Source organism: Cryptomeria japonica, chromosome 9 (genome assembly GCF_030272615.1).
Source record: "Cryptomeria japonica chromosome 9, Sugi_1.0, whole genome shotgun sequence".
NCBI classification, from domain to species: Eukaryota; Viridiplantae; Streptophyta; class Pinopsida; order Cupressales; family Cupressaceae; genus Cryptomeria; species Cryptomeria japonica.
The window spans coordinates 489,291,261-489,435,439 of NC_081413.1; the positions used below are offsets into that span (position 1 = coordinate 489,291,261).

Below are 144,179 nucleotides of genomic sequence, written 5' to 3' on the forward strand. Positions count from 1 at the left end.
TTCGAAGAGCGTGTCTTTATAAATGATCTCTCTCTGGTGTCCTTGTCTCCATGCTTGGGGGGCAATAATAATTTTTCAATTTTCTCTCTTTTTCCAAAGATTGCCTTTTCCCTTTGTTGAGTTGCACCTTTCATAATTTGATATAATTTCTTACATAGAGTTGTCCTTTATACGAGTGCATATGCGTTCCTTGTTTAGGACCTATTGTTTTCTTGAAATGGTACATATTTCATGAGTAATCTCTCCTTAGTGAAAGTGTGCAATCCTAAGAATCTCCCTTTTCCTAAACATTGGAGAAGGTGTGTATTCTTAGTCCTCTTCTGCTTCCAAATCTCATCTTTATTAAGGATCTCCTCTACTCTCAGAGGTAGTTGTCTTTATACAAATATCTCTTCCTCCTTTGTCAAATCATGCATCCCTCAAAAGGGCCCCTTTATATTTGTTTCAATATATATCTTTAACAATAATTTGTTCCTTACTTAAAGAAATGAAGCCTATCTAGGAATCTTTCTTTCTAGCTTGGAATGCATGTATTATTGATTAGTAGGTATCTCCTTGATGTTGAAGGTGGATGTCCTTTTTTCTAGCTACCTTAATACATAAAAATAGGACTATGTTTAGATCTTAAGGGGGGGCATGTATGCGGCCTCCTAATTGCATTTTTGACTATCGATTATCAATATGGAATTGTTGCATCCTCGTGCTTCATCCTCATTTTATGCATAATTTGTCTTATACAGGGTGTTCATTCTCGAAAATAGGCAAAACAAAGTCTTACATAGATGCTTCATGCTCGAAACAAGACAACATATGTAGCAGGATGAGTGGAACTAGTGAAACACAACTAGACTATTATGACTCTCCTCCCCGACATGGATCACCTAGCTTGATGTAGCTTGCTAGCCTATGGAATTCATGTTCCTTCTTTCTCTCCCATGAACCCATAACATAAAACACATTTTCTAGTATTGGATCATGGTTTCTTATGCTTTCAATTGGTGTACGTCCTTGTTCTTTCTATAAGTCCACTTCTACTCTTGCAATAACATGCCAAGAATGATATTAGCGGTTGAGACATTTTTATTATCGAGGTCTCTTCAACTAGTTGACTTGGAGATTTGTGTTTTAGTACTAACATTGTTTGATCTTGATTGTATTTGAAGGTTACTTGTATGGATTGACAAAAAAATATGCTTGGGGGCTTGATCACCCCTCGACATTATCTTATCCCTAGTTTGTCTTTCTCTCATATGTTATATCTCTTCATTTCTACTTTATCAATAGTATGATCATAAGATCATACTCCGCTAAAGTTGGGGCTAAATGTAGCTCGTCATAAATTGTACACCCTAATTAGGGTTGTCCAATTCCATGCTTAGGTTAGCACCCACCTTAGTATGTCCCATTGCATTTATAAGGCTCCTGTAGGCATTTAATTATTAATTAAATGAAATCTAAGTTACTCTCTCATAAATTCACATATCATAAAATTGTGCCCTTAACCCTAGGCGCATCCCTTTTTATTTTATTTCAATTAATCCTAATAATGTCCTAATTTCAATCTTCAAGGCACATTTTTGCATATCTAAACACCTTGGATTGACCCACCGAGTTGGATTTGAATTTGTAATAAAGATATCTTGCATCGTTAGAAATTCGAAAAAAAGTCGGCCGAATCGATATGCCCACCATATTGGTCCTACTTTTTCTCCCCAATTTTCGGGAGCTTAATTTTGTGATATTAAAATGTTCAAATCCTGCTTTGTGTGAAAATTATATTGATTCTAAGTTGACCTAAAGGTGATTTTAATTATGAAATCCCTATGTAAGGAATCTCTCTCAATTCATTTTTCAACAATTACATCATATGTAAACATTGTAATCAACAATCTACATCAAAGCATCTTCAATTTATATGGTTTCATGATGGATTATATGTGATTTATCATTTTATTGCATCAACACATGGAGGACTTATCCTAAGAGAATTGCATCACCTATTGAAGTAATAATCATTTACATTCAAGCATTTCAACCTTGCCCTCAAAAGCCAAGCTTTTCCATTTCTATTCAAGTTCAATTTCTATTTCAATTAGGGTTAATTCCAAATCGGGGTTTGACCTAAGGCAAACCCCTATCCACAACATAATTTCCCTTCTTTTGATGTGTAGGTGGCAAATTTGAGAGCCATGCAGGTGGAAAAGGATAGAGGAGACAGAGACAAAGTGAACTGGCTTTTGCAAAAGTTCCAGATACCTCTCAGGACTAGGGTGTTGTAGAGGGACCAAAGTGCTCACAAAGGACTAGGTCATTGGCATTTTCATCCGGCCAGGCCAGGACCAGAGCACCCAACAGTATGTTCCTAACAAATTTTCTCAAATTTTTAGGTACAGGTTCTGATCCTCCTTTTTTGCTCAAATCCTAGTTTACAACTCTATGTGACTTTTGTAGCAATCTAGTTTCATCATTTCATTTCAATTTCTCATTGTTTATTATAGATTTAGCATCTGCAATTCAAAACCTAATTCAAACACAATTTCAACTCAAACAAAAGGAGGATGAATCCAATAAATCCAACCTCAATTATATTAAGAAGAGGGTTGAATGTTGATTGAGGTCCTATTTCAAGGAATATTTATGGGATATTCCACTAAAAGCAAAACACTACAGTCTATACTATGATGATCCAAGGAAAGGTTGCTCAGATGCTCACCTCTCTTGATATAACACTTACTGCCAAATGTTAGAGGTGAATGCAAAGGAATATAGTGAGGAATATAAGAACCTAGAAATACTATAACCAAACTCCCCAAAACTAAAATTTGGGGAGAACCTAACATAGAAGGAGAGCTAGAAATAAAAGATATTGATGGGAGTACAAATAGCAAGAATGTCCTAGAAGCTTGGATGCAAGACACACCAGAAGTATACTCTTGCATAATCTTTGGCTCCAAAATAGTATTTATGGTGAGAAAGTCAGAAGAAGAGAACTTAACCACAAAAATTATATCGCATAACATTTGCACCAGCACATAAAGTAATGAAGAAGACACTATTGAGGCATCTCACCATGTCTACCACATATCATGGGAAATATCACACATTAAGTTGCCCAAATATTCAAGAGTAGGGAACTTACTAGCATACATTGCAAAAATAGAACAAATATTTACAAATGAAGGCCACATACTTGAAATTCTATTGCATACACTCACTTGTATTGCCACAACTTGGTATAAAATACACAAGAATACTCTCACTAAGTGGGAGGCTTTCAAAACCCTAATAAAAGCAATATATGTGTTGAATGTAGGAGAAAACCTTGACATACCGACATATGAGGGGGACATATTACCATGACACTACCTAGACATGTGTATATATAATATGATGAAAGGTTATACATTCAAATATTTTATTGGATATTATGATCATTAGTGACACAAACTTGGTATATTAACCAAGATAGTAGAGGAGAAATTAAGACATGGGAAGAAGTAACAATGTGCTTCCTACATACTTTTTCTTTTTATAGTGAAGGCCCTCATATACATACCACACTACCCAAAATGAAGGAGCTTATATTCAATCCAGACTAGAGCTAGAAGATAGCAGTACCACAACCTTCATCTCCACCACCCAAAGAAGAAGGAATTTAGAATAATATTGAATGGTTGGACCTATAATCAATCAAAGTGGGTAAAAAAATATTGCACAACACAAAAAAGTGATGAAGACAAACGTGATTAGGGATAAAAATAGATTTGGGAGAAAGAGAGATAGGAGCCTTCATTGTGCCTAGGGAAAAATACTATCATAACCCAATAAATCTAAGCGAAGAGAACATTGTGATAGCAGGAGATCCCAAGCTTGGAAAAATAAGATACTATTGGGATGAGAAAATAGTAGCCCGAGTGGTGGAGACCCTCACAATTTTTTAGAACTTATTCTCAAGAACCTTCACAACTATGAAAATGATCAAAGAAGAAGTGGGGGTTATGAAAATACAACTAAAAGAAGGGGCTAAACGAATCCACAAAACATCATATAGATTTAATTCAACATGAAAAAGAAACTAAAAATAAAATTGGATAAGATATTGGCTGTCAGTATCATCAAACCAGTGGAGGATGTTGAATGGATAAGTCCCACGGTGATTCAGAATACAAAGACATGTGAAATAAGGATTTGTGTTGATCATAGAGAATTGAACAAAGCGTGTCTACATGAACCCTTTCCCACCCCATTTACAAAGGAAATCCTAGAATCAGTGGTAGGAAGGGAGATATACTTATTCACTAATGGATTCTTAGATTACCATTAGGCCAAAATAAGGGAAGAAGACCTGAAGGTTGTGGATAAGATCCGAGAGGAGATGAAGGAGGTTACTAAAAGACTATGTGAGGAGATGGTAAAGATTACTAAAAAAGTAAAGGGCTTCCCTTTGTTTGAGAAAAATCCAATAGAGGAAGGAATTGATAAGGATAAGGATATATCACAAGAGAGACTTCTACTCCCACTTCTACAATTAAAGCCATCAAGAACTTCCTGGCATAACAACAACAATAACAATTAGTGCCATCTCTGCAACTACTACAAATGCTAATGGTAGGGTATTAAATAGACTTGACTATCATCTCACCAGTCCAAAAGATGCAAATATGAGATATATTCCATGCCATGACAAGAGAAGGGTTGTTACATGACCATGTGTAGAATATGGAGCAATTACATGAAACTAGATACATTAGTGCCATTCTACATTTACCCCAGGATACCTCACTTCTCCTACCCCAACAACTCAAATAATTGATGGACAATTTGAAAGGAGATTGGCCTCCGCAAAAGACAACATAAGAAAAGAAGTCCAAGAGTTGATAAAGATGAGAATAGAGGAGTATACAAAGAAGTGTGTTGTCACACATTCATGGTGGGAGGAATAGATTAAGAACTTGGGAGATAGTATAACAAAAGAAGGGGTGATTTACCAATTTTTCTTGTAGTGGCCTAATACAACTAAGGGTCTGAGAGAATAAATAATTTAGTTGGAGGATCAAATATCGTAGGTGGTGCCCACATATGACCCCCTCCAAGACATGAACGATGCAATAAGGGTTCAAATGGAGAATCTTTATAACCAACTACAACAACCCAATAGATTAAAAAAACATAAAAAATAATAGATCAAAAAACTAAGGGAGACAAAATCAATTTTCATAGACTCGTTGAACTTAATGGTGAGATTATATTTACTCCAACATGATCCAATATGAACCTACAATGAAATCTCACGAAAGAGGAAGCCCCAAATTTGGTGTTTTTTTCAAGCTTTTTTGTTTCTCTAGGTCACCATATGATGCAAGATAATAGTTTATTGAATTTTACTGAAAGCAACGAAGACCTCTCATCTAGAATAGCTCTACCCTAAGATCTAAAGAGAGTTTTGCATTCCTAGGGCTTTGATACCATGTAGGATATGAATATTAGCTCAATACATAAGACAACCTATAAAAACACAAGAAACCTTCCACAAGAGAGTATGCAAGAAATGAGCTTGCTTGATATTAAGATCTATGAGGTATGATCAAATGACGATGAATGAGATATGTTTCAAAATGTACATGAGCCTTACTTATATAGGCAAGGCAAATGGTAGGATTAAACAAGATGTCAACAATATGTTATGAGACAAATAACTTAGAACAAATATTAAATGACTTAGGACACAAGGAGTAAATAAGATACATGGTCTCGTTATAACTATCTTCTAGAAATAACACCTAAGATCTAAGTTAACTTGTAGAGAGGTCCACACTAAGAAATGAACATTTGAAATGAAATAGAACTTGATATTGAAGAAAGAAGTAAATAGTTGGGAAGTTGTTAGTTTAAAATTGGAAAACAAAATTTTAGAATTGTCATGGCTCATATTTTCAAATCTTCTTCTTCCAATTCACTTTCTCTTCTTTCAATCTAAAGATTTGTAAATAATGAAAATTCTTGTCTCTTCCTAATTCAAATTGTTATCAATCTAATAAAAAATGGATAGAAGCAAAGTGGCATGGTGTCCTCTTACTATTCCATTCATTAAACTTAATTTTGACGAGGCTTCTTGGGGTAATCTAGGTGTATCAAGAGAAGGTTGTGTTTTTCAAAATTCAAAGGGTGGTTTAGTAGTTGCATTAGCTTCCAAATTGTAGATTGATTTAAATAACTAGGCGAAAGCATAAACACCTTCTTTCAGGGTTAAAATTGGCTATTTCAAATATGTCAAGAATATCTCGTTAGAAGGAGACTCTTATTAATGTTAATATTACCAAGAATCAAAATATTATCAGCTAGAAAAATTGGTTACATTCTTCATGAAGCACAAGATCTTCTTCAATATTTTGATTAGTACCAAATTTAACATTGTTGTAGAGAAGGAAATGCAATGGAAGATAGTATTGCAAACTATGCTTTTGATCAACTTCAAGAATTATTATCTTTTGATGCTCATAATGTGAAATATTTTCCACATTTTTATAAATCCATGAAAAATAATTTACCGATTAAATCTCATAAAAAAAGGAAATTTCCTAAGTTGCTAGTTGTGTAGTGTATTTAGGAGGCTCATGAGTTCTCATCTAACTTTTCATAGCCACACATTTATAGTAGTAGAGAACAATTTTTAAATTGTACTATTTATTGGTTGTATACAAATTTCATCATGTGAAGTATGTGTGATCAACAAAATATTATTTTTCATGCATGTTTCAATATTGAAATCCATGATGAGGTTTGCTCAATGGGATGGACCTTATGCGATCAATCTAGTTGCGTTTATTTCACCCCAATTTCACATGTGTTTTGGGCTTTAAATAGGCTCACAAATGTTTATTTTTGACACTCCTTAATTTTTCTCTATGAAGATTTTGTGATGACAATTCTAGTTAACAAAAGGTTCGTTCTTTCTAGTGAAAAATGGGAATTACTGGAGAGTTTGATGAGCATTTGATGAAAAGAGTGTTTAAGTTTCATTGTATGGAAGAGGAAGAAAATATTTGAGAGGTGCTATGAAATCTTGTAAAATTCACCAAAAATTGTTTACTTTTTTCAGATCATTCTTGTTTTTTGTCAAATTCTCTTCATCTTATTCAAGATTTTGACATTGCAAAAGAAATGGCTATTAACTACATTTAATATTGTTTATTTAGTGAAGAGGTTTTTGATGAAGCTATGATAAATTATGATTTCTTCAATTGCCACTGGGTTGAAAGATAAATATTTATTTGAGTATTTAGAATTTCAAAAGGTGGTAGTTATTAATTATATTTAAATGTAATTAAGCATGACATTCATGATATTTATCCAATCATAATCCATAGCCATGTAATGTCATTGTTCAGAGGTAGATGCCTAGTTATAAAAAAACATTTAGGATGTTTTACAAGCTCTGCTTGTGCTTACTTAAACTCATCAACCTACTCTTCACAAAGTAGCAATCAAGATTTGGTAGTTATTGGTGAGGGTGTAGATTGTGTTGTCTTTCAAGAAATCAACATTAATGTTCCTCTAAAATGTTGAAATTTTGGTTTGCCTTTATGTACATGCATGTTTAATTCGGCTTGTTGAAGAAGCCTTTTGTCTTTGCTTTGATAAGTAAGGATACATCTCGATCCATAATGGAATATTTTGTAAATGTTTATATTATATGAATATAATGTTCAAATTCTATACATCTTTTATTAAAAAAAAAAATCCACATCCAAATTATTATAGAATAAAGGATAATTTAGAATCACTACCAAGTATCACAAAGAGACCAAAACAAGGGATGCTACATATCAAATATTGAGAAATGCTCCATGTAAGGTCGTACATATGTCACCTTCCCCTTATAGTAGGGATCCATCCCTCCTCTAGGACACATTTGTAGCCATAATGGCCCTAATAATTATAGGTACCACTCTAATGGTTCACATGGATCTTCTTACCATGAAGAATCTAACTAGTCTACATAGACACATAACTAATTTATCACATCATAGACTTGTGACAAAGACCATTTGAATCTTGCTATTCTTCATATTCACAAAATTCCTACATGCACATAAAAAGAAAAAGAAAAAGAGGATGATGGTATCATCATGGATTGGGAGCCAATTCATGATAGCTAGGGCTTCCTCCATGATTAAGTAACCCCTATAATAGAGACCAATCTTCTCCTCTTGTTGACATAGTGGTTGCTAAATAACAATTTTCCTACAACTTAATGAAATGTTTGATGATCCTTGAATAAAATTCTTGAAACATGATACTCTTCCACCTATTTTTTCAATTAAAAATTAATGTACAAATTATCTTTACAATTTACTATAAAATACTTATTAATTAAAAAAATACAAAGTACACTCTCCACGAATGCATTCAAAGTCTAGTTTACACTAGTGAAGGATAATTTACAAGGATTCAGTTAATTAATGACTAAGATCTTACTAGATTTTTTTCATGTACATAATTACAATCTTAGGTTTTATTTATTTATACATGATTATACATGATAAAAAATTAACTAAGTGAATGAGAGATTTTAATGACGTTCATGAGATCAAATAATCTAAAAAACTAAGAACCACATTCTTCAATTATCTTCCAACTCGTGTCAATATAAAAACTCCTACTATGAATCTTTGACAAAACCAAACCATTTAACCAAATAATAACACGTAAAACCACTAGAACACTATAAGAAAACGATGTGGTAGCAAAAACAGTAATATTGTAGGTAACAAGGAACCAAGTTGCAGATTGGTGCCATGAATGAAGTGTCCTTGGAAGTCGCAATCTCTCACTAATTCTATACCTACTTTACTTACTCGAATATCAATCTTAATAGCGTAAGTCCTTCCCTATCTTCATAAGCATTTCATTTAAGAATTAGATAACATTATCTACGTGAGAAGACCAAAGTCAAACTACTTTCCCACATCATCCGGGGGTCCATATTTCCTCGCAGTTTCCTGTTCATCCCCAAAACCCAGAGAGCCAAAGAAAACATTAATTATTTACACCCCATTACAATAAACGTCTTGTCGTTTTCACGTGTCGTTTACCACACACAAAACTTTTCTGCGCCGTGCAAGTCCACAGACCCTTCACAGAAGAGCCGAGCAGAATTAATAAATAATCCCTGGGCACTTGGTATGTGACCGGCCGCTTACGGCGAGGGTTTGCAAAATTTTACACGATCGGGGCTGCATTTCGGTGACAATTTTTGCGGTTCTTCAATTTAGCAGGTAAGTCTTGCGGAAATCCTAGAGAGTTTAACGCAGTGAAGTGAATTTTACGGTAGTTTTTGTATACGCGAAGATATCAATTTATCGTTAATTTATCGTAGTGTTGGTAAGCAAATTAGGGTTATACACTTGTTGTATGAAGTCTATCAGCCATGGCTTTAAAGCGTAGGTTTTCTTTACTTGTATTAAAATGTTTGATGTTTACATATAATCTTTTTTGTAAATTTATGTGGAAACAATTGTGTTTTGTTCTTGTTTTGTTATGTTTTCATCTTTCTTTGAAAGTCCGTGGGAGTTGAACTCTCGACCACCTGCTGGGGTGCTTGTGAGTGCCTTTATGTGATTATATGTTGATCAGAAGTTATAGTGTAAATTTAAATTGTAGATCAGCGGATCCGCTGCAGATGCTTACATTGTGATTTGATTAGGAATGCGCTTTAAGGGAATCATTTTTCGTGTTATTTGCACAATTAAATTACTAATCTCTGTGAATCTTTTTATTAAAAGGAAGGTTGCATTTTAGGTTACTTCCTAGCGAGGTTGCAAATGACGCCTCCTTTGGAACAAGAGAGCTTAGCCCTTTGACCTATTTATCGACCACGTGCCTTTGTGTCCTAACTGGTGCAATTGAATCACTAAAATCGAAGTGGATCTTCCAATATAAAGTGAGACAGTCTATGGGCCAATACCTATTTGGGTAGGGCAAAATCCTTTTACCTGGTTTGCAGTGGTAACAGGATTGGGCTTTTATCTTAAGCAGGAGGGAAAGGTGCAACGATTTCATTCTTGTTTGTGGCTGGAGAATTCATTGGGTTGGAGGGATTGCATTCACTTTTGAATAACTATTTCAGTAATGCACGTTGAAGTGGTGGACTGTGTTGTAAGCTTAGTAAAAGCTTCTTTGGCGGCTGAGGTTTAAACTTGGATGATGTTAAGAAGCGGTCGGAAGCATTTGAGCCCTGAGCATTACCAGCTCATCATCAACCTAGGCAGTACACCTTGTGCCACATGAGATCTCTTTTAGCAAAATAGGAAGTTACACTGTAGCTTATGTATATTATATATATTGTTCAAACTTTAGCTTCTTCAGGATATGATTCTTTAACAGAGCTTTTGGTAAGTTTTGCATGCATGTTCTGTAATTTAGTGTTGTTAATGATATATTGGAGTGGAGTTGGGTGTAGGGATGTTTTTAAGATATTTAATTGGGTGTAACACCGACATAAATAATTAATCAACTGTAGTTGGAAATTTCTCTAAATCATTTTATTTTTACATACTATTTTGAGTGTATTCGAGATGTCCAAACATCACAAGGAAATATGATGTCTTTGCCCAAAATGGAATACCTGTGCGCTAAGTCACAAGGTTTGAATTCGAATTCGAATTCGACAGCCATGAAATTCAGATGAAATTCGACAAGGGAAAAATTCGAAAAAAAATTCGGATAAAATTCGCCTTCTATAATTTTGTTTATATTTAAATATATGTATACTTCTAATAAATTATCAGAGTAGCGACCCTTGTTGGAGAAAATCCGAGGGCAACCCAGCAGTTGCAGACACCCATGACCCAATAGATACAAAGCATATACAAAGAATACCCACGACCAGCTTGTTAATTTTGAGCAATCAGATGTTAATCTAACCAATTAATTATAATCAGACTGTGAATAAACAGTAATAGTAATAAAACACAAGACACAAGACGCCAATACCCTGGGAAAACCTCTCTCTTGGAGGTGAAAAACCCAGCCTTAAATATGATATGTATTATCTCAATTGTAGGCAATTACAATATAGCAAACTTATCTCAGATTGCTGTCCAAACAGCAAGTTGACAAGGTAATGAAGGATGCAGCCCTAATCAACAGTAGATGACCAAAAGAGAGGATCAGCAGCAGATGACAACAATAGGCTGGAGCAGAATTGCAGAAGATCTTGACAACTTCGCCCAACAATATCCTTGACTGAATTCGCACAAGTGAAGAGTTCGCTAAAATGTAGGAGAGCAGATTGCATTTTTTAAGAAATGAATGTGTAAATGACTTCATCTTCAAGTGGGATTATATACCATCCTTTTGGCGCTAAACATCCTCAAGTCGGCTTGCAAGATAAATAATTAATATTATACATTTTCCCATGTTAGGTATTGGGTCCAGCCCAATAGCCACCATGTTACAATTGAGCCCAGCCCAAAACATAGTTAATTGTTACATTTGGGTCTACCCTATCTACAAGTTACATTCAGTATAGAACCACAAGTTACATCGCCCAATTAGGGTCAGACCAAATTGCAAGTTACAGTTATAGGGCCTGTCCTATCCACAAGTTACATTATATATAGGTCTTGCCCAAACGAGACATAATTACAAGTTACATGTATTTGGGCCCAGCCCGAAGTTCAATTTACATAATAGATAATACATGTGTATTTTAATTGTCATTGACAACATTAAAATACAATAGATAGGTATCCGAGCTAGCTACTATTTCAACAGCTGAGTTGTGTTTAGAGGCGGATAGCAGTGCTTTATAGAGGAAATTCGACTAAATTCGATTTTTTTTTATAGAAGTTCGAAATTCGAATAAATTCGAACCTCATCCATGAAAATCGCCGTATCCTGTGACTTAGCTTGTGCGACTTTGACTTATTTGAGTGAAGTTATCATGTAGAAATAAGTTTCCACTTCATAAGGGAGTGCATGATTACTTTGTAAGCAAGCGGATGAATGTCAAATTAGTGACCAAATGCCATTTATATAAGTAGCACACTTAGGCACAAGGTCTAGATTTTAACTTGAATTCCTCTAATTTTCAGAATTTACTTGCTCAAGAGAGAGAAAATGGTCTGGACAATGAAATTGCATTTAGTGACCAAAAATTCACCATAAGCTTCTACATTATGCAAAGGACTTGTTTATAAGGTTTCCATAAACAATTTGGAACCCTGCATGTAATTTCTACCACCAAAAGTAAATCAAGTTTACTCTCAATTACCATATAAAATTGCACAAAAAATGCCAGAAAATAGCTCCCATTGAGCTAAGAATGATATATGAAATTCAAAAAATAACTCTGTAAATTTGCCTTCTTATAGGTAGATCATGCCTAGAAATATCTACTCTGCAAAAGAAATCATCTTCTGAAAATATCTCATCTTTTGAAGAGCAAGCTTGCTGGTCTGGAGTTGGATCCATGGATATTACCTTGTTGATGCCTTTCTTGGTCCTATGGACCCAGTATCTCTTTGGCAGCTCGGACATCATTTGAATCAGGTAAGTTAATACAATAGATCCTTGATTTGCATGGCTGACCACATCTTCATTGTGCACGATTATCATCTTTTTCTCAATACTAATGACATGAGCTATATCTGGAAGTTTGTTGATCTTATTTTTACTAAATTTAGGAATGATTTCAAGGTTTTCTTTGATTCAGTATACCTGAATCTCGACCATCATGGCCTTGAATTCATCCTTATTTTAATAGATAATTTAGTTGAGAGAATCTATAGGGGCACCCAACTGGAAAGATAGAGCATAAACAGTATAATATTAATGGAAAATATTGTAATGGTCACTAAGGACAGAATTCAAAGAGCTGGTAACAGCAATGAGGTACCACTAAAACACAATGAAAACTGCATAGACCACTAAATTATGGGTCACCTTGAGGACAACCAACAGTTCGCCCACATCCACATAGAATGCATGTGGAATATGAGCTTCTTTCCTTGTAGACCTCAACTACTTTGAATCCTCCTTATCTCTTGTGGTTGTAGGAAGACGAAACATTAGCCTCCTAGACTCCGTACTTAGCACCACACTACTACATGCCAAAATATTTTTTGACAGTGCAAAAGGCATAACTTCAAATTTGTTTAGGATGAGAGCTTGAGAAGCCACAATCTATGTTCCACAAAAGGAATGGAAGTCGCCATCTTTCCAAATTTTTTTGCCCTAATGGATGCCTTAGATCTTGGGGCATCATTCAACCCCATCCTTCATCACCCAAAACAACTTCAACAAACCCTAAGGTGGATTGGTGCAATTAAAATTTGAGGAAAGCCTTCTATCCAACACTGCACCTCTCCTTTTAAGGGTTGTGGGGTTTGTTTGTGTTGGTTTTAGGAGCCATAACACCTGCCCACATGATAAAAAGCCACAAATACCCATCCACAGCCAACACCAAACAGCCAGAACATATAGACAAAACTGCCTTTTCAACAAATGATATTCCTTGTATCACACACCTTAGCATAAATCTCACACATGACAATTAAAATGGGCTTATGGGGGGGATACTACGCTTGCTACCAACTCCAATAGCCCAAATAATATTAATACGGCAATGATTATGAGACCATGACAAAAGAAGAAGTAAGAAAGGCCCGGTCCTAAAAATGGAAGAAATTATGTAAGGTTTCTTAGAAGCAAGTAATGAAGGAGGCTTATGCCTTAGGCGATCAATGATAACTTAGGAATTAGCTAGATGACTATAGAGCACAGCAAGATGCACTTGGCCCACCCCAAAATTTGCCTTAAAATCTGTAGCTGAGTTGAGTTTACTGTAATGTTAATAACTGTTAGACACAATTAGGTGGCAACTGGCAGGGTTCCATTTGCATGGCACTTTAATCTCCAATTAGGGCAAGGTCTCTTTAAGAGCGTAGTTATCATGAGAAGAGATTCCCTTTAACAATAAGTTTATCAATTCCTTGTGAAGCTTCTGCCGCAATAGCTGCTACAAGTGCTTTGCACTCTGCTTCATTATTCGGTCTAGCATCTAAGAAGAGAGACCCAATATACAAAAGTTGCTATTTAAAATTTTTAGCACAAAACCTGCACCAACACTACCCATATTGTCCCTAGAAGCCCCATCAAAGTTCAATTACACACAATTCTTAGTAGTGGTTTCCCTTACATTTCTTTCCCGCTTCCCATTAGGATCATTTTGAATCCCATTATTCCTTACAGTTATAGAATATCTTAAAACTTTATTGAATTCCATTTTGAATTCATTTGACTTTGACATCCTGCAATTCAACTTATCTTCACTTTGATCGATCAATGATTACACAAGTAAGATCCATCATTTTCTTTATCTTTTCTAGATTAAACACAGAGGTTGCACTTAGATCATCTTTAATCTCTATAGTGAATTCCTTCTTTAGCTGTAACTTATTCTGTTCATTCATTTTTTCATCATAAAATTGGAAGAGTAACAGATTCAATGAAAGAAGAAATTCCCTGTTCTATTTATGTTAGACAAAATTCAAAACATCTTGTTTTAGAGCTTCACAAGAAAGCTTCAAACAGCATCTTTAATCTCTATAGTGAATTCCTTCTTTAGCTGTAACTTATTCTGTTCATTCATTTTTTCATCATAAAAATGGAAGAGTAACAGATTCAATGAAAGAAGAAATTCCCTGTTCTATGTATGTTAGAGAAATTTCAAAATATCTTGTTTTGGAGCTTTGCAAGAAAGCTTCCATAGCTTCCATAACTTTGTTTCTTGCAAAGGGATAATATCTGGTTTTTGTACATCTAGTTGACACCTAACTAATTGTCTTTTGTTATGGGCATTTAAACCCTTGACATTCCATGAAAGGATCTTCATGGGGCTAGCAAGGGGCCCTTTTCCCCTCACTTTCTTTCTTTTTTAATCAAAGTTTAAGGTTGCTTAAGGTTCTACCTTAATCTCTTCTATGGTTAATTTCTTTGCTTTTTTCCTTTCTTTCTTTGTCAAAGGGCCACAATTGGGTTTGACCTTATCTGTTTTAGATTTAGAAATCAAGAAAATCTTTAGGAAAACTAGTTTGTTTGTCTCTTTCTTTGTTAGTTTGCCCACCTTTGACATTAGTCGAATCATTCGAAAAATTGATCAAACTATCTCTCGAAGCATTGCAAATGAAAACAAAAGGTTGAGGATAATCTGCCATTTTAGGAGTTGAGTAGGAAGGGGGCCCATCGGATTGGGATTGGCCAAAATGCTATCTTTTTAAATTAGAAATGGGGATTAGGCTCTTAGACACTTCAAAAGTTTAATGATGGGATTTTTTGGCTAGGTTTGGAGAGAATGGGCTATTATTATCCTTTGTTGTGATAGAGATTTGAGTTTGCAATTCTTCATTGCTTGGGCATTTAACAATGAAAAAGCCTTTTGGGAGAAATTTAATACATTTTGATAAATTCCAAGAACCTACCCATTTTATGACTTTTTCTTGAGCAAGCCATGCATTGCAAAACTTGCCTATTAGTGTCGATTGCTCAAATCACACTTATAGTTGTCTAGATTAACATTGTTCTATGCTAGTGTGATGTCTATAGTTTTATTGTCAATATATTCATTTGAAGCCTATATTGAGGGGAGATCGAGGATCATCTAGGGTTGTGAAGACACTCATCCAACAATTCATTGCTCTCCATTGATCTATTTGTAAAATAAATGAAAGAGGAGCCCTATTTTCTTTGCCCAAGGGTTTACCATGCACTAGACTTGCGAAACTCTTAGAAGAGGGTGATCTTCTCTAGATGGGTTTTGTTGTTGGGTCTAGTCCTTTTCTCCTCTAAAGGACCTATCATGAAACCCTAGCTTGCCTTTTTCTTGACAAATATCGTGGAGGAGAATTGTGCAGGATATTTATATGTGGGCTTGACATTGCTACATTTTGGAGCCCCCTTTTTGACATTATCTTGCCATTGTTGTAGGATTTGATGATAGAATTCTGATTTGAAATATAAAGGTCTTCATTACAACCTCTTTATTTTGTTCTCCAAATTTTTGAATTGATTGATTGGTATTTCATGGTAATATGAAAAATGGTAATACTTGTTTAGTTTGATAGCCCTAATTGTTGGTGTATATTTATTTACATGCATTAACAGTTATTGTCCAAACTCCTAGCAGGGGGAATGAAACATGCTTACTCAATGGTCTTGTGGTTTTGATTTTGATTACTACTTCAAAAGAATAGCAAGAGTAACCTTTTCCAATGAAATTTCACTATTGTTGTGCTTTCTAATTGTTCATAGTCTTGCCGCATCTATGTTTTTAATTGTTAGCAATGAGTCAAAATGTATGCTAGCGATGGATGCTGCGGGTAAGGGTGGGCCGCAATGCTATGCGCATAGGATGAACATAGATGTTTGAGACGCGATTTGTCCATTCATGGATTCTCTGCAAATGTTGCAGCGTTCTAGTATGCACTCTTTCTAAAATATAAGCGGCGCATATTTAGGATACTGGGGATGCCGATACACCTTAGGTAGTGTGGAACGTTAAATCACACCTCAAACATGTATAGCTGATATTTGCTCTATAAATTTTGTATCCTCTGCATGTATATTGTTGTAAATCTCTTACCAAAGACAATTTGTGTTCATGGTGCCCTTAATTTGGCGGTGGTGCTAAATGAAGTGGATAGGAATAATTTGATGTTGAATGAGGTGGACTAGATATTTCTTGTATAATAGGTGGAGGTTTAGGTGGAGTATATGCCTCGGTGTATGAGGTGTAGGTGGAGTGGATACCCCTTAGTGGAAAGATGGTGTTTGGCCTGAAGCAGATGCACTTGGATTTGGGTAGGATGAGTGAGTGGGGATAAATGACACTTGATTCATTGAATAGAGGTGAAATGATGATGATTCAAATCGGTTGAATGGCATTATTTCCAATAGCCACAGTTGAGGAAGAGGTTCACCTTTATTAAACCCCATGGGCTTATTTCATGGGACATTGTTTGGAAGTTGAGCATCGACGCCAAGGGCGTTGCTTGATTTAGGTGGGGGAGGGTATAAGGGACTACCTTGACCATAGCTTGCCGTTGTTGGGCTTGACATGTCCCGTACTTTCTGCAACCATGTCCCAACAATAAAACATGAATGCATAATGGCTCATCAAGGAAAACCTGACCGATTTGAGTTCGTTACAAGCCAAGTTGGATTGAATGCCCTTGATCTTGCTATGTGAAATACTTGTTCGAGTCCCGACAAGTCATCGTGAGATGCAGTAAAGTGTGCTCTTCTAGAAAGATCGAAGAGGTATTCTTAGTGTGCTTAAAGGAATGCATCAATTCTATGCACATTGAGTTTGGTGTGAGCGAAACTAGCAGAGAGTTTTCTTGTATTTCTGTGAGGGGGTTGGGTGCGCTTGAGATTTTCTTTGAATCGAGTGACTCGCTATATAGGATGTGTAAGTGAGTGCTTGATCTTCCATGGGGTAGTTGAATAATGTACAGTTTTGTGCAAGCGGGCATTATTTGTTGAGTTGGACCCTGCTTTGCCTCTGAGTTGTTGCATTAGAACTTTTGTGTGTTGAAATGGGCAATGGATGATCTCTTTGCCTTGAATTTATGTGTTTTGTGATATCTGGTGCAATGTGAATTTTCTTTCATGTTGAGTTCTTTTCTATGCTATTTCTTGTTTCTGTAAATCGTTACATGGTGCACGTAACTCTACTGTTGCATCGCGAGCATCTTTGAAGGCGTAATCGACTTTATGTGCTCCTCGCAGACTCCTTGGGCGAGTCGAGTCGCAAAGATTGTACCAAAAGGGGGTTGTAGAGCGCAACCCCCATACGCATATGTCATCCTAGTACTTAAGCCCTTGCATAAACTTCTTCCAAGAGATTGAGACATCTTACCTTCAAATTTACGCACATTTGGTCCACGTGGTTGTACTCATCGAAGAGATGGATATGAGAGACCATGGCACTTGATTAAAGCACAATTGATGTCCAAACACACTATGCAATCTATACTCTCATTGATATTTGTATTTTCTGCTTCGTTTGTGTCACTTGATGCATCTTTGTTTTTCATTGTTATCAATGAGTCAGAATGTACGCTCAAGATGGATGCTGTGGGTAAGGGTGGATCTCAATGCTATGCACAAAGGATGAACATAGATGTTTGAGTTACGTGATCACTATGCAAAACCATTCACTAATTCTCTACAAATATTATAGCGTTCTAGTATGCACTTGCTCTAAAATATAAGCAGTGCATATTCAGTATGCCGGGGATGCAGAAGCACGTCAGGTAATGTAGAACATTCAATGTGGAATGTTAAATCACACCTCAAACATGTATAGGCAATATTCACTCTGTAAATTTTACATCTTCTGCATGTATATTGTGTCAAATTTTCTACTAAAGACAATTTGTGTTCATGGAGCTCATAATCTGGCGATGACATTGAACAAAGTGGATCGGAAGAATCTGGCATTTAATAAGGGGGATTGTATATTTCTTGTATAACAGGTGGTGTATGAGGTGTAGGAGATTATGTTGTTGGTGTATGATGTGTAGGTGGAGTGGATACCCCTAAGTGGAAGGATGGTGATTGGTCAGAAGTGGATGTGCTTGGGTTTAGATAGGGTGATTAAGTGGGACAAATGATGATGATTCAAATGGGTTGAATGACATTAGTTCCAATGGCCACAATTGAGGAACAGGTTCAGCCTGATTAAACCCCACTAGGGATAGCGGAGGCGACAAATATTGGCTAATTTCATTGGACAATTTTCAGAAGTCGAGGACTGGCACCAAGGGTGTTGCCTGATTTAGGTCGGGGAGAGGATAAGAGATTACCGTGTCCCTAGCCTGTTGCTGTTTAGCTTCACATGCCCCGCACTTTCCGTGACTCTGTCCCAGCAATAAAACAAAGAGTGTGGAACAGCTCATGAAGGATGTCCCGATCGATTCAAGTTCGTTATAAGTCGAGTTGGATCGAATGGCCACGATCTTGTTGTGTGAAATCCTTGTTTGAGTTGGTTGTGACATCGCTCTGTGATTCATAGGATCGTGCTCCCTTTAATGCACTGATCTGTTATGTGCGACCAGGTACGCTGCCTTTGCGGTGGAGCTTGACTCATTGGATGCCGATATTTCCGCTCCAAGCCGCTAACCTTAGCCGTAGGATCGGCCCGACAAGGTTGCATGAGATGCGGTAAATTGCTCTTTTTTGGAAAGATCGAAGAGGTCTTCTTAAAGAGAGCACTCCAATAAATGCATTTATTTTGTGCAGGTTGAGTTTGTTAATTTTATCAATCAGATATAACATAATTCAATGTAAACTGAAAAGTGCAATGAAAAACACAATGCAACATAAACACAACACAACAATACCCTGGGAAAACCTCCCTCTTGGAGGTGAAAAACCCAGCCTCAAATTCAATTGTATTATGTCAAATATGAAGGCAATTGCAAGACATGAAACTTATCTCCAATATAAGATCAGTTTGCTGCTAAAACAGTCTTCAACCAAATTCGCTTGATCTATGTGGAGACCGAAATGTATCAAATCTGCTTTGCTGTCTTGGAGATGTGATACACTAATATGTAGAAGGAATTCGCTTGCATAGGGATGATTCGCTGGCCTTCCAGAAGTCTGTCTCAGACTTAAGGTGACTATTGCAGACCTAGCATCATGTATATCAGACCTGCCAATGGAGAAGTATGTGCGCTAACCTTGAAGAAGATGAATATGCTTAAGGTAACAATTTCGCTGACTTGAGGCTCATTACAAATTCGCTGACTTGAGAGATGTGATTCGCATGATATGATTGTGTCTAATGCCATACAACTGACTTGATTATATACTTGACTTGAGGTGTCAAGTTAGCAAGTCAGCTTGCTTATATGTTTTACATTTTACAATAATATTATTAGACTGCTCAATAGGTCCTGCCTCATAATGAAGTTATTGCCTTTATTTATTATAATCGATTTGGGCCCAGCCCCAATAATATATCGTATAACATTTTAAACAAATACAATTGGAAATTGCCTTTATCCGAACTAGCTAATTTTCAACAAAGTTTGGTGTTTGCAAAGCTAGTGGAGGGTTTTCTTGTATTTTCATAAGCGATCTTTAAGTTGAGCCACTTGTTGCATAGGATTTGTGTAAGCAAGTGCTTGATCTTCCATGGGGTAGATGAATAATGTACAGTTCTTAGCAAGAAGGCATTATTGTTTGAGCCTGACTTGCTTTGCCTCTCTGAGTTGTTGCATTATAATTTTTTTGTGTCGAAAAAGGAGAATGGATAATTGCTTTGCCCCAAACCTATGTGTTTTTGTGATTTTTGGTGCGATGTGAATTTTTTCGTGCTGAGTTTTTTTTTTGTGCGATTTCTTCTTTTGTAAATCATTACGTGTTGCTAGTAACTCTATTGTTTCATAGTGAGAATCTTTGAAGGCGTAGTCGATTTTGCATGCTCCTTGTAGCATCCTTGGGCGAGTCGAGTCGCAAAGACCATGTTGAAGGTGGGTTTTAGAGTGCAAGCTCGTTACACATGTTATCCCAGTACCTAAGCCCTTTCTTATACTTCACCGAAAGCTTGAAATGTGACATGTCTTACCTACAAATTTATATGCATTTGGTCTATGCAGTTGTACTCTTTGAAAAGATGGATAGGAAAGACCATGGGACTTGATTAATGCGCACTTGATGTCTAGAGACACTATGCAGTCTATACTTTCACAATGATATTTTTATTTTTTGGTTCGTTTATAATACTTGATGCATCAATGTTTTTCATTGTTATCAATAAGTTGAAATGTATGTTCGAGATGGATGCTGTGGGTAAGGGTGGTCCACAATGCCATGCACATAGGATGAACATAGATGTTAGAGTTATGTGATCAATGTGCAAAACAATTCATTGATTCTCTACAAATGTTGCAATGTTCTAGTATGCCCTCGCTCTAAAATATAAGCGATGCATATTCAGGATGCCAGATATGTAGACACATGTCAAGTAATGTAGAATATGCAATGTGGAACATTAAATCACACCTCAAACATGTATAGCTGATATTCGCTCCGTAAATATTACATCTCTTGCATGTATATTGTGTCAAATTTTCTAGTAAAGACAGTTTGTGTTCATGGTGCCCATAATCTTGCAATGGCATTGAATTAAGTGGATTGGAAGAATTTGGCACTAAATAAGGTGGATTGGAAGAATCTGGCACTAAATAAGGTGGATTGGATATCTCTTGTATTATAGGTGGAGGTTTATGAGGTGTAGGTGGAGTATATGCCACAAGTGTGTGAGGTGTAGGTGGAGTGGATACCCCTAAGTGGAAAGATGGTGCTCGGCTTGAAGTGGATGTGCCTGGATTTGGGCAAGGTGATTGAGGACAAATGATGATGATTTAAATGGGTTGAACAACATTAGTTCTAATGGCCACAGTTGAGGAAGAGGTTCAACAATTAAAGAGTCTTCAACCTTATTAAACTCCACTAGGGATAGGGGAGGTGACAAATATGGGTTTATTTCATTGGACATTTTTCAGAAGTTGAGCACTAGCATCGGGGGTCTTGCTTGATTTAGGTTGGGGAGAGTATAAGAGACTACCTTGACAATAGCCTGCTGTTGTTGATTTTGACATGCGTTGCACTTTTTGTGACCCTGTCCCAACGATGAAATATGAGTGCACAATGGCTCATGAAGGATGTCCTAACCGATTTGAGTTCTTTACAAGTCAAGTTGGATCAAATGGCCACGATCTTGTTGTGTGAAATCCTTGTTCGAGTTGGTTGTGACATCGCTCCGTGATTCACAGGATCGTGCTCCCTTTAATGCGACGATCTGTTATGTGCGACCAAGTACACTGCCTTTGTGGTGGAGCTTGACTCATTGGATGTCGAGATTTTTGCTCAAAGCTGCTAACCCTAGCCATTGGATCATTCTAACAAGTCAACATAAGATGCGGTAAAGTGTGCTCTTTTGGAAAGATCGAAGAGGTCTTCTTGAAGAGTGCGCTCCAACAAATACCTTCATTCCGTGCATGTTGAGTTTGGTGTGGGTGAAACTAGCAGAGGGTTTTCTTGTATTTTCTTGAGGGGGTTTGGTGCGTTCAAGATTTTCTTTGAGTTGTGTGACTCCCTGTAGAGAATTTGTAGGCAAGTGCTTGATCTTCCATTGGGTAGATGAATAATGTACATTCTTTGCTAGCAGGCATTATCGGTTGAGTCCAACCTGCTTTGCCTCTCTAAATTGCGTTATAATTTTTGTGCATCAAAATTGGAGAATGGATAATCTCTTAGCCCCAAATTTATGTATTTTTTTGATTTCTAGTGCAATGTGAATTTGTTTTCATCCTAAGTTCTTTTCTGTGCGATTTCTTATTTCTGTGAATTGTTACGCGGTGCAAGTAACTCTACTATTGCATAGCGAGAATCATTGAAGGTGTAGTCGATTTTGCGTGCTCCTCACAAGCTCCTTGGGTGAGTTGAGTTGCATAGATCATGTTGAAGGTAGGTTACAGATTGCAACCCCCTTACACATATTATCTTAGTACCTAAGCCCTTGCTTACATTTCCACCAAGAAATCTACACGTCTTGCCTACAAATTTATGCACATTTGGTCTACGTAGTTGTACTCTTTGAAGAGATGCCATGGAAAGACTGTGGCACTTGATTAATGCACAATTTATTTCCAGACACATTGTGCAATCTCTACTCATACCGATATTTGTATTTTCTGGTTCGTTTATGGCACTTGATGCATCTATGTTTTTCATCGTTACCAATGAGTCACAATGTGTGCTCGAGATGGATGTTGTGGGTAAGGGTGGGCGGCAATGCTATGCACATAGAATGAACATAAATGTTTGATTTACATGATATGTATGGAAAACCATTCATGGATTCTCTGCAAATATTGCATTGTTCTAGTATGCACTCGGTTTGAAATATAAGTGGCACATACACAGGATATCGGGGATACAAACACACATCAGGTGATGTGGAACACTAAATCACACCTCAAACATGTACAGCCAATATTCGCTCCGTAAATGTTATATCCTCTCCATGTATATTGTGGTAAATCTTTTACTCAAGATAGTTCGTGTTCATGGCACGCATAATCTGGCAGTTGCAGTAAATGAAGTGGATTGGAATAATTTGGTGCTGAATCAGGTGCAAATGGTTTTCAGGAAAATACAAGAAATCTACCTCATTAAGCACAAGATTATACCTATTCACTTCATTTAGCACCACTGCCAAATTATGGGCGCCATCAACACGAATTGTTTGTAGTAAAAGATTTACCACTATACATGCAAAGGATATACAATTTATGGAGTGAATATCGACTATACATGTTTGAGGTATGATTTAACATTCCACATTGCCTGATGTGTGTCTACATCCCTGGTATCCTGAATATGCACTCCTTATATTTCAGACCGAGTTCGTACTAGAACACTACAACATTTGTAGAGAATCCATGAATGGTTTTGCATACAGATCACGTAACTTAGATATCTATTTTATCCTATGTGTATAGCATCGAGGTTTGCTCTTACCCACAACATCCATGCCCAGCATACATTTTGACTCACTGATAACGATGAAAAACATAGATGCATCAAATGCCATAAACAAACTAGAAGATACAAATATTAGTGTGACAGTAGAGACTGCACTGTGTGTTTGGACATTAATTGTGCATTAATCAAGTGGCATTCTCTTTCCTATCCATCTCTCCAAAGAGTATAATCGCATAGACCAATTGTGCGTAAATTTGTAGGTAAGACGTTTCGATTTCTCGGTGGAAGTGTAAGCAAGGGCTTAGATACAAGGATAACGAATGTGTAAGGGGGTTGCAATTTGCAACCCGCCTTCAAGATGATCTCTGTGACTCGACTCGAAGGAGGTTACAAGGAGAACGCAAAATCGACTACGCCTTCAAAGAGACTCGCTATGCAATAGTAGAGTTACTTGGACCCCGTAATTGTTCACAAAGGTAAGAAATCACATAGAAAAGAACTCAACATCAAAGAAAATTTGCATCACACTAAAATTCACAAAAACACATAAAGTTGGGGCAAATTGATATTTCATTCTCCATTTTTGATGCAAAAAATCTATAATGCAACAACCTAAAGAGGCCAAGCAGGTCAGACTCAGTCGATAATGCCTGCTTGGAAAGTACTGTACATTATTTATCTACACCATGGAAGATCAAGCACTTGCTTATACAAATCTTTTGTAGCAAGTTGCTCAACTCAAAGAAAATCTCTAGTGCGTTCAACCTCCTTAGGAAAATACAAGAAAACCCTTTGATAGCTTCACTAACGTCAAAGGCAACATGCACAAAATGAATGCATTTGTTGGAGTGCACTCTTTAAGAAGACCTCTTAGATCTTTCCAAAAGAGTGTACTTTAGTGAATCTGATGCCGCCTTGCCGAGACGATCCTACGACCAAGGTTAGCAGCTTGGAGTAGAAATCTTTGCATTCAATGAGGAGTCGAGCTCCACCGCAAAGGCAACATACCTGGTTGCACATAATGGTTTGTCGCATTAAAGTGAGTAGGATCCTTTGAATCACGAAGTGATGTCACAACCAACTTGAACGAGGATTTAACTCGGTTTGTAACGAACTCGAATCGGATGGGACATCCTTCATGAGCCATTGTGTACTCATGTTTTATCACAGGGACAAGGTCGTGGAAGGTGGGGGTTATTTTAAGCTCAACATTAGTAGGCTAGGGACAAGGTAATGCTACAAGCTAGGGTTGCCGTTGCACCAAAAGATCGACCAGTCAATGCCCAATACAACCACTAGACTTATAGAATCCACAGGAAGCTGTTAAACCATGTCGCGAATCCCCGCGAGGGATGCTGGCCCACTGCCAACAATCCCCCTCCCAGCGTCACTCGCCGCGGCCTACAAGATTTGAACCCGTGACCAAGCTTTGATACCACTTGTTGCAAGCTAGGGTTGCTGTTGCACCAAAATATCGACCTGTCAATGCCTGATACAACCACTAGACTTATAGAATCCACAGGAGTCTGTTAAACCATGCGGCGAATCCCTGCGAGGGACGCTGGCCCATTGTCAACAGGTAGTGTCTTATACTCTCCTTGACCTAAATCAGGCGACGCCCTCAGTGCCAATGCTCAGCTTCTGAAAAATGTCCAATGAAATAAGCCCATATATGTCGCCTCCCATGTCCCTAGTGGGGTTAAATCAGGCTGACCATCTTCCTCAATTGTGGCCATTGGAACTAATGTCGTTCAACCCATTTGAATCATCATCATTTGTTCCACTCAATCACCCTACCTAAATACATGTACATCCACTTCAGGACAAGCACCATCTTTCGTCTTAGGGGTATGCAGTCCACCTACACCTTATACACCAGTGGCATGTTTTCGACCTACACCTCATACACCTCCACTTGTTATACAAGAAATATCCAATCCACCTTTATTCAATGCCAGATTCTTTTGATCCACTTCATTCAGTGCCATCGCTAGATTATGGGTGCCTTGAACACGAACTATCTTTAGTAGAAAATTTGTCACAACATACATGCAAAAGATGTAAAATTAACGGAGCGAATATCGGCTTTACATGTTTGATGTGTAATTTAATGTTCCACATTGTGTTTTACATCACCTGATGCGTGTTTGAATCCCTGGTATTTTGAGTATGCATTGCTTATATTTTAGAGCAAGTGCCTACTAGAACACTGCAACATTTGGAGAGAATCAATGAATGGTTTTGCATACAGATCATGTAACTTAGACATCTATGTTCATTCTCTGTGCCTAGCATTGAGGTCAACCCTTATACACAACATCCATCCTGAGCTTACATTTTGACTCATTGATAACGATGAAAATCACAGATGCGTCAAGTGCCACAAACGAAACAAAAAATACAAATATCAGTATCAGAGTAGAGACTACATAGTGTGTCTAGACATCAATTGTGCTTTAATTGAGTGCTGTTGTCTCTTCTATCCATCTCTTCAAAGAGTACAACTGTGTGGACCAAATGTGCGTAAATGTGTGGGTAAATTGTTTCGATCTCTTGGTGGAAGTTTATGCAAGGGCTTAGGTGCTGGGATAACTTGTGTAAGTTGCCAATTTATCCATATTTTACTTTCAAGATTTTTGGATCAAATCCGACACACAAACTTTGATGGTTTGAAGCTTCATTTTTAACATAGTGCTCATAGAGAAGCCTTGTTAGAATTCATAGACCAAATTCTTAGGAATATTGTAGACAACTATATTTCTACCCTTGCTTTGATTGAGATGCAGGATCAGCCTCTCACTAACTCTCTTGAGATTGTTGAACACAAGATGCCACTGAGAGGGGGGGGGGGGAATCAGCGGTTTCCAAACTTTAACCTTTTACTCCTAAGTGTGTGGGTACCGGTTAGCAGATCTAACACTAAGTAAACATACCGGTGAGATAGGAGGATGACACAAATGCAACCACACACAAAAGAAACATCACATAACACTGGATGTACGAGGAAAACCCAACATGGGAAAAAACCTCGGTGAGAAATGCTGCTGGAGTCTATTGCTCCAATCCAGCCTCACAATGAAATAGTGGTTACAACATTTAGGGCACCATCCCAAGGAGCACCAACCCCTGCACCGAGTTCCAACTCAGTGATTACAATAACATATATCAATACAAAAGTAATATCCTTGTTACAAATGAACTTTGTAACTCTCACACATGTCTCTCCACCGGTTCACCTCTATCCAGGTCTCTGCCAGTTCTTTGCTCACCTTCTCTCTACTGCAACCTTACCGGTTCAGCCTCTGCTTCTTCTCTACCGGGACTCTGCTCTTTGCTCACAACCGGTTCTCAGCTTGCCGGTTACTCCACTTGCCGGTTTAACCCTGCTCTGATCTTCTCTACCTCTTCTCTCTTTCTCTCTGCTCTCCTTTGCTCATTGCAGCTACCTTCTTACCGATTCTACTACTGCTCGATGACAGACTGCCGGTTACCTTACCCTTGCCGATTGCACTCTTCTTACCGGTTCTCTCTCATACACTCAGTCTCCTCTGTGATTGTCGATGGGCACTTGATTGATTAACTTTCTGGTTTCACTCCCTTCATCGGCTTCACTCTCTCTCGTGCAACAACACTAGATTTGGTCCTCGATCTGCACATTTATACTATGCCTTCCCGCCAAAATGACTTTCAAACTTCTGGCGCGCTAGGGTTCCTTCATCGACCTCGAGGCAAACCAAATCCAATTAGGTCTCCTTCCAGAGATCAATCACTTGCAACGGATCAAACAAATTCCGCCAATCCTTTTGCATCCAGATCACGTTTGCCATATTTGGCAAACACGACAACTTGCACTTGTCAAACACGACAACCTGCACTTGTCAAACACCATGAAGCGATCACGCAGATAGCTTCACCTACCTCAATCAGCACCGGGACAAACTGCATCGATCATGATGCCAATGAATCCGTTCTGTCTCGAGCCGCACCCTTCTGCTCTTGACCCGTGATTTGCGCTATTGACATTAATGTCAACCAGTCACCACCTACCTCACCGACAATGCACGGTCCATTGGTTTGACACTTGGACTCCACATGGCGTCTCTGTCGGCATCCACATCTGCTAAGCCATCTAAGTCGGTTCAGACAAGATCACCGAGCAACCACATAACCAGGTTCATACCTATTGGTTCTCTAACCCTGCCAGTTATACGCTAACCGGTTTGCTTTCAAACATGCACTTTGCTGATCTTTCAGTGGAACACCCTTACCGATCATCACACTTGCCAAGCCACCTCATATGCACATCTTCACTAGATGGGAGCCTTTCACTTATGCACTTTTGCTTGCTCATTGTTGGACATACTTACCGGTAATCTAAGTCACCAGGTTTGAATTCGAATTCGAAGTTCGACAACTTTGAAATTCGAATGAAGTTCGACAAGGAAAAAATTTGAAATGTATAAAATTCGAATTAAATTCGCCATATGTAATTTTTTAAGATATATAAATTAAATATGTTTAGTTATTATTAAATATTAATATTTAAAAATAAAAATAAACAAGTAAAATAATATTAAGTTTAAATATATTAAAATTTAATATAAATAAAATAATATTAATTTTTAATAAATATAAATTATTCAAATATAAAATATATGTTATAAAAAATTATAAACCATAGAAAAGTTTTAAATCAACTACATATAAGAAAATTTAAATTCTTCAAAGGAAGTCGCAACAGGAGAGAGTAGCGGGAACGCGACAGGAGAGAGCAGTGGGAATGAATGAAAATGATGGGAGAGAGAGAGCGGTCATGGAATGAATGAAAGCTAAGCCAAGAACGAACACTACCAAATCTATTGCCCGACAGCCATCACGATTTCGAGCAGACTGATCTCGTGGTGGCATGTCGAGTAAAACATATCCTCTCACCCACCGTTTCTTTGTTGTCACGCCTTGAAAAAATATGTAGTGCCCTAGCCACGAGCAGGAGGAATTTTGTTTTGAAAAAACCTAATACAAAGTGCTCCGTACGTATTTAGCGATGAATTTCAACGAACTGTATACATTTTTTTTAATGTTCATCGAATTTCGAACTTCAACCATGAAATTCGGCGAACCCGGTGACTAAGCGAGTAATCACCTTGATGACACCATGTCATCAACCTTGAACAGTCTCCATCTGTTTGCATTTGCAATTATTAAAAATAATATTAATTTTTAATAAAGCTAAATTATTCAAATATAAAATATATGTTATAAAAAATTCTAAACCATAGAAAAGTTTTAAATCGACTACATATAAGAAAATTTAAATTCTTCAAAAGAAGTCGCAACAAGAGAGAGTAGTGGGAACACGACAGGAGAGAGCAGTGGGAATGAATGAAAATGACAGGAGAGAGAGAGCAGTCGTGGAATGAATGAAAGCTAAGCCAAGAACGAACACTACCAAATCTATTGCTCGACAACCATCACGATTTCAAGTAGACTGATCCCGTGGTGGCATGTTGAGTAAAACATATCCTCTCACCCACCGTTTCTTTGTTGTCATGCCTTGAAAAAATATGTAGTGCCCTAGCCGTGAGCAGGAGGAATTTTGTTTTGAAAAAACCTAATACAAAGTGCTCCGTACGAATTTAGCGATGAATTTCAACAAACTTTATACATTTTTTTAATGTTTGTTGAATTTCGAACTTCAACCATGAAATTCGGCGAACCCGGTGACTAAGCCAGTAATCACCTTGTTGACACCATGTCATCAACCTTCAACAGTCTCCATCTGTTTGCATTTGCAATCCGGTTGTATCTCTGTTTGCAGCTGCTCAACCTTGCCTTCATCTTCATCAACCCGACTCTCCTATCAACAGGTTTGTCAAAGTGACAAACTTATCCTTCCTTCTCTGTCCCGGTGGCATAACATGCCAAGCCTTGCTGATCCGGTGCATATCTTTGATTTGATACACCTGAGGCATCCTTGTGATTCATCGGTAGATCCGGTGTGAGCCTTCGACCTAGCTGCCATCTACTTCTTTGTCTTATCTCGGAGGGTTATGATGCATTCCATGCATAATGGGAGATAGTTTCCACTTACCAGTGGGATTGGATCTTTGTCATCTGCTTCCAACATTGCACCAATATGGCTTCCTTGTTTGAGCAGGCATATCTTCAAACAGGCACATATGATCCGGTTAGGCGAACTCACTGTTAGTCTTCTCTTCATCTGGTGGGAGTCTTGTTTTATGACCTCAACTTGTATACTGGTTGTCTGCACTTCTTCATTTGCAGAACCTTGCATTCTAATTGGTCACATGCTTGCCGGTTGGCAATCATACACTGCCAACCCATTACTCACCGGTCATCAAACCATACTGGTCTCCAATACATGTCTTCAATACAAGTCAACACTAACTTGTGTACCGGTAACCTGCTATACTAGATGACAGCAATGACACCATTTCCGGTATACATCAATGACAACACTGCACTTCAATCTCCCATACGGGTTGCCATCCTATACCGGTTGACATCAATGACAACACAATGCCAACACAGATAATAACAATGTATGATCTAAGCAAGATAAAGTCTTCTTTAAAGCCAAGTCAATGCATAAGTCTTTAGATTAGATGCATTCAAATGTCCTTTCACATTATTAAATTCATCTGAGCAGCATCAAAATCAATATATCTTCTTGGAAAGCTAAATATCCACCATCCCATGATTAACTTTCCTGAAATTTTAAATTGTCTTTGTGCCCCTTCCCTTCATCCATAGCCATGGACCATGTGCATAAAATTGACTAGCATGGTCACCTTGCCCCCAGATGTATTTTGGGTATGGAATAGTTGAGACAGAAAATGAAATACATAAAAATAAAAATATGAACATACATGCACACGTTTGTGTTTGTGTTTACACATTCTTCTGAATAACAACATTTAAAAGTCGTACCAGATGATGACAATTGATGTTTTTAGGAATGTGTGTGTGTGGGCACATTTTTCAGAACAATAGCATTTAGAAGTGGTAGCAAATGATGAGAATTTATGTACCTTGAGATGGCAGGAAGCTTTGGTAAACTTTCTTGGGGCCTAGAGACACGATAAGTCTTATACCTGAAGGCTGAAATGTATGCCTGTCTTGGAGACATGCACTAGGGATCATGAGACACATCTCCTGGTTTGTGTGATAAGTAACAAATATAGGATCATACCAATACATGCATTGGTCAGTTCTTTTTAATTGATTGAATTAACATGCATTACAAAACATTTTTCATCCAAAGACATTGATATGATAATTGGGTTTCATTTGAATTTTTAAAACTCTCCTCTATAAATGAGGTTTTTGTTCTATTAGACTACCAAATAGGCCCCTTTTTCTAATGGAAAATCCTAAATATTTGATCGATTTTCAATACTATTCAACAATGTGTTTTTCACTACCACTGAATTTCCTAGAAGCAATATTTTGGTTCGTTGAAAACTAAAAGAACCAGTTGTTAATTTTAGAGGTATTTTGTTCTTTAATATTCTTGTTTATTATACATAGAAGCTATTTAATCCTCATTATCTTATTGGATTATTAATGTGTCAGGAGTCAGAGGTTTTGATAAGCTCATCTAACATAAGTCTTTCTGAGTGTCTCTTGAAATTTTTATCATTCACACAAAAATAGGGTTAATAGCAAATATTGAACACATAAAAACTAGACAGTTTAACTTAGTGTTTATGGGCATGTTTAAAAGTAAAAGCCTTTATCTTTGAATATTGTATAGGCAAAATTGGTTTGTTCCTTAGCAAGTGGCTATATTTTATATCGTATTTCTTCATGCTTTATGAATAACAGTTGGGACTACTTGAAATTTGGTATTATGATGAACACTAATAAAGAAATCAATTAGCTACTAGTTTTGAAGAGCTTGCAACTTAGATTCCACAGATTTTTTGTCTATTTATCATTTGACTTTGATCCGTATAATCAGAACTTCGGAGATGCTTGATTGATTCTCTATTTATTGCTGGAATTTTATCTATTTTTTAAAGTGTAGAACCTGTATGCATGTCTTGAGCAATTTTATTTAATAGCCGATTCATATCTTTGACTGCAGAATCTGATGGATGGAAGACTGGATAAAGCTCTATTTTTAGCACTTGCAGTTGGCATTGCCGCAGGAACAGCGGCTACAGTTACTTCTATAAGCTTTCCATATGCTTGTGGTGCTGCTTTTAATGCTCTTCAAGTCAGAAGAAAAAGAGAACAAAGAGAACTAAGAAATCGTCTAAAATCTGAAAAGAGTAAAAAGTCACCAAGCAAGCCTAAAGAAAGTCAGATCTATAAAGAGATACTTCACAGAGCATTGATAGAGTGGAAGGATATTGTTGTTTCACTAGATGATTTCCCATATTTTTTATCGTAAGTAGAGGGGTGGTTTCTATCATTTGGAACTTGGAATGGATTCTTTTTTTTTTTGGTGAGATTTTGTACTTATGTATAGTGAAATTAGTTACTGTAATCTCCTCATGTAAAGTATTTTGGCTTAGGAGGGCTTGTGAGTCTACGATAAGATTCATATTGTCTATTTTTAAAATTCAATCAATAGTTATTTGTTTTCTGGTTGCACAGAAAATGATTCAAGTCATCCACTCAAGTGTGTATTCTTTGCTATAAAAAAGTTTTTTCAGCAAAACAGGTCAAAAGATGCAGAAATGAGTACGGTGGTGTTTTTTCGTAGTATGGTTTGTGAGTCTATGATAGGATTCATATCGTCTATTATTAAAATTGAAACAACAGATGCTTGTTTGTTTTTTGATTGCTTTCCTTGGAATCAAAAACGAAAATTATTCCAGTCGTCCACTCAAGTGTGCATTCATTTCTATTAAATGAAACTTTTCTCAGAAAAACAGGTCTAAAGCTGCAGAAATGAGTACAGTAGTTTTTTTAATTTCCATTGGAAGTTAAAGTAAGATCTTTTTTGAAATTTATGTGCTGGGAGTGATGTAGGAGTGTATGATTTTAGGATCTTCATTTCTGAGAGCCAAGTAATGCTTCCTCTTAGGATTGGTCAGCCAAGCTTGCCCTGCTAAGGTCACTAAGGTCTTGTATTGGTTCCTTCATATGAAGGTGCCAATTCTGTTATTCCACAATTTGCTTCTAATGTAGGCTTGGGGTAGTGCCAACCGAGGAATCTGTTCGTTTTCTCTTGATTGATTTTTAGTGCAATGCATCTGTTTTCCATTGCCAATTATAATATTTTCAACAATACTAACTCTCCCAATGCATAGAGGGCCTTGCCAGAACTGACATAGGTTATGGAAGTTAAGAATGTTGTATTAGAATAATATTAAATTATTAAAAGATATTGCTTATAGTTGTAATAAAACCACCTTAGTGGTAAGTGTTTTCTTTCTTCTTTTTTTTAGTTTGCTTTTCGCTTTTTAGTGATTATGTAATGTTTATCCATTTGTGGCTTTTTCTCCAGTCTTTATAGTAGGAGATGAAACTCTTAGTAATGATCAATCCAGTTATTTTAAAAAAATATTGTGCTCAACTAATTATTGCAATATGATATTAGAGTAGGGGGTTACGTAGGAAGTTCGATTAGTTGTTGCAAAAAAAGTTCAGATGCTAGGGTTTTTCTAAAAATTATGCTTGTTTTTTTATTGTGCGTAAATCATGTTGTTTGCTCTAGTTATTTTGACAATCTTTATGGAAGGTTAAAGTCGCATTGTTTATTTTTTCTTTGTAGGAAAAAACTGCGACTGCAATTATGGCCCTAAAAAGGAGTGTTGTGGTTTTTGTACTTTTAAAAGCGTGATTGTTTAAATTGCAATTCTGGTGGCTAGGTTTCTGAAAACTGTGCAGTTTTTCTTTGAAAATTGCATCAATATTTTTCTGGAAATTGCACATGTTTTCTACTAAAAATAAATTGCAGTGATTTTTAGGGGTGCACTGTGACTTTTTTCTTAAGTCCTCTAGAAGCTAGGTTTTATTTTTGAAGCTTTTTTTAACATTTTTTCGTAAAATCATGGCAAATCTTCCAAGTGAACATGTTTTTTTAGGGTTTTTTTAAACACACGAGCAGAAGTAAAAGGAACTCGTGGCTAGGGCACATGAATATGCTAATGGATTTCATTGATTTTTCAACATTTTAAAGGGTTTTAAGATGATTGCCTGCAAACCACCACCTAGGGTTTGTGCCAATTTTCAGAAAGGGCATGAACTTCAAGGGAATTTTTTGAAATTATGTGTTAGTGTTTAAAAATTTTGAGTTTCATTATTTGGGCATTTATATTTTTCGGAAACGGAAATTCTGCTGGATAAATATTCTGGTTTAACTTTCACACTTGGAAAGTAAAAATCCAAATGCAGTTGACACACAAGAATCTACGACGAATGGTTAATGGAAATGAGACACTTCCTATAAATGTTGGTAAAGTATCGGAATGGCAAAATATAGATGATAAAGCCAAAGCCATTATTGGTCTTGTCCTCTCTGATTCTGAGTTAAATCATGTAGATCTGGCAAAATCATCTAAGGAAAATTAGGAGAATTTGAATACGCTATTTGGAGCAGCAATGGTTAATGCAAAAGTATCTTTAAAGCTTAACCTGTTGAAGTTCAAGATGGTTGATGAGGTAACTATGTTAAGCCACGTGAACAATTTGAGGTCTCTTTTTCAATAACTAGCAGAGGTCAATGCCGTAGTGGATGATGAAGATGTTAAAGTTATTTTACTAAATAGTTTGCCTTCAAAATACAGCAATGTTATAATTACTCTTCGTCAACTTTCTTATAAAAGTTTGGAAGACATGATTTTAGCTCTCCTAGCTGAAGAAAAGTGAACTATTGCAAGAGATGCAACTGATGATCCTCAACTTGAGGTAGCAACTCAAATAGTAGAAGATTAAGGACAAAAATGGGATACAATTCTAGTATTGCAAGAAAATGGGCTACACAATTTAGAACTGTAGATTTTGAGCAAATGATGTTCTCAGAGTAAAACTCAAAGGAGTTAATGTAGACATCGTTGAAGATCCTCTTGATGCTGACAGTGGTGAAGGAGAAGTTGCTTTTTATACCATTCTGAATGAAGTCTTAATTCTGTGAAGACAGATTTAAAGCTAGTATATATAGCTTGGAATGGATGGTTGCCTAGTTAGCTTGGGAGTATGTGATATTGGGAATCATACCCTTCCAAGGTTTATGAGACAACTTGATGGAGCTTACTGAAGTAGCTCAACATGGATCGTTGTCCAATGGTTCAGGAGATCTGTGATTTGAGAGTTCAGGGAGGTGATAATCCAGGAACTTGGGAATTCAGTTTGGGAACCACACCTTTACGAAGGTTTGAGGCAGCTTGATGGAGTTCTATTTGGTGTATGGTTTTGTTTCCAAATAATAGCTTATGAAGAATGGCATATTTACAGTTAAGGATGTTTTTAGTTATGTTTTGTTTTCAGTGAATTAAGCCTTAAGGGGGCGAGGGGGTAATAGAATTATACCAAATTATTAAAAGATAAGGCTTACAGTTGTAATAAAGCCACCTTAGTGGTAAGTGTTTTCTTTCTATTTTTTAAGTTCGCTTTTAAGTGAGTCGTGTAATGTTTATCCATTTGGGTGGTTTCTTCTCCATTCTCTATATAAGGAGATGAAACTCTTTATGATAATCAATCCTGTTATTTTAATAAAATTGTTGTATTCATTTTTTCAACAGGCTGTTGTACTTTACCTTCAAGGTACAACAGAGAAACTTGCAAAATTATTGAGAAGAAAGGGCATTGAAATGGATCTCAAATCATCTCTTAAAAGCAACCCTAGAAGTGTCAATGACCTTTGTTAACCTCGACTCAAGAAGGTGCCTCATGAGATTTCATGCTTGTGCATTATTTTCTACATTGATGAGACGGGCAGATTTTTTTGGAACCAGTATCGAGGAAGACACCTTTGACATACAATGTGATAGAGTGAACCTAGAGTGAACTAATTGGCTCAACTAGAATACTAGAACAGGAGTATCAAACTGAGATTGCTCAACAAGGCTATTCAATGATTGACATTATCAGGTCTTAATATTTTCACAGTCCATATTAGTGATCATGAATGCTTTTGGATTTAACCATGTAAAAGTCATTCACATCAATTTTCAGATCATACTCGATGATCCATCATTATTGCAGACTGGTTTTGCTCACTAAATAGAAGGGGGAGAGATGGAACAGAGAGTAAGGGACACAAACAACAAATAGTAAAGAAAACTAAGGATAGACAAAAAAAGCAAGATTATTTATAGGGGTCAAAAAGTGCTTTAATGGTATTAAAATTTATTAGCGTATAAATTAAAAAATAAAAATGTAAAGTCATAAGGTCATAATATAACAATTCTATGGATAAATAATAGATAACTAAATATAATGAAACCTGTATGATAAATGTCTATAATGGAAAAAATTCATTTATTGTATTTATTAGTATATTAATATATAATGTATAAAGCATATTCATAATAATATAATATATAATGTATAAAGCATCTTAATAATAATTTATAAAGTAAAAAGAATATGGTATATAAGCATATAACATGCAGTGAATAAAGAGCAGAAAATATGACATAAAATGTATATGAAGAAAACAATAAAAAGTAGTGTGTAATGTATAACTATACATAATTGTACTGGCATATTGATGTAAAAATTTACGTCGTTAAATCCAGAAGCATTGGTCATTATCAGGTCTTGTATTGGCTCCTTCATATGATACTGCCAATTTATTTTTTCAGCACTTCTAATGTTGACCTGGGACAACCTAAACCGAGGTCTCCTTTTGCTTTCTCTTCTTGAATGATATTTGTTGTAGAGTTTCTTTTCATTTTCCATTTGCAATTTTTGTAATATTACTAATACTTGTAATACAGAGAAGGCCTTCAAAGAACTGATACATGTTAAATTTGTGCCCTAGTTCAGTAATCAGATTTGTAACATTTCATTATTTGTTAGCATTTAGTAAATCATAATCAAGTAGATCCAAGAATGAAACAAGAGAGCAGGAGACAAACACAAAATACCCTGGGAAAACCTCCAAGGAGGAAAAACCCAGCACTAAAGACCCACAGGTCAGATTATGTATTCAATCTTAATTGTACAAATACAATACTTAGCTTGATTCTCCAGATCTGATCCTCTTTTGTATATCAGATCTGCCCTTCTAAATACGCTAAGTCTACACCAAACTGCCTTGTATCCTCTTGGACAAGTTCACACAATCCTCTTCTAATTTTCGCACCTTTGATTGCAGAGATAGTTTGCTGATTGCATGTAAGATGAGTGAATGAAATGTATTTGCAATTTGACTTGATTTATGTGAGTCTTTAACCCATATATCCAAGTCGGCCTTCATCCTTTTTGGCGCCACTTTATTTATTGAGGCGTGGTGCCTTTTTAGGGTGGCGTGGAGGTATGGGGCCGAACTTAACTTGGGGGCACGTTACCCCTTTAGGATAGGACCAAGTCCTATATGGGTTCAGATGTTGCCTTAAGGCAATCCGAACCCATCTGACCTAGTTACAAACAACATACAAACATGGAAGTTAAGTAAGAAGGCCACATTATCTTACCATAAAGGTACCTTAGAGAAACATGCAAAAATATTGAAAAGAAAAAGGCATTAGAATGTAACTCAAATCATTTGGAATCCTTTGAAATAGACAGAGAAGTGTGAATGATTGTTGTGAAATGTGAACCTGACCTCAAAAAGGTGTTTGTGAAATATTATGTCGTTTTGAATTGCCTAAATTGATAAGACTGGTAGATTATTTCAATTAGTATCAAGGGACATGCCTCTGACAGACAATGTGTTAGGGTGAAACTGTTGGCTCTAGCAGAGTGAGTGTCAAACCAATGGAAGCCACAGAGGGGAAACAGCTTGGCAATCTGATTAGTGATGACAGTTGAAATCTTATTCCTTACCGTCATTTTCACATATTTAACTAATGTTTGGATAACCTACATAAAGTTTTAGCTTTAGTTAAATAACTAGTTAATTTTTTTTATTAACTAATTAATTGATTCATTTTTCTGTGACCTTAAATTGACTATTGTACTCCCTTGTAAACCTTTTCTAACCCTTTTTATCTCCCTATGTTTTATCTTTTATTTCTCTTTGCTTAGCCACCTCCCTACCCTTCTCAGTGTTGCTTGACTATGTGTTTTCACAGAATCTTCTAATGCAAATTGGTTTGATTTGTTGAAGGGAAATTATGAGTACCTTTTTGACCTTGGTAAAAATCTGATACTACTAATTTGTGAAAGAAGGTGACTGAATAGTATCTTTTGTACGGTTCTGTTTGTGTATAAAACCAATGTTGCTATGCTTATCAAAAACATTGTCCAAAATAACGACTTTTAAACTTGAATATGTTTCATTCTAGCTGACAATGTTAATTGGTTCCTTTTGGTGGGGAAACAAATTATTTATGTTAGCTTGGTGTAACTTATTTGTTTTGGTCTTGCTTTTCTTTTATAGCATCAAATTTAGATACAGTGATTATAGAAACTTGATAAAATGAGTAGGAATAATATGCTTCATTTTCTCTATTATTTTGATACAAATTGTTTATAATAAAAAAATTTATATCTGAAAATTATGACTGTGGGTTACAGGGATAATACTAAGACTGCACTTCTGGATTCTGTATATACATTTCTGAAGAGGCCAGAATATGTCAAGTATGTATCAAATTTGGTCAGCGTGAGTCCTCGAATTCTTGTGACTGGACCACCAGGTGAGTATCTTTTCTTCAATGTCTATATCTTTCACAAAGAACTTTGATTTGCCTCCAAAATTGAAATTATTAGCAGGTGAGATCACTTGGGTAGTTAGGATTGAAGTTGCATGAAACATTGGACCAATAGTTGTAATATTGGGCCTCTATTTGCTATTTAATCTTACATGAATTTAGTTAAACAGTCACATGTTTATGTGATCTGTAATTAGTTTGGATATTCCACTACATAATTCATCAACACAAGCCTTGATAATTCTCAATGTGTTTTGACCAAGTTGCTGTTCTTATTCGAAAAACAGAAAAAATTATACATGTCTTAAATATGATGTTGTTAAGTGTATGTGACATAAAGTTGAAATAGACAACTGTTGGAAATATTGTTGTCATTGTTGTCATTGTTGGTGTTGGAAATAAGCCACACCCGGACTGGTCCAAAAGGGGCCAGTAGCTCAGTGGTAGAGCTCTCCAACAGTGTATGGAAGGTCCTAGGTTCGAGTCCTAGCTGGTCCATGTCTCAACATGGTATCAGAGCCAGGTCCAGGCTAGGAGCCCCAAGCACATGAAAGGTGTGGCTTAAGGGGGGGTGTTGGTGTTGGAAATAAGCCACACCCGGACCGACGATGGACTGGTCCAAGAGGGGCCAGTAGCTCAGTGGTAGAGCAATCCAGTAGCGTATGGAAGGTCCTAGGTTCTAGTCCTAGCTGGTCCATGTCTCAACTGTCATTGATGTCAAAGGAGGATAGAATATAATCACTATCATAGAAGGAAATCACATGTATTTATTTAAGATCAAAATGGTGTCCGACTCTCACTCAAGGCAGTGCTGGAATTATTATTTTATTGTACCATGAGATATTTTGTGTAATTATGATTTAATATGCAAAGGTGGCCGACCTGTCTTGGGTAAAATGAAATTTAATATTAATTAGGGTCTCTTTGAATGGCCCCGATTGCATTGGTTTTGTTGCCCAACTTGGGAGAAATTAAATTAGGACAAAATAAAATATTTTTTTTTTGCAAAATGTGGTCGACCCTTCATGGAAGGATCACCCCTCATGTAGGAGTCACCCCTCTCGTGTGAAGAGGCATAAGGAGGGGATAAAAGAAAATGTTTGGTGAGAGGGGAGGGGGTAAATGAAAGCAACGAATTAATGTAATATCTGTCCAATCCAAGCAGATTTTTTAGGAAGATATATGTGAAAAAGTTGCAAGCATATTTTTTGAAGAAGACTCAAATGATCATACATTGAACAAGCAATTTTCAAGAAAGCAAAATTTTGTTCATTTGGAGGTTGGTGGCTCTTGATAGAAGAGATAGGTGTCTTTTGCCAAGTTGGTGCTTAGTGGTGGGGATTGGTGTCTCTATTGGGTTGGTGCCTCATCCTCATACTTGTCCACTGCTGGTGTAGCTACCTGTATCTTCCTGGATCTTGCATCATCTCTAATTACCCTTGACATTTTTGTAGCCTTCTTCTTTTCGATTTCTTCCTGAGAGTTTCCTAGGAGACTTTCCAAATCAAATACTTGCTTTTCATCTTCAACCACAACTACCCTTGTAAGTCTTTCTTTTAGCCAATCTGGAATGGAAGATTTTCTCTCTCTTTCTTGTATTTCCTCAGGCAATTGTCCCTCGGCTCTGAAAGGTCTCTCTTACTTGTATTGCTGAGATCAAGGGGATTACATCAAGATTCATTGAATATGCCAGAAAAGAACATAGAAAAGGGAACAAAATTCTAGATGAAAAGTTGCTATCAAATGATGGGGCAATTCAATTCCTATTGGGCTATGTTTCCTCGTTATTTGTGCCAATTTCTATTGGCTAGGTTATGATAATGCCTTACCTAATTAGGGTGATTTTTGTGGCAAACCCTAATTAGGGTTTAGGGGTCAAAATTTTAGCCTTTGATCTTCTTTAGATCCAGGCAGTTCATTGTATTTGAGAGTGCTATATAAGCCCTCATTCAATTCATTTTAAAGAGTTAGAGAATAGAGAGAAGAATAATAAGCTTGTTGCCTTAATGGCTGGTTGAGGTGGCTAAAATAATTCCTCCAAGCGTTAACCTCCTTTTCTAACCTCTTATTCTTCTCCATTTCTTCCTTTAGTTTATCATTAACTACTCTTACTGAATCGGTTGCTTCTTCCATGGCTTGCTCGGAGGTAAGTGGACCGAGAACAAATGTCTCAAAATCATATTCTTCTGCCACAATCTCATTCTCATACTTGTCCAGTGCTGGTGTAGCTACCTGTATCTTTCTGGATCCTGCATCATCTCTAATTACCTTTGACATCTTTGTAGCCTTCTTCTTTTCGATTTCTTCTTGAGAGTTTCCTAGGAGGCTTTCCAAATCAAATACTTGCTCTTCATCTTCAACCACAACTACCCTCATAAGTCTTTTTTTCAGCCAATTTGGAATGGAAGATTTTCTCTCTCTTACTTGTATTTCCTCAGGCAAAGGTCCCTCGGCTTTGAAATTCTCTATAGGTCCCGTCCTTGGCCATGGTCTAGAGCGAAATCCTTCTTTCAGGCCTTCCTGGGGGTCAAATAAGTGTTGTCTTCATGTGAAAGTATGAATTTCGCTCCTGACCCTAGTCACCCCTCTCGTGTGAAGAGGCATAAGGAGGGGATAAAAGAAAATGTTGGGTGAGAGGGGAGAGGGTAAATGAAAGCAACCAATTAATGTAATATCTGTCCAATCCAAACAGGTTTTTAAGGAAGATATATGTGAAAAAGTTGCAAGCATATTTTTTGAAGAAGACTCAAATGATCATACATTGAACAAGCAATTTTCAAGAAAGCAAAATTTTGTTCATGTGGAGGTTGGTGGCTCTTGATAGAAGAGATAGGTGTCTTTTGCTAAGTTGGTGCTTAGTGGTGGGGATTGGAGTCTCTATTGGGTTGGTGCCTACAAAGAATTGTAAGAGTATTTCATTTTTGTGGCTGGATTTGGACAATAGATCCAAGCAGTCCTTGACTGTGGTTTTTCCTTGAAAGGGTTTCCACGTAAATCTCTTGTTTCTAATTGTGTGGATCTTGTGTGATTGCTATTATTGTGGTTTTTGGATTTTAAATGAGTAAAAAATTATCTTATATTGATTCATCTCTCTGCAGCATAAGTGTATGTGCTCATCAACTGTTATTGGAGTGGGTTCCTTCAAAATAGTCTAACTACTAGAAGGCAAATCTCGGGAGCCCACATGGCTTGTCAAGAAGGTTTCTCCTCAAATCGAGCTCCATTGTTTGATGGAATGATCTATGCATTTTGGAGCATAATAATGCGAACTTATCTAATGGCTCTTTTTGATATTTGGCAATTAGTAGTGAGTAGTTATGCAGTGCCATCATCACCACCAATGGATCTAATTAGAAAGAAGGCTAGTGAACACAATGCAAAAGCCATAAATGCTATTTTGTGTTATTTATCTAAATTGGAGTTTGTCAAAGTTATGCATTGTGTCTAAAACCCATAGACGACAATTCAAGAGCTTGAAAAGAGCTAAAACAAGGAAAATATTGCAGCCTATCTCCTGCACATGGATGAAATTGTTAACATAAACACCTTCCTGCAATAAGAACTCTCCAATGTTAATGTTATATAGCTTCAGTCAGATTCCTTCAGGCCGACATAAATGTTTAAGTGGCCTATCGGCCTTAGACATTTATGTAAATCTATTTAAATAATATATTTCTTGCCGACTTTCATATTTTATATTGGTAATTTAATGAAGCAGTTTGTTAATAAAACATAACTAATTATATAACACGCCACCCTCCGAGAAAGTCACATCGATTGGAGTAGAGCTGACCTTTGATAAGAAGACGTGTTGCTTGAAGACACCCACGTGTGGGTACATATAGATCGGTTCTCTCTCTCTCTCTCCAAAGGCATTGAATCGAATACGCCTTCAGCAGTTCGATAACCATCTACAGCAGATCGAATACCATTCATAGTAGTTTGTATGCTCACAGCAGTTCGCATCATACATTTAGCAGTTTGTGAATCATCTTAGAAGGATAGTCACACACAGCAGATTGCATTTCATTTAATGAGAGTTGCATCTTTCATCTAGCTTCAAGGAGTGAGTGGATTTTGTAAAAGACATCTTGATATCTTGTCTAATATAATAAAAGACATTTGTTGCTGGGTTTTTCACCTTCAAGTTGGAAGGTTTTCCGAGGGTACATGCTGTGCATTATTGATTGAATTATCTTCTTTCTAATCTGATCATTAAACTTAACATGGTATCAGAGCCACAATGAAGTAGATCGTGATCAGATTTTTCTATAAGCAGCGATTTATTCTCATTCTAAGGAGTAGTTCCTTGCAAGTGAAAATAGTGAATGGACTTAAGGTCGAGGATAGGCTTGAAGGCACATCAAACTTCACTTCGTAGAAGTTTAGAGTGCTTATTGCACTTGAAGTAAATGATCTTCTTCAGTTTGTGGAGGAAAAAGACTTATCCGAGCTAGAAGATCAAGAGGAGAAACTTCAATTCAAGAAGAATGCCAGAAGAGCGGAAAAGATGAAATATCCCTAATCCAATTTTCACCCAATCTGTTCCAAATTAGGATGTTTTGTGCAATGTTTGTTTTGTTGATAAGTCTTTGGCCAGCGTATGTTTGGATGGGGTTTGACTGGTTTTTGTTTTTGTTTTGATTGATTTTGAAGTTTAAGCAAGATTCTTGAATATTACGTAAAAGAGATTGCTGATTTAACATAACAAAATGCATAACACAGAAGGAAGATAATCAAAAACTTTCATTTTTGCTTAAAAGAACGTATGAACATACCATTCTCATGTGCTCATAGGTCTGATGTTAAATTCCAGCCAATAAAATTATAGAAATCAGCTCCAAATAATGGTAAAACCCTAAACATACTCCAAGGTTTGAAAACCTTCATCCCAAAATGTAGTGGCTGACTAAAATAGAGCTGGAAATCGATAGTAATGACCTCTAAAAGGTCTGTTCTGTAACCAATTGTAGATAATCTGCCCTCAAACTGATAGATCTGCTCATAAATCCTCAAAGAAGGTTGCCATATGCACACTGAAGTTGTATTTTGATGGAAACTGATACTCGGAGAGATGGGTTCGTCCAAATCTCCCAAATCTTCTAGAAGTTGGCGTTCCTGGAAGCTCAAAGCTGCTGAAACCCTCATGCAAGCTGCTGATCTGAAATTGGAGAGGTAAGAATGAATCCAAATGATAGGCAAAATACCTTTTTATCTATTTTGGGGTTACTATTTGGCCTTAAAATCATAAAATATTCTTGAGGGTCTAATTTCTCATTGTGAACTTGGCCCCCTTTTAAAAAACAACTTAAGTTACTAGGATGGGGGTACTTTTTACTATTTATCTTATGTTTCTCTGTTACTATTCGCATAAGGCCAACTTTAATATTTCAATTTTAACCATGGATTCAACCCCAGAACTCCAATCAGAAAGGCCCTAAAAGCTATCTGCTGAGTTCCACAACACTCGGTTGGGTCCCCAAACCACACTACTGACCTACAGGACCCTGATAGTAGGCCAACCTCCGCTCAAGTCTAAGATGCCTAAGGAAGGGACATTACAATCCTCCCTTCCCGAGATTGCTTGCCCTCAAGCAAACACCAAATACCACAAACCATGAAGCAACATATTGGAATCCATGTGGAATAATGTACCAAGCAAATCAATACCTAGATCCCATATCAAAATTAAAAATCTGTTGTAGAAGATGAAATAGGGGAATGTCAAATGATCACCATGAAGTAACCATACAAGCATGTAGAATATCAAAACAATGTGAAAGCGAACCCCCACATGCCATTGAACCAACATAAATGGCCACCCAACTTCGATGTTATAACTCTGATCAACACTATATGAGATATCAAACATGTCAACAAACCAATGCCAATCAACGAAAATCACTCCACACTCCAACTCTATCTGAAAGGTATAGCTCCAAACACTCCCATACCACTGGGAAATTGATCTAGACAATGAAAAGTCTGGATATGCCATATGATTCCAACTAGGACAGTCACTAGTCCATAAGGAATCGAAGAATATGAAGTCACCAATCAACAAAGATATCGCTGCCATATCAAGTGAAAATAGGTGACAAACTCAAAAATGAAGTATGTATGCCAACATTGCTCAACACAGACAACTCTCGAGTGGCTGGCCCACTAAGAAAGTCATCAACCAAATCACTATCATCACTGAGAGAATGAGCAAATACCTCAACTGGAAATTCTGAATTAAGCAACTCATGTCTCTCATCATCAAATTAAAGGGGAACATCACGAACATGTTGAAGATTGATCTTGGCTTGTTGAGCCAATAACTTGGCTTGCCTTGCCCTTTCTAGCCAATCATCATTCATGCTTCATGTGTACCCTGTGTCACTGCATTCGCTGAATTTTCGGCTTGGGGTTCGAAATTCGGCGAACCTGTACAAATTTAATAAAATTCGTAAATGTTTACCTAAAATTTGTACGGCAGAAATATTAGGGTTTCGGCTGAAGTTGAAGTTTGTCCTTCACGCGACTGAAGCTGGCCATTCTTGTTCGTGCTTCGTTTCTATGTTGTTCGTGTGCGTGCGTGCTTCGTTTGTGTGCTTTTGTTCATGCTCCGTTTGTGTGCGTGCTCTATTTGTGTGCTTCAAGTTCGTGTGTGTTCGTGAGCCCTTGCACAGGCGCCGCAGGTTTCCTCGCAATGCTGCTATCAGAGCTCAAAGCTGTTCGTCTTCGACTTGCCCAAGCAAACTGCTTTCAGTTTTGCATTTTATGATTTTTGTTGTCTTTTTAGGTTTTTGTTTCTTTTCTTTTGTTAAATATTTATTTTATTAATATTTGTTATAATTTTTGTGATCCATATTCCCTTGAAAGTATTATTAAGTTAAAGATTTATGTTATTAATTTTTATTATTATAGTTTATGTTTATGTTATTCATATTCACGATGAAAGTATTATTGCTTTTTTTTCTTAAGCATTGAGAATTTTATTATTTTATAATTTAAATTTCAATTAATTTTTATTAAAATATTAATATTTAGTATATTTAATTTATCATTATTCTATTTTACTTATTGATTTGTCAATTAGAGTAAAATATTAAATACAAAATAACATTTCTTATTTTTACTTGTTAATTTAGTGTTTTTGTTTTTGTTTTTAAATTTAAAAAATATATATTATTTTTTGTTTTTATAATTTATTGGATATATTATTTATATTTTAAAAATAAAAATTTATATAAGGCGAATTTAATGTCGAATTTTTTTTTCGAATTTTTTGTCCTTGCTGAACTTCATCCGAATTTTATGGTTGCCGAACTCGAATTCGAATTCGAATGGGGTGATTTAGTGTGTACCCACCATAATAGAATTATCATGACTCATTTCCCAATGATTAGAAGCACCAACGTCATGAAAAGGGGAGGATGAATCACTGCTGTTATAAGTCAGAGAATGAGGACTGAATTGTTCCCTTGTATTCATACCTTTGGAGTCATCAAGCATTTGGCTACATCAAGGGCTGGTTTTAAAGATGTACCCACTAAAGTTACCAAATGATGATGCAATTCCTTTGCTACCAATGAATTTTCTGAATGTATACCTTTATTAAGTCCCATTGCCAAGCATGAAGTACCATTACATGAAGATATTATATCGCCGCTATCAACATGTACCAAGGTTGCCATGTCATGAGTATAAGGAGATATGCTGCTGCTGTCATAAAGGGAATAATCTGATTTAGCCACATACCTCCAATTGGTATTATCATCATCAAGGTATGCTTGCATACACTTGGCTGCCACAATTTTTGAGTTATCATTATTGGTAACCTTCAACATAATTTGTTTACCTCCATGGGTAAACTCAAGCTCCATGTTGTCTTCTTCCCTAACCAAATATGCCTTCCAAGTGTGATCAAGGAATGATATTGTTATGAAACAAAGGCACAATGCCCAACATTGCATGCAATGGGGTTCTTTAATTCTTATATCACATGCTCTTGCATAACAAGATGAATGAAACTATGTAAAAATGGGAGATGGTTAATCATCAACATGAGACCCACCTTTATTTTGTACCTTCCAAGTTTGCCTTCATAGATGCTTTCATAGCCTACTGTCCAAAGGTGTGTGACATACTGAAAACTCCCCTCATGAGCTGTCAAATTTATCACCTCAAGGCTGCTGTTATAAATTAGATCAGCAACTAAAGTGAAGTCAATGATGTATGTATACCCATGCATAAGAAAGGAAACCATCTCATACACATTACCTATTGAGTAAATGTGTCTCCACACACTCCAATCCAACCCATAAATTGAGGTACACCCAGAGAAATCTGGAAATACAATGTATAGCAACATAGGACAGCCATGTGTCAACCATGAATCCATGAAAATTATGTCACAACCCAACCAATAAACAGCTGCATAAGCATATGAAATAGGTGATAAATCCATAGTTGTATTGTAGTTGTCTCCCTTAATACCCAAAGTCCATCTATGAGTGGCTGATCCACTAAACATGTCACCCATAAAATTGTCAACATCGACTGAAAACGCAGAATTTTGGATGTTAGATAACTTTTGTCTCTCATCATCTGTAGAGCCATGTGAATCGAAATCCTGTTGAAGATGAAGCTTGGCTTGATGAGCCATCAACTGGGCATTCCTTGCCTTCACCTGCCAACCCTCTTGCATTCTTTGGAACTGATTTAATGTTACTGTCCCAAAGTTTACAAATCCAATCCTCTCATAGGATGCATTATCACAAATATAATGTCTAACCTTTGCATCTTGTACCCCATTAATTGGAGAGCCCATAGCACTTACTTTTTCATGAAAATAGGCAGCTAACTCATGGGTATATAGAGATATAATGTTGCGGTCCTTAATCAGAGATTTAGAACTGATTGTACCCTTTCTTTCGGTGCCTTGTAAGTCTTCAATACTAGAGTACACTTGCATACACTTGGCGTCCCTAACTTGTAGCATTTCATGTCTTGAAGCCAAGTCATTGTCATGCTCCATCGAAGTATCACAAATTGATCCATGCCCTTCAACTGCTGATATAAAATCAGATTGTTGGTAATTTGAAGTTTCAACCTTTACCTCATTCTTGTCAATCCACTCACTAATGTCTACCATGCTACATTTCTTGTTACCACTATACCTCTTGGATTTGTGCCCATGTGATGTCACAATATTGCTGTCCTGACTCAAAGAACCAGAATTATGCTCGTACCTTTACAAGGTGTCTTTATTGCTCTTTCTTGTATCTTTTTTGAGGGAAGATGGTTCTCCATGAGTGCTGGCCTATGAAGTGTGACCTGCTGCAAGTAACATAAATTTCTAGCTGCTAAAGCTGATCTGTCTTTCATTACTAACCAACTCCATGGTGTAGTTTGCACAACAAACCAAACATTATCAAATTGTAAGTGATGCTCTGCAAAAAGGATTAGAAAATCTGTTTGATGGCAACACACACAAGAGCACAAGAAACAAACGTTAGTGTTAGCAACAAAAGATTATCCTAAACAGGCATATCAAGAGAGATATTAAGCATGAAATAGAAAGCATATAAACATAAAATGAAATAGCTAATCAAGATGCTCATAGTTGCTCCTCCCTTGTTCCTCTCCTCTCCAAGTCCCAAATGAGTGTAGCTCTCAGCAGCTTTTTGCACTATGGATGCTTATGGAGGATTGAGATTTAATACTAAGCTTCAAATATGAAATGAAAAGCTAAATACTATGCTAGAGTAGATAGTGATGCTATGAAAAAGCTCTATGCTAATGCCAGTATAACAACAATACTCTAAATGCTTCTTCTTTTTTGCTTGAGGAGAAGGGTTCTATTTATAGAAGAAATAGGGAAATGAAGGGTTAAGATTGAGTGGTTTAATCAAGGGCCAAGTTTGAAAGTTGGGGATCCATGTGCACAATTGGCACCAATAAAATGGTGACAAGTTTCAACATAGGATTGGGTTGAGAGAAGAGGTTGGAGGCATTAAAGGCCTGAGAAGACCTCATGGTTATCTAGAAGGTAAGGGTCAAGCCTAAATTAGGATTACCCACTGGATTAGGAGTTAATGCAAGGATAAACCTTTGTGCAAATGATTAAGAGATAATCATGGTCAAAGCATTAAAGGCTTGATGAGACCCTTGGGTTGGGTAGAGGTTGAGTCAAAACAAATGTTTTAACCATGTGGGAGGGTTTGAGGTAACCATTAATGGTTATTGGAGACTTTGGGGATTAAGTGGTTGAAGGTTGAAAGCCTTCAATGGTTATCAAAGACTTTGAGCCATTTAGTGGTTGAAGGTTGGAAGCTTTCAAAGGTTATCCAAGACTTTGAGGGTTAATTTGTTGAACACACAAAGCATTAATTGCTTTTCAAAGACTTTGGAGTCTTTGAGAAGTGACTCCAATTTGTTTAGGAATGTGACAATATTTAGGGGATGGATTAGGCTAATTAGGAAGGGTTTAGAAGAATCTAGAAGGGGTTTAGGCATACAAGTGGATTTTGTAGGAAAATGCAAGTGGGAGAAATTTTGGTATTTTCAATTAAAATAAAATCATTTATTTCAATTAAATGGTGTAAGTTGAATTTGGATAAATATTTAAATAAATATTAATTTATTTAAATGAGAAAAAGAAGATAAAACATTTAAAATGCTTGAAGACTTTGAGGGAAACCATTAAAGGCTTGAAGACTTTAAGGAAAACCATTAAAGTCTTTAAGAAGACTATAGAAGGAAGCCATCAAGTTTGAAGACTTTAAAGCCATCAAGTTTGAATACTTTAAGGGAAACCATTAAAGGTTTCAAGTGGGTGAGGATAAATAGGATTTTAAATAAATAATTTATTTAAAATAGTTGTGCAACTTGCTTTTGTAGGAAAATACAAGTGGGTGGAGGATAAAGGTGATTTAAATAAATTATTTATTTAAAATAATTGTGCAACTTGCATTTGTAGGAAAATGCAAGTGGGTGGAGGATAAAGGTGATTTAAATAAATGTTAATTTATTTAAATGTGAGAGGTGGGATTTTGGGGGATTTAAATAAATATTAATTTATTTAAATGTGAGAGAAGATTTAATTAAATAAATATGATTTATTTATTTAATTAATGGTCTGAATTTGGTTAAGTGAATTAAATCAAATAAATTGAATAATTTATTTAATTAATAGGAGAAGAGGGTTAAGATGAATTAATTAAATATTAATTTAATTAATTATTAATTGATGGTTAAATAATCAAATAAATACTAAGTATTCATTTAATTAAGTGGACAGATTTATGTGACTACAGTAAGATCTTCCCATTAGGGAATCCCTTAATCTCTATAGTCAGCTCTCTGAGACAAAATACCTCATATGATCTTAGCACATGTTCTTTCATTGTGGATGATGCATGTTCAATGAAAATGGAATCAATAATGTTTCCTTCTACACAACTAGGTATGATACTAGTGGCTGGTCCACCAAGTGTGTGTCCATTATCATCATAGTTTTGAACCTTGAAAGAACTCTCTAAAAGAGGAAACTCATGATCTTCATGATGCAAACTAGATAAACATTCTAAATTTTCTGAATTATACCCCTTCTCTTGTTCACACACAACAAAATGTTCTTCTTGTTTGTTTACCTCAGGAAGATCTTCCTTTGCATGCTCTACTTGTATACATTCTTTTCTTGGAAGAAATAATGATCTAATGTATGATTTCCTTTGTTTCCTTGCATTATCTAGCTGGCTGCATCGTTCCTTGACCTCTTGTTCGTGCTGTCTTGCTTGGGCAGCAAGCATCTTTTCCTTCTTAGCTCTTTGTAACCACCCATCACACATATCTTGTGTCCTTTTAACATCTTCCATGGTATGATGTACAAGGTTAGAACCTTTGTGGCTTGAATTCACAATATATACTTCATGCTTGACTCCCAAATCTAGAGTGCCATGTTCTGTTTTTTCTTCATGTGTAGGAATTTTGTCATCATGGGAATGAACTATCACTCTAGAAGATGCATTGTGATCACCTAAAGAATCTATACCATCATTATCCATACTAATCTCATGCCATACATCAAGGGAAGCCATGCTTATCTCTCCTATAGAGTCTTCTTGTGGATCTTCACGTAAAGATGATGAAGCCTTATGTGAGTCATTCCCCAATGCTATCCTTTTGTCTTCATGAATTGGATTTGCATGCATATCATATTCTTCATGTAGATTTCTGCATACTTCATTTGAATAATCTTTCCTCTTATAGTGCTGATTTGAACTTATAGATACTAAGTCATCATCATCCTCTTCGGGTATACCCATAAATTGTGTGAAGGAAAGGAGGTCGCACATCTCCTTAGGAAGGGAGCAATACTTATGATAGCTGTTCATAATTGCAGCATTTGCTGCCATGGCATAAGGTCTCTTAATTGGTCTTGTAGATGGAGATGAACCATTAGTGTGCCTGACTTTCCTTGAAAGTGAATCTTCAACATGCTGCAATTTTTGAAGTATCTTTTGTTGAGAATAGTAAAGGTCCCTCAACATTAGTTCCCTACTAAGTACCTTTCCCCTAGTTCCCATTTTGCTGTCCACAATCACAACTCAAACCAAACTGAAGTGAAACCAATTGATCTTTACCTACGTTACCCCAAGTTTCCGGGACGGGGGGACGAGTTTCCGGGACGGCAAATTTTTTTGCCAAATTTGGGGACGGGGGGGGACGGCTGTATAAAATATAGGGAAAATTTAAAATATATAGGAAAATTCTAAATGTTCATATGAAAACATGGATAAAGCATGCATCTATACATTATATTCATATGAAAACATGGATATAGCATGTGTATGATACTATGAAAACATTGAACATACAACATTATCAATAGACTCTATACTCAATATGCACTCATAATTCAGAATTTCAATTCATTCACATTGTCAATATGCATATCATAATAGATATTAAAGAAATAAAATACATAATGGAGCCTAATCAGACTCAGAGGTTAAATTTTCACTACTTCCATCAGCGCAGTTCCCCCCTATATTTTTTGACGGGGGTTTGGGGGCAGCGCCCCCAACTTGGGGTCAAGGGGCATTCATATCTGTACGACTTTTTTTATTTTAATATTTTTCCCTAGCCCTAGATGTGGGGGACATCTGGCCGTCCCCGGGATGGCTGGGACGTCCCCAATCCGTCCCCAACCATCCCCGGGACGTACGGACGTCCCCCACAGCTAGGGAAGCCGTCCCCCCGTTTCGGGGACGTCCCCTCAAAATTTTGACAATTTGGGGACGGGGGGGGGACGTCCCCTGGCCGTCCCCAAGTCCCCGAAACGTCCCCGGGACTGGGACGGGGGTTTTCAGGTAGGGGACGCGTCCCCGGGTTTCGTAGATCTTTACCCAACAGGCTGGCAAGATCATGGCTCTAATAAAAGATCCCCAATCCAATTTTCACCCAATCTGATCCAAATTAGGAGCTTTTGTGCAATGTTTGTTTGCTGATAAGTCTTTGGCCAGCATATGTTTGGATGGGGTTTGACTGGTTTTTGTTTTGATTGATTTTGAAGTTTAAGCAAGATTCTTGAATATGACGTAAAAGAGATTGCTGATTTAACATAACAAAATGTATAACACAGAAGGAAGATAATCAAGAACTTTCATTTTTGCTTAAAAGAACGTATGAACATACCATTCACATGTGCTCATAGGTCTGATGTAAAATTCCAGCCAATAAAATTATAGAAATCAGCTCCAAATAATGGTAAAACCCTAAATATACTCTAGGGTTTAAAAACCTTCATCCCAAAATGTAGCCGCTGACTAAAATAGAGCTAGAAATAGATAGTAATGACCTCTAGAAGGTCTGCCTTGTAACCAATTGTAGAAAATCTGCCCTCAAACTGATAGATCTGCTCATAAATCCTCAAAGAAGGTTGCTATATGCACACTGAAGCTGTATTCTGATCGAAACTGATACTCGGAGAGATGGGTTTTCGTCCAAATCTCCCAAATCTTCCAGAAGTTGGTGTTCTTGGAAGCCCAAAGCTGCTGAAACCCTCATGCAAGCTGCTGATCTGAAATTGGAGAGGTAAAAATGAATCCAAATGATAGGCAAAATACCTTTTTATCTATTTTGGGGTTACTATTTGGCCTTAAAATCATAAAATATTCTTGAGGGTCTAATTTCTCATTGTGAACTTGGCCCCCTTTTAAAAAACAACTTAAGTTACTAGGATGGGGGGCACTTTTTACTATTTATCTTACGTTTCTCTGTTACTATTCACTTTTTACTATTCGCTTAAGGCCAACTTTAATATTTCAATTTTAACCATGGATTCAACCTAGAACTCCAATCAGAAAGGCTTGAAAAACTATTTGCTGAGTTCCACAACCCTCGGTTGGGTCCCCAAACCACACTGCTGACCTACAAGACCCTGATAGTAGGCTAACTTCTGCTCAAGTCTAAGATGCCTAAGGAAAGGACATTACAAAAGATATTGATCGACTCCGTGAGAGATCACTTAGTGCCTCTCATTTCCAAGATGACAACTGCAAGAGACATGTTCAAGACCTTGGAAGGTCTATATGAGATCAACAACACAAGTAGGGCTGTTGCATTGAGGCAACAACTTCATCAAGTTGGCATAAAGATAAAGATCTTGTCATGTTGGCATTGAATGGCCTTCCTCATTCTTGGGAGCCATTTATTCAAAGTATAAGTGGGAGATCCAAATTCCCTTAGTTTGACCGTCTTCGTGCGGATTGCATCCGAGAAGAATCTAGATTGGCTGCCAGGGGAATTGTCAAAGGTTCTCAAAATGAAGACACTCATGTTCTTGCCACTCAATCTACCAAAAAAGGAAGAAATTGGAAGACGGGCAACTTCAAGAGGAATAGAGATCAAAGCTTAGATTGTGCACCTGATTCAAAGAAGAAGAAGAAAGATCTCTCTCACATTTAGTGCTTTAGATGTGACAAGTTTGGTCACTATGCAAGAGATTGTTTGACAAGGCCTTAGCAACAAATGGGGAACATTAATGAAGTCTCAACTCAAAAGGAAGCAGGAGACAATTCTAATGGATTCCTCTTCATATCTGCCTTATCAAGTAATGTTCCTACAGATAGTGAGACGTGGCTAATTGATAGTGGAGCTTCTCGACATATCACAAGCTATCGAGAACATCTTTTGGATTTGGTGGAAAGGGAGTCAAATCTCCAAGTAATCATTGGAGATGATGCACGCTATCAAGTGAAAGGATTTGGTGCTACATCACTTAACCTAGAATCTGGAATTTCTCTTCATCTAAGTGATGTCTTATTCGTGCCAGGAATCTAAGTGATGTCTTATTCGTGCCGGGAATTTAATTGATGTCTTGTTCTCAAGGAGTATGTCAAGATAGTGGGCAACTCAAGGGCTTCAAAATATGTCAAGTGTCTCGCTTCAAGAAGTTTATTGGCTGCCACGTATGCAACTACATCATCAGTCATAATTTGAATTACATTTTGCACTCCCACTTCCATCACCACCTTATCCAACATGTTGCACAAGGTCTCTACATTTTTTGTTCCATTGGAGGCATCAATTGGTTTAAAAATACCAAATTGTCCTCTTGAAGCCACTAAAAAGTTGACGAATGTCCTATTTTTGCCACTCGATGACCCATCAAATAAAATGGTGCAGCCTTTCTTTTCCCAAATTTTTCCTTTGTTTTTCCACTAGTCGGTGTGTGTTTTGGAACTTATCCTGCAATAACGGCCCTCTCAACTCATGATGAATTGGGGCATTGAACTTCTTACCTGCAATAGTTGATGCAATGACCAATTGTTCCCAATAAGGACTAGAAGCAACATTGAGTATAATATTATTGTGGTACCAAATTCTTGCACATGCCAACTTTGCCTCATGTTGCCATACTTTGTTCCATGCAGTACCTTGCAATGAAGGTTGCACACTAGGAGTATCATGGTTAACAAAAGAGTTAGAAGTATGGCTGCTCACGTTCCCTGGTCCTCATATTTGTGGCCCAATTGAAGACGAGCCCCCCATATCTCCCTATGATCTTGTATAACTGAAATGTAGGACTGGAGCTGCTATTGGCTATGTTCTCTTTTTATCCGTGTTTCTTTGCTCAAATGCTGGAAGGAATTCTTGTGCCTCCCTCTCAACTGCTTTAGTAGCTTTTGCACATGGCATAATATCTCGACTATGGATCCATTTAAGGTGATATTTGAGTTGATTTATCATTTATGCCACTGTCCATAGGCTTAATGCAATGGTTACAAATAACCTCTCCTTGCATTGCACTCGGTGTCCCACATTTCTAGCAAGGATTCTCCTTGGTTTGCCACCAATTCTTCTACTTGCAAAAGCCATTTTCTTTTATAAAAATAGGGATGAAACCTAGCGAAAGAGAGCCGACATAAAAAATTAGTAATACTCTAGTTAGCAAATTAGTAGGTCTGCAACTCAAAGTTTAACTGTAAAACTAAAAAAACAAAAGGACTAGGGTAAAAACTAACATCTATCCAATGTTTTTTACTGTGTAGCAGGAATGGCGTTTTGGATCAGATTATCGAAAGATGCACCCTTGAAGAGAATAAAATTGAACATGTAACAAATGGGGCTTTTATATAATGCATATAAATGTGATTCATGTTCTATATCTATACGGTTCATCTCCATACAAGAAAATTACTAATAACAAGTAGTCAGAGTCTAGAGTGAAACTTTTTTGCTTGATTTGTAATTTCTGCTTAAAATTGAAGGAAATTACAGATCAACAGTGTGCTGGATATAAGGGTTAATTTCAAGTAACGATAAAATATCTAACTAACCTTCTTGACTAACTTGACTGATCTAATTTTTGATAAAAATGCACACATTGTTTAAGCGCATGCAGAAAATATCCTAGTGTCTAAGGAGGCAAGTGGTAATGGAAGAATTAGACAACCATTGTTCAGGAAAGGTAGAAAGAGAGATGGATAACAAGGAATTGCATAGATTAAAAATTTTAGTTGAAGGGGGTGTTACTACCACTGCGCCTTTGATGATTTTGTTAACTGAATATTGACATAGAGGACATTCCAAAGATGGTCAGCATAGCAAACCATTGGAAGGAAAATCTCTCATCTTTAAGAATGCTAAATAATAGTGCACACAAATTTCTTCTTCTGCAGAAGTACAATTTAAATTATGTTCTTGGGAATTTTTAAAAATATCGAATTGATCATAGCCTCGATTATACATTTATTGATTTTGGATGGGTGCTTTGTACTTGTGGGTAATATATAACATATTGATTATATCATGAGGATCCACAATAATAATGAGTGCGACTATAATGTGATGGGTTTATAAGGTTTTCACATTCAATTTGGATTACTTTATATTTCAAGAATATCAAATAAAGTATAATGCATGTTGATATTTTAAAAAATAAACTCACAAGTTTTGCAGATTGACCTGGTAGTTGCAACAAATTGAGAGGTTTTTGGATTTTTTAAAATGAATTGCGAAATTTGATTTGGTGACCCGTCACCATACTCGCCTATAATTGGTGTTGTAAAAAGCAAATGAAAACCTAAAAAGAAAATTGGGTTTCGTATTTGTTGGGCATTGGACGAGTTTGTGACCCATTTTAGGGTTTAAATAATACGATTTCATGAGTTTTTATGAAAAAATCGTTACATGTTTTGCAAATAAATTGAGGCCAAGTAATATGGTGAGTGACTCACCAACGTCTTTGTAGCGCAAGTACTCACCAAGTCTTTCAACATTGATTAGGATTAAGGTTCCATCTACCTGGTAATCTTATGCATATTGCATGGTTCCACGTTCCAACATCCTTGGAAAGTGTCTCTAGGTACTTGGGGTGTATTGGGAAAATAATTTGTAATATTTTATTCTCACCATTCTTTGTAATACATTCATAAGGGATGAAGGATTCCACTAGCAATGTTAAAGGTGACTTGTGTACAAAAGTATTTAATTGATTTTTTCCTAGATGTGGGCATCTAGAATGGGATGATAAAAGACAAGTGAGGAGGACAAAAAGTTGACTGCTAGGCTTCTCCAAGTGGGCATTTGGAAAGAGGAATCAATTGTCTTTTGATATTCCTTCATTTGTGTCATTCGTCTGATGGTTTCATATCTAGGTTTGGGTGTGTAGGTTTGAGGGAAAGTTTTTGGAGCCAAAACTTGTGTTCTTGCATATTCCTAGGAGGCAGATCAAAGGATGGGATGTTTGGAATGAAGAGTCATCTTTGGGTGCCAAGTTTTGTGCATAAAACCTCTTTACAACTCTATAAATTCAGCTCCTTGGATGTGGAAAATATGAGGAATAGTTGAAAGTAGAGTTATACTGCAGGTGCATTAACTTAAGAAGGAACAAGTTGCAGCACAAAGAGGTGCTCACAGCTAAACAAGTGCTGCCATATTGGAGGCAAAGAGGAGAATGGAAGTGTGTGACAAATTGTAATCTTGTTTTAAAGATAATTCACACTTGGCCTCTCTTCTTGGGGGAGTTTTTTCCCGCAAGGGTTTCTCCACATAAATACCATGTCATGTGATGCATATTGGTGTTATAAGTTCACATAAGGTGGTGTTATAAGTTCACATAAGGTGGTGTTGTTAAGCATGTTATGTTGGCTGATTTTTAGCATCATAAAGAAGATGGATTAAGCTATTGTAATTCCACATCAAGGTTACCCTACTCTATTTGTTTTTCTTCCAAAATGAATCTTAAGAATGTCTACTAATGGGAGAATCATTACGAGAACTGTTTAGTGAATATGTATCCATTTCGCATCATTATGTTTTTGACCTAAATGTTATCACTCATTATTAGTTTGATATTTTGGAAAACCTAACGATAAAAAAATTCCTTAGTTTTTCTAAACAAAACAAATCGAGAAAGTGAACTTATCAAGCAATGGTTATGGTGAAGCTTAATGGAGTTGCATTCAGATGGTAGAGACATAAAGTGAGGCAACAAGAACCCACTATCCATCATTGGTTTGACTGAGTTTGCAAGGGGTGTTTTTAACTAACCCTGCAATGCCTCTGCTGCAACATGTCATCCAATATGAGTTGAACATGACCAGATACTTAGTTTATATCTGTGGCAATGTACCTATGCTATCAATGTTGGAAGGAGGATTATATGTACCTATGCTATCAATGTTGGAAGGAGGATTATATAAGGGCAAAAGGTCTATCGTTTGGGTAGTTTCTGTCATAGAATAAGAACGTGCAAAAAGTGTATCACAACCCATAAATTAGATGAAGAAAGTTGAACATGGCCAGATACTACATTTGCATTGGTGGCTACATACATCTACTAGCAATGTTGGAAGAAGAGTTATAGTAGGATAAAGCTGCCTCTTTTGGGTATTTTTGTCAAGGAGTAAACACAAGCAATGAAGTATTTGACCACATAATTTGTGAGCTGCTATCATTAAACACATGCTAGGGCCAAAATTTATACACAAAATATATCTCTCCCCAAAAATTCTGAGCTTCTTGGATTACAAATGTACATTTTGAGGGCTATAATATCTTAACATAACCCATAAATGAGATGAAGAAAGTTGACAGGACTAGATACTTATTTTACATTAGTGGGAACATACTTCTGCTAGCAATGTTGGAAGAAGAGATATACCAGGACAAAATTGCATCTTTTGGGTTTTTTTGTTGAGTAAACACATGCAATCAAGTATCTAACTACAAAATTTCTGCACTTCTACCATTACACAAATGTGCTTGGGCCAAAATTCTTTTGGCAGCCTATAAGGGAGATGAGGAAAGTGTAACACGTGTCAATGTTAGTCACACTGGAATACTGAGAAGGGGGGGGGGGGGGTGTTGAATCAATATTCAATCAAATCTCAAACCCTTCAACACCATTAAAATCAAATGCATCATAAAGCAGATCAGCAGCAATGAAAAATTGAAAGAATAAAGCTTTCAACATCAATGCACATGAAGACACCAGATTTATTTCGAAAACCCAACAAGGGAAAAACCACAGTGAGCAAGCTGCTTGGAGCTAAGTCCAAATCCAGCCTCACAATAATATAAACAGATATACTCCTCGAATAATTGTTTTGTGGCTTCAACCAAAGGAAGTTCTACTCCTTGAACATTACAACATTTAGAGAAGAGGCTACAACCTTAGAGTATCATGAATGATCGATGAATTCCCATCGCAACACTTTTGCACCATCAGCTGCCTTCGACTCACTACCTCTAGCATCTTCAGGACTTATCCGTATGTAAATACCTTCAGCTCATCGCATCCGGTATGCATTAAGAATTTCTGCACACAGTTCACGACTCCATGCCACAACCACTTTACCTTCCAAATGTCCACTCTAGTCAACAAACGGTTCCAGAAATAACATGAACCACAGTTTGGAACACATAACATCATATGACATACAACATCATTCTTGTACCATTCTTTCACACTGTCACATTCAATTTAGTTGGGGCGAACCAACAAATACTGAAACCAGTCATCACATGCATGCCAAGAAACAGAATCATGAGATATAACAATTAGGTTCATACTTGCCGTACACCTAAGCACTTGGAACTTTGGAGAGTGGTAATATACAGACAATATGAGCAAGTTCTCCTAACTGCAAGAGCTAAATTTGAAATGTGGAGAAGTGCGGAGCATTCCTCTGACCCATCCTAAGAAACAACAAATTGTTTCAACTCAACAAGCCCTGGAAATGGCTGTATTGAGTTTTGTGATCTGAAATGAGAAGCGCCCAGATTATTTATCTTCCTTTGTCTTACTTGTAGACCACATAATCATATCTTCAACTGTAGAGAAATGGAGTACAATCTCCTGAGCCAGATACACCAAAAACTGATACATCATTCTTGAGCTATATCAATACAATACTCTATCAATTAGGAATTTTTTGACATCCAACCATGAACTCTAGAGCATCCCATAATTTGACATTCAACCATGAACATCCAAGCATAAAAACATATTGTCACCATGGGAGCAATCTCCCCTTTTGCACATCCAATCAAGAACATTTAATATCATAGTGTTGAGACAAAACATACTGCTCTATATTTGCAACACAAAATATCATTAGTTTATATCAATGACAACACCATCAATGATAACAAAATATCTACAACAATCTCTAGTTGACATCAATGACAACACCATATCTGCATTAATCTCCCACTTTGTCATTGATGGCAACATCTACTCCGTGCTCCAACTTTCTCCAATTGCTCTCCCTCTTTGACATCAATGGCAAAAGGTAATGGGTCCCCATCAGAATCTGCAACAATAAACATGCCCCCCCTGTCAGCATCAGTCTAGGAAAAAGATATGTCGTGAATTGCTCCCCTTGGACAGATGCACCATCTTGTGCATCTAGTTGGAAGGAGGGGCAACATCCCCTAACTTCAATCTGAGGTACTCAAATGTGTCCTTTGAAAGAGCTTTTGCAAAAATGTCCACAATTTGATCCTTTGTAGGTACATATTTCAATTTCACCTCTTGATTTGCAACTTTCTCCCTCAAATAGTGACATCGGATAGATATATGCTTGGTTCTAGAGTGAATGACCATATTCTTTGAAATATTAATGGCACTTGTATTGTCACAAAAGGTAGGAACAGACCCGTCATATGTTACCTTGTTGCCCTTAAGGTCTTCTCCATCGACAACACTTGGGTGCAACAAGGTGCTGCTGCAATATATCCGGCTTCTGCTGTATTGGGACGCTAAGTCGTACGGTTTACTGAACCATGAGACTAATCTGCTTCCCAAGAAAAAGGCTCCACCACTTGTGCTTCTTCTATCATCAATACTACTGGCCCAATCAACATCAATATAAGAACTCAAGTTAAAGTCATTACCCTTTGGGTACCATAATCCATAGTTTGGACTTTGGAGTATTCTTCAAATAGCTCAAGACTCTTTTGATTGCCTTCACATGAGCTTCTTTTGGATTTTCTTGAAATCTTGCAACTAAACATATCACATGCATAATGTTAGGCCTGGATGCAGTCAGGTATAATAGGCCGCCAATCATAGATTTGTACTGAGTCTGATCAGCAAGAGTTGACTCATCATCCCTGCTCAAATTACAACTTGTTGCCATGAGAGTGCTCACCGGTTTGTAGTCTTCCATACCAAACTTCTTCAGCATCTCCTTAACATATTTAGCTTGAGAGATAAAGACAACATCATCTAATTGAGCAATTTGAAGTCCAAGAAAGAATGACAACTCACCTAGCATGGACATTTCAAATTCCTTTTGCATTTCTCTAGCAAACCTCCTACACATTGCATCATGTCTAGCAAATATTATATCATCAACATATACAATAACAATAAGAATTCTTTCATCCTCAATTTTGATATAAAGGTCATTGTCTACAATACCTTTCTTGAAACCTTTCTGATGTAAATACTTGTCTAATCTTGCATAACAAGCCCTAGGAGCTTGTTTGAGCCCATACAGTGCCTTCTTGAGTCTCTGTAACATGTTTGGGTCTCCAGATAACTTAAATCTCGTGCCTTCTGGAATCTTCCTCAAGTTGTTAGTCTTCTTCCAAGCAGCTAGTCTTTGATACCAATTGTTAGACACACTGAAATATTGATAAGGGGGAGGGAGAGGGGGGGGAGGTGAAGGAGGGTGAATCAGGACACAATTAAATCTCAAACCCTTTAGCACCTTTAAAATCAAATGCATCATAAAGCAGATTAATAACAATGAAAAATTGAAAGAACAAACCCTTTAACACCAATGCACATGAAGACACTAGATTTATGTGGAAAAACCACGGTGAGCAAGCTGCTTAGGGCTACTGTACTAATCCAGCCTCACAATTATATAAACAGATTTACAACTTTGTTTTGGGGCTACAAACCAAGGAAGCTACAACTCTCTGAATAATATTTTTATGTTTTCAACCAAAAGAAGTTCACTACTCCATGAAGATTGCAACATTTGCAGAAGAGGCTACAACCTTAGAGTATCATGAATGATTAATGAATTCCCACCACAACACTTCTGCACCATTAGCTGCCTTCGGCTCACTGCCTCTAGCAAACTTCCAGACTTATTGATATGTAGATACCTTCAGCTCACTGCCTCTGATACGCATTAATCATTTCTGTGCACACTTCACAACTGCCATCTACAACCACTTAACTTTCCAAACATCCACTACTCTAGTCAACAAATGGTTTTGGAAAGATCACGAACCATAGTGTGGAGCACATAACAACATCGTATGACATACAACATCATTATTGTACCACTCTTTTACACAGTCACGTTCAATTTAGCTGGCACAAACCAATATATATTGAAACCCATCATCACATTCACGCCAGACAACACAGTCTTGAGATATAACAATTAGGTTCATACTTGCAGTACACATGAACACTTGAAACTTTGAAGAGAGGTAATATATAGACAATATGAGCAAGTTCTCCAAACTGCAAGAGACAAATTTGAAATGCAAAGAAGTGCAGAACATTCCTTTGACCCATCTCGAGAGACAACAAATTGTCTCAACTCAGCAAGCCCTGGAAATGGGTGTATTGACTTTTGTGATATGAAATGAGAAGCATACAGTCTTTACATGGTCCTTTGTCATACTTCCAAACTGAAAAATCAGATCTTCAACTGTAGAGAAATGCAGTACAATCTCTTTAGCCAGAGACACCAAAAACTGGCACACCATACTTGAGCTATATCAATACAACAATCTATCAATCAGGAACAATTTGACATCCAACCATGAACTTCAGAGCATTTCATAATTTGACATCCAACCATGAACATCCAAGCATACAAACACACCGTCACCATAGCAACAATCTTCCCTTATGGACATCCAATGAAGAACATTTAATATCATAGTGTTGGGACACAATATATTGATCTATATATTCAACACAACACATCATGAGTTTATATCAATGACAACAGCATCAATGATAACACCGTATTTGCAACAATCTCCAGTTGACATCAATGACAGCACTATATCTACAGCAGTCAAGTCCTGTGATATTACTTGAGACCTGCCTGCAGAAGTTGAGTAATTAAGGAAGACTGCAAGTTTCATCTTATGAAGTTTTTAGCATGCAACAATTCAAAATGTTGTCAATGAAGATGCTGCTAAATTATGGTTTGCAAATGTCATCCATCACCTTGTATATTATAGCTTCCCTTTATTATGAGGAGAAGATCAAATGAATTGTAAGTTTGTAACACAGACTCATGTATACCTTCAAGTGAAATTGAGATGAGGTCAAACCTGTTGGAGAATTAAACATCAAGGTTTGATATGCGAATGGAACAAAGTAGGCTTGGATAAAGTTAGGGCAGTCTCTTGTAACTTGTTATAGATGAGTGATGGATATTGGTAGTCGGGTATTGTCATGGATGGATGCTCTGGTCATTTGTTTCTTCCTAGAGAAATTGGCGAGTTCTCAATGTAATTGTTTGTTTATGATCTGGAGGATGGGCTTTCAAATGTATTGTGGTTAGTTACAAATAATGAATAAGCTTGCAAAATGTGGCTACTGATTTAGAGCTTGCAGGCATATTCTTTGGATGCCTTGTGTACGTGCACTAAATAATAAAAAACACTAGATTACATTGTGAAGATTGTTTGGTTATTAGGGCAGGAAAACAAATTGTAACATGGACTTCTTACTTCCAAATAAAACCAAGACGAGGACAACCCTGTTGGAATTTTTTTATCAAGGCTTAATATACAAATGGAGCAAAGTAGGCCTGGATGAGGTTAGGGTAGTCTGTTGTAAATTGTTATGGACAGGTGGTTGGATATTGCCCATCAAATATTGTCATGGATGGATGCTGTGGTCATTAATTTCTTGCTAGAGAAATTGTTGGACTCTCAATGCAATGTTTTGTTGATAATATGGAGAAAGGGCTCACAAATGTTTTGTGGTTTGTTACAAATAGTGCATAAGCTTACAAAACATGGCTACTAATTAAGAGTCTGAGGCATATTCTTTGTGTGCCATTTTGAATTTTTGTGTATGTGCAATAAATAGCACAATACACTAAATTACATTGTGAAGATTTTTTTGTTATCAGGGTAGGAAAAAGTATTGCAGTCATGCTGGTGCACACTCTCTTAGCTATATACTGCTCTTTTATGAGGAACGTATTTCAAAGACCCAAAGAAACAAGATATCTCAGGTATATCTTTTTTAGTGGAAGTGATGTTTGAGGTGTAGAAGGCATTAATGATCAATGTTTGGTAGCAGTGAATGTTGCAGTTGGGATAATCTATAATATGACAGATAGGGGAAAATGTGAACATTTTTATGCTGAAGGATGATTGAGGGGCAGGTTGCAGGTACTTAAAATCATTTTTGGGTGCAATAGTGGAGGTAATCAGGTTTAGAAATATGTCTTGAAGAGAATTATATCATAATTTGATAGTGTGTTGGAGTGTGTAGATGCTGGTATTGTTAGGAGGAGTCCACTTTAGTGTTTCTATATGCAGAAGATAAAACCATCAATCATCAAAGGTGGGATGATGTGAACAAATCTTTATTTAGCTTCCCATACAGGTAATCCAATATGGTGTATAATAGGGCTGGAAGAGTCTTCCCATGGATGATTTGAGGTAAAAGATGTGTTCAAAGATGCTTTTGGAAATATGATCATTTTGAATGAGGGCAAGATGATTTGAAAATTTTCATCCATCTACAGTGCCACTTTAATGCAAAATAAGCAATGTCAGGATGGCATACTATAGGCCAGGACAACCTGATTGGGTGATGGCGGATGGATGGGGATGGAACTCCAGACTTCTGTCAACTTAATATTGTTTTTCTTGCCGTCCCAAATTGTTTCTTTCATAGAACCTGAGAACTTTGTTTATCCATATTACTTGATTTATGGTGTAAAGAGGAATGACTTTATTTCCAGGAGAGCAGGGAAGCTAGTTTCTTTACACCTTCAACATTAGAGGATGTTTGGTTGTGTGGACTATTTACAAGCACGGGCTACGTATGCTTTGCTAGTTACTTGCTCCATGTTTTATTTGTTTGTATGGTTTACTTTATAAAGAGGACTATACTGAATCTGCCTAGCTGTAAATTGCATGTTGCAGTGTGTTTGATTTATTTATAGCTTTGTAATTTTTTGTGTGTTATGCTTAACAATTAACAGCCCTGTCTGTTATTTGGAAACTAATTTTTGTCTTAGCCCCATACTATCTTGCCTTCTATATGAGAATGTTTTTGAAGGTTTCAGCAAAATCGTAAATAAATTGTGATTAATCAATCTTTAAAAATCGGGAATCGGCAGTTGAGCTGATCTTTTCCCCCCAAAAATAGCAATTTTAAAAAACAATCTTAAACCTGCATTTTTCAACACGCTTTGTTGGCATGTAAAGGCATTTAAAATGGTGGAAAATCGCAGAGAAAACACCAAGATTACCCTACGCGATTTACCCACACCATTTTCGTTTACAGGTAGTGCAGCGTGATTCATCTGCCTGATGCCGTTGCAGGCCTGTACGATTCCATGCCCTAGGGTTTTTTTGTTGTTGCATTCTTTCTTTATTTTTTTTTCTTTATAAGATTTAACATTTATGATAAGTTTAAACATATATGAACATGTTTGCTTTTATAAAATTTAACAATGATAAATTTGTTTCTTTTTTCTTACTTTTACAATACAATAATATTTAAATTTAACATTTATCATAAAATTTAACAATTATAAATTTGCTTCTTTTTTCTTACTTTTACAATACGATAATATTTAAACTTAACATTTATCATAAAATTTAACATTTAGATAAATTTAATAATATTTAAATTTAATTTTTTAATAAAATACAATATTTAGTTAAATTAAAATCTAATTTATTTTTTAAGAAATATAGCATTGTTTTATTTTAATATTAACAAATGTATTTATTTCAATTAAATTTTAAAGCTATTAATATTTTAAATTTATTGTAAAATGATGAAATTTAAAATTCACAATAAATATATAAATTTAATATGTTTTTCCTAAATTTAAAAAATATATTTTAATTAGTTAAAATTTAATTTTTAAATTATCTATATATAAAATTTAACAATTCAAATATTTAAATTAAATTTAAATAATATAGTATTGTTTTTTTTTTTAATATTGACAAATGTAAATATTTCAATTAAATTTTAAACTTATTAATATTTTATATCTATTACAATACAATAAAAATTTACATTTATTTTGCTTTACCATATTTTTTATACATTAAAAAGTCGTCGTTTAATAAATTAAAATTAATTTTTAAAAAATATTGTAGTTAATTTCAAAATATTAATATGTAAAATTTTCAATTAAATTTAAGAAACATAGTTTGTTTTATTTAATATTAACAAACGTAATTATTTAAATTCAATTTTAAACTTATTAATATTTCTAATTTATTATAGTTTATTTAATTATATTAATAATTTTGATTTAGTAAAAAATAAAAATTAACTAATATAAATATTTATATTAAAATTAAAATTTATTTCTTAAAAAAAAATCAAATTTACATAAGGCAAATTTAGCCATCAGTTTTTTTCCCGTTTAAAAAGTTAATTGGAATTTTATTGTCAGTATGATATAATTATTAATTACAATGATAAATACCTTCAAATTTTAAAAACAAGTATTTTAAAAAAAAAAACATTTATTTTAATTTTTTTTATATACATTTTTAAATCCTATTTTTTGATGATTTTTTCCCAAACAATTTTTGAAATAATATAAACAAAAAAAAATTATTACCAAATTTTTTTATTTTAAAATAAAATAATATTTGAATAATTTTAAATTGAAATAAAATAATTTTGAAATGGATAAATATCTTCGAAGAAATAAATATACTTCTTCACAAATAAACTAAGTTACCGGGTTCGCCCCTGGGATGCCCTGGTACGGGTTCGGTTCGACCTGGGTTCGACCAGGGTTCGAAAAACCCAGGGTGGGTTCGACCCGGGTCGAACCCAGTCGAACCCGGGGTCGAACCCAGTCGAACCCGGGGTCGAACCCAGTCGAATCCGGGCGGACCCAGGCAAACCCCGGCGGCTGGGCGACCCGTAAAGCTAAAAAACAAACCAAATTTTAATTTTTTTTCAGTTCCGCCTATTAAAAAGTGAAAATCATAACCTAAAAAACACTTCTAAAACACTTTATTGACACATTTCACCTCATTTGTGTTGCAAACAAATTTTTTATGAGAGCAGGTTGAAGAAAGTTTGAAGAAAATTTGGCTTCCAAGATCAAAGAGGAGGAGTTGAAGACTGATTTTAGAAGCTTTAACAAGTGTTGCAGCATCATTTCCATACATTTTCAAGCTTCCATTGGCTGCAAGAGGTAGGTTTTTAAACATTTTTTTCCAACTTTTTTTGTTTCACAAATTTTCAAACATGAAACTTGAATTTTTTTTCATTATTTAGTTTTTGTTTTTGAATATGTTTATTTTATTTCTTGCCATAGGAACTAGAATGGCATCTACATCTTCCTCCATTGGCAATGAACAAATAATTGCAAAACAAAGAAATGATCCAAATTCTCCCTTTTGGAAATATGTGGACATTATAAAACAACTTCCGGGAGGTGGGGGATTCCGTTGGAAATGCCATGGATGTGATATTGAACGTAATAGTTCATATTATCGGGTGGTAGGCCATTTGTGTGGAATAAAAGGAAGAGGCATCAAAAAATGCCCTGGAAAAAATGGTAAACCTATACCAGATTAGATAGTGATGAAATATATTAGGGAGCATGAGGCGGCAGAAGAGAGGGAAGCCCGTAGATTGAACCAAACCGCATCAAAGAAAACAAGGGGAATGCAAGGCCCTTCTAATCCCAGTATTGTAGTAGAAGACCACCCCTTCTTTGCCACAAATGAACCTCAAAGTGAACCACCCTTGACACGTAAAAGAACAAAGGGGCCTTTAGAAACCGCATTCCAAAATGAGAGTAGAGACAATGCTAATCAAGATATAGTAAGGTGCATTTATGCAAATGGGTTGTCATTCAATGTTGTTCGCTCCCCATATTGGAAGCAAATGATAAAAAGTGTTAATGAGGCACCAAGAGGGTATAAGGGCCCCAGTTATGAGAAGGTACGTGGAACATTATTGGAGAAAGAGGTGAAGAGGGTTGAAGATGCATTGAAACCCATAAGGGATTCATGGGTTGAGACAGGTGTAACAATTGTTTCAGATGGGTGGAAAGATGCTAAAAACCGTCCCTTGATCAATGTCATAGCGGTGTCCCCTAAAGGGGCAATGTTTTTGAGAGCTGTGGATTGTGAGGGCCAAATAAAAGATGGCCAATTTATTGCAGAAATTCTCATCTCTGCCATTGAGTCTGTGGGACCTCGCAATGTTGTCCAAGTCATAACGGACAATGCAAAAAATTGTAGAGCTGCTGGTTTGTTGGTTGAGCAACGCTATGATCACATCTTTTGGACACCTTGTGCGGTACATTCACTCAATCTTATGCTACAAAGGATTGGGCAAACAATAAAATGGATCAGAGATGTGTATGCAGAGGCTGAGGACATCCAGATGTTCATCACAAACCACCACATGTCTCAAGGGATTTTTAGAACCTATTCAAATTTGGAGCTATTGAAGGTAAGTGAAATAGTAATTTAATTTTACATTTTCTGATTTTTTTGAATTTTCAATGTTAATAATATCATTGTGTAAGCTATATTGTGTATTCTTCTTTAAAGTTTGGCTTTATTTTTTAATCATTTGACATTAATTTGTGTTATAGGTTGCTGAGACCCGTTTTGCATCAAACACAATCGTCTTAAGACGACTTGTGAAAGTTAGAGTGGCACTATGCAATATGGTGATCAACACCAATTGGACTGTATGGAAGCAAAGTACACTGAGAGGGCAGAAAAAATTAGGGATAGAATATTGAATGAGAAATGGTGGGATCTTGTTACATATCTCCTAAGTATCACTGAGCCCATCATGAGCATGATTCGCTATACAGACATGGATAGGCCTTGCATAGGTGAGATTTATGATGGCATTGATTCAATGCTTGAAAAAATAAAGGTCACTATAAATGAAAAAGAGAATGATCCTCAGGAGAAATTCTTCAAAGAACTGGAAGTAATTATTGTAGAGAGGTGGAATAAGATGACCACTCCTTTGCACCTTCTTGCCTATGCCTTGACACCTAAGTACTATAGCAATCAGTTTCTTGATAAACCAGGAAGGATTCCACCATGGAGAGATCTAGAAGTATCTGATGGGTATAAGGCAGCATTTCTTAGACTATATCCCGATGATGATTTGTGAGATGTTGTTACAAATGAGTTCATAGAATTCGCAAATGGGAATGGTCTAAGTGTTGATGCACTTCGTCATAGATCCAAGAAAGATGCTCATAGCTGGTGGTACTTCCATGGCACATGCTTCCAACACCTACAACCCCTCGCTATAAAAGTTTTATCACAAGTAAGTTTAATTAATTAAAATTTTAAATTTACAAGTTTTAGTTTATTTATAGTTTACTTTGTCTTCATAGGTTGCTAGTAATTTTGTTTTTATTAATGTATAACTTTAATTGTTTACTTTGTCTTCATAGGTTGCTAGTTCATCTGCTTCAGAAAGAAATTGGAGCACATACTCTTTCATCCACTCAGTAAAGCGCAATAGGCTGCTATCAAAAAGAGCGGAGAATTTAGTATATGTGCATTCCAACCTACGTCTTCTTTCACACAAACAACATGACTACACACAAGGGGAAACAAAGATGTGGGATATAGAGCCAGAGCATACTGATTTGGATGCTCCTGCTTCTCAGCTTCTTGCATTGACACTTGATGACTCGGAAATTGAGCCAACTTATAGTGCAAGTGCAAGTGGCATTGGCTCATGTAATGTCAATGTCAATGAGGAGGAGGAGGAGGAGGAGGAGGAGGATGAAGAATTAGATGATCCATTTGATGATTAAACTTTAAGTTTATATTGTTGAAAGTTGAAACAATGATACTTGAATATTTTGTCATTTTGATATTAAACTTGATGTATATGATGCTATTATCAATTATGGTATGATCATGATGCTATGATTACAAGTTTATGTTTGTTTTGTTGTTCATATGATGCTATGTGACATGCATATTTTAATTCATGCTTATAGGCTTCACAAATATCAAAATATATATATATATAAAAAAAATTTACATGTTTTTGTACTAACGAACCCAAACGAACCCAAACCCCTTTTCAAAATTTTGCCGTACCGGCGTACCGGGTTCTTCGAACCCGAACCGGCAACTTAGCAAATAAATAAAGTAAATAAAATACATAAAATAAAATAAGAATTAAATATTTTTAAGTAAAATAAAACTTAATAGAGAAACTTATATACATCTATTCAAAATATGAATTGTTTTATTTTATTTTAAAATTATTTAAATAGTTTTATTTTAATTATATTAATTTTTTTTTTGCTGGGATTATTTATTAATTATTTTACTTTTTAATAAAAATTATTTTATGAGGATTTAATTTATTTCAAAATTATTTAATTTTAATTTGGAACATTATTCAAAAGCCTTTGGACATGCCAGGGGCTGCCACCCTAGATTTATGCTTTCGTTTTTATTTTTTTAAATATATCTTTATGCTTTTAAAATACCTTTAAATTGAAAAATAGCAGGTATTTTTTTATTATAAACAACGAAAAAATCTATTTTCTACAATTCATGCGTTGAAGTGTCTGTTTTATTTGCCTACAATATTTCTATGCCATGGAAATGCCCTTAAATATAAAAAAAAGGAAAGTTTTTGATTGTTTTTCTGCATTTTTTGTACAATTTTTTACCTTTTTTTGTAAATTCGAATTTTTCCTGATTTTTCAAAAAATCTTATACTTCTGTTTTGGCAATTTTTTCGCCAAACGATTAAAATGCTTTTTTGGCTTCAGCAACCACATTCTTTATATTTCTGATTGATATTTGATTGTAAACATGCGATAAAGACTGGTGCTTGTTTTCAGGCTCTGAAATCTATCAGGAGACTTTGGTGAAAGGTTTGGCGCGTAGTCTGCAGGTCAACATGCTAGTGCTTGATTTCACAGATATTCTACTAGAGGTATTTTGCATGCCATATTGTTTGATGCGTTTAATTATTTTAGGACTATTGACTTAGGGAATCACTTTAGACAGGACATCAATAATTGATTGTGCAATGTGTGTTAACATGTCTTCAGTCCCATCTCAATGTTAGAAGTGTGCATATATGTTATGTATTATTTCTTTTATTCTAAGCATTAGTATGACAGAAAAAGTCGCTGGAATTTTCTGTTTGGTTGCTGATTCAGGCGAGAGAATTGCAGCCCAGCAATCTGCAGAAAACAACAAATCAGATTCCAGAAGCGCCTTTAGCATCAAGTAAAACGAATGGAGAAGTTAATTCCAAGGTAATTATTTCTTTGACTTATTGTATGTTAAAAGTAGGTTGCTCTGGTAAATTGATTTTGTAATCTTTTTTTGGTCTTCTAACTCTAGATGAAATGTTTACAGTCTAAGGTGTACCTTGCATGCAAATTTGTCCTAAAGCTTCTGCTGTGGGTACAGACATTCTTTTTTCTTTTTTCTTTTAAGTATTCTTGTTATTTCTGTTTTGTTTTATTGTTTGGCCTGTATGCAGAGTCATATTTTTAGGGGAGACATTGCACTGATCCCTTGTGTTTTTTTTTTGATATTTATTACTGTAGTGAGATTGCTAGTTTACTTCAACTGACTAGGATTTATTCTGTCTCGTGAGGTAGTCTTCAAGGGAACGATTGGGCCTTTCAACTAATTTACTTGGCTAACATTTACATGCAACTTCAAATAATTGTTTCAGGTTGCTGGTTTACCTCATTCCATTCACACGTTCAGTTCACTATCTGAAATCTAAACCTTTGAGATGTTTCTAATTCTATGGAAGATGAATGCTTCACATTGTTTGCAGTGGGAATAACCATATGAACTAGTGCAATGATCTGGATGTTTTGTACAATCTCTTCAACATGGATGTCATTGTCCAGAGTGATTTTTTAAGTTTGCAGGGCGATTAGTGGGGCCTTTATTGTAAATTACATTACAATTGCAGCAAAATAAGGATTTATTCGGTAACTTTTTTTCTTATGTGCATTGGCATATGACCTTCTAAGCCAAAAATGAAAATGCTGTTCTTCTTAGATATGCAACATCAATCAGGTCTTAATCATCTTTCCTACGGAATACTTGCATGTTGAGTATATGCTGACAAGGGAGTGACTCCAATGGAAGGCTGTCTTCTGGTGGCTTGCTGATATTATACATACTAGAAGATGTCTCTAACTTTTAATCATATTTATAATTACAAACTCAAGACACCTTACATAACAGGGTAAAATATATAGGGTTGTGCTTTTAGGTGTAATACCTTGTGCTAGATTGACCCTAACATGTTACTAAACCTAGACTATTGAAAGAATCATGATCAATGATAAAAGATAGGTAGCCTAGCCAAGCAATGGTCCTATGTATAACGAGGTATGCACTATTCCACCAACTTTTGTGCTCATGTAATTATCATGAAAGCACTCACACAACCATATTGAGCACAATTATGAGCAACTGAATTTATTACCCTCTGCTATAGCTTATTGTAGCTTATGACATACAATAGTAAAATATCTCAATATGTTATTTAACTAGTTTGGGTAACAAAATCCACATGTATAGAAATTACAGTTTTACAAGTTCACGAAAATGGTCCAATAGAAAAGTGTGCTATGTCATAGGTCAAATGATATTACTAGTTATTGGAAAATATAGCACAAAGATATCATGGGAACTGCACACCTACGCTTACACCTGCACCTACACCTTACTGTTGTCCAACTCTATACAACAAAGAAAATTGGGAAGGATAGAGGTAAGTAATAAAAGAACAGAAAAATCTAGCAAATATGCTCTTGATAGGCACCCATCCAATACCACACACTGCAAATCCACCTAAAGGATAGTCAAGTCCTTGTGAAAGAAGATAAATAACACGAGAAAGTCGAGGGAAGTGGTTGACACTAAAAATGTCAGCTTAACTTCATTCGGGATGATAGATGGGGTTTGAGCTTGCAACTGATATTAAACTATATCAAATAATTTCTAATACACTTCATTTGTTGGGAAAGTGTTTTACAACTTTCATAATGAATATTATCTAGTGAGTTACTAGGGCATGGGTGGGGCGTGGTGTAATGTCCCCATTTGGGGTTATACCTGATTTTTGCCCAAAATAACAATTCCAACAATACAAATTATTTACAAATAATATTCCATAAATAAATTATATAATTGCAGTTAAACTTGGAGAAAATTGTAACTAGTTAACATCAAGCATTAAGATCTTAAATAATCCCTGTTGAAAACAAAATATTTTAAAATTTATATGGATCCATTTCTAAGCTGATTTCTGTCAGCCAACCATATTAGGAATGCAATGGTAGGCAGAAACATTTTTAGTTGTTTTACTAAATTGATAATTTGTAGCTATGTAAAAATGATAGTCAAGGAATGCCACTTGGATAGGGTGATCTTGAGATACTAAGCATTTTGTGTGGATTAAGAATAGGTTGTTTAAATTGACAAGTATTGACTTTGAACACCTCCGTATTAGGCAAGTTGTTGAGGATCTAGAAGACACATTGAGAAGGATTTCAAGGAGATGAAAGACAACAAGGAGTTTGATAAAGAGTTTGAATCAAGGGCCTCAAATGAAGACACCAGTGATATGTTTGTTGTAACCTTAGCTATACATGCACATGAGGATGCAAGTTTAATTGACTTTGGAGCTTTCTATCATGACTCCCTAGAAGGAGTGCCTTTTAGATTATAAGGGCTTTGATGGTAGGAAGGTGTATTTGGGAGATAACGTCTCTCAAGATTATTGGTTGGACGAGTTATGCTCATGCTTGGAGATAAAAGGACAAAATCCCTTCCAATATTTTGCATACTCTAAGAAGCACGAGGCAAGGTTAGTGGCCAAGGGCTATTCCTTGTTGTTGTGTAGCTAGGTCGGATCCCTTCTAGCCCCGACTTAGTGCACAAAATGCCAAGTGACCTGTCGGCTTTGGCATTTGGATATCTCAGTTGTATGATTCTAATTTGGGGCAGGCCCTATTTGGGTGAACCACTTGTGTGTAACTTGTGATTAAGTTAAATGGAACTTGCACTAAGGGAGACTCGTATGTAACTTGTAATATATAGGTTTGACCCTATCCTTGGCGCCAAAAGTATATGGCTGACTTGAGGTCTATTAGGAGGTATTGATTCATATATATGCAAGGTCATGAGTGCATCAATAGATATGAATTCAATAACATGAAGGACATTTTGTGTGCTCGGGGGTGACAATAAGAGCTTATCATCTATGGTTGGGAAGGCAACAGATTTGATGTTTGCCTGTGGTTAACGAGCACTACCATAAAATCAATATGATATCAGAGCGGGATCCTTCTATAGAGCCTAACCGCTTGAAGGTGGATCCTGTGCTTTTGAGGGAGTTCAATCAAAGTAATTTGTAGACTGAGAAATCGAAGTGCAGGCAAAAGTCGATTATCGAGCCTCTCAACTTAGACATGAGCATTGCATATGCTTTGCAGTGAGTAATGACCATTGAGGTGCCGATGATCGCCATAGATCTGTTGTTAGCACTCAATGACAGATTCTATCCGATGCCTTGGTGTTGAAAGTCACCAAATTTGGTATTGAAATGCTGACGGTAAGTGGAGTCACTATGGACATCTCTGTCCGTTTTAACATTCTATATTCGAATTTATCATTCGGGGAGGAGAACATGTTGTGGAGGATTCTCTCTGGCGATCGTAACATTTTACTAGCAAATGACGAAGATCGCTCGCTTCACGACACTCATGGCTAGAGACATCGACAAGGTGGTAGCAAGCATTTTGAGGATTCAACATAGTGTATCGACTACTTAGTGTAATGGAAGGTTGAGATCGAGTAGCAACATAGTGGCGAGTTTTGTGATGATCACATTAAGCCGTACACAAATGTGAAATGTGTGTGTATGGGGTCGAAAGTGAATGGAGGCACCTAACGATCAAGAATGGTGGAGAAGGCCTCTGTGCAATAACGCCTTGCAACAACTCTCACATCATCCTAGAAGCTTCGAGAATCACATGAAGCATTTGTTTCGTTGAAGCCTGCATAGGCATAATTGGATGGGGTTGCGAATCAGATGATATTGCAACTGAAGGTCCAGTTATTCGAGTTCTTACTTATGTTGCTCTTGAAGATCATCTGACGTTTGTCCTAGGATGGGCATTGCAACTTAGCATTCTGGCACACCCTGCTACAAGTGGATTTCTGTCGCATTTATGTGGTTGGTCCATCACTTTGTTGTGAATGGTATTAAAGGCAGTTCTTTAGATGATGCTTAAGCTATGCACTGAGCAGATATTGTGGGCAGATGATGAGTGATGGCGAGAGCCAAAGCCCACGCAGCCATCAGATCATCACTAGGTGCTTCGGTGTGATCAATCCAAGTGAATGGAAATTCCATTGCTGAGCAAAATTATAAAAGATAAGTACTCCTTATGTTTTTATAATGTTCATGAATTTTTTTTTAAGTCATGCTACAACATTGAATAGTGAATCATGTATTGACATTTCCCTTGACATCATTATCTCTTTTTGAAATGCTTCCAAGACGAATCAGAGATTGCATTCATGGAAGGAAGATTGCTTGCATTTCTTCGCAGAGGAAGAATCAACATTCAGAGGAAGTCTGACATATGATTAGAAGTAACCTTGGACAAGGAGGTCAAAAGATTGATTTCAGCTTCAGAGGGAGCTTGACGCTTCAGCTTCAAAGGAAGCATGACATTTCAGAGGGAGCTTGACATTTCAGCTTCAGAGGGAGCTTGACATTTCAGCTTCAAAGGGAGCCTGACATTTCAACTTCAAAGGAAGCTTGACATTTCAGGTTCAGAGGGAGCTACGCCATCATGAAGATTTGGTTAATGAGTTCTTCTTTGTGAGGGAGAAGTTTGAGGTGCAATCCCTTGTTAATGAGTTCTTCTCTGTGAGGGAGAAGTTTGAGGTGCAATCCCTTGTTAATGAGTTCTTCTCTGTGAGGGAGAGGTTCGAGGTGCAATCCCTTGTTAATGAGTTCTTGTCTGTGAGGGAGAAGTTCGAGGTGCAATCCCTTGTTAATGCATGGTGGAGATGCACTCTTCTCCGGGAGAAGTCTGAGGTTAAAGCCCTCGTTCCACCCTCTACGAGTATGTATGGTGGATCCACCCTCTGCGACTAGGCATGGTGGTAACGCGCCCTTCTTTGGGAGAAGGTTGAGGTGAAAGCCCTCTTCCACCCTCTACGAGTAGGCATGGTGAGCCCACCCTCTGCAAGTAGGTATGGTGGGTATCATGGAAGAAATTCCATGATGTGCTTGTTCACCCTCCGGGAGTAGCTATGGTGAACGTATTATTCATGGGAGTAGCCATGGTGGTAGTCACTATGTGGCTTGGTTATTCAGAAGGAATACTCCCTAGCTAAGAGGGAGTGTTGTTGTGTAGCTAGGTCAAATCCATTCTAGGGCCGACCTAGTGCACAAAATGCCAAGTGGCCTGTCGGCCTTGGCATTTGGATATCTCAGTTGTATGAGTCTAATTTCGGGCAGGCCCTATTTGGGCGAACCACTTGTGTGTAACTTGTGATTAAGTTAAATGTAACTTGCACTAAGGGAGACTCACATGTAACTTGTAATTAATAGGTTTGACCCTATCCTTTGCGCCAAAAGTATATGGCCGACTTGAGGTCTATTAGGAGGTATTGATTCATATATATGCAAGTTCATGAGTGCATCAATAGATATGAATTCAATAACATGAAGGACATGTAGTGTGCTCGGGGGTGACGATAAGAGCTTATCGTCTATGGTTGGAAAGGCAACAAATCTGATGTTTGCTTGTGGTTAACGAGCACTACCATAAAATCAACATTCCCAAGTAGGCTGAATCAATGTTGGTCAAATCTTCCCTTATTTTGTAGTTGGCATCTATTATATTCTTGTTATCTATTGTTGTTGTGCTCAACCTTGAGGTAGACCAAATGGATGTGAAGCAACTTTCTACACGAGGATTTGGATATATACTTGATATAACAAGAACACTTCATGATGAAGTATAAGGAAGATTTGATTTATAAATTAAGGAAATCTCTTAATTGTCTAAAATAGTCTTTGCAGTTGTGGTATCAAGGGTTTGATTCATATGTTTTGAAGCTAGCTTCTATTAGACCTAAGTTAGATAATTGTTTGTACTTCAAACATGATGGTGATCAGTGTATTATTATTTCACCTTATGCTGATGACATGCTTTTGTAGTAATAGGAAGTTATGATTAGGTCTCTCAAAACTCATCTTTCTATTCAATTTGATATGAAGTGCTTGAGTGCAACTAAGCTTATTTTAGGGATGGAGATCACAAGGGATAAATCTAACCAATTGTTTTGGGCAAGTCAAACGAAGCATGTTAACTTTGTTTTGTAGTGATTTCATATGCATGATTATAAATCAATGAGTGTTCTTATTTCTAGGGGAAGAAAGTTTTTTGTTGATCACTGCCCTTTGACACTAGGTGAGATAGAAGATACAAGCCATGTTCCCGATGCAAGTGTTCTTGGTAGGCCGATGTATGCAATGGTTTGCACTAGACTAGACATTGTTGAAGTAATGAGGGTTCTAGGCAGGTATATGTCCAATTCAAGATTGAACTATGGTGAAGAGAGTCATAAAATATCTTCATGGCATTGTAGATTGTTCTGGTTGCTACTAAGGAGGACACACTTTGATTGGGCTAGAGATGTGGGTTAGGTGGTCTACCAATGGATATTTGTTTACCTTATTTTGTAGTAGATGAGAAAAAGATAGGTTGTTGCTCTTTTGACAATAAAGGTAATGTACATAGTAGCTTGTCATGCTTGTAAGGAGTTTTTCTGGCAAAGAAAATGGTCTTTGAATATTGAGTTGAAGCTGGATGCATTGTTTGTTTAGTGTGATAGAAATGATGCCATCAACTCGGTAAGGAACCATACTTTTAAGGATTGGTCGAAGCACATTGATGTGCAATATCTTTTTGTTTTTCATATGGTGGAGGACAAGAGGGTTGTGGTTGATAAGGTTGACACTTTTTTGAATGTTGATGCATTGGTGAACCTTTGATCACATAGAAGTTTAGATGGTGCTTGTAAACTATTTAGCTTGTAGCCAGTAATATCATTAATTTAATGACCCTTTATGCAATGCATACAACTACTGGGAGATTTTTGGGAAGGTGTTATACACCTTGCATAAATAATTTATTCTAGTGGGTTACCTAGGCATTGGGGGGAGAGCATTTTTAGGTGTTCGACCAAGTTAGTAATTTGTAACTATGTAAAAATGACTCCTAAGGGTATCTGACTTGGATAGGGCAATCTTGGGATATGAAGCATGTTATGTGGAGTGATAGTATGGTGATTAAATTGAAATTTTGACATTGGAAGCTCACCTTATATTGGGCAAGTTTTTGATGACATGTTTTGTTATCAATAGTAGGTTATTATCAGGGTTCTTAAAACTCAGCTTTCTATTCAATTTGATATGAAGTACTTGAGTGCAACTAAGCTTATTTTAGGGATGGAGATCAAGAGGGATAAAGATAACAAATTGTTATGGGCAAGTATGAAGATTTTTTTTAAGGAGGTTTTTGGGATGTGTAAGCAACAACCTTACCACAACTTGAAATAAGTTTAAAAGAGAGCTTTAGGACTTCTGTTATCCCATGGAAATAGTTGTGAGGTGTCATTAGAGCCCATGGTTTTGGAAATCACTAGAGGTATTCAAGGTTTGTCTCTAGTTTGTATAAACATGTTTTAGGCATTTTGAGTTATCCCAATTTTGGAGCATAGTAGGTTGAAGGTTGACGACAAGTGGATTCTTTCAGTGGTAGAAGATTGCTTTGCAAAAAGAGAGCTTTAGGACTTCTGTTATCCCATGGAAATAGTTGTGAGGTGTCATTATAGCCCATGGTTTTGGAAATCACTAGAGGTTTTCAAGGTTTGTCTCTAGTTTATATAAACACGTTTTAGGCATTTTGAGTTATCCCAATTTTGGAGCATAGTAGGTTGAAGGTTGACGACAAGTGGATTCTTCCAGTGTTAGAAGATTGCTTTGCAAAGTCATGCATTGGTTTGTCTCTTGATAGTTGAAATTTGAATATCTTTCATGGGGATTTAAGCTTTGAATTGCGTTGAAATTATTTTGTTGCTAACAGTACATTGAGACCTTCTTGTTGTGTTATTCCTCTTTGTGGGGTTTTCCAGATATATCTTGTGTTCTTCTCTTCTATGTCCTAAATTTCATTCCAAGTGTTATTGGTTTGCTGGTATAACTTAGACCTACTTAACTAGCATAATTTCTTCATTGGGTTGAGAAAGAAATTGTTGCATTTTATTTCCTTTCACTTTTGACTTCTTGCTTATGCTTTCTGAATTCATTGGTCCCTAGTTTCTCTCATCATCTCTCATTTTTGCATTAACCTGTTTTCTTTCAATTTGCTCATAGCTTTAATTATATATCTTTGGTTTTTGAGTAGCATCAATGCTCTTTTATTGTTATAATTATTACTATTGTTTTTGTTATTATGTATCATCATTATTGTTTTTCCAAAAATTAATACTATTATTTTATTTTTCTCTTATTACTTTCCAATTCTATATTGCCCTTCTTATTTTCTCTCTCTTTCTGGTTTATTTACCCAACCCCACTTTTTCTTCCCACTTTTATGATATCTTCATCAGTTTTCCACCTCTCTTCTATCTCATTTTGTCTTTGCAATTTCTTCCATCTTTTTAAATCTTTTCCCCTAGTACTTTTTCCTTTTGTCTTTTGTTGTATTATTATTATTATTACCGTTATTTTTATCTTCAGTTTTTTCATTATTATTATATTTATTTTAATATTTGATAAATGTACAATATAGCTCATGTGAGCAATGATTAACAAAATTAAAAAAAATTCCTAGAGAGCAATAGAATATAGACTAAAACTAGCTCAAAAAGAGCTTACTGTAACCAACAGTGCTAAACAGGTACAACCAAAATGTGTATCTAAACTTCCATCATCAGACCACTAGATGATAACAAAATTAATCACATACACCATCAAAAAGCATCAGAAAGAAGGGCAAAACAATGCCAATCACTTATAATTTTTCCCCGATCTTTTCTTATCAATATAACAATGAGACCCTCAATCTACTTTTTTAGTGATTAAACCCTGTAATCCACAGCTTCCTGCAGTCAAGCATCTTGATACATCTGCAATTGAACAGCTGGACAAGGAGTTCATGCATTCTCCTCCTTTCTGTCTGAGGAGCTCTAATGAACATTCACAGTGAAAGCATGGATTGAGACATCAACAGCAACATTCTTTCCTTCAGACACACTCAGAGGCACATCTAGAACAATAGGATCATCTGGAATAACAAAAACTTTGAACATTTTGTTTTACATTACTTGAAACCACAACCATGTCTTTTTGAATCCTTTAGCCATCCTTGTTATACACTGCCTTATGAAAGCCATTACCCCATTGAACATCTTGAGAATCAATACCAGGATCCCACTTGCATGAACTTTTTAGCATTTCTCTTTTTGTTGTGCAAATTGCAGAACAACATTCCTTCAAAATAGGAAATGGTGACTAATACAAAAGGCCAGTGAGCAACTTTATGATTCCTCAAAACAGTTCACCATTTCTTTCAATCGTATTCTGTAGAAGATGCAAACTTAATAAATCCATAAATTTAGACCAAGGAGCATCAAATTTAATGTTTCAAAAAAGAATATTCAACCACTCAATAGAAGGGTTGCCAGCATACATAGCTTAATTAGGGAGAAAACAATTCTACACAACCTTAGCAGAGGGACAATAAAAAAGAGTAATATAGACTTGACTTTTCTAGAAACAAGACAAAACTTAGATTTAGGAATATGAATATTAATACAAACAACTGACTTTTGATAAAACAAATACCACCTGAAAAATACTTTCTCATAATCTAAATGCTTATACCATAACCTTTTAAACCTAGAACAAATGTTGCTGAAGCAAGCACAGCTCTCACAAGGAATTCAATGTGTAAAACCAAAGCAGAAAAGACAGCAAGGAATATCAATATCTGGAAGTAACATGCACATGTAATGGTAATTGTATATTCAATAATGAAAACCGAGTTTACAGATATAGGCAATTACATTACGATGTTTCTAAAAGAAACAAACGTAAACAAAAGATAGAATTAGAAACTACCTAAATTAACTAAGATGACCGTTAATAAACATTACATTATTTTAATACTCTCCCTTAACTGTCATCGTTCTAACTACCCTACAGAAGACAATCTATAGGTCTTTTGATCACAAATGCATAGACGGCTGCCCCCTTTTGGTCGCAAATGCATAGAAGGCTGTCCCCTTCTCTTCAGAATGCTCTGCGACATGAGTTTTCTGTTGAGACCCTCCTTGATGCTGCAAAACTTCTAGAAATGACCAAGATAACCAAAATCCTTCCAACCTGATGTTAGGAAACAAAACTGTCCCTCTATAGCCATAGATACCAATAACAATTTCTCAAACGAAAACCACGATTTTGAGGAGAAAATTGCCAAACTCGAATTGCTTCAGAAAAATAGCCATGACTCTGTTCAAGATATTGGAAAAAACTTTTGTAGATGAGCACTACGACCCAAAGTAGACTACAAGAAACCACGATTTTTGTGGAAAAAATCGCCAAACCCTTGATGTGATGTTGAGATCACCCATGAAACTAATTTTTATTGAGGAGAAAATTATAAAACGTTACAATAATTTTTTGAGGAAAAAATTATAAAAGCTATAACATGATTTTTAGGTAAAAATAAAAAAAACCTAGAAACAATTTTAAGGAGAAAATCGAAAAAACCAGACAATTTTTAAGGAGAAAAATTGATCAAAACCAGATAGTAATTTTTTGAGGAAAAAATTATAAAACCTAGAAAATACCACAAATCCTTTTATGATTTTTTAGTAGCAAAAAAAATAAAAAAAACCCTTTTACAAACAAAATAATGATTTTTGGGAAAAAATTGCACAAAACCCATGAAAAAACACCACATTTAAAAAAAAAAAAATCCCATTGCTCCAAAAACCTTAGCCGCTATAGAAGAGTAGAAAACCATGATTTTTGAGGAAAAATCATGTAAAATCCTAAGCACAAATGTGAGCTTGAACGCCAAGAAAATCGTGGCTCCACAAAATGTGAAAAAAGAGGTCATGCAAGAGAAGTGCAGGCTCAGAAAAATTTAGAAAATAAAGAGGTTGTGCGGAGGACCAAAATGGTGTAGACATGGGTCTTGGAAGACAAAAAACGATGCACATGCCAGAATATGGCACCAAAACACTTCACCCTTCCGTCTGCAGGTTGTGAAAACACTGAATGCAGGGTGTTATTGTGAAAAACGACAGGAAAAGAGATTGGAGGTCCTGCGGCTTGTTTGTCGACAAAAATGTGGGCGGGGGTTACACAGTGGTACAACATGCACAGTAAAATGTAACGTGATGGAGAGAAGAAACAATGCCTCAAATGCTCGCAAAAACCCTTGCGCATAATTCTCCAATCTTGTCTGCAATTTGCAGACTACTTACAAAACCCTTGAATTGAAAAAATAGCTTCGCAATTTGCAGCGAATAAACAACCTTCAATGTTGTTGAAAAAAATGGAACTAAAAACTTCTAAATAATTTTCAAGACAAATTTTTTAGCATCCGACCATGAATTTGTTTAAAAATTCCGCAAAACTTAAAGAATCCTATTGACCTGCTCTAATGCCATGTAATGGTAATTGTATATTCAATAATGAAAACGAAGTTGACATGTATAGGTAATTACATTACGATGTTTCTAAAAGAAACAAATGTAATCAAAAGCCAAAATTAGAAACTACCTACACTAACTAAGATGACCGTTAACCAACTTTTCACCACCAATCCATTTAACATCATTCCATGATTAATTGTGGCAACTATTTAAAATTGCCATCCCAAACCAGCTTTTGTGACCATATTATAAGTTTTCTTTTGTTCATTAAGAATCTAAAATTTCTCCTAAAAAAGTTCCCATTGAAGCAAACCTTATCCAAAATCTTTTCAATAGCATTCAAACTAAATTATTCCAGGCTTTAGTTGAGCAACCCCTAGTACATGTAAGAAGAGAGTGTTTAAATTCTAGAACCCACCATGTGGATTTGAAAACCAAAATCTGTGCTCTGTTATAAGAAATGAATTATACCCTTTAGTAAAAGATTGTACAGGTAACCAAGTCTTCCAAATAGAACAGGAAAGAGGGCATCCAATATTGAAGTAAACCTTTCTTATCCAAGATATCTTCAATAACTTTCAAACAAAAAGTATTCCAGGCTTTAGCTGAGCAACCGCTTGTACATTTAAGAAGAGAGTTTTTAAATTCTAGAACCTACCATATGGGTTTGAAAACCAAAATTTGCTCTTTATTTTTTTTTTTCTGGTCGATAACATTGAGTTTAGCATCAATAATAAAAAGGCAAAATCACGTTATCTGTGTCCATGCTATCAAAAAGTACTAAAGCCACCATACCAGGAAACAACAATAAACCCCCATAATATACTGTAAATCTACCTGCCCTACAAGAAATCCAAGCCATCTGCCACTACTATGCCAAAAATCGGCTTGGCTAAGAGAGCTGTATCATACCAAAAAACACATTTTGAAAAAATATTTCTTTCTCACGGTTTTTCAGGGGGCTGTTGTTCTAGTAATTGTTCATCTCAAGCCTTGACCCTGTGCTCGTCTCTGTCTTCACAATCCCCTTCTCCTTTCTTTGCACCAGGTCTTTTTCTTGCTTGAAAAAACTTAAGGAACTCCCATCCAATATATGCCTCCACCCTTCTCTCCTCACGGTTGATACTTTTTGGCCAGCAAATGAACGACATTAGTTGTTTTGGAGTTTCCTCCTTCGCACCGTACTCCTCATCTTCAGGAAGAAACCCGACACCCAACATTGCCCAAGCAAGCATAGACTGCAGACCATACAACCATTCCTCTTCAACACAATCCTTGACCTCCCGCTCCACCTCTTCCTGCTTCCCCACTTTGAGGCCCCATGCCACCAGCATTGACCCAATGTCAATGTTGGTCCAAGTTTTGTGTTTTGTGTTTTGTGGTCATGAATGCCTCACCAAAGATCACCTCTAGAATCTGCAAGAAATTCTCCTCCCCATGTTTGAATAACCCTCACAACCTCGTTTCAAAAATCCACCCCATGAAGGCAAGCTGATGTCTCAGAGTAATGAGGGAAAATGTCTCCTCCATTGTTATCTCCGTTTGCCACCTTCAGCTTCAATCAAACACCACCATTCGTAGCTTCTTCTAGACACTACTTTGCAATCCAAAAAATGGTTCAAACAATACAAATACCCCTTGTCACTTCCAAAAACATATAAAAATAAAAAATATATACATATATGCAGCAGCAAATAAGTTAATAATACACCACTATTAACTATGCTAATGGTAAAGTAACATAGCAAAATACACCATTATATATATTAATGTTTTAGTCCAAATAACATAGCAAAATGCCAAAATACACCACCATATCAATTTTTCTGTTCAAATATAATAATGTCAACATTAACAATCAGCCATCACTGATCAAATATCATCAGAAGTCATCAAACATATCATCATCCTCCCACTGTGGCAAATTAGAAGCACAAACAGTGCCACTGGTATCGGTACTAGCAATCTCAGCCTCAGGAGTAGCCTCATGATCACTAGGTAGCTCATGATCATCATCATCAAACCCAAGTGCACCAAGGCAGGCAATTGAATCATCCAACTCTCCACGCTCTACTTCAACATCCCAATGCTTTGCCTCCCCTTTTTTGTAGGTATTGTCTTTGTGTGTTAGGAGCCTCAGGTTTGAATGCACATAGACCAAGTCTTCTGCCTTATTGGAATATAGTCTATTGCGTTTTATTGAGTGGATGTAGGAGTATGTGCTCCAATTCCTCTTAGATGATGATGAACCAGCAACCTATCAAGATTTTCAATTTTGAAATTTGAGAGTTAAGAGTTATGAATAAAAAAATTAAATATAAATTCAATATTCATCAACAAGAATTTAGAAATTAGAATCTTAAGAGTTAAGAACTTGTGATAAAACTTTGATGGCAATTGGTTGTAGGTGTTGGTATATTTCTCAATGGAAGTACCACCATTTGTGAGCATCAACACCTTGTCTTCAAGAGCGTCATGACCACAATCATTGATGCTTGCGAAACTCATGTCACCATAGGCCGTATGGGATCAGGAAAGAGTCTACAAAGGGCTGCCTTGTACCCATGAGCAACTGCAAGATCTCTATATAGGGCAACTCTAGTGCTACTCTCATTAAGGACCGCCTAACTATAGTACTTGGGGCAAATTGCAAAGGCAAGGAGCTGCGAAGGGGTAGTCATTTTGTTCCATTTCTCCACCATGATTTTCTGTAGTTCCTTGAAGAATGTTTCTTCAGGATCTTACTCTTTCTCATTTATGATTTTTTTCATATTCTCAATCATGGAGTCAATGCCATCATATACCAAGATACCTCACCCAAGCAAGGCCTATCCATGTTAGTGTATTGGATCATGCTCAATATAGGCTCAATATATCTTAGGAAGTACTTAGCACGATCCCACCAAGAGTCATCTAGTATCATTACCTTAATGGTAGCTGCCCTTTTACTACTAGATTGCCTCTATATGCTCCAATTAGCATTGATTACCAATCTAGACAATGCCTCTTTAACGTTCACAAGGCGCCTCAAAACAATAGTGTTGGAGGCAAAATAGGTCTCAACAACCTATTTCAATATCAAAACAATAATAAATTAAAATTAAAAACTTAGAAAGTTTACTAAACTAAAGTCTAAAACATATTTAAATTTTAAATAATTTAACTTAACTTCAAGAGCTCCAATCTCGAGAATTGTCTAAATATGGCTTGCGACATATGGTGGTTCGTGATGAACATTTAGATCTCCTGGGCATCATTATACATTTGTTTGATCCACTCAACTTTCTTGCCAATTTTTTGCAGCATTTGATTGAGTAAGTGGACAACACAAGGTGTCCAAAAAATGTGTATATAGTGCTCCTCAACCAATAACCCGACAGCCCTACTATTTTCGGCATTGTCTGTTATCACCTGAACAACATTTTGAGGCCAACTTGCTCAATGGCTTGGAAAAGAATGTTTGCAAATGGACCATCCTTCACTTGCCCTTCACAATCCACTGCTTTCAAAAACATTGCACCTCTCGTGGACACTACAATAAAATTGATGAAAGGGTGATTTCTTGCATCTTTCCATCCATCGGATATTATGGACACGCTCGTTTCGATCCATGAATCCTTGATGGGCTTTAAGGAATCCTCTACATGTTTCACCTGTTTGTCCAATAAAGTGGTGGGTGCCTTCTCATAACCTGGGCCCTTGAACCCCCTTGGAGCCTCATTAATTGATCTCACCATTTTTTGCCAATATGGTGAGTGAACAAGATTAAATGCTAATCCATGTGCATAGATGCATCTAGCTATGTCTTTCTCGACAATGCCTCTAGCCTCATCGTGAAATGATATTTCCAAGGGCCCCTTCGCTCTCTTTTTTGTCACCGGTTCTTGAGGAACACTCAAGAATGGATGGACCTCTATGGGTAGTTCATTGGCAACTGAAGCCATAGAGGCCTTTGATGCTTTTGTACTTCTAGACCTTTCCAAAGGATGAACAATTGCATTCCCAGTTGCTTCATTTGCTTGTCTTTGCTCTTCAATATATTTTAGTACAATAGAGTTTGCAAGAAGGGTTTTAGGTGGAGGCTGCCCTTCAACGCTTGGCTTGCATGTACAAAACTTGATGCCATTCTGAGGGATAAATGACAAATGTGCTTTCACTCTACTATAAGAGCTTTTATGTAGCTCTTTGCAATGGCTACAAATCCAAAGGAAACCTCCTCCACCTGGTAGTTGTTGAACCATTTCCACATAATTCCATAGTGGAGAGCCTGGGTCTATTTTGAACCGGGAGTTCCCAGTTCTAGAAGCACTCATCAATCTATGAATCTATAAACAACATACAAAGCCACAAAACAAAATGAAAAAATAAATAAAACTAGAGAGTTCATTTCATTTTGCAATAAAAATGCAAAGAATTTTTTTAAAAGCAAATAAAGTCAACGAAAACCTACCTCTTTTGTTGAAATCTTTCTCTTCAATGTCTTTGAGGAGTTCTCGACTCTTGCAACCGTGTAGGAATAGCTCACAAACCAGCTTAGAGCATGCAACAATTACCCTTCTACACTCCTTGAGCAATAGCAAGCAACAAGAAAGTTTAGCAATGGAGGCAAGAAGTTTTCTTTTTCATTCATAAATGCAGAAATGAGATATGTTTCACCTTTTTGGCCTTTTTAGTGGTCTATTTTAGGGTTGGAGGGTTGAGTTGACCAAAATAGACCAAAATAGAACTTAAAAAAAGAAGTCTAAAACTTGTCAAATTGTGCCCGGGTTCTCTTGCTCACATCAAAATTTGCTGCAAATATGACAAAATTCTCCCCGAGTCCGTCATAGCGTACCTGGAGTCAAAATGTGGGACCCTGGCTGTATTTGGGCCAGACCGCATCTGGACTTGTATTTGGGCTGGACTAGATTGTGACCCTAGGCTGCCAAGGAAGAATTTGGCTACGTAGACTACAAATATTAGAACGTTGAAAAATCTTGCCAAAATTCACTAAGGAAAAATTCCTTCTTTCCCTTCCAAATGCACCCAAGTTTCCAGGGAGGCAAGAAATGATGAAATTTTAGTAAGTTTGGGAGGAATCCTCTGTGTCATTTCATGTGCACCCAAGAAAGAGGAATCCTCCACCATGGAGAATTGGCTCCCAAACATGGAGAATCCTTCCACCTATCTCAAATGCGCCCATAGAAAAAAGTGATTGGAGACATAAAATTGAAGTTCTTAAGGAGATATTTTTATAAAACATGGCATTCTTGTCAAGTTAGAAAATGATAAACATCAAGAATTAATCTATCCAACATCAGGATGTCAAGAGGCACATAGGTCCAAGATGAGCAAATCCAGTTTATGACATCCAAGTTTAAGAAGAAATCTAGCCTCAGGAAGTTCATGGAGGAGGAATTCCAGTTTCGGAGAATGCTAGTTGAAAGACCTTGAGATTCAAACAAGTACATATGAGAAGAATTTACAACTAGCTTGAATTTCCTCTGGAAGTCTAAAATCCTAGTTAGGAAAGAACAAGGAGGAAGAATTCCAGTTCTTGAAATTCAAGGAAGGCATTCAAAGTTTTTGAGATCCAGTTCAAGTATGAAAGACTTCAACAATGATAGAATCGTTGGTAAGGAAAGATATTCCAAGGAGGTGAATTCCCAAGCAAGTACATGGAAGGAAGAAAATGATCAAGGAAAGATGATTTTAGACAAGTTAATCAAAGTTGGAACCTTGATCACAAAATGATGCAAAATGGAATATTCTTCGTGATGAGTCACTGGGTCCACATGGCATCCAACATGCTGAGTTGGCACCTTCTCATCTTTTCCGATCAATCATGTGTTTCCAAACCTTCATGACCAAATTCAATGCATTTGCCGCCAAGGAGAGGGATAGTGGGTGTGCTATTTTGGGTGAGAATCTATTAAATGCTTGATGGAGTGGCAATTCGTTTAATGCATAATGGCCACCTTACTTGGAATAATGGGTCATTTAATGCAAAGTGGGCATGATGCCTTATTTATTACCAGACCTATTACTTGGTGCCACAAAGGGTTCATTTTTGGTCAAACCCTAATTAGGGTTTTGCATCTTGTAATCTCGACCCTTGATTTCAAATCAATCTTGGCCATTCATTTGTGGGAGGATCTCTATAAAAGGCCGTTCTCATTTGCAATTGATTATATAGTTAGCTCATTATTAGAAGTAGAGAGCTCTTGCTCCTTAGAGTAGAAGTAGAATAGGAGAAGGAGAAGACATTGTTGTAAGACTTGGAGAAATAAAATTTGATTTCATTGAAGATATGGTGGATTCATGTTTATTTCAACTTGTTGCATGGCGTTCTTCCAATTTCTCAATTGTTAGATAAAGTGGTTTGATTTCAATGGAGAATGTAATGATGTTTGATGAATTTCCATGGCTCATGCTTTTTGCATCTTATTGATTTTAAGTTGTAGTGCAAAGTTAGCCGGAGCCTTTTATATGGATGCTTAACTCCAATCATTGAATGCACATTGTTTGTTATGATGGTGTTCATTATGATATGAAAATTCTTTGCATAATCCTTGGAAGATTGCACCAGTTCTTGTGGAGTTGTAGTTGATCTTGGTGAAGCGAAAACTTGGTTTATATGGAATTCGTCCATTAGAGCTCTATCCATTGAATTCATTGTCCTTAGGAGTAGAATAGATTCTCTAACCCTTTCCCCTTTAATTTCAGTTCATTCTAGTTCAGTTCGTTTGAAGCAGAAGCATCATGAGATTGCAATATCTGATGAGGAAGTTCCAGCCAACATTGCAGAAGGAGTGAAGAATGATTCAAACGTAAGTCCCTTTGTGTTACCAGCATATCACGATGACCATTGAGATTGTCCACATGTCAAGACCTTACAGAGATGAACCTTTGAGTCACCTATATAATCTTTCGCAATCTTAGCATACACGGGATTTTGCTCAAGAGAGGATAAGATACCTTGGTATTTTATTCTGTGTTGGTGTGGTCATAAAACACCCATGAACACTACCGTGCTCGCGGGTGTGAATGGTTCCATGGGTTCATGTCAGGGATGAGGTTCTTTTGTGTTGGTGTGGTCATAAAAAACCCATCAACACTACCGTCGCGGGTGTGAATGGTTCCATGGGTTCATGTCGGGGATGAGGTTCTTCCTGATTGTGGCCTCACTTGGTGTGGGACTAGGCTAAAAATTTTGCATTCACCTATCAAAAAAGCAAAAAAAAAGATTTATATGTATTTTATATCATTATTAAATTAACATTTTTTAAAGCTTGTAAAAATTATATAAATTGAATTTTAAATTATTGTAGGGTTAAGTTATATAGGTGTAATAGATTATGTTACACATTAAATGGGTTGGAATCTTATATGAACTTTGGTGATAGAAAGCATCAATAACTGAGTGTTCAACCCAAGATTATATATGCTATATATTATATAGCCATCACCATTTAAAGAAAAAGTTGCCATCCAGGACTACCTCATCTGTAACTCTAGCAGATAATTTACTTACAAAATCATTTGTAATTGAAGCACAGATGCACTGCACCGCTGAGTTCTCCAGCCTGTTTGATCCTAAACATATTTAACCAATAGCAAGGTTTAACTGATACTGCGAGGTTTAGAGTGTTGAATATGTCTATCTGATACTGCACCTGCTTGTGGTGTATTACATAAGTCCTTTCATTGCCATCCAAACACCTCCAAAACACCAAAACCTGCAGATAGACAAAACAAAACAAGAAACTGCAAAAATGCATTCCATAAGGAAGAGCCATCACAGGATAAGTAGGGCTGGGTGTGTGACCTAAGGAGGGCTGTTTGCCAAGCCATAAAGTAAATGAATGGAAATTAAAATCTATACAAGTAGGAAGCTGCCATGATCATTTCCAACATGAAATATGATTACTTTCTTATCAATAGAAGGAGGTCTAAAGTCGGGGTTAATAAAATCATCTCTGGTGGTAGGCTTCTGCTATCCTTTCCAATAGGAAATATGATTGATTACTTTTGAATAAATAAAAGGAGATCTAAAGTTAGGGTTGATAAAATCATTTCGGGTGGTGGCATCCTTAACTAACAGTGGTACTAAAACCCTATCTTTTGGAATAACACTGATCTTGGACAAGAAGAATATCAAATCTACTCCATCATTAGCCAATCTATCTGCAACCACATTGACTAACTTGAGGCAAGGATTTAATTAAACAAAATTGAAACTAGTTTTAAGATGAAGAGCTTTATCAATAATGGTCTTGCAAAGAATCCCTTATCAAATTATTGATATTCAATAAAGAATCTCCTTCAAGGTGTGTGAAACCTGAGCTTATAGTCAACTTAATTCCATGCAGAACTGCTAAAGCTTCTGCTTCATTATTCAATTTATGCCCAAGAAAGAATGATCTTTATAAGAAAACATTCATCCATCCTTCTAGAAACAATTTCTGCACTTGTGGGGCCTGGATTTCCTTTGAGAGCACCATCAAAATTTAACTTGACATTATCTGTCTTTGGAGGAATCAACTGTGCCTTGTTATGACATAGATTTTTCTTAATTATCCTATTAATAGGGTAATTGTTATTATTATTATCACTACCACTATCTTTATTAATCATTTCTATTTTTCTATCTTTTTATTAACTGCAGCATTAATATTATCATTATTATTCTTGAACCTTATCTCATTAAATGTTGCCATTTATGTTTCTTTCTCTAGTTTCTCATGCTTCCTAGACTTCCCTTTGGCATGGCAAGATTTCCCTTGACGTATGTTTCCAATCCACTCAGCTCCTCCTTTTCTGATGATAAATGTATGATCCGAAATGTTGATGTAATTAAACTTGCACAATTTTTTCCACAAGTGTCTCAACTATTTCTACTTTTATATTCACATATAATTCAGGGATAACTAAATAATTCTTCTGATGATAGTGTCAGATTTTTCTTTAACAATTCCAAAGAAACCAAAAGTTTGCTATTTCAAAAATTAAAGGAATATGATGCTTGGTTGTATTTTGGTAATGTGGTTTGATAAATTTTTTCTGTAGATATTTAGTGTGGGTAGTTATTCAACATTCTAACAATAGTTGACACTTTATCTTATACAACTTTGCAGGAGAAAAGTAACACATCGGCTGCAAATTTGAAATCAAAAGACTCCACAGCATCTTCAACAAACAACTGTCGAAAGAAAAAGCCAGATATGGGACTCAGGACTGTATCAGAGTGGTCAGTGGTGAAGCAACCAGATAGTGATCCTGAAGATAAATCTATGCTGGTGAAAGTCCCTTCGCAATCAGTTATAAGTGGAACAACCATAGATCCGCCAAAGCGCCTTTTCAGGAAGGGTATGAACTGATCCCTCAATATTTGGTTTGAATAACTTAATTTTTTTCTCTCCAGTGAGTTGTTAGTTTACATCTTCTCTCGTTTTTTCATGCCTTCAATCCCATTAGATTTTTGTTAATTGAGTTCTTCATCGAATAAGCATTTATTGGGACATTTTAATTATATCACATCAATAAAAATTGTGAATAAATTATTCTTAGCTGATTTGCTTTTTGATTTTTTTCTGTGGCACCCCATTAAAACTAGGTGCCTTTATTTTCATTATTGTTGAATATTTTTATGTCTTTCTTTTTTTGTTTGTATTCAAAGATTCACATTTTGCAGTGGATACTCTGTCATCTGAAAAACTATACAAGTCTTCAGATGATGACCTTTTGGGGGAAGAATCATACACACATTTGTAGTCTCACAAAGACTCAATTATATATTGTTCCGTTAGTATTCAAAACTGCACCATGAGGAGTTTAACTGATTGTGCAGTCCTGGTTTTTAACCCCATTTGGGCTTAAGCATGGCATACTATTATGTAGAATATCATTTACTTTGGTCTATTGAAATTTTTTATATTCATATTTTCCTGTACTCATGTTGCTGCATGTTTATTTAATTTTTTGCTATTACATTGCAGGAGGAAGTTGTTGCAATTTGCTGTTCAATTTTATTATACTGAGTTGACTTTAATTCCTAAAACAAATTTATTAACTTTTGCCTCTTTATGATACTAAATAGGTTAGATTCAGAGTTATTTTCTAATTTGTAATTTTCAAATGCAGAAATGATTTATGTTGATTTGACAATGTATTATTATATAAATGTACATATGATGTTTGTATTTTGCCTGATATATTTTTCTTGTTTTGTTTCAAACATGATTGATGTAATCTCTGATACAATTCAGGGTCCAGTTCTCTATAGATTTAAAGTGGTGTCTTCATTTTCCCTACATATTGTCATATTTTGAAATTTCTTAATATTAGATATTGTTTATACTTACGTCTTTTCAAATTAACCTTTCCAAATCACATTCTTTTTGAATTACTTCTATCTGCTAATTAAAGTACCAATATTATTTCTAGGGATTTGTTGATCTTTAAGGTCAATTGGTTTGAAGAAATGTTTTTATTATGGAAATGTATCTCGGTAACATTCTGCAATTTGTGCTTGAGTATGAGCTTGTTGATTTATCCCCAGATTTTGAAAGATACCCATTTTTTTCTTAGGTTATCATGAATCATATTGAGATTTGAGAGGATTGATTTTTGTGAATATTGGGAACGTTGGAATTCTGACTCTTTGGAAGGTGATGATGGTTGACATAGGAGCTTTCACACTTGGAATTTTTTCCTTAAAGAACGGATGTACTAAGATGATGCTATTTTATATTTCAATTTAAATATACTTATTTACAGCTAACTAAAATTGTCCTTATAGTCGCTCAGCAAGATTAAGATGTACTGATTTTTATTGAAAAAACAATTGTTTACAAGACTATCAATTTCTACAGGTGATAGAGTCAGGTATGTGGGACCAAGTAATGGACCAACTACACCTGGTTTACCTGTTGCTTCCCACCGTGGTTCTACTGGGTATGTAGTCTATGTAGGATGATGATCAAGTTTTACTTAATCGGTGTTCTGATAGAATTTTAATTAGGATATCTTTTTAGCTGCCTATTTGGATTTGTGTATACGTTTCCAGTGATGAGAATAGGATTTCATGTGGAGATTATTAATATTCTATTTATTTCTAATTAAACATGATTTTTTTTCAATGTAGAGGCAAAGGACCTTCTATTGGATCGAAAGGTCGAGTAATACTCTTGTTGGAAGAAAATCCCAATAAAGTTGGAGTTAGGTTTGATAAGCCAGTTTATGGTGGAAACAACATGGTAGATCTTTGTGAGGATGGATATGGCTATTTTTGCAATGGTTTGTCCTCTTCTATCACTTAGTCATGAAATGTTTTGCTTCGGAGTAATTCTTTTTCAAATGATTTGTAAGAGTGTTTGTTTTGCCTCTGGGAATGCACACTTTTTCTAATGTGGTGCTTCTTTTTTCTTGCTTCCTCATGTTATTTATGCAGATTGTATGTTACGTAACTTAGGTCATCTGTGAACATCAATGTAATTCCTTCTTTCTTATCTTGTACATTTTCTCGATTATTTTGGTCATCAATGAACAATGGTATAATTTTTTTTTTTTTTTCGCATATCTTGTAATTTTAGAGTGTATCTGAGAATTATTCCAATTTGAGGAGCTATTGATCACATATGCTTGTTGTTTGAGATTGTATTTTCTCCTTTCCAACTTTTTGATATTTTTTTTGTTTCTATTTTGACAATTATGTGGTTAAAGTATAGCATTTTTGTAATATTTAAATTTTCGAAAGGAATGAAATAAGAATTGAATAACACTGTAAATTTGTTAGCAATAAGACACGAATAATAAGGTGCATAGCTGAAATTAAAAAAAATCTGTCATAAGTAATTCCTTACCATGGAATTTGATTTGTTTTATTACCAAATATTCTGTCTTGTGCTATATACCAACTTCTATTGACAATTTGCAGCCTTTTTGTATAAAAGTTAATGGTTATGCAGGCAAACTTTGCTTATCCATAAAAAGTTTCATGAGAAACTGAAGGATTGACTGGCCATTGTGTACCCCATACTGGATGGGAATTATTCTTGTAAGGATAAAAGATGTACCTTTTATGCTGAGGTTGTATTAAAATGCTATGCTCTATCCAATGAGGAGGTCAAATTGATAATGATGGTTTTAATAAGCTAGAGGCATTGTTGATGATGTTTTTATGCACAATCAAACACAGAATAAAGTATTGAATACTCTATCCTCTCTTGAACAAAGACTTCTCAAATGCTGAAGATTAGCAAAAAGGATTACTTGAGACGACTCCAAGGTTCTCGATGTCAGGTCTTGACGTGTTGGATAACTTAAATGGTATGATGTCTTTTGTTGTACCTGCAAGGGGACTTACGTAGTTGTTCTTTGCTAGATTCAATTCAAATTCAATGGAATGACGTTCGTCGAATGATATTGCAATTCTGCTCTCTTCTACTACTACTGATCTTTGATAAAAAAAATGAAAAAGGAGCAAGGTCTAAGAATGCAAGACAATGGACAATTTCAAGCGAGCTCAACTAAGCTTTTGCTTTGACATGTTATAAACATCTCTACGATGCTAGTGCAATCCTCTAGGGATAGCTTGGTGATTTTCAAATCACTATCACGAACATAGATACCTTCAAGATGAAGCATATCAATGATGGATTAGCAATTCAAGTTAAGCTTTGGCTAAAATGAGTTCAGTTGACCATGCAAGATACTTCACCATCGATGGAGTACTAGTAGTCTGAACAACGAGCTTCACTTTCAATCATGCACATGCATCTTTCACTCATCTAAAATACTTAAAAGCAAATTTTATTCTGATACTTTTATTTAAAATATTAACTTCTCATAAAAGGATGAAGAAATAGGCAAATGCTTCAACACTCAATAAGTCACCAATACTTCAATGATTTTATTAATTTTTGTAGCATCGAGCAACAATTCTTCAAAACTCTTCTAATCGATCCTTTTCAAATGAAATGCGTTAATCTTATATAGAGCTCTTAGTTATAATGAATGGCCAAGATTAAATTAAAATCGAGGACCTAGGTTTTGCCACCTAAACCCTAATCAAGGATTGTTACAAGTTACAACAAAAATACCTAATTATTGCAAATTATTAAATATCAGCCAATGGCAATGTGACATCCATTTGGCACAACATACTAGGAAAGACCCTCCCAAGATCATAACAAATTCAATGAATTTGGACGTCATTGACTCAATTTCAGGTATTGGAGCCGTCGACAGGTTCTTCAATTGTTCTTTCAAATAACTGATTTCATGCAAGCTTGAGGCAAAGATTGTCTCCCATCTTGGCCCGAAATCTCTTGTCTTGTTAGCAAGTACAATGAATGAGTGAACATCGTTCGATTGCCTCTCAGAAGGTGATCGATATGTTACAAAGAAGATAGTCTTCACTTGCTCAGCTAGCTGCTCAACATCAATATCAATTCCTTCATTCTTCTCCTTAAGAATGATCTCAACTACTTCCAAGATCTTGTCATGTATCAAATTTATTGCTTGATCAACTTGGGTGCATCCACCATTGATATCTTCAAATATGACCTTTTTCATGCGAAGCAAATTACATCACTACAGAAAATAAGGTGATTGCCCATCTCTTAATATTCCTTCGCTTACCAAAGTTTGCCTTGGTGTGTGATTCATTACTTGCAATATGGGTATGGTGAAATCTCTTGTATAAACACAATTATGATGTGCTGTCATGAGCGTTTGAGTTCTTTCAATGATCCCCATAGTTCTGTAAAATATCTTCACTTACTCCTTATGAATGCATTTGCCCTTTAGAAAGTCTTATTAATGCAAGTTATCATTAGCTGTGCTGAAGTTTTCATTTTTTCAATGTCATCAATTGCGTCTTGAGGAGGCAATGGTGGAGGCATGGCCAAAGGATCATGCTACCTCAGCGGTATCTTGAGCTGCTGGAGATGACTTCTTAGTACAATATTTTCATTCTCCCACTTCTTATTCTTTTCTACTTCCAACTTGAGCATGTCATGAATCGTCTTCATTGTGTCATTCATGTCTTCCAATGCTTGATTAGTGGTGGGAGGACTTAAATCAATAGTCTCCAAGTCATACTCCTCCTTCGTGATCTCATCTTCAAGCTTGTCTACTCTTGGAGTGGCAATTTGTATTATCTAGGATCCTTCACCATCTCTTGTCATTTTTGACATCTTGGTTGCTTTCTTCTTCTTGGTTTCTTGAGTTCTATCTAGGTAGCTGCCTAAATCAAAAGGATCTTCCTCTTCTACTATCACTTCCTTTGCCAACCTCTCCCTAAGCCATGCAGGCATAGTTGATTTCTCTTCTCCCACTTGCACTTCATTCAATTGCTGATCTTCTCGAGGTGGAGATGTAACTTCCTGATCTTCATCTTCAGTGCTCATGTTTGCATCACTGCCTGCTTGATCATGGATTATCTTAGGTGGGATTGCCTTGCCTTGATCCACTGATTGTTTTCCCTGGTTTGTCCTTTCATGCCGGTTGTTTTGCATTGTAGATTCCATGAACTCATTCATTCCACGATCTATGCTCGCTCTAGTGGGCAATCTTCTTGGGTAGCTGCTTGATTTGTTTCTATCTCGTGCATGGAAGAGGTATTGGTAGAAGGGCGATGTCTTGAACTTGATTTATGCTTCTTCTTTGGAGGCTCTTCTTTCCTTTTAGATCCTTTGGAATGAGCACTTCCACTTTGGCTTTCACTTTCTGTCTCATGATCGGAAGATTCTACCTCTCCCATCAATTCAAATGTTAGCTGAGTGCCTTGACTCTTCAATACATGGGTTTGAGCATTAGCCCATCACCTTGTGTATGATAGGACTGGCTTCATTAGTTCTTCTAGGTTGGTGACCTCCACCTCAATCCAATTTATTTTTACTTCTATATCTTTCTCTTGCTTATATACTAGTAAGAGGTGTCTTCCACTATCTTGTGCTTGATCGAGAATGTCAAAGACCTTGCTTTCTCTAACAATACCAATAGGTAGCCTCAAACACATTCTTTTCCTTATATCTAGATCATCCTTAGCATTCATGAAATGATCTTCTAATCTTGATCTTTTGATGCTACTCCATGGATCATAACTATCTCTAGAAAAGTATGGAATTAGTTGAAGAGACTTCAATTCCTCATCCATCTTCTTTGCCACTTGCAAAGACGGGCACACCTCCAATGATTGTCCTACTGAGATGGGAAATGGAATCCTTGTCTTGTGTTTGTTCTTCTGAAATTTTGTTGTACACTATCAACTGTGTCACGCTTGTCAGTAGGATATCTTGGTAGCATGTAGGGCAGGCAAGAGCATCCTTGTATTCTTATGTAGGTGAACTTGGGAAATTGGATAAACCAAGCACCAAAGCTCTCTATTAGCTCTTTCACCTGTGGGGGTAGTCTTTGATGAATGCTACCTTGCAACGTTCTTGTGATGTGCATAGTGAAGGCATCATTCACTCCCTTGTAATGTGTCTTGCTAGGATAATGCAACTGTGTGTACAACTCACATGCTCTCAATTCTTCAGCTCTTGTACCGACTGGACCTTGATAGGTTAATCCTGCATATTCATGAGCTCTGGCAAGTGAATATATGATGTATGAGCTCATGTAGAATGTCTTGGTTTTCTCAAGCCTTTTGAGTTGTATATCAATGTTATTGCTAATAATCTTTGCCCTATTGATTCTCTCCTTTCAAGTTGATATGATCTCCATGTAGTAGAACATCCAATTCTTGAACTGAGAGGCATGCGGAGCTCCTACCATTTGGTTGAGTAGTGTGATTAGATCACTAAGTTCTTCCTTGAAGTCAATTCTGTGGAGCTTGGCGGTTATCTTGGATAAGCTAGGCCTGCTCTGCAATGGTTAGTACTTGTTTATTATGCTTAGGCATTTGTCGGGATCATCATCATAGAATGCCCATGCTGAATCCTTGCTCTTGTAGATCATGTTGTTGAATTTGGGTATATGGAAGGCCTCACTAATTGCCTCTTCAGAAAGGTAAGAAAGCTTTCTGCCGTCAGGTGCTACTATCATCGTCTTGCTTGTATCATAATGCTTGGCTCACTCAACGATCAACTCATTGCACAATACTTCTGGAGGGAAGCCTACTGCTTTAACTATTTTTCACTCGATCATCATCTTTGTGTATCCGGAAGGCTTAGTGGTGTATAGCGGTCCTTGAAATTTCTTCATATTGATTTGACCGAAGTTGATATCCCCTACATTGCTCCAGAATGAAACAACCTTGGAATCCATTGCATCTCCCTTTAAATCCTCATTGATGAGGGTTTGTCGTGCTCCAGCCATGTCCTACATGTGAGAGTTGTCTAAGTTAGCCTTGTGATATGATATGAACACTTGCAAGTGGAAATCAATGAACTAGTCTAAGAATTTCGGGTCTAGAGTTAATAATTCATCAATTTCTGAATCATGCTTGAAACCCTAGGCATCTATGCCAAAACCCTAGATTGAAAAACTTGAACATAACCATCTAAGTTAGCGAATTATATCTCGAATTACTTAGATGATTAAAATGTGTTGAATTAGAGCCTCCTGTGCCAAAACATCATGAAAGTAATAAGCAAGAAGCTGGATCAGTCCTCAAACAAAGTCTGATTTTGTGTAAAAAAAATCAAATAAGCGTATTTCAGACCTGTGAATTGTTTCAAAACAGACTGGTTATATCAATTCGATTGCTCTTTTGACAAAACTGTCTTTCTAAATGAGTGCGACCTTGATCAATTTCTGAATTTTGTCAAGCTGCTGATGTAGATTCGATAACCTTTCTCCAATTTGCTGTTTGGATTAGTGAATCCGCTATGCTCTAAAGGCTTTGCGTTTTCAAGTCAAAATCGTTTTTTACAATGAAGGAATTCGCTGTGATTGGCAATGACAAATTTGACGATATCTGATCAAAATTAGAATTGCTGCTCTTGGGGACAAATTCTCTGTGAAAAGGGTCAATTCGCTGTAGATAATGATCAAATTGGATGCCTCCAATGACTTCGCTTCAGTCTTAATCAAAATTGCCCTCAATCAAAGCGTGAATTTGCTGCCTTCAATAGAGCCTATGCAAAATCGATTTTAGTTTGATCAAATGAAATGATCAAACATAACTTTATAGTTGCTTAAAGGGGTGCGATACTCCATCACAAAGGCCAACATGATTAAACGATTTGCAATATGAACTTCTAAGGCCGACTTGAATCATCAAATTCAAATTTAAATAAAACGTTTTTTCTTCAAAATCGTGGGGTCCATTCAATCATCTTACAAACATCATTTCCTTAAGTCGTTGATCTTAGAGGTCGACGACAGCTCCTCATCCTTATGTCGCACTTCTTAGGTGGCAAAGGAAGTTGCCTCATGCTTAAGTCACACTTTTCATATGTCAATGGAAGTGATAAAAACCTTATGTCGCACATGAGGTAGCAAAGGAAATTACCTTATTCCTCAAGTCACACATTTCACGTAGCAAAGGAAATGACGTAATGCCTTATGTTGCACATTTCACCTAGCAAAGTAAATGATGTAATTCCTTATGTCGCACTTTCAAGGGGTCAAAGGAAATGCCTTGATCCTTACGTCGCACTTCCAAGGGGTCAAAGGAAATCACTTAATCCTTATGTCACACTTTTGGACCCTCAAAGGAAATGTTAATTCACTGATTGGAGTAATCAAAGGAAGTCTTAAGTCGCACATTTAGCCCAGCAAAGGAAGTCTCTTAATCTCTTAAGTTGCACATTTAGCCCAGCAAAGGAAGTATCTTGATCTCTTAAGTCACCGATTTGGCATAGCAATGAAAATGACTCAATCTTTAGTTTGTGTTTTTGCATTGTCAAAGGAAGTGCAATCTGAAATGCCCAAGATGCCCATTTGATTGGAGATGAAATCACTCAACTTGTTGATCTTGATCAGCAAAGGGAATGTAAATCCTTAAGTCGCCATTTGGGGAAGGTAAAGGAAATCATCCAAAACCTTAAAGTTCATGGATTTGATCCTAGCAAGACTTTGCCAAAACAAGGATGATCTCAATTGAAGGCAATGCTACGCAAGACCGAGGCAAGGAGATGCCTAAGTGCTTAAGTCGCACTTTCAAGGTGTCAATGACTGTGCCTGGAAGCTTATGTCGCATTTTTGGGGCTCAATGACCGAGCCTTGAAGCTTATGTCGCACTTTTGGGGGCTCAATGACTGAGCTCCAAAGTGCAAGCTTAGAATACCCACCCCTCCAAAAGTAACTTACCTTAGCCAAATTCGTGCCTAAATTCGATCAAAACCAACGAATGACGTGGAGTCTTGAGTCACTCTTGACCCTCAATATGCTGGCTGTGAGATCAACTCAAACTTACTCATTGTCAAAAGGATCGGTCTAGCAATATAACCTAACAAACTCCTAAAACTGAAAACAAAAGAGGGGTCCCCATTGTGATGGGGCGATGTGTGAAATGGTCGCAACAAAGTTTCTTGCACCAATTGTGAGAAGGATTCCTATGTAAGAAATGGAGGCAAGGAACAATTAGCTTGCCTCCCTTGTCTGATTGACAATGAAAACTACAAGGATGACAAATATCATAATTGTGATGTGGTTTTCTATAATCAGAATGAGTTACTGTTGTATCCCAAGGCTCAACTACTGAAACAAAACCAATCAGAGATGAGCAATTGAGAAAAAAATATGGTAGTAGAAACATCTTCAACTGAACTGTTAACTTCATTTGAGTTGTTCAGTCACCTTGAAATAATGGGGGATTAACAACTAAATATATTAGAGAAAGTGTCAATGTCATAAGTTTCCTAAAACAACCACCTCTTTAAGTGCCATAACCTTCAAAATCCAATGCTCTCTCCAAAGCAACAAGAAAACAAAACTTTAAAATAAACCTGGCCTGAATAGCAACAACAATAGCTGGTTTGTTTGTGATGATGATGGTCGTTCCAGAAAGGGAAATAACTTTCTCTGCCCTTGTAAGAAATACAAGAAACTGTAAAAAGAATACTAAAACACTGACTGATTCTTGGGACTAAACTGTGAAAGATGTGAAACTGAGGATCAAACAATCAATGAAAATGAAATTTCAATGAGGGAAAACCTCAGAGAAGGAAACAGGTAACAGAGAAGAACCATTAACCATGAATGGACATACTAAGTTAAGCAAAAGCAAAAAACCTATGTTACCTCGTGTTTCCGGGACAGGGGGATTGGGGGACGGGGAAACAGGTTTCCGGGACGGACTTTTTTTTTTTTCCCAGAGTAGGGGATGGCAGGGTACGGTAGTGGGGACAGCTATATAAAAAATAGGGAAAATATAAAATATATAAGGAAATTTTAAATATTCATATAAAAACATGGATAAAGCATGCTTATATACATTATAAAACCTTAACATATAATGTTTGTGTTAAATAATTCAAATTGAGAGTTTGCATGAGAGTGGAAGTCAAACAAATAATCAAAATTCAATCATTAATTTTATGGGACAGCCAGAGTACGGGTATCCAAAAGTTTCCGAGTTTCCGGAACATCCCCGTTTCCGGGACGGGTCAAATTATGCTAGAAATGTGTCCCCAGGTAACACTGCAAAAAACTGATTGGGAGCAATTGGAAGGGAGAAAAAAATTGTCGTGATATGGACATTTTCTAGATGGTAAACAAACTAAAATATCAAGGCTAGAAAACAAACTAAAATATCAAGGCTCCCAGAAATCTCAAGCTTGACACAGATACTGTCTCCATTGCTTTTGATAAGCTATAACTTAAGCGGAGAAAAATTCCATGAATTGCTTATTGTTGCCATTGAGTTGACAAATCATTCTGATGGAAAGTTGATTGAAGGGTTGACAGTTTGAAGACACATGCCAATTCTACGACAGATTTTCACAGTCAGGTGACTTGAGTATCAGCTCCCATTGTCAGCGAGGTCTCAAGAGTTGTAGCCATATGAATAAGACAAAACAATGTCACAAGGGCATGATATAATAACAAGAATGGATTAAAAAGAATATACGCTTAAAAGGTATTAAATTTTAGCCTCCAAACATTTAAAGACTGTTAAGGATGATATGCTAATTATGCAAGACAAACATCCAAAATAATTGGCTTATATGAAAAGAAATCCAGATTATGTAGAGTTGCTTTGGAGGGAATCCATCAATGAGTTATTTTATTGGAGAAATACTATTCTGCAGGTAAGTGGAATTTGATTCTTTTACAAAACAAAGACTCTCTTACTGTTTAACACAAAGCTTTAGTCCTAATTATCTATACCGATCATCAACAGGTTGAGAAATTGGACACTACCATATTTCTAACGAATAAATTAGTTAGTTAATATATCACTCTTTTTTGATACTTAAATATAGTTTCACATAGAATTTTTGTTTTGTTGGGCTTTGACTTGGAGATGTCATTAATTGTTTTATTAATATTGTTGACTTTCTTGGATTAGGTCCAGCCGACATTAAATATATAAACAATTATCTGTTAAAGGAACTCATTTGTGGTGATTGGAGGTGATGTTGTTAGTCCTTTGAGCCATGCTGCAGACATATGGCAATGTTGATCTGCTACTTAATCTGCGTTAGATTTCTGTTTCTTTCAGGGGCTCTTTCCTTGAAGGTCTATCTAAACTTTACTGTCTTGTGGCTTTACCTGTTCTTGCTTGTTCACTTTTCTGTTGTACATTGTGTTTAGTTGCTTTTTGTAACCTAGAGTATGTCTACTGTAGTACTTCTCATTGATATTTAACCGTAATTTCCAATCCCCATTGATCCACATTGTTTATTCATGAACATAATTTATTTCTTTCTACAACGTGTATCTGGAAATCATATATATAATTTTATTATCATTCACATTCCTTTCTTGTCTTTTTGCAATCCATCTCATTCTTTGTATTGATGATAGCCTGAAATGCCCATGCAAAAAATCATCATATATGGCTTTCTCCTGAAATTGCCATCTTCAACAATTCTGGACTGCAAAAGCTTCAAATCATTTTTTTGATAAATTCATAATATTTCCAACCTAGTTTTGTACTTTTGTATTAGGATTAAGCAGTCCAAATAGTTGAGGGACTTCTATTCCTATATACTGCCATGAAAATTGTGTCCCTAGCTCATTTAAGACACAAGAAACAAGACATCACAGAAGTTGGTGGATGAACTTTAGTTGGCAACTAGAACCATGGTTGCTAGATACACTGTCCCCTCCCCTGGTACATGTGCCTGCCTGTACTCAAATTTAAGAAAAACTTGGAGCCTCTCTGGATATCTCTGGATTCAGCGACCTAGATAACTGTTCTATATCCTGGTCAATATTTAAAAAAATAAAAAAATCTAAACCCAAAAACAGTAAAAATCCCCTTTTTTTTGCATAAATCTAGTCATGAGTAGACTACAACAAATCAGACGTCACAGAAGTTTGTGGATGAACTTTAGTTGGTAACTAGGACCAAGGTTACTAGATACACTGACCCCTCCCCTAGGACATGTGCCTGCCTATGCTCAAAATTAAGGAAAGCTTGGAGCTACTCCTGACAAATATGAATTCAATGACCTAGTTAACTGTGATGCATCCAGGTAAATTTTTAAAAAAAGTTAGAAAACCTTATTTTTTGCATAATTCTCGTCGCGAGTAGACAACAGCATAAGCAATTTGTTTTCCATTTTCCCTTTGTCTTACCATGTGATTTTGTTTCTGGCGTGCTTTTTCTGTTTTACTCTCTCTACCATGCGCTCTGCCTGTCTTGCATTTCTTTGTTTGGTAAAATGTTGCTCATCAATCCTGTAGACTACACAATGCTGTCATGTGTGTATTGCATATATTGGTATTATTTACTTAGCATGCTGAATACAAAATTAATCAAAGAGGGCATATATTGGGTCATTGCAAATTAATTATTAATTTTTTTTTAGTACATGTTATTTACGCATGTCTTTTCTTTTAACATCATCTTTACTTTTTTAAAAGTGTTTTTTATATGTTTCATTTAATTTAATGTGATAATTTAATTTAATTATTTTGAAGTTTACTATTATTGTTTATTAATGCTGAGAGGCAATCAACAATTGCAGCAAGGGGTGGAATGTAATGATGTGAGTGTGTTAACAAAAATTCTTACCTCATACCTTAAATTTGACAGCCATTTTTCATGTCAAAATATTGATATTAAATAATAAAATAATTTAAGAAAATCTAGAAGAACAAATGCAAATAATTTTTTAAAATTAAACTATAACTTTTAAATAGATGTATAAATACTGTTTATTATTTAAAAGTTGAATAATTAATTAAAATTATAGAAAAGAAAAAAATTTAAAAAAATTAAAGTAATCTACTATTTAATGATAAAAAATTACCATAGTTTAAATTTTTTTTATTAGTACAAATTAAGAAGAATTAAGCCCTTCATAACAAATTATTTTATAATTTTGTATTTGTAATATATTTTCTAAATATAATTACAAATAAGAGGTGCAAATAAATGATTTTAAAAATTAGAATGATCAGAATCATGAATGGTCACTTTTCCATAAGTATAACAATTGTATTACCAAACAATAGAGTAAACAATGTAGATACAATAAAATTTATATGTCCATGCATGCAGTAAATAAAGTTAAAAAATAGTTGCAAAGTAAAATAAAATAACTTTTACGTAAATAAAATAGCTCCAAATCGATATCTCTTGGCATTTTTTAGATAGATGTATTTAAGCTATCTATAATAGTTTATTATCACTATTATCTTTATTATAATTGTTATTTTCATTAATAATTAAATTTTATTATATTCAGATTATTTAATTTGAAGTTTAAATTTGAAATTAAATTTATTTTATTATTTTTACCATCCATATTAGGGGGTCTTCAAAAATAGGTTAATCTGTATCGGATACTGTATCTGTATCTGTGTGGATGCAACTTTGACTAGAACACATCCACACTCACTACTTAGAATGGATTGTGGAGGGAAATTACACACGTTTCCTTAGTTTTCTCTCATATTTGGAGTGGACTCATTCCAGGACACACTTGATTGTTGTAGGTTGACAGTGCAAGCTTTTTGACAATGTTACTTAATGGATATTCATTGATGCCTTCCAAAAGACCTGTCGACTGCACAATGACTGTGTAGTTTATAAAATCACTTATTCTGTAAGTTCTTTGCTCTCTGGTAAGCCAACAGTCGAACTAATTAATTTGTATAATTCACTTTAGATCATTTGAGAAGCTAAGGGAGATAATGTTTGCAATCTATGACTCAAAGACGGATAATGATGTGCTTTATGATGTTTTAGACAATCCACCAGGACTTCCTCTCTTAGAGTTTGTCAAACACTAAATTCATCATGTGAAGCCAATGTACAGCCAATGATGATGGCAAAAAAGATGGTTCCTTTTCTATCTCACTACAAATGCCATTAGAACAAATGAAAAAGCGGGGTAAGGGGGTTGGACAGTGGGTAAGAGGGGGTTACCAATAAAATGTAAAAGCTAAACATCCAATAAAATTGCTAAAATATATGGCAATAGCAACTGGATATCCCAGAAGATAATAGCAATACAAGAATACAGTTGGCATGGACTACATCTGTGTAATGTCCCCTTTTGTAAATGTCCCCTTAAAATCACAAATTCCTTTCAAATAAGAGATGCAAGATGGTTAGAGCTATAACTTTACCAAGTAGATCCTGATTGAGACCCCTCAATGGTGTTCAATATAAAATCAATCTTTCCTACCATGGTTAGGAACATTATCTTAATCATCATTGTAGTTTACATAATATGCATGTGGATTCCCTTCAGGCTTAACCCAATAACCCATCCATACTATGAAGCCCACGGGAGATCATACAAGGCGTCTTGAGCCTATCCATCAAGTTCAGGGGCATGGAATTACATTTGTCATTCGGCCTTCCAACTTAACTCGAATGGACCACCAGGCTACTTGCTTTCCTTATATGCCCACATCTCCCCTCCATAGCGGAACGGCAGATTGGATGAAGCTTTAGAGGAACCTTATCATATTTAACTATATATATATATATGTATGTATGTATACTATTCATAATAATAGTAGAAATAAGAACATTATTAGGGACACAGCATAATAAAGATTATATATACATCAGGCCCAGCTCTTTGTGATTAACAAAGACTGCTGACTATTCTTAATATCTCTCCAATCAGATCAGTCTTTTATATCTGATTGTCATTTTATTCTCTGCTGTTTGATTGATGTATTTACTGCTTGCCTCTCCTCCTTTAATACTGATCTCCAATATATATACCCTTCCTCGAAGTGGAAGAGTCATGTCCTTCCATAATCCACGTCCCTTTCTTCTGAGGTAGTGTCTTCTTCTTAGTGACTGATGCCTTTTGACTACTGCTGATTGTAATTATTTTGATGGTTATTAACTTAATAAAAATCTTTTGTGCCTCTTCAATAAGGACTTGCGGCTGCTGGAATGTAATCACATCTTCTTAATTATGCATATCTTAATAGAACATCCTCCTATTTCTTATCGCTGCAGAATTACTATCTTATGTGGCTATTGGAGGACTGCCTAGTTTAATGAATTGTTAAGACTCTAAACTAACCAATCAAGAGAATTTCAACTAAGGGAGTAGAGTGACGTCTTGATCAGTGATGCATCCTTTGATTTCATTTATTTATATTCCTCTTAAGGATATGTTTCTTTAATAAAATATACTAAACTTTCCTTAACACATCATACTTAATTATCTTGGCCAGTTATATTAATACAAATTGCTTGTATTTAATAACGGATTGGCTAGCATGATAGTTATATTGGTCTTTGACAAATTGATTGGTAAATTCCCTATGTCATCACTGTTTTATTTCAACTGCCCCATCACTTAATAAGTTATTAGGGAAGACAGTTATGAGGGTCTGCAACTCTTCATCTGCATTAGTCTTCTGATTTGGGATAAAATCGCTCTTCCGAAAATGAAATTATGTCTCTTTAACTTGCTTGCTTGTTGAGAAAGGTAAAAACATTTCTTGATTACAAATTTCTAAGCTTAGATTATCTATAGTCAGGAAGATGCATATTAAAATTTTAAGTGAATATTTTTTTGTCTAAATTTCAGAAGAATTGTATGAAAAGGACTTATTTGTATTGACATATTAGGTCAAAAGTTATTTGCCTTTACAGCTATAGACTGAAATTATATTGTCAAATGATCTCAAAAAATATCAGAATGAAATTTTTTAAACACAAGAATCATTTGCACACCATGTAGTAGTCTTCTTATTAAAGCTGTGAACCGGATCCATAGAATATCAACCTTTGGATTGATCTATTCATCTGTGGCTTAAAATTCTTACATAACATTTAGGATGGAACTTAATAGCACATTGGTGGGTATGGATTGCATCTTGACTTTTCTTACTGCTAGTGGGTCATTGCAATTGCAAGTTTCAACACTAGATAACTGCATGCCTTTATTTCTGTTAAAGAGTAAAATCTTATTAGGAATATGATGCGTTTACTTTGCTAATCTGTCCCAGACTTGCCAATTGAACTCTAGCCATATATGAATGGGTTTCATATGTGGGGGTCTGTAGGGGTCTGTAGGCTATAGGATGGTGTGGTTGTAGGACGCTCAGGGATATTTTGTTGTTTGCTTGACAGCTGCCCACGGATCTCTCATGCAGTGTTGGAGCTTCGTTTGGAGCACTCTGTTGGCGAGGATGAGAATAAGATTATGTTTGATGCTCTTATTGATGTAAGTTCTTCAAGATTTTCTCTAACAATGTCTGGTTGTTATTTAGATAAGATAGTAGATTTTCTTATTAGAGCCATTGTTTATGTTGTGTCAACAATTTTGGATGAAAGCTTTTGGGTAGTGAAGCATCAAAGGAGCCTTTGCTCCTTTTTATAAAGGATGTTGAAAGATCAATGATGGGCAACCTGGAACACTACAAGAAGTTGGAACAACTTGACAAAACGGAGTCAAGGGTCGTTATCATTGGATCACATACAATGGACTTCCAAAAGGATAAGGTAATTCAGCCTTTTGCCCACTTTGTTATATTCTTTGCTTTCTCAAACTAAGTTATCAAAAATAAAGTGGATGATTTTATGATTTACACAGTAATACCAGTTAACTAAATGCATAACTAATTCAAAAAATCCTACTTGTCGAATAATCTAATGGTTTATGTCCAATTGGAGTGAACAAATGTGTAAATAATGCAATTTTCTGTTATCATAAGGGTAATGAGCTTACTTGTTCAACTTGCATTCAAATGCATTATAGTCATATATTACAACTGAAATGATTCCTTATTGGATGCATATCCCAACTAAAGCATGTGGTACATGCAAATTTTGAAGGAATACTGCACAACATATCATATTATGCAGATTATCATTGAAGGCTCTTGCACAACAACTAAGACCATGGAACTGATGAGGAAAAAAATTCTTTATATTAGCTTCAAATCTTAATAGGATCCTCAGATATTAATGTAGAAGCATGTCAAATGTTTCTTTTCAACTCATATATGTTTAAAAGTTATCCAGAATATATAAATTGATTCGGTACATGTATTGCTTGCCGTGATTTCTTAAAACTATGTTATTAGCTTAGTCCTTACAAGTCTCCATATGCTAGAATTGCAGGGTATGGGTGCCTGTGGCTATGCATTCCAGTATATTTGAATACCTAGGAAGTCTTGTTTTCTTGTGATTCAGGTGCATTTCTGTTGATGTGTTCTGCCTCACAATGAGCCATCCAATTTGTAGGCTGTAAACTAGTCATATTTTTCACCCTTTCTCACAGGTGTTAAGCACAGCTATTTGCCTTACTCTTTCATTTTTTACTTTTAGCTTATTGCAGTTTCTTGTAACATTACTTTGTTTAATTGATTAGGCACCTATAGCTGCTTTAGTACCAATGCCATGATTATCTACCCTAAGGATTGAACTTGACTTTGTGTACAACTACTTTGCATTGATTGTTTTTGGGGTATAAACTCATAGAAATTCACCTGTTTAACAAAATTTTGTTAGTGTTACATTTAATAGAGGATTCTTTTCTTTACCCAAAACTTTTTGACTTTTATTTTTGATCACATCACATGGCAAATTTGCAGGGAAGTTTTGGTAGTTATTCGACTTCAAAATCTGGCAGTAGTCTTGCACCTCTTCTAGACTTGCCGTTCTTGGTAACTTCTGTGTTGGTTCTTTGATTCATGTGTTGAATTACTTTTGCAACTTGGAGTTTTAAAGTAGTCTTCTACAGCTTATATATCGCTAAGAAATATTTTATTCTGCCTTGCCAATCATCAGGATAACTTTATGTCTCGGATAGAAGATATTAAGGGAGAAAGTTCAAAATCATCCAGAGCTCTATTCAAGCTTTTTCCTGCTAGAATCTATCTGCAGCAGCCGCAGGTTTCTTCTGTCATTTCTTGGAATTACCAATAAATCGCTTAAATTTTTCCAACTATGCTTTTGGTGCTGTGGAATATTTAGTGTACACTTTTATTTTTCAATACAAATCTGATGTGTATGTTACTAAGTCGCATTTGGATCATGCATGAGAAAAATAAACATACTTAAGGAAGCTTAATTAGTTTTGACAACAGCCACGTTGTCAAGAAAATTGAATATTATTATATTTGCATAGGATTGAATCCAAAAGATATTGGTGAGCACAAATTCCTCGAAACTAGGGCTTATTTTTTCTGAAGTTTGATTTTGTAAGATAAAAATGAAGTGTGAAATATCGTTGGGCTTGTAATGGTGAATTGATGTGGACAACAAGATCATTGGTATTTTTAGGAGAAAGAAAAATGAAATTTCAAAACTTTTATGTGGATGCAACAGTTGATTGAAAATGACATTATATGCCAAATAATATAGAAAGAAAAATGAAATTTCAAAACTTTTATGTGGATGCAACAGTTGATTGAAAATGACATTATATGCCAAATAATATAGAAAATGTAAATATATACTATAATGATTTCCCAAAAGCGCTAAAAGTGAACAATGGACTTCAAGGCCAATCTATCTTATAGTATATTACCGTCTTACATCATTGTTTACTCAAATCAAGAATCTGTACTTGAAACAAAGTAATTACCTAGCAGGGTTTTTCTTATGCACAGAGAACTGGGTCTTGCAATTGTGTTGTTGCTCCAATTTTTAGGCTTAAGGATGGAGCGTTGGTATTTGGTCACAATTTCATACTTGGACTATTAGTTACTTGTTCTTTTGAACTTAATGCATCATGATGCATATGTGAAGACCATGTAATTGCCAAGCATGCAATCACTATAAGGGTAATCACAGATTCACGAAGTTTAAGGATGCGGTCCATGTCATTATGTGGCCATCTGTGAACTTTTTTGGAATGATATTCACACTGCATCAAGTGACGTGAACAATAATATTTCAAGTAAGTTTATTGTGAACAGTTTGGGACTCCTGTATGCAGAGAGTTCTGTGCAAGATTTCCATTCTTCAATTATAGCTTTCATTATTCACTATCCTCGTAGCTACCTTCATGGGTTGTAACGACCCTTACATGACTATTTATAAATAGATTTGTATACTTCAGTTAGGATATACATGCCTAAGGTTTATTCTGTTGTGTTTTTATCCCATCAATATTTTACCACTAAGTTGCCGGTCCTGGTTCAGATTCAGATTCTGGTTTGAGATTTGGGTTCACAAATTCGTTCAATTTTTTTTTGGGGGTGGGTTCGGGTTCGCTTTGGGTTTGTCCATACAAAAACATATAAAAAAATAAAATAAAATGTATACATATATGCAGTGGCAAATAAGTTCATAATGCACCACTGTCAAGTGTCAACTATGCTAATAGACTAATAGTAAAGTAACATAGCAAAATACACCACCATATCAATGTTTAAGTTCAATAAGAATAATGTCAACATTAACAATCAGCCATCACTGATCAAATATCATCAAAAGTCATCAAACATATCATCCTCCTGTGGCCTGGGTTCTGCTGCTGAACTTGAAATTTGCTGCAAATTCCCCAAAATTCTTCCCGGGTCCTTCCTAGTGAACCCACGGAGAAAATTGGGACCTGGAAGAATTTGCAGCGAATTTGTAAAGGACCGGAATTTCTGCAGAACCAAATCAAGACCCTGAGAAATTCTGGAAGAATCTGGCAACTTAGTTTTAGTATTAGTCCTTGTTGATTGTAATTAGGTAGGAATGGCGGATTCCAATTGCCTTAAGGCAACATTGGAATCCGCCCAAAGGTCTGGCCCCTCCTTCAACACGTAGGGCTGGGCCCTCTCTCACGGCACTCCCTAAATCCTCACGCCACACTCAAGGTAACGTGCTCACATAAATAGGGCCGACCCTATACTAGTAAGGCATTTCGGTAAAAGAGATGTTAATAATTAAAAGTTATCAATTAAGTAAAAGCCGACTTAATTAGTTCTTGCACCACATATAAATAAAGGGCATCTTCACCTCATTCAACACACAATACAATATCCTTTCATGCGAAATATATATCTGCTTAATGCGAAGGCTGAAGAAGGAACATATGCGAATCATACCTGCCATTGAAGGTGCTAACATCAAGTACATACTGTCATAAAGAAGTGCGAACTGCTCCAGATTCAAGGCGCTAAAGTTACAGATCAGTTTCAAGCATAAGTGCAGACTTAAGATGCACTAAAAGTGCAGATCTAGTGTATGAACTTGATTGCTGGTTAGTGTGCTAAAGGGGCAGACCTAATACTTATGAAAGAGCAGACTTATTGAAGATTTCATCAACCCTAAGAGTGAACATCTCAGACCTCTACAAGTACTTGAGATAAGTATTGTAATCAGAATATTGAATATAATCCATAATCAGATCTGAGGATCTTTTCTGGTTGGGTTTTTCCTCCTAGGAGGTTTTCCTAGGGTAATTGTGTTTTGTTCTTATTTGTTCATTTCTATGTTATGCCTAAATCTAGAAATCTCTAAATTTCACAACAAACAATCTAATTAGAAACCAAATTCTGATTTCTGAGTTTTACATTAATCTGAAAGTATAAAAATCAACAGTCGGAGTCCTAGTCAAATTTTCTGCTTCTGGGGTCTTTTCCTACCCTAATTCTGTTCCATGGTAGCTGGTTGTAATTTCTAGTCTTATTGACCTTATTCACTTGTGGATATTAATATAAGTTCATTCTTGGAGGATTCTCCTTTATGGGATAATCGTACTTGTATTATCTATTGGGATAAAATCACATCAAATGCATGGCTTGAACCTGTAGCACTAATCCTTTTGCTCTTTGGGTTGACTAGTTGGTAACCTAGGATTGTTGTTTTTCATTGTATAGGTTTGCTTGGTAGCTATATTGGCCCTCATAAACACATCAAGAAATTTTTAGAGGAGATAAAATTGCATGCTTGGAATGGTAACCATGGATTATTATTGTTTAATTGTTGTGTAGGTCCTCTTGGTAGCCATGTTAGCCCTCATATGTGCATAAAACATTATTAGGAATTTAGGAGAGTTAAAATTACATTAAATTGACTACCACTACATGTGGTGATCGACAAAAGAATTGGGAGTGGCACCAAGCTTCAACTTGTGACTGGGTTTGTGATGTCAACAAGGCATTGTAAGCATAATATTTTTGCATCCAGTCATGATTGTGATCAAACACCCAATGGAATTGGGGTGTAAGATAGGCAACACAAGGTGGAGAAGCCTGCAAGTGTCTTCATCTGCTGTTGAGAGGGACTCAAAGTTCTTTAATTTGAACTGTGTTGGTGAGAAAGTAGTGCGGGCAGGAGAAGACAGATGATATCTTGATATGTATGGTCAGTATAGACTCTAGAGTGACAAACATAATCCTAGTGAAATCATATGCTAAGATTTTCTCTCTTATGTAGGTGTGGCCTAACTCGGGGCTTGTGGGCATCCCTAACCTCGTTATGGCTATATAGAGCTGTATTACTTGTAGGTGCTCTGGTATTTGTTTCTTTTACTCTCCATTAGTTTCTTGTCTGGAATGAGTCTTCAGACTTCTATGCTTCTGCATCTGATTTCCACCAATATTTGCTCTATTGTCGAGTAAAATATCATTGCTCTATCTAGATTAGTACATCACCACAAAAATAGTTTATAAATCTAAAATAGCTTGAAATACTCAAAACAGTTTTCATAATTCTATTAAAATTTCCAAGATTCCAATTGTAGAAGCTTACCCTGCATTTGAGATTTCATGTAGCAAAGGTCATTGCCATACAAAATTATGATAGCTAAATATTCACTGTATTTTGTTATTTTTTGCCAGTATCACAAAAAATTTCATTTTCAACATTGTAGAGGAATTCGTTTAGACGTTTCTTCTATCTGAGACAGATTTGCATGTCTGATCTAGTTTCTAATCAGTTTCACAATTTGCTTCAGGATGAAAATGTGGCAATGGAATGGAACCATCAAATTGAACAAGATACTGAAATACTAAAAGCAGAAGCCAACAGGCAACAACTTCGCATGGTTTGTGTCTAATATTCTTTTATATTGGCATGTTTCTATTTCTTTTTTGATATACATCTGTATAACTTCAATAATTATGTCCTCAATATTTAAAAATTGGAAATTACTAGGTTATGGGATCTTCAGGTGTGATATGTAGAGATTTGGCTGAACTTGAGATTAAGAACCAGATGTTGACTCATGATAGTAAGTTTTTGAAGCAGCCAAATGCACATTATTTTGTCGAAGTTTGTTATAAAAGTGATGTGCCTATCATCTGATGTCATTCAGTTTTGGAAAATATTCATGGTTCTAATATTACATTGTTTGTTGATAGTTTTTTATTATTATTTATTCTGCCGAAGTGATAACACACCTTTTATTGTTCTGACCATAGTGGCAGAGAAGGTGGTGGGATGGGCTGTGAGTCGTCATTTGCAGAATGATGGTGAGCCAGTCTTATTCAATGGAAGACTGGTTATAACAGCAGAAAGGTTAGTGCTCTGTGCTTCTTTCTTTCCGTTGACACTGAAGGTTGTCTCCATTCAGATTTGGATGGAGCCATTGGGTTTGTCAAAACAGTGAATACTGGCACTGTCAACTGCTCTGTATCCATGTTTCTGTTTAATGATTTACCGGAAACATTGTAGTGGACCTAGAAGCATATGATATTGGGATATGCATCCTAAATTTAGAATGGTTCTTTGCCATAATTAAAATTGTCAGTATCACATTCATGGGCTTGATTCTTGGTTGATAGGGAAGGATGATACTATCTTTTTTTTCACATATGTCAACATGTACACTAGTTATTGGGGAGTGTGATGTAGACTTTCTCTACATAATTTTTTTAATGAGAAGCGAACTTATGGTTCTGATTTTAATGGTTTCTCTAAACCTTGGAATGATTCATTAGCATGAAAAGCTCTTTAATGTATGGTAGCTTGTTCAAGGAGGATGATTATCATTTCTAAACTAAAGCTGAGTTTCTTTTTTCTTTATATCGATCTATATCAATGTCCAGTGTTATGGTAAATGCTTGTAGGTGTTTTGACTATCTGCAGTCTTTCGCCTCATTTGATTCAACTTTGAGTATTCTGAATGGTTTTCTGGCTGCTCTCTATTAAATGTTTGTTTCCTTGTACTGCCTTCTTTGTTGCTGGTTTTTGTCATTTTTCTAGATAATATTTGCATGACAATGGTTTGCAATGTGTATCATATATTTTATGTTCTTTGAGGAATGTTTGTATCCAAACATATAGAAAAAAGAGTCCTCAACAGAATATTCAATAGCACAGAAGGGAATTTCGCTGGAATTATAAGAAGAATTATATGCTTTTTCCATCATGTACATGTCATAATTCCTTGTACATGAACCTCGAGTTATATAAATTTATATATTTCATATTTCAGCCAATAACTGTCATTGGGTATCCTTCAACTGATGTATTGTGTTTTCACCAATTTTAATGTTGATTTGGTATTGATTTTCTTTTTTCTGAACCAGCATGCAGCAAAGCCTTACAGAGCTACTATCTGTGCAAAGAGCTTCACCAATGAAAAAATCATTGAAGGTGAGGATTGAATTTTATTATACTATATTCTTTTCAGCTGATTTAATTTGATGCAGAATTTCTTGCAATCATGAATTGATGTTTGACAATAACTTATCATGCTGAGAATTTCATCTATAGACCATTCTACAGTTTAATGATTTATCACATGCATGCTTTTATGCTAGTTGTCTCAAGTCACCTGCTTGAACATTGTAATTATTTGAACATAGCAGTTTCTATAGTGAGTTTGTTTGTTTTATTGTTCATTTTTTGTCTTCTTTTTCCCATATTGAATGGCAGCTGACAAGTAATCTATGGTTATTGTTTGTAGGATGTTACTTGTGACAATGATTTTGAGAAAATACTCCTCTCTGAAGTTATACCTCCTGATGAACTGGGAGTTACTTTTGATAGTATTGGGGCACTCGATAATGTTAAGGAAGCACTTAGGGAGCTCGTTATGCTTCCATTGCAGCGGCCTGAGCTTTTTACAAAAGGACAATTACGAAAGGTTTTTTCTTTATATTCCCATGTTTCAGTTTTGAAAGTTCATGATTTGAAAAACTTCTTTATAGATACAGGATACATACTCACACTAACTTGGTGTGCATATTCTCTTGTTCATAGATTCTGTGTACTTGCATTTTAAAATTTAAATTAATGATTAATTTCAAAAGTTTAGTCTTGTGTTTATTAATGTCTCCTAATGATCTAAATTGCAAATTATGCCTCCAATTGTGCCAGCAAAAAATAGTTGTAAAGTGAGTGCTTAAAGCAACTCTTACCTAAAAATACAAAATAATAATTAAATATAGTTTCACATATGAGAGTAAAAGTCCTATAAATAAAAGATGTCAAACATCAATAGTTAGGAGTTTGGTATGTTGAAATGTCTCATCTGTGTCCTGATAAGAAAAAATATTTAGAAACAGCCTTGAAATGGGCTCAACCAACTGTTCATCTAAGGTTGCATCAATAAAGTGAAATATGAAGGTTTCAAAGCATATTTCAGAATGGACTTTCAAGAATTTTGAACTCTCAACTGTAAATAGGAATTATAGTCCTTAAAAGTAAAATCATAAATGTGGTTGTTTAAACAATACATATATTTTTAGGTTTAACTTGCTGAATTTTTAATATTTTTTTTTCTATGGATGTTCAATGGTATTTGAAATGACATGAATGATTTGCAGCCTTGCAGAGGATTGCTCCTCTTTGGCCCTCCTGGAACTGGAAAAACGATGCTTGCAAAGGCTGTAGCCACGGAAGCAGGAGCAAATTTTATTAATATCTCAATGTCAACAATTACATCAAAGGTGCGAGTTGGCATCTTAGTAGTTGTTATTAACAGATTGTCAGCATCTTTCAAGCTAAATGGTGTGTATTTTCTATATTTACAGTGGTTTGGTGAAGCAGAAAAGTATGTCAAAGCAGTATTCACTTTGGCTAACAAGATAGCCCCAAGTGTAATATTTATTGACGAGGTAGGGTTTTGTAGCACTCTTTGTTTCCATGTGTCAAAGGAGTTATGCCTCAGAAATGAAAGACTAACTTGTTAAAATTAGTAAGGATATCAAATATTATACCATATGAACATCTTTGTATCCTCTTGTAATTTTACATGATTTTGTTCAATATCATTCAAAGTGATGCATGCAGAAAACATCTTAAGCAGTAGTGTATATTTTCATAGGGCACTTTTTAAGACCAGGCGATTAATGTTTCATTTTCGCAGGTGGACAGTATGCTTGGAAGAAGAGGGAAGGACTCAGAACATTCAGCTATGCGTAAGCTAAAGAATGAATTTATGGCTAGTTGGGACGGTCTTCGAACTCGGGATAAGGAACGAGTACTGGTTCTAGCAGCTACAAATCGACCTTTTGATCTTGATGAGGCAGTTATCAGAAGGTTTCCAAGGAGGTATTAATCCTCTCCAAATCTTCTGTGCATACTCACAGAACATCAATTTTTGTTTCAAACTTTCAGCTCTTGTCAAACTCCAATATCAAGCAACAGATGATAGTCAAATGGAAACTGAGAATAATGGTGACTGGAAGCATCCACTAATTCAGCTAATGACTTCCAGGTTAATGGTTGATCTTCCTGATACTGAGAATCGATCTAAAATTCTTAAGGTTATCCTTGTGGATGAAGACTTGGCACCAGAATTTAATATGGAAGAATTGGCTGCTGTTACTGATGGATATTCAGGAAGTGACTTGAAGGTAGTCTTTGTTGACAGATATTCTTATAGTTTGGTGCTTTCTGGGGAATATCATTTCTGATCAAAATTTATATGGTAATGCTTAAATAGCTCAAGTTAAAAATATCAAAAAGAACTGCATCCAATACAATATTTCATTTTATTTTGGACCATTTCATTTTATTTGATTTCTAAATGTAAAATTTTTAACCGAGACATTTTCTGATATTCTAATTTCATATGCTGAAAGTGCCGCTTTCATTTATTGCTAAATTGGTTTGCATCTTTTCAGAGTTTGTGTACAACTGCTGCATATGAACGGATACGTGAGCTATTAGATCAAGAATCTAAGGTATCCAAACTTGACATAGTTTTAAAACATTAGCATACATTTTATTTTTCTTATAACAACAGTCATCTTAATGTGTATAGAAGAAAGCATAAAAATTAATTTGCTATTTTATACCAATGGTCATCTGGATGTGTATAGGAGAGAGAGAGAGCAAAATCTGAAGGACGTCTACCTCCTCCAACCACTAAAACACCAGAACTGCGGCCCATAAGCATGGATGATATGCGCAAAGCTATGGAAAAGGTGATAATCTAATAAAAAGATTGTCATGCTTCAAATTATTTAGTAATACTATTTTGACTGCATCATTAGAAAGTATCTAGTAACATGCAATTTTCTTGTCTTGTCAGGTTCGTTCCAGTGTCTCTGCAGATGCAAGAAGCATTCTCGAATTGCGGCAGTGGAATGATGAATATGGAGAAGGGGGATCGAAGAAGGTGATGACATTAAGTTATTTCATGTGAAGTTGACTACATCCTGTAAGAGGTACACATTAAAATTAATATCTTAACCCTATTATCTATACATTATTTGTGACTCAACTGTATATAATTTATTCTTGGATGCTTTCTGTTTGCACTGCTGGTCCATAATTAATGTGAATAATTCACTTTATGATATACCAAAATGTATCCTATTCATAATGTAAATGTGTTGATTGAACAAGTCACTGTTCCGTATGCCTTAATATGGAAAACAGTCCCTATATATGAATTCAGAGTTGATATTATAAATTTACAATAGAAGGAAGCATGTTATCACAAGTAGAGATAAAACTGAAATAAAAATGAAAAAAGAAGCAATATGACCTGGAGAAACCTCAAAAATGAGGAAGAGTCCCAGAAGAGTGAGGGATTACTCCTCAAACCACTATCTCATGAGCCGTTACAATGCTTTATTACCTTTAAAAGGCTTTCATGGACTTTGCTTCTACAAAACAGCAATGCCCAAACACCATAAAAACATTGTAAAGGCTCTCACACTTCCTGAAGCCCTGCTATAAATCCAAACTCATAGGTTGAGGCAATACAAGGCTTTGATTCTAATGCATTTAGCTGTGATCGGCACCATCCTGTACAACCTGTCCTGTCAGAGACAGGTTTGACCATAGTTGAAATGGTGACACATGTTTGATACAGGTCAAACTTGTAACTCATATATAATATTGTCTAGCCCAGTCAGGTAAGTAAGTGGTCAGGTCCTTCAGTGCACCACTTCTTCTTTATTTTCTTCAAGTCATTTTCTGAATCTGAGTTTAGGCGTCCTTTAATAAGAATGAGCCATCAAATGTTCTTTAGCATATGGGATTATTGTTCATGAGAAATTTACTAACAAAGTTAACTGATTATAATGACTTTATTGATTGATTTTTGGATCAATTGATGAATAATAAAAGATATGTTACCCTGTTATAGCGCTCATATTAGCAGGTTTGAAATTCTTGTAGATGTTATATCAATTTCATGATATTTCCCCAATCTAGCAAAAACATGACTCTCATTGGAATGGTTGCAGATGCTACGTAATCAGGAAGATAAATCAGAGAACATGATATTAAGAATGTTCGGCTGGAGATCTAATAAAATATTATAAGAGATTATTTGCAAATTTCTGGAAGGTTGAGCGAACTGTACAGTGAAAGGAGGAAATGGAGATGGACATGGCCTTGAGGCATGTTATGTGAACAGAATTGAAGCAAGATGTAAGTTATGAGAAGATCAGGTATCAAATAATATTCGTGGGGAAATGTATTGTTCTATTAATCTGCAGGCATGCATGCAAATTTTTTGCAGCCCATACTGATATTTACAGGTATCATTGATATGTTAAAAAGCTGCACAGATTTTGGATTGTATTTTTAGCACGATCATATTGTTAGAAGAAATACATATCGTCTGTTTAAGCAGTGTTTTACAATTAGCATGGTACTGCTTTACATAAAGCAAAGGAGTAAAATATTATATCTTATACCAGATAATGATGTATATTGTAACTGATCAGAGAGCACTAGAGTTGTACTTGTAACCATCTAAGTAAATCATTGAGGTCATATTATTGTTTCAAATTTGGACACATCACCCTCGTTTTCATGAATATGGTTATAAGCATATTATTTTTACAGGTTGATATCTTTTATTGTATGGGGCAGGGTGTAGGGTTCATAGAATGCCAAGCTGTTCTTGCTTATATGGCATTGTGAGGGGCGCCTGATAACTTGTGTTTACTGTTATGTCAATATCTTGTAGTGAATTTTAAAGAGAAATTTTGCTGCATCGGTCAAATTTGTTTTTGCATTTACTACCTTGGTTAATAACTGCTTATATATTGCAAAACTATCGTAAGATTAATAATTTAATATTGCCTGTAGATGTGTAAAAGGTCTTTGTGCTGTCAAAGCTTGGGCATAAATGTAATCTGCCTACGTGCTTATTAACTATTAAATTGTGTTGCTTGGCTGCTATTCAGCTTTAAATTTTAGTTTTAGTTTAGTTTTATTTCATTATTTTAAGCTGTGTATTGGACTCTTCTAGCGTTTCATGTATTTAAAAGGATTCTAAATTTATTATGATGAGTCGTTTTTTTTTCTCGAATAGAGTGCCTTGTCTTGTGTTTTATTTGGCCTTCTGCGCCACGTTTTTTAGTGAAAGCCCATTCTACTAAATTTGTCACCTCCAATTGAGTTGGATGTATGTATAACCTGCAAGAATCTTTTAGTCTATAATTAGGGCACATGTAGGAGTAGAATACAGATGAACAAACTTCTTGTATAAATTCCAAAAGATTTCGTATTTCTAGCAATGCTTTTTTACAGGTTATCATACTTGGCTCTGCTGTTTTGATTGAAGTTTCAGTTTGCAGTTTGGTTAATTTAAATAATTTTTCTCTGTAGACATCCTAAATTTACCACTAGTTTTCATCCTACTAATTTCACAAAGTTCTCCCAATTAATTATTTACTACCTTGCTGCAATTAATTAATTGAATTATTATTTGATGTTTTGCCTTCCACAATTAATTGTTCCTATTAGTATTCTTCACATAAGGTTGATTAGTTAAACCAACTTAAGTATTTCAGTTGTGAATTCTTGCAGTTGAATTAATTAATTTATCTATGACTATTTATGTAATTAAGACTAATTAATCTCCCAGCTTTTTTAAAAATCTATAATCCACATCATTCTTAATCGTTATGCTTTTAATCCTAGTCGTTTAATCTATTTATATGAATAAACTTTTAAGCCATTCATTATCTAACGTGTCCATAGTCAATCCATGTTCCCACGTGTGAGCCTGCCAACTTATCTTACTCATTACACGTGTGAACTTATATCCTTCCACCTGAATTCCATGCTAACTCATTCACTCTTTGTTCACACAACTAACTTTGAGGAATCTTTATCCTCCATATCATTCCTTGACCTTGACAATCCTCGTACCTTACAGACATAAGAGCGTGCTTGGGCTTACACCTCACATGCCACTTGCTTTTTTCCCTTTTAATCTCCCAAATTGATCAAATCTTGTTGAGTTTTCAGTGTTATGCATTCAATACACGTATCTCAAATCCTATCCTCCATTTTTTTTTTATTATTGGAGTCTATTTAAGGTAAGTTTGTCTTCCCAAGTGATCAACTATTCACGAACTATAACCATGTTGCCATTATTTTAATCAATCATTTGCTATTCATCCTTATGTTGTTCATTTTTGCACATTCTAGTAAGGAGCACATCTCAAATATTATGTAGTTTGGATGTCTTAGTTTTATTTACATTATTATTTTACCTTCATTTTGTTCTATCGGAGTGTTGCCATTTATTTGAGCATTGGATTGTGTTATTGTTCTAATATAATTTTTAACAGCTCTTAAGAGGTACATATTTTTGATAACTTTGCTGAGTACTTAACCACAATACTCATTTTTATGATGACAACTCTTTTTTGACGGAGTTTGCTTATGTAGGTCTATGAAAGTTTAATGTAGGTAGACAGGAGTGAATACACAAGAAGTCTATGCTAGCGAATTATGTTGATCAACAGTTTCAACATCCAACAAATTGTTTTTGTGGAGGAACATCATGTGTATAGATGGTGTAGCAATATCCTCAAACCTTCTCATTTTGGGGTATGATGATAAATGCCTCTGTTCTCTACAATTTAAAAATACAATCATTACTATCATTCGTCAGTTGCTATGAACTATTGTGACTGCTTATGACTTCCCACTAGACACTTGAAATATATTTCAGTGCTCTAATTTTTAATTAAAATATTGGTATAAAGATAGCGGACGAAGATGAGCAGCTTTTATTCTAGTTTTGGTAGATGATAATATTTGTGGGTTCATGAGGATCGATAATCCTTTATTGAATAGTTTTAGGCTTGTGAATGCATCTTCGTTTGCTTGATTGTTGTGATTATTATGTGTTTGTTTGCAACTTTCATACCGAGTCAAGTCCATATTTTTGAAAACTATTTTCTTGCTTGAAAATACAATCCAATCTGGTATCCAAAAACAAAATCTGAAGCCAAGATTAGAACAAACATCATTCATAGTCTTAGAGCAAGCTTTGGCCAAATTATCTCACCTTTCCATTTTATCACCATAAGCTTATTTCATTATCCATGGTATGAACAAGTCAATCCCCTTTCATCTTATAGTCCATAATGCACACCCATTAACCTTTCAAACCTTAGTCCATCATCCCTATCCATACACATCCTTATTTTCCAAATCCATTTTAGCCTTTATCCATTATCCTTCCAAATCCATTATCCATTTCCCCTTAGCCCAACATTCTTAATCTGCATCCATTACTATTTTAAACATTAGTCCAATCTTCCTAGTCCTTGCACATTATTTTCCAAGTCCATTTAGCCCTTATGCATTATACTTCAAGTGTACATTCATAGGCCATTTTCCCCCAGTCTATATTCATTTTCTCTAAGTTCATTGTCCTTAATCTACATCCATGCCTCTACAATCCTTAGACAATTATCCGTAATCCACATCCATAATCCCTTAATGTTAGTCCAATCCTTACCATCCCTTGAGTTAACCCAAACCTTTAGAATTATGTCCTAATGACCTCATCCATATTAAACACTATTCCATCCCTTGGTCCATCCAAGTTAAACCTAAATCTCTACAAACTTTACTCCATTTCTTGGACCACATTAAACCAAGTTCCTTCCAAACCTTAATCCATATGCATCACCCTATGATTAAACCTAAATCTCTACAAACTTTACTCCATTTCTTGGACCACATTAAACCAAGTTCTTCCAAACCTTAATCCATATGCATCACCCTATGATAACCCAATCCTTTAGACTTTAGTGTTACTCACCTATCCAAAAACAGAACCAAAAACCAAGTTAACCATAGTTAATCCATCATCCAAATTGAATCAAAGGACATCTAGAACCATTAATCCTAGCCTCATCTTTGGAACCTTAGTCTTACCTACCATTCAAAGTAGTTTCAATCTCCCCAAAATCCTAATCCAAATCTTTGAGTTCAAGGGGCGTACTTTTTGTTGCTAATAAATCAAAATATTATTCTCCATCCAAATTAAGCCCCCTCCGTTGTACAACTTAATCCAAATATCACAACCTTAACTATCCATCAAAACTAAGTCAATATCATAAATTGCACCTATTTAGGATGAAAATGGAGCAAGGTAGGATTAGGACCAAGATCCACTTTCACACAAAGAATGAAATATGAAACCACAAAAGATGTGATTTGAATTTGACTAAATCTTGTCAAAGAGAGTCAAATGATACCTTAGAGATTCTACTTCTTTGTTGCTTTGGAAAGTGTGTGGATTTGAACTAGGATCTAAGTATGATGTAAATGAAAGCTTAAAAGGTTGTAACAGACTGATGCACAAAGAAAATCTTTGCAAAAGGTACATAATTGACTAGAAAATACAGAGGTGCACTTGTGATTGAAATCTAGACTAGGTCACCCAAAGCGTTCCGATCTTCTGACTTTTGCACACAAACTCAATTGTGACTTTTTGAGATCCTACACTTCGCTCCTCTCAAATCTAGTGTAGGGTTTTCCTATATTGGTTTTAGGTACTGGTCTGTATTTTGTCTGATGATGACCCTCCTATTTTCTTGTCTTCGCTAGAAAATTGTAGCTGCACACGAGGAGAAAAATAATGTTTGGGTGGTTTATAGGGGTTTGCCTAAGTCAAACCCCAAGTTTGGAATTAACCCTTGAATTGAATTGGAAATGCTTGAATTCATTATACCTTCAATAGGTGATGCAATGCTCTTAGGATAAGTCCTCCATGTGTTGATTCTTTAATATGATAATTCACATAAAGTCCATCATGAAAGCATAATAAAACTATAACTAAAGATGTCTTGATGTAAATTGTTGCTCCTTGAATCAGATTTTCTCTTGGAGAAGAATAACTGCTCTTGAATTAGACTAAAAATGCATTAATGAGATTATGAAATGAATTGAGAGGGATGCCTTAGATAGGGATTCATAATAAAATTACATTTAGGTCAACCTAGAATTATCATATTTTCGCACGGAGTTGGATTTGAATAGGACATGATCACCTTATTATTCTCCTACAATTCAGAGAAAAAAAACATCGGACTGAGATGCTAGGGGTGTTCCGATCTTGACAATTTCAACCCAACTTTTTAGGGATACGAGATAATAGGATCCAATTGTTGAAAATAAGTTTGTGGGACAATATATAATGTTTAGATGGGGGAAATGTATTTTGATTTTTGAAATGGGGTATGATTTATAATAAATCAGGATAATAAAAGATATAGTGCACACCTAGAAATAAGGGCCCAAATAAGAGTGATGATATATTAAAGTGGAATAAGACTCATAATATTGAATCGAGTGTTAGTTTAAATCAATAAAGGTCCTATAATGCCTAGAGGAATGAGAAATACTAAAATGAGTGGTATGAGAGTTGTGAAATTGGACACCCTAATTTAAGGTGTACAATTTATGATGCTACAACACCATATGCAATTTCACATTATACAACCCTTCACTTTACTTACAATCAAGAAAATTATGTATTTTAACCTTAATCCCCGATTTGATACATACCGCCCTGCATGCTTAATTTCTTGTCAGTTAGGTTTGGATTGCACTTGAACTCGAGCGTTTGTGCACCGTGCCAACCTCCTACGAATATCTAGGACTGTGTCAGCTATTGGGATGTTACACTTGTTGCATTTTGGTAGTCTAACACATTTTCCAACCTACATCGACTTCAAGGATCACTGGTTGTTGCTTAAACCATTTCATTTTATTTCCAAATCCACTTTTGAGCATTCAATCAACATTCTAGTTTGCTATCACTCCTCTTGCATTGCACAACACTCTCTTGCTTTCCTTTCACTTACAACGTTTCACATATGCCATTGTATCTTACCATTACTATTACTATCGCTCCTTGCTATTATACTACTATCATTCAAAGGAAACCAAAGTTACTCTGGAGTTTCTCATTGCTTATTGCACCTATAACCTATCCAACTTATGTGCTTAGGAGTGGTAATTCTTCGGGGTTATTTTACACATTGTCTTGATATCGTTAGCATTATTTTTGTCTTTTGGTCTCAATCTTGTCTAAAGCTGTCTGTGGAGGCGGAAACACCAAAATGGAGGTTTGACACAGAGAAACTCGTACACAGTTGCCCAACCTTTTCGTCTTGGTCTTATATGAGTAGTTATAGGTCGGGAGAGTTTTTAACCTTGCTAGAGCTATAAAAGCATCTAATGCTGACATATTAAAACTCTCTTTTGTCATTTTTTCAGTCCTTCATATTCACTATGCCTTTGGAAAGTAATACATAACATTCCATATTTTCTGTATGGTGGTTCTTATTCCTTGTTTGTGTAGGATGACAGCGCGTTACACTGTCGTCCTCAACTTGTGAGTTTGTCTTGGACAAAGACCTCATTGAGCTACCTAAGAGATCTTTGTGGTCTGTATTTTCAATTTTTGAAGGCCAAAGAGTTTAGTTAATTTATATGCTTGATTAAAACACATTTAGTTAAGCAGCAGTCAAACTTGAATGTTGTATTTATATGAAGGTTCATCTGACTGGAGGGTTGAAACTTGATTCTTTAGAAGGTTTGATTATACTTAATAGTAATTCACTTTTTGTACTCTACATTTTAGTGAACTTGATGTGAACTTGCCTTTTGCAAAATCTCTCAAACAACATTTAAACTTCAATTTTTTTTTCTTCTTTCTCTTGCATTCTCTTCTCTTGTTTTTTGAAGTTCGCATGACTACATGTTGATATAGTCTTCTATAAGCTTTACAACCTAGTCTACAACTTCTAGATACATAGAAAAAATTCGAGAGCTAGCTACGTCTAGATTGTTATAGTCCTACTAGACTTGGTCCGATGTTTTATGGAAATCCTAATCATTTTGGTTCTCAGCCGACAGTTTATGGGAACTCTTCTACTTCAGACTTTCAGCCTAATTCTCAAAAAAATTCTCCTCCCGAGTCCCTTAAAAGTCTCCTCCCACTATAGATCACGAGTCTGCTCTTAGGGTCCCCTTTGAGTAGGTACAATCTTCGGAGGAGAACTCGAGGGGTTTAGATTTTTTTTTTTAATTGTGACAATATATTCACCCAGGCCACCCCTACTGTTGATAATATGAGAGATCTGCTTGTGTCGGATCGTAAGGGCTTTGAGTTTCTTCGTGCATTTACCAACATTGTTGAGGTATATGTGCCTTCTTACACATTTGTCCTTCTCACCCTTAAGATACATGCAGATATCACTGGTCCCCATTTGAATGTCCCAATGCCTGAGGTGTTTGTGCATATGGTTAATATAGATCCTACCGTGAATCCTTTATCTCTTGATGGGAACAAAAATAATGAATATGTGAATCCTATTCTCCTGGAATTAACTTGTGTCAGAATATTTTGAAGTATCATGTCCCTCTAGTTAGCTCTACCATTCCATTTTCTACCATCTATGTATCCACTACTAATGTTTTCGCTGTGATTGGTAATCTGCTTCCACCTCCCCTAGTAGGCAATTTCGTTCTAAACACCCTATTGTAGAATAAGACCTAGATGTAGTCTCAACTTGCCAATCTAACAAATGTCACTACACAGTCATCGCTCGGTCCCTACTATTGTTGCAACTCTCTTGCCTTACATATCTTGAATGCACCAATGCCCCAAGGGATCGAGATTCTGAATTTTGAAAGTATAATGGTAAGGGTGATCCATAGTTGTATGCTAATCCTTTCACTGCACTTTGTAGTGATTTTCATCATCAGGACCATTTGTTAGTTAAACTATTCCTACGGTCCCTTAAGGAGACCATGTTGGAGTGGTTCTACCCATTGCCTACCACTATATCTATTCTTTTGATCAACTTTTGATCAACTTATGGATTAGTTCTTGTAAAGGTTTCAAGCAAAAATTAGCTCCAAGGTCACTATAGTGTATCTTATCCATCACAACAGTAGCCTAAGAAATAAGTTGGCTAATTTTATTTCTTGTTATCAATCTATATCTTCTTAGATTCCCTGTGCCCTCCATGACAATGACATTCAGAGAATGTTCATGGGAAGTCTCTAGCAGACGTTGAGGGAACAAGTGTCTTTGTTGGAGTTTTGTGAATTTGTGTACCGCACTTAGAGATTATCAACATACATTGACTTACTATGGTGCTTTTGCTTTATCCTCTTGTATCTATAATTTTGGAGTTGTCTTCTTTTGGAGGGTCCAAAAAGAACAAAGGAGTTGCCAATATAATCACTATTCCTCAAGCAACTAAAAAGAGTTTAGTCAGATCAAAACGTAATCAGGTCGTTACGAAGCTATCTGATTCTTATTCAAGTGTACTCCAAAAACTACTAAAGAATAATTTGATTATCCTTCTGGAGATTACATTTCTCCCTGATAAATTGCTATGATGCTTCCAACTTCTGCCAAGATCATTGAGTGCTTGTACATGACATTGAGCGTTGTGCATGTCTAATACACGTAGTCCAAGATTGACATAGATAGTGGTGCCCTTTGTGATACGAATTAAAAGTTCTAATAAATAATGAGTTTTTTAGATTTACGAAGATCGATTTCCTCCTCATTCTTTCAATTTTGTTATTGCTTCTTCTACTCCACCTAGTGATTGTTTATATGTGAACATGATGAATATCACTCCGATCTTCCCTCTAAGGCAGAAGGTTAAGGCACTTTATATTTTTCACACCTAATGACTTGTCATTCCATGGAGATCCTTCACCTCTGTACAATCCTACTCGAATTAATGATAATGTTGTTACTAGTGTTATCATTTTTATTAATGGGTTGCATAGGGTGAGATATGGCTAGTCAAAGGATACCATTCACACGCATGATGGTATTTCTCTACCCCCTTTGGGGTTTAATTATTTGTGTGGTGTTGTAGGACCTAAGGCTCTTTCTACTACACTTTTGTGATTCCAAAGTCTAAATTATTTAGAGTGAAGCTAGGCATTCCTTGGGTAGTTTTCATGGATGTTGTTGGCTCCATTTTTTACAAACATTTAAAGTATCCTCATGAGCGCATTGTGCAGACTATCTAGGATACTAGATATCAACAACTAGTGTCGTATAGGGACTTTTCTCTAGATCATTTTTGGCTTTCTTCAGTTGGACCCATTCTACCTTGTGGTGATTTGTTGTAGAAGGCTTGTTATAAATACAAAGGAGTTAGCATCAAATTTGGTTCATCTTGCCTCGTTTCTAGTTGCTTTTGTCGCTCCTCAATCTATTGCTACACAATAACATGCTTCATCCTCTTCCCCTTCTTCCTTGGGGGCTAAGGACAAAACCACTTCCATGAGTAGACTCCCTCATTCCTCTAAGATCTCACAACCTCTAGTTGTGCCTCCTATTTCTTCGACTATGCCTGACACAAGAAATGGAAATGCACCTATGTTGGCAATGTCAAATTTCCATGTCTTTAAGCTTCACATTCTTCCTGTGATCCCTTGTCCTAGTATGTATGGAAAGGTTTAAGTGTTTTTCAACTAGTTCTTCATGTGCAACACCTGCATCTCAAACCTTGAGGGCTTCTCCGGTTCCTTTGCCTGCTCCCAAATAAAAAAAGAGGAAAGGTACCTGTGGTTGAGGCAAAAGGTTCCTATATCTATGGCACCTCCTATTTATCGATTGAGCCTTCACTTTTTCTTATAATGGCTAAGAAGAAGGCTTGGCTTATGGAGTGAGATGTTACATAATCTTCTCAAGCTTTTGTCCCTAGTGTAAACATCATCAATGTGTGATGGCTTGGGAACATGAGGTTGCATTGAATATTGAGGATGAGTATTTTGTTTTAGCTCTTGAGTTTTCTTCTATTCTTGTTCCAATTTCTACTGTCCCTTTTGTCTTTGTTTTTGTTTCTACTCCTTTTATCTTTCTTCTAACTTATTTAAGAGATGCCATTGAACCTCACTCAAAAAGGGCACAATTGTTAATTGCTCCCTCCCTAGAGTCATGTCTTATCAACTTTGTGTTTGATGTTCCTCAATTTGTGTAGCCCATAGACATCCTTTATATGAAGGTTGTGTCTAGTGTGGATTTATCTGCTCTTCCTGCTTCTTCTTCGCATCTTCATCCTAGCTTCCTTGAGAAATTTCAGCCTAACTTGGTTGATATGAAGATTTCACTTCAACCTCTTAGGTATAAGTTGAAGTAGGGCCCTATTATTAAATTCTACTATAAAAATTTAGGTCCTTTGGCTTCTCTTTCTTTCTCTGTTCAGGTAGTTGAGGAGGCCCCACCTTCTTTGGAGTTTGTCACTGCCCCTCTTTCAAAGGTCAATGACGTGACTCATGTTTCATAGATTGTAGCCGAGTCACCTCACTTCTCTTGGGAGAAGTGTATGACTCTCTAGAGAATATTCCAATGTTGTCAACTATATTTACCAATTCCTTAACTCTTGACTCGGGAATTGGGGGATTGGAATGTTGAGGTAGCCTCATCCCTAGCTCTTGCAATAGGTGAGGTGCCTAACATCACTTTAGTTGTTGTCCCTTTGAGAGCTCAACCTCCTTCCCCTATTATCACGATTGGGAGGAGGATAATTTATTGGAGGTGATTGATTAGAGTACTTCCTATTCGTGTCTATAGATTATTGTTTGCTTGTATGTTTGTATTCCCCGTACTTTCTTGTATATTTGTGCTCTCTCTTGGAGGACCCAAGATTCCCTCGTAGGTGCTCAGATGTAGGGGATAAAATCTATTGTACACTTCTATTTGTATCACCATTCTTTTATTTTTTGTACATTGATTTTGACATTTAGGGATGATGGAAAGCATTATGGGCATTTAGGCCTTCTTCCATGTTGACCCAAATTTTTAGTTTTCCTTTGTCTTCATGAGCCCTTTCTTCATGATTCAAAAAATTTGGTACAATGTTGACAATTGATACACAATTATATATATAGATGCAATTAATATGAATCTTATCGACCTAGAATAATCAGATGCCCCTGTCTCTTCATTTTTTTATAATGTTGTGGATTCAATGTGCTATCTATTACAAGGTAGCATTTCATGGATACATTTAGCTATGTTTTCATGTCAGAACATCCGTTCTCCTTAGAATAACTTGCGCCCCTTTTTGTGTAGCAAAAGTCATTCTAAGGGGGGGATATCATATTAATATTATGAATTTGTTATCTTATGATTCTTTTCAAAATATGTCTGCATCCAACTATCTTGTCATCTAGCTTGGGTGCAACCCATCAGAATTTGTCTTTATGCACATCTTCATCTCTTTTCTGTGGTTGCTCTATAATATACTTTGTAACAATCATAGACCAATTGGATTGTCGTATGGCCCTTAGCATAACACAACTTGCTACCTATATTTATCAACTTTTTCTTGTATTTGTATAATTTTTGATGTCCAATTTCCACTTTCCACCCAATGTGATTGACTACAACTAACATGTTTATGGTGATACAAATTAACAATTTTCATGCAGTAATGACTCAAGTCTCTTCCTTGGGGGGCCACTCTACATGGATAGAACACTTTGTTTCCTCTTTATATATTTGGTATAACACTCTCATCTCTATTATCACTACTTTAGTTTGCATTCATTCTTGAACAATTGTGCTTGCTAAAGTAGGACTAAAATGAAATTTCATAAATTGCACCCTATGCAATTTCACATTATAGAACCCTTCGGTTTAGTTACAGTTAAGGCAATTCCGTATTTTAACCTTAATCCTTGATCTGAAACATACCTTGCCACCTTGCATGCCTAATTCTCCGACCTTTAGGTCTGGATTGCGACTAGACATATGCGCACCATGCTAGCATTCCATGAATATCCACAATTGTGTTAGGCATTGGGACATCGTACTTGCTGCATTATGGTAGTGTAATGTTGTTTCCAACCTACACCAATGTCGAGGATCATTGGCTATTGCTTAAACCATTTCATTTTACCTTCAAATCCACTTTTGAACATTCAATCAACATTCTTTTAGTTTGTTATCACTCTTCTTGCATTCTACAACACTCTCTTGCTTTCCTTTCTCTTATAGTGCTTCATATATGACATTATCTTTCACCATTAATATTACTATTGCTTCTTTCTGTTACACTACTATCATTCCAAGTAGATCAAAGTCACTCTGAAGTTTCTCATTGCTTAAATGCACCAACATGCTGTCCAACTTCTATGCTTGGAAGTGATAATTCTCTAGGGTTATATTTCACATTGTCTTGACAGTGTTAGCATATTGTTTGTTTATTTTTTATTTTTTGTCTTCTTATCTCAATCTTGTAATTCAGGTTCTTTTCAAAGAAAAAATGAGTAGCTTAAGTATGCACAATTGGCTAGGAAAAATAAGCCCCACCTCTACATAGGTGTGTCTTGATTATTTGTACCCTTGCATGAGGGTCCCCCATCCATATACACACCGTGCAATCTGAGAACTGAGTAGGGGCTACTTTCCCCCACAATCACTATGCTTGCTTCATTCCTGATTCTTGGTGGTTATTGTTGTGACAAAAGTATGCACCCTTGATGACCCAAGAGACCTTAGTCATCAACCTTGTGAAACATGGAAACAACCTCTCAAGTGTGGGACCTTGGTAAATGTGAGATTGAGTCTCCAGAGGAGGCTGAATTCCTCTTCAATCTGAAATGTAGAGTGTTGGACCAACCCAACACTAGTAAAACTAATCTTTGATCTGACAAGGAAATGGGAGAGAGAAAAGGGTTGCATTAGAGAAGGGAAATAGGGTTTGCACCCAGACTGAAATGATCCACCCCCACCTTTAGCTACACAAATCATTAACAAAACTGCTTGAAGATACACTAATTCCTATCTAAGTCTAGCCTTCTAAGACTTAGTCAAGGTTGTAATTCTTAAAAATGGCAGAGGAATGAACAATGTTCTCAGATGCCACCCTAAGAGGATTCAACACTATCACACATGTTGAGAAAACAAAAAAAAAAGATGCATTCATACAAACAGGTAAGAAAATGCACACATTTGCATAAAATGAAACTAGGTAAGGGAAGCTAATTTTATTGATGAGAGGCAAGGTGATTTTACAGTTGCAGAAATCATAGATTATTGCCAGAGAAAAGAGGAGAAGACCCCGAGAAAATTAAAAAAATGCCTTTATAGCTCAGACATAACTCTAGATTGAAGATTTGATGAAAACCCTAACCCTACTTGGGTTAGGTTACAAAATCTAAGAGAGGATAAAATGATTAGATTGGAGATTGATCTGATACCGTGCTGCATCAAGTTCTGGGAGCATCCTCTGCCTCTGGAAAAGTGAAAACCACTCTTTGGTCAAGAAAACCTTGCCGACAAGCATGGCCGAGCACATTTGCAGGGACAAAAAAGTCTCTATTCAGCATTGAAGAGGGCATGGTGGTGTCTAAAATTGGCCTGATGGAGTTACCTCTAATGTAATGGCGTCTAAAATCCGGTGGTTGGAAGAAAATCTGACCAAGATCGGGCGCCGACTGAGCAAAAAACGTCCTCGACCAATGGATTGACAACCACCATGCATAGAGAAATTAAATGACCACGACCACTGTGAATTTGAACCTTTGTCGTCGATCAAAAGCTCTTGCTCGCAGATGGACATGCAAGATATCTCCATGTAAGCACACTCAAAAGCCCAACAAAAGATTAAAACATCATCGTTGGATCAGGCTTTATGAAGATCCAATAGTCGTGGGTAGTTGACGTGGCACCTGGGTCCGCGCCATTCTGGCTGATTTTGATTGCCAAGTAGCCTTGCATTCTTACCCTACAACATCTCTGCGGGTCTATCTTTACCTCGCGGGATAAGACTCTCCGTGTTTCTGCTTCATTTCTTATCTCGCAACACTTTCACTGTCGGCTCAACCCTGGAGGATAAGTCTTTGCTTTTGTTTTTTCATGTTTGCCTATCCCACGACATCCTTTGCTATTTTTGTTTACCTCGCGGGATAAGCCCTTTGAGCTTTGCCATAATACTCCCTTATCCTGCGGGATGTCGTTGCCGCCCTAGAAATCTTGCAGGATAAGCCAAAAGTCCTCTTGTCTTCGATCCTTCTTATCCCGCGACGCTTTGCACTCCTTCATTTTACTTTGTGGGATAACGAGGAAACACATTTCTTGCATTGTCTTTATTATCCCGCAACGTCACTTGTGTTTTCGCTTTGTCTCATGGGACAAGAGTCTCTTTGACTACTCTTATTTTCTTATCCCGCAGGATCCCGCATATCACCTTTAAACTTTGTGGGATAAGCCTTCGAGCAATTTACCTTCGTTACATCGTATCCCACACGGCCCTGTGAACTTTTGTTCTACTTCGCGGGATAAGGGCAAATGCCCCGCTACTGCTAAGAGAAGACTGCCATCAGCCGGTGAGAGGAAAAGGGTAAACCAGCCCGCCATCGACCATTGATCCCGCAAGCTAGTAGACATAAGTGAGTTGATCGGCTGACCCGGTCAACTAAGAAATAAAATTAGATGCCCACCACTGCATATTGTCAACAAAGAAGAGTGCATAACACGAAGGTTATGCAGGAACGCATAACACACAGGTTATGCAGGAAAACTTTCCTCAGACTAGATCCTAAATTGACAGAAAAAGGTAAAAAATTATCATAATAGAGATCATATCATGTTTCACAAAGCTCATCCCAAATTAGGGAGGCCGTCTATTAAAACAGTTGGGGTTAAATATAGCTGTTCCCTTAAGTTACTACTATGTGTGTTTATGATGTTTCTTGGTATCCTAATTGAGCATATTTTTTGGGGCAGAGAGGTGTTGCTATTGGACAAAGGTGATTGGGCCCCTTGTGTTTTCACAGCTTGGAATTCTCTGGAGCTTATGGAGAGATCTCTGTCAAGCTCTCTCCTGGTTTATTGGTTGGATCATTACTGGGGTATTTTTTATTATTCTTGAATCGTTTTCCACTCTTCCTTTAGGGGGCAGACGTTGTCGAACATGAGAATCCAACGCATCACCTTTGTGAGCATCACCTAGATGCTGAGTGCTAAGTGTACCATTCATTCTCATGAGAGATGGGTTCTTGTGAACCACTACTCATGTATCATGGGTCAATGAGTTTGACTTGAAAACTAACAGTTGAATCCTGATAGCATTATCACAATTTGACTTGCTGTGGAAAAATGTCTCCTACTTCTGATGATAATCCAAATGAAGAGATGGTCCAAAATGCTGCCCATAGAATTGTAGGGCTCCAAATACCAAAAATGAGATTGGAACTTTCTCCCCCTTTCTCACCCTAGAGGCTAGAAGAGGAGCCCTTGCGGAAGAGCTTGAGGGTGGAAGTGCATGAAAAAACTATCGGCGCCGGTGGGGGAAATCAGGGAATCCACCAACGCCAATACTGGAGTATTATTAAGTACACCTCCCACTAAACCCCTTAGAATAGTAGGGGCCCATTATAGTCATAGTTGGCCCCAGGAAAAATGGTGGAAAAAAATCTATGGGGAACGAACCTCGCAGGAGGTAGAGGAGCAGGCTCATCCCCACCTCTTGGCTGAATCGAGTATCGAAAGGACTAGTTCCAAACTCCCTAATTACCGTCCAGGGTAGGCCTCTCTACTTGAGGAAATAAGCAGGTGACAGTTCAGGGGGCTTACCACCTGCGCCTAGGGGCTCTCTCGGTGATTCATCGATTGTGACCAGAAGGTAGTTGGCTGAGGCAAAGTCCTACACAATTGCCCAACCCTTTTGCTATGGTCTTATGTGTGTAGGTATAGGTAAAGAGAGAGTCACCAACCTTGCTAGAGATACATAAGCATCAATCGATGCCATATGAAAACTCTCTTTTATCATTTAATCTTATTTAGCATTTATATTTCAATCCTTCATATTTGTTGTGTATTGTGTTTTTATAGTATTTAGCCTTTAGAATGCAATACAAAATATTTTGTATATCTTTATGGTAGTTCTTATTCTCTATCTATATAGGATGCCAACACACCACATTGTAAACCGTGACTCGTGCATTCTTCCTAGTCAAAGAGTTCATCAAGCTACCTAAGAGATTTTTGTGGTCTGTATTTTTAGTTTCTAAAGTCTAAAGCATTTAGTTAATTTGTATGTTTGATTAAAATACATTTGGTTAAGTAGTGGAAAAACTTGAAAGTCGTAGTTATCTAAAGATTTTTTTGAGTGGAGGCTTGAAACTTGAATCCTTGGAGGGTTTGATTATCTTCTGTAGCAGTTCACTTTTCATAGTCTACACTTCCATCAATTATAAAATCATCCTAATCCAAGCTCATTGTCCTTAAGAACAAGAAAAATTTAGGACTCACCTTAGATCCTTTAAATCAATCATCAAATATATCCATTAGGACCCTTAACTATCCTTAGGGCCTAAATTGAACCCAAAACTATCTACTTAAATAAATCAAAACAAAATAGTTGATATGATGCAAAACTTGAATGTTTAATGGTCTTAATCTTGTAATTCATCCAAACCAACCTCCATATCATTCATCCAAAACATCTACCCTCGTCATCCTAGAAATCATGTAAAATATATCCAAGGCTCTCATCCTCTTTGGCCACCCCTTTTGGGATTCATTATCTTTCTTAATCAAAATTAGAATTTGAGCAATATAATCACAAGCCGAATCACCATCTAATCATCATGATCCAAATCACCCTATCTAAGCCCTCCCATAAGATGAATCATTCAAAAAATTCCTTGAAACAAAGTCCAAATCAATCCAACCTTAATTTAAAGGCCAATCCTTGATTTCAATTGTCAACTACAAGGGTAATATTTGAGCCTCCAACATAGACCCTAATTCTATGTTATCCTAAATCTAAATTGTTCAAATTAAATTATAAATCATCAAAATTTGATTCATCCAAATTAAATCATTGAAGGAATCATAATCTTAGAGCCCAACATGAGCGATGAACCATCAATTTGGGACTCACTATCACAAGTAATCTCAAAAAACCTTTTATGGTTATGATAATATATTTTTGATCTACAAAAATATGATCCATATGATGATGAAGATGGCAACCATGTTGATAAGCTAAAACACAATCCTCATGATGGTGATGCTAGTATTGACTAACACACCATTAATGAGATAATCGTTGGCCATCCTACTAGAGATTCTCTAGTTCACCTATAAAATCCACATCCTTGAAAACTAAGAACTCTGTAGCACTAGGTACCTAACAAAACAACATCGAATATCCATGATTCATCCTTATCCCACCTTTTACAAGATAAATACCATTTTAAAGTAGTGCCTCTCATCTCTCAAATGTACCTCATTCAAATCATCCTAGTTATTGTCACCCAAATATTTTGTATCTTTTAAATCCTCTAAAGTCAAAGTAAGGCACCAAATCAAAAGCAAGTTAAAAATCCAAATCAAGCACAAAACTTGAATGGATGTAAGAAGTGACATGAATCCACAAATCAAGAATAATAGAAAGAAAGAAAGAAATATGGATCCCAAAATAAAGTGAATTGGCGAATCTAATTGAAGACAAATGCTAGGAAATAATTCAATCAAAAGCCACCTATTGCATATAATAGGTGTGCACCACCTTCATGCTTATCATCGATTGCTTAATGAAAATTTTCACAATCCAAAAATGACTTTTTGTTCTAACCCCAACCTTAATTCTAATTGTGTATTCAAATTTACCATCTAATGTCAACATCCCCCATCTCCAACAAAATCCGAAATCCCTAATTCAAAACCCAATCCAAACCTGTTGAATCCATACCCAAATCCTTAAGCACAAAATCCCAATCCACTCATCCTATGGCACCTACACTAATCAAACACTTTAAATGTACTACAAAATCTATAATGTCATTGTCTTGAGATGTTCACATTTCGGTAAGTCCAACCCAACTACGAAAGAGAATCATCACACTTGCAAATTGTAGACAACTAGTAGAATGATCTTAGTGAAGTAATTCAATCAGATATGATACTATTGATATGTCATGATTGAAGAATCAAGACTAGCTGAATTAGAAAATGATGTAGTTGATAGTTGTATAACATAAATCAAGAGTATCCCCAAAAGTAAAGGAATCTAAAAAAATAGAAAGAAATTAAAATAGTAGAGCGATGTAAATTTATGCAATAATGAAAAAGAACTTCTTTTGGTGCCATGTGCAAGCACCATGATGAACACTCACTCATTGGTGTCATGTATAAAGTCATCCCTCTTTGTGTATTGTTACACTTGGGGGCAAGAAATCTCATTGATCATCCCTCTTGTTATGACATCCCATCATACCTATCTACCATATCCACATAATCCATTTATCATATCCAATCCATCCTCCCTTTGGCCTTGAAAAGGATTGGATGCACAACATTAATGCATGTTTTGGAAAACTCTTGGCATGGAAATCCTTTATCAATGCACCATCTAACATCATTTCATTTCCTACATAGCATTATCCATTCAACTATCTTGGACCAAAACATGCTAATCCTATTTGATGTAGTTCTTGGGAGTGTTCTCTAAAATCACTCTATCACTCCTAATACTCATCGATTCCCATCCCAATCATTCAATTATTTCATCCAAACGACCTTCATCCTTGTCTTCAGGTTTTTCTTTTCCCTTTCCATTGTTTCCATAATTGAGATTGCAACCATAAACAAACACTTATCCTAGCCTAACCCAAATCTAAAACATGATTCTCAAAACACTTCATATATGTGCAAACACTCCCAATTCAAGAAATCCTTGTTCGACCTCTGACATCCATCCAAACATATTCGTAAGATTTGTTCCTTTTCTTTCTACAAGTCCTATTTAATCACTGATCAATTTAATCACCATCATTCTAGGATATATTGGTTTCAATCTTTGTGTTCTCATTAGTGACACTATCCTTGTGTCGTTTTCATTTTCAATAATGTTGTCATCATCACCATTAAATTAATCTACAACTCATAGCTTGTACAAGGAAAAAGTATAATCCCATTTTGACCATTTGTCCTTCCATGCTGACATCTATTCCTTCCTAACCTATCCTTTCTCATCCAATCCACTATGTTACTTCATTATTGCACGGTTACCAAATCAGGTATTTTTTGGGTGTTTGCTTTCTTATCTGTTCATGTTTGTTTGTTTCCAATAGTATTTGTGCTCCATTGATGGCATTATCTTAGTCACCATCATTATCCATATGTTTGTGTACCTTGACAATGTGCCTATTGGACCACTATGCTATTGTAACATGTGTATTTTTCATGTCAATCCATACGCACATGACACACTATAATTGAAATCCATCGTATAAGGGTGCATAATACTATTTGTACAATAAAGAATAGGTTTCTCTTTGAATAAGATGTTACTTTGATAATATGTTCCCACCATCACTAGCTTCTTCATCCATTCCTTCTTGCACCAACTCCTTTACTAAGATTATTTTATCCATTTTGAGAGTAAACTCACATAATTCAAACCCACCTACCCTCTTGAGGGGGACTTATATCATCACATAATCCAATTGAATCCCAAATTCATAGCCTACTCCAAGCATCCAAACATTTTTCAGATACAATCTTATTCAATCAATCCTTGTCTTTTCCTTGTCATTAATAACACAATCCTTGTCTTTTCCTCGTCATTAATAACACAATCCTTGCATCATTTTTATCATCAATAATGCTATCAACCCACCAAATCAACTAAACCTTAATTTTTGACACTTAGGGAAACATCTACCATCAATCTCGCATCTCCAATCCACCATCATCTCTATTCATTCTAGTGTCTAGAGAACACTGCCATCAATGCATCATCTCTAGTTTTATTCTTTGACATGGCATTTCTTCTTCTGGTTACGATATTGTGGAAAAGAGGGCCAAGATGTAGACAACCCGAATTCACCATTAAGTTTTGTCTTACTATTTTTTGTAAATTAATTATTGAATTAATTATCCCAACAATTAACCATTCAATTACCTTTTCATTATTATTTATTTATTTTCTCTTTGCAAGTGATTATTCCTAATCCCGCTCCTTCCCTAAGATTAATTAGTTTAATTGACTTAATTAAATAACCTTATCTTCCAATTCTTTGAAATTAATCAATCATTTAATCCTTGATTAGTTAATAAATAATCAAATAATCCATCTTAGTGTTTTTCCTATTTTAATAATCCACATCATCTTCAATCCTTTTCTTTTCAATCCTAGCCACTTAATCCAACTACATGTATGAAATCTAAGTTATTTATCATCTAATATGTGTCCTTAATCCCTTCATTCTCCTACATTGTGAGCATGCCAACTTATTACACTCCTTGCTCACACATGTGTGATCATGTCTACTTGTTCCACTCCTTGCTTACACATGTGTGAGTGTGTTAGCCCTCCACTTCAACCCACTCCATGGTCCCACATGTGAGAATGCAAACTCATTCCTATTTGTTCACACGTGTGAGAATGCCCACTTATCTCACTCCTTTCTTACACATGTGTGAGCATGTCAACCCTCCACTTCAACCCACTCCATGGTCCCACATGTGAGAATGGTAAATTGTGCCTCTATGCTCACACGTGTGAGAATGCTAACTAAGAGTAATCCTAATCCTCCACCTCATCTCTTGACATTGGCTCATCCCCAAACCTTTCTCACACATGTATGCGGATGTTTTCCATACATTCCACTTTGTTCACATATGTGTGAGAATGCTTGCCCTTCCATCTCACATGCATCTCACATTCTTCTCATTTAAAATTACAAATTGATCAAATTTCCAATGATCAAGAATCTCCTGCTCCTTGTGACAATTGTCACATTTCTATGTATTCAATCCATACATCTCAAATCACAACACTATATTTAATTTTTCATTTTGATCCTCCATTCTCCATTGGAGAAGTCTATTTAAGAGAAGCTTCTCTTCCTTATTGATCAACTATTCACACACTATCATCGTGCTTCCATTTCATTAATTAGTCATTCTCTATCATATCCTTATGTTATCCATTTGTGTAGCATTCTAGTAAGGAGTAATAATATGTCATCATTTGAAGCATATCTTAAAAATTCTAGAGATATGATGCATGCTTTAGTTTCATTTTGCATTATTATTTTACATTCATTTTTATCTATCCGAGTGTTTCCCTCTAATTGAGCTTTGGATCATGTTATTGTGTTGACTCATTGTTTTACAACTCATTCAAGAAAAACACACTCTCAATGTAAAATTGATTTAAAATTTATATTTTTTGAAATGCTTTCTCTCGCTCCCCGCATTCTGTCTGTTGCAGACCCCTCCCTGCCTACGACTAAGCCTACGCCTGGCTTCGTGGGCATTCTCCATTATGGGAGTGATGCACCTGCTGAGGGTTGGGTGGATGTCGCTGCCCATATTGTGGATGGTTTCTCTGTTGAAAACCTTTCGTTTGGTGTTGCGACTACTTCAACTCTTCTTTCTATGACTCCTGTTGGTGATGCTAATGGTCCGGGGGGTCGTCCTTCTGTTCCTATTACTGGCGAAGCTCCTTCCTTTGGTATTGAGGTCAGGGCTGGTGTTGCTGGTGCCAAGTTATCTGTTATCCCTCTTGTGGGTGCTAAGCCCAAACCTCCTTTTTCTAGGAATCGTATCCTTTCTCGTGTGGCCGGATCTATTGCCCATCCTTCCAAGGGGGTTTGTCCTCTTCCTTGTGCTAAGACTTCCCTTGTTGTGGTCTATGGCTGGGAGGTTGTGGAGAATGTTGATTTCTATCAACGCAGTGCTTTGGTCTGCAGATTTGTTGGGTTTTGGCCTTCTCTTCCGGACCTTCATCATTGGGTGAGTGATTCTTGGAAGCCTTTAGTTGCTCATGACATTGAGCTTTTCCCTTGTGCTAAAGGCTTTTTAGTTTCTTCTTTTACCTCTACTCTTGATCGTGATTTGGTTATGAGAAAGTTGTGGACTTGGGGGGATCTCTCCCTCTTTATTAAGCCCTGGACTTCTTCCTTCAACCCCCTTACCGAATCTCTCTCTGTTCATCCGGTTTAGGTCCACCTCCCTAATCTTCCTCTTCATTTCTAGGAGCCTTCTTGTTTTGAGGCCATCGATAGCTCCATTGGAAACTTCTTGAAGGATGATGATGCCACGTTCTCCATGGTTCATTCTACCTTTGCTCATCTATTAATTGATGTCGACATATCTCTGGCCCTCCCTAGGGATGTGGTTCTTATGGTTGGGGAGAGGCCTTGGACTCAACTGCTGGATTATGAGGGCCTCCCCTTTCGCTATCAAAGATGCTTCTCAATGGGTCACTTAGCTTCAGACTATTCTCTCTCTTGCCGCAGAGGTGCTGCTACTTGGTGGAAGGGTGCTACTGAAGATCACTTGACTCTTAATGCTCTAAACTCTATTTTGGTTGAATCCTCTCAAGATGAGGTGCCCCTTACTGCTGATGAAGCCTTTGCTGATATTACTACTACCGTGGACTCTTCTGCCCTCTTGGCTCCTACATTTGTTGCTCTTGCTCCTCTGCTTCGCTCTTCTCCTGGTGATTCTTCTCTTGCTGTTGTTCTACAAAACATTCTGATGTTGTTCTGCAACAATAGTCTGACAGTGTCTCTTTGGGGTCTTCCCTACCTGATTGTTTTTTAAATATTCCTAATGACAATGGCTTTACTGATGGTTTACAAGCGGGATCCTTTCCGCTTGGTCATTCCCTTGATGGCCTCGAGAGTATTATCGTTTGGACTGTTGTTTGTCACAGGCGGAAGGGGAAGTCATCCCCGCCCCCCCATGGATTGGGTGTCCACACCCCTCCTTGAGTTGGTTTTGAGTTGTTGAAGGTTGGACAAGTTCCCTTTGTTCGACCTTGTTGGTCCTAGGCTTGCTCCGATGTGTTGTTTTTCCTGCCTGCGGGTTTTTCTTTTTTTGATAGTCTCTATCTTTGTTAAGGGTCAGCGCCCTAGTTAACGCTCCTTTTTTAATAAAAAACATGGTACCAAAGTACATTGACTTAAATATTCTATATCTATATATGGAGTTCATTTCTACTTATAAAAAGGAGCTCAATGGAAGGGAAAGGGCATCCCATAATGACCTCTAAGAATCAATATGCAACTTCAGTATAGTATGTTTATTTTAAAAAGAAATTTCAACAACTTGATACAAGCACATACTACTATGCCATTAAAGAAGAACCAGATATAGTTGATTTCCTATCCATTAACCCTTAATGAAACTTACAAATCTAAGAAAATTTCAATAGCATAATGACATCTAAATTAAACACTTTAGAACATGAAAGTTGTGAAGAGAAGAAACACCAATATACGTGGGGAAAACTGATTGAGGTAAAAAAAATTCCACACTCCAAAGTATCGAACCAATGTATTAATAAAAAAACATGGTTATAATACACTTGCAAGCTCTAAGCTGTAACATGAAGATTTACATCTTGCTCTTCTCTAGAGGAAATTTGACAACATAACCCTTATAAATTAATAAATCTCCTCACAAATCCTTAAGCAAAGACTTGTATTTATAGAGAATACAATTCATAAAATAAAGGTTTCTAAGTCCAACGCCCAAGCATGAAGATGCAACATGGAAGGTGTCAAAAAGACTACATGCAAAAATGTAACTTTACAATTGGCAATTCATGCAAATATTCAAATACCAATTATTATCACTTGCACATGTAACATACACCTACCAACAAGTAACTGCACCTTCAAAGGCACCCATATTCCATGTAGACTCTATATGAAATAGAAACTACCTTTACGCACAACTCCACTAATAATAAGAACTTCCAAACTTGAATCCTCCTTAGAAATAGAAACCACCAATAGTAATTGACAATCCAACATGAGTTAATGATCATCTATGACTATAGTCAACTCATACAAAGTGGGATACCTATCTCCTAATAAATAAGAACCATAACACCTATTCCACTTCACATGTATGAAGGACAATCAAGTTGCCACTCCCACAAATGACATCAACGAGTGCACACAAATTAATTACATAGGCACTTTATCAACATAATATCAACATTTAAAATTAAATAATCAATGCTAGGAAATTAAAAGTTGAGACACCTTATTCCTAACATTATCCCACTTGTCGAACACCATTGAAAATCCAATGGGTACAACAAGATTTTAATTACTAGGAGATAAATAATGAAACCACACCATCATCGCCATATGTGAAACCACATGAATCTTTAACATGATCTCATGCTCTAAAACAAGATACCTACATCAACATCCAAAATGTCCACCATATCAAGTAATAATTTGTGTCATCCTCCAACATACATCACTTATAGAAGAAAAATAAAGAAGCCAATGTGAAGATGCACCAATCCAAAGAACACAAGTGTCCAATCCAAGTAATAATAAATGTTACAAAATACTATCACAACTCTATTATTTTAATGAGATTTAGAACAACATCAAAATATCTAACTTCAAACCCATTACCAGAACACAACTCTATAGTAAAAAATACTCTAAGAACAAGATCAAACATGAATGTTTCAAAAAGAAATTGGAACAAGAACCATAACTAACTACTCACATCCTACTGAAAAACCCATATGACTAGGAAAAGAAACCACACCAAATATTAATCCATCCAATCATTCATATCTTAAAGGTACCAAGAAACATCAGTAGAACTCATGTCAACAACATATCTAACCCATAAAGTGCAACCACAAGCTCCATGT

The 144,179-nt window shown here is 36.1% G+C and overlaps 1 protein-coding gene across 1 annotated transcript; it reads left to right on the forward strand.

Annotated features, from left to right (window-relative positions):
• The first annotated feature begins 8,847 nt into the window (after positions 1-8,847).
• Positions 8,848-120,073, forward strand: LOC131079700 (peroxisomal ATPase PEX6). The gene is made up of 25 exons (XM_058017729.2): positions 8,848-9,278; positions 31,676-31,980; positions 38,227-38,348; positions 70,439-70,533; positions 70,763-70,861; positions 91,451-91,682; positions 93,188-93,269; positions 93,460-93,611; positions 108,018-108,088; positions 108,199-108,366; positions 109,461-109,532; positions 109,657-109,761; positions 113,765-113,854; positions 113,965-114,040; positions 114,231-114,327; positions 115,341-115,407; positions 115,721-115,900; positions 116,583-116,705; positions 116,790-116,873; positions 117,125-117,309; positions 117,476-117,614; positions 117,885-117,944; positions 118,083-118,187; positions 118,295-118,430; positions 119,460-120,073. Exons 2-24 carry the CDS (start codon positions 31,682-31,684, stop codon positions 118,406-118,408), a joined length of 2,817 nt encoding a protein of 938 aa, XP_057873712.1. The 5' UTR covers positions 8,848-9,278; positions 31,676-31,681; the 3' UTR covers positions 118,409-118,430; positions 119,460-120,073.
• Positions 120,074-144,179: the final 24,106 nt, after the last annotated feature.

What these genes read in the sequence shown, in the direction of transcription:
- LOC131079700 (XM_058017729.2), top strand. Translation starts at nt 31,682, where the DNA reads ATGGATGGAAGACTGGATAAAGCTCTATTTTTAGCACTTGCAGTTGGC. An exon ending in TCCCACCGTGGTTCTACTGG is followed by an intron (nt 93,270 to 93,459) that starts GTATGTAGTCTA and finishes TTTTCAATGTAG; the next exon opens with AGGCAAAGGACCTTCTATTG. An exon ending in CCAGATGTTGACTCATGATA is followed by an intron (nt 114,041 to 114,230) that starts GTAAGTTTTTGA and finishes TTCTGACCATAG; the next exon opens with TGGCAGAGAAGGTGGTGGGA.